The following is a 144179-nucleotide window of genomic DNA, read 5'->3' on the forward strand; positions in this document are numbered from 1 at the left end:
CTGAAAATTACTGATGCAGTAAACAGCTTACATATCTATAATGGGAAATCATAAGCTAAAATTGAATGCTAATTTTTAAACTTTCAATCATAAGGTATATTTTTAAAATTGAGCTTATACTTATTTGATGTTAGGATCTGAACTACTTTCATGATTCTTGCTATTAGGAATGTAACAATACAATGGAGGAAATTTACGTGCGTGAATAATTGCAATAGATAATACTATATACTGTTGTAAAATGGGAAGAGAATAGATTTAACACTGTTTCTAAAAGTAAGAAAACTTTCACAGATGGCATAGTATTTGAACTGGGCATAAATTGGAACTAGAAGGGCAGGTGTGGAAGAATTGAAGAAAGATTAAACAGCATGTACTAAGACATGTTATCCAGAAAAAAAATTTCACTGTTGGAGATAAGGGTAAAATTCTGAAACTTTTCCGGAGGTAGAATCATCAAGACTTATTGAGTGATTTATTGTGGTAGAAAGATATGGAAGAGAGAAAAAATGTTTTTAGATCCGGAAGACTCAGTATATGAACTGACATAGGTAGAGGAGAAAGGGCGAGTATAAGAGGGCAAAAAGAAAAATTGATTTTAAAACCAGCAATTTATAAAAGCACTTACTGTGAAAATTCTCAATTTCTATCTAGGTGTATTCCATTGAATTAAAACATATAACAACATAAAATATAGAAAAATCATGGAAGCTTAAAGACAAGGAGAGATAGATTATTATCAAAACTAAGTTAAACAAATAGGCTTTAAGATAATTACTAGAGAAGAGCTCTTCCCTACCTACATTTAGGCACCTCTGGATGGTAACACAAATACATAATGTTATCTGAAATAAATATATTTTTGATTTGAGAGTCTGGTATATTTTACTATTTGAGAGTGGAACTTGGCGATCATGTAGTTTAAATGCTTTTTTTAAGCAACAACTCCTAAATATATAGCATATATGCATGTATGTGTATGTATGTGTCCTATATATATGTATTTTCTACAACATTTTATATTTGTATTCTTTTATATGTTTATATTTATTTGCCCCATATTTATATTTATATCCTTTTCCATAATATGCTTATAAGAAAGCAGTGCTGAAATTGCAAAGCAATAATTATAGTAGGAAGAACTGGGTTTTCTTGACTTTGAAAAAATAATATTTTCTCTAAGCCTGAAGTTCATAAAATAAAAGTGTCTCCTTCATACAGTTGTTGTGGAATTAAGGAACACAGTACAAGTATAAGCTTTCCTTGACTTGAAAAATCCTCTAAAGAGAGAGCAACTAATCCCTCTTGGAGATCTTTTTCCGTTTATATTTTCATTTCAGTGTACTACTATAATGTTCATTGCTAATTCTGTCTTTTTACTTGAAATTGCATGTGTTGTTTACCCTTTTGCAAATGTGCATTATTTTAGATTGTAAACTGTTAGAGCTGTCTGCAGCTCTGCTTGGGTTTTGCTTAGTAGAAAAAAATATGTAATTTTATGATAATTATGGTCACTTATTGTATATTCTGCATTTCAACTGTATATTCTTTTTCTTTCTTTAGATGGCAAAGAAGAAATTTTCTGGATTGGAAATTTCTCTGATTGTCCTATTTGCTATAGTTACAATAATAGCTATTGCCTTAGTTGTTGTTTTAGCAACTAAGACACCTGCTGTTGAAGGTAAATAATATTGAAACTACTTATACATTATAGTGAGGTTGAGATAAAGTTTACCCCATAAAAATTATGGATCTTAAAAAGTAATCTATAATCTATATGAAATCTATATGAGATTAAATACTTGAAGAAAGACCTCAGGTAAGTTACAGTTACTCCAACTTTTTCTAGCCATTATATTACTGATATTTCAATGAAGTGTCATTGCAATTAAGAAATCCATATGCTTTGATATTAATGGCCTTGCTTTAGAACTAACAAATAGACAAAAGAAACAAGATATTAATAAACAGCGCAGTAATCTTCTATAGTTACCAGTGAGGTTCTTCTAACTAGTGGGAAATCTCATTAGTCAGGTTTTGCTTTAGCTTTCACACACTTGCAAGCGCGGTTAGGAAATTTAAGGGGATAACCTCTTTGCCATAGACTCTTTTTTTTTTTTTTTTAAAGAGTGAGGTCATGTGAGAGAAACAGAGAGAAGGTGAAACAGGCTTGAAGTGTTTATCATTTTTCCTGAATACTTATATCCTAATATAGAGTTGATGCATGCTACCTTCATCCACCTGATCTACTTTTTCTTTCTTCATCATTCTCTCCTAATTAAATCAGAAGTGGAAAATGCAATTCAAATTATCTTCTAGTCTAACAGTAGTTAGTGTTTTCTGCTGCCTCTTGTCTTGTTTTATCATCTTCTAGTAAACTGAAAGCTTGTTACATTATGAAGCAATCAAATTTATCTTCCCCATCTCTGGTTGCTAGAAAGTCCCTCTCTATTACATTGAGTTGGAATTTTGCTCTTTTGCTATTCTCTTCTTTCTCTTCTATTTATTTCTCTTCTTCCTCCTAACCTTTTTTCTTCTCTAATTCTTGTTTCCTTCTCTGCATCCTCTCCTCATATATATTCTCCATAAATATTTCTCCATCTTCTTTCTTCATCTCTAAAACACAGTTTGTGAGTGTGGTGCAGAAAACATTTTGTCTCCTTTTAGTCTACCTTTTAAGACCTTCTGTGAATGTAGTTTGATTCTCTTAAGGAAGAGTCAAAGGGCTTTATACAGTTTTAAATATTGTTTGGATCATTTCCTTTTGGTAATTAGAACTTGAATTTATAGGGGGATTTTTAGTTTAATTTTCATTATATATATATTTGTGTATACTTTCAATGTATTTGTTACTTGAAAATTTGAAAATAAATTTAAAACCATGTTTTGTTTTATTGACCGGTTTCTTTCTCAGAAATCAGTGATACAACCCGAGGCACATGCCCAAGTGTACTGAACGATCCTATCAACCAGAGAATAAACTGCATTCCAGAACGATCTCCCACACAGGTCTGCAACCAAAGTCTTTTATATTTTTATGAATAGATATATAGTATGAAAATTATATTAAGATAATTAACCAAAATTGGATATATTCCATATTTTTAAAAGTATAGCCATTAATTAGGCCACATTTCTTTTTATTTATGTATGAACAGATGAAAGATAATGAAAATTACTGAGCTTGCTTTTCTGTACTTCAATTCAAATTAGCAAGTTAATATTTTTCCATATTTAAAAAGCTATTGTTAAATTTATAATTCTTCATGAAATTCTATCCTCTCAAACTACTGATTAAAAAGTATAACCTCTGATAAATATAGAACTTTTGAGAAAGAATATCTACACTCTATTAAAGTGTTTGTGATGATGACCTTAACAAGAAGAATCTGTGGAGAATAAAGTAACATTGATTCTTCTATTTTTAAATTTTTAAAACAATTTATTTTTTTATTATTTGAGGAGAAAGAATTCAACTGGAGAAAATTAAGTGTAACTAAATGGATTCACTTAACCCTAATTGACTCTTCCTTGGTCATTATAACTTGTATGGGATTAGAAGGTCAAAGAGTGAATGTGTGTATGTGTGTATTCCCATTTTGTGATGTTTATATCAAAAGTCACACATACCTCAGATTCTGTTGGGTAATGACCCTCCAAAATGTTCAGTCCCCATTGAACTATCATTTTTTATATGCATGTATGCATGTGTATGTGTGTGTGCATGTATGTGTGTTCATGTATGTATGTGTGTGCATGTATGTGTGTGTGCATGCGTGTGTGTGTGTGTGTGTGTGTGTGTGTGCTCAGTAGCTCAGTCGTGTCTGACTCTTTGTGACTCCCTGGACTGTAGCCTGCTAGGCAGCTCTATCCATGGGGTTCTCTAGGCAAGAATACTGAAGTGGGTTGCCATTTCCTCCTCTAGGGATCTTCCCAACCCAGGATTGAACCTGCATCTCCTGTAGTTCCTGCATTTCAGGCAGATTCTTTACTGTTGAGCCACCTGGCAAGTCGCTGTGTATATGTGTACCTGATGCCACTTTAATTTGATGTTAAAAATGGGAGAGAATTTAACATGTGTACCATTAACTGGTAAACATGGAGATATAAAAAAAATTTTTTTCAAGGCAAATAGCCAAGAGAAAGAGCTCACAAGTATTCAAATTATGAAAATGTTACACTATTACATTTAAATATTAAGTAGATTTTTTATTATATCAATGTTAAACACAGCATCACCATGTGACTCAACTTTTACTATAACATATATAATTTTTCTTTCCTTTCATGTAATCTTTCCATATAGATCATAAAATTAAGGAAAATTTGTTATTTAACTTTATACATTAGATGTAATGGCAGCCACTAGTTGCAACAACTAGCATATGAACTAGTTTAAATCATATCAAGCTAATAATTATCTGGAAATAATGACCTTAAACATTTTACCTAGGCTCAAATTTAGGACCATATCCTCTTTATAGCCTCACTTGCAACTTGATACATAATTAGTACACAATAAATATTTTAGTTCTTCTGCACTGACTACATGGCAACAGAACTGACTATAATTATCTGGAGGGCAGGAATCTTGAAAATAACATGACTTTACAATAATGTGTATTCATATGTAAATTTGATAAATCGCAACTCAGAGCATCAATTTCTGATGTAATTCAATTCATCAAATATTTACATTTCTTCAAAGTGAAAGGAACAAAAGAATAAATGATATTTTAGTACATTATGTATTTGAAGAAATAAGTTTTTTTAAATATTCACTCAAACAATTATTGGAATGAGTGAATGTTTGAAAAATAGAGACCAACACATATGATAACAGTACTAATCCTATGATTCCTTTAATAAATGTTTTATCAGACACTTTGTGCAGCTCGAGGTTGCTGCTGGAGGCCTTGGAATGATTCTGTTATTCCTTGGTGCTTCTTCGCAAATAACCACGGCTATAATGCTGAGAAAGTAACATCAACAAATGCTGGTGAGAAGTGTTCTATCCTGGTGATCCAACATATTTTAAGTTGAATAAAAAAAGTATATTTAAAATTTTTCTTTGGAAAAATATCTTAAAATCAAATAGGAACATGTACACAAGAATGTTCAAATTTGGTATGTTAAGAACTTATTTTTTTCATGATTCTATCTTCCAAATTAAAAAAAGAAAAGGTTATTTGTGAGACCTACAATAAAATTAGAAAAAATATGAAAATATTTAGTGATTACTAATCATTATAAATAAAACCATAATTCATACTTTTTTTTTTCTTTAAGGACTTGAAGTCAAATTAAAAAGGAAAGCTTCACCTACACTCTTTGCAAATGACATTAACAGCGTTCTCCTCACAACTCAAAATCAGACACGCAATCGTATGCGGTTCAAGGTTTGGTTTTTGAGTTTCCTAAAGAAAAGTTAATACTAAAGAGCATGTTATGAATATACCCTGTAACCCACCAAGATATTTTCCCTCTTAATAAATGTCTATTCCAAAGAAAAGGACTTATTGGACTAGTTACTCCACTTCTCTGAGACTTCTGCTCAGATAGAACACAAGAGCTAGTTCCCCTGGCAGTAGTTTTTAGAGAATTTAATAATATATTCAGTGTAAAATATTTGATACAGTGTCCTGAGAATAATTAACACTCAATAAACTGTAGTAATTTTTTTAATCCAATACAGACTGTGATAAAAGACTAGTTTAGAATTTAATTTAAGGAAGCTGTTAATTGTTCTATATATGTGTGACACACACACTAGTTCTTTTTACTGATATCACTTTTAGTCATGATTTTAAAGAAACTAATTTCTGCTTTCTTTACCAAATTGTTTGCTAGTATGGTCTTTTGGATTGGCAGTAAAAGCCATACATCCTTTGTGCAATACCTTTTAGCAACAATTTCACAAAAATTGTTTTTTAAAACAAAATTCAAAATACTTTCATGACTTGTTAGTGAGTGATCATCAAAATAATTCATAATTAAATTCACAAAAATCTACTATTTAAGAATTAATATTTAATAATAGTCTCATGATTTTTTATATTGGTCAATTAAAATTTTATTTTATATAGTACCTTTATAATTAACTAATTCTATTAATTCTTTAACAGTACTTACAATTTATTCTTTGCATAGCCACTCAACGATGTTAAAGTTAGGTTTATGACTAGATTAATAACTCATCTATAAAATCACTAAATTTATTGTTTTGTATTTGGAACCTGCATTTAATACTTAATTCAGAACTGAGAAATTCAGTAACAGTTTTGAATCAAGTAATGATAATTTAAAATATCTTTGCAGATCATTGATCCAAATAATAGAAGATACGAAGTTCCTCATCAGTTTGTAAAAGAATTTAGTGGAACTGCAGCTTCTGATCCACTGTATAATGTGGAGGTTATACATGATCCATTTAGCATTAAAATTTCTAGAAAAAGCAATAATAAAATTTTGTAAGTAATTATCTTACATTTATGTAAGTTTAAATAATTGGTCAATTTTATTGTATTATCATAGAACCACAAAAGTCTCATTTTTAGGGCATTTTCAGGAAGAATAAATTTCCTTCCAAAAGAGGGTGGGTGTACATGTTTTCAAATATTACAATATCAAGGAAGCTTTAATTTCTTATGGATGAAATATACCAGAATATGAATGGAAGTATAGAATGGGCCAACCAAAGTTGAAATGAAGAGCACCACTGGTACAATTTTAGCCTTGCATATATTTTACATACCTAAAAAACCTTATATATCTTTTCCTTGTTATCTATCATATTCTCTCTCAATTGGTAGGATCAAATAGTTACTATTCAGAGAGGGACACATTTCCATAGTATTAGAAGATTTTTCATATATGTGTATGAAATTAATTGAATAAATTTACACATAATAAATTTAAATAGCCATATATGATAATTTAAACATTATCTGAATGCCTTCATTATAAATGTATTTTGAGGGACATTTCTGGCAAAAAAGTTAGTAATTTTCAATATTGTTGTTCTTGAATTTCCAAGAAAGGTTAATTGGATGATTATCAGGACTTCATCTCAGCAATTACTTTTCTTAAATATATTTTAATGACTTGAAGTTGATTTTATGTTAAATCACAAAAGAAATGCTATCTGACATTTCTCATAGTTTATATTTGATATATATAAAACATGAAACCTTTCTTTTTCAGGAAAAATGATTTTGAACTTAATACATGTATAGAGGTATAGAAACCAGTATAGTACTATATTTTAAAACTCTGTCTCTGAGTCAAAGTCAAAACTGGGTTTGAAATTTGGCTCTGCTACCTACCACTTTGTCACCTTGAAAACATGAATAAATTTGTCCAAATTGTGCCATTTGTGAAATGAAATTTATAATAGAGGTTGTACTTTAGTATTGTAGTAAAGATAAAAGGAAATAAATGTGTGTGAAGAATCATATTGTTGATAACGAAGCCAATTGTGGATGAAATTAACAAGTTTGGTACAATTCATGTGCTCCTAAGAAGTAATCACAGCTAAAGACTGACATATTTAAAATGAAATATTCTGGTTGATAACATAGATCCATATTTAATAGAGCATTTTATGTATTTTTAGCTCTTTTATTTATTTCATGCTACAGGTTTGACACCAGCATTGGTCCCCTGGTATACTCTGACCAGTATTTACAGATCTCAGCCAGACTTCCCAGTGAATACATTTATGGTCTCGGGGAACATATTCATAAGAGATTTCGTCATGATTTATATTGGAAAACGTGGCCAATTTTTACTCGGGATCAACTTCCTGGTGATGTGAGGAACTATATTTTTTGTTATAAATAAAATAATTATATTTGACAGGAGATAATTCTAGCCTTCTTGAAATCATCATCTTTTTGTTGTCAGTGATATATATTCCAGAAGCCTCTTTACTTTAGGGGTGAGGATTCATATCAAAGTTAGATTAACTAAATAAGTGAACAACAGATTTTATGAATATTTTAAAAGGTGTTTTGAATTTAGGAATGTTTTCCTTTGACTTTTCACTTTTATATTTTATCAATCACTTTTCAGTTACTCTTGTACTTACACTATCTAGGACTAGTCATTACCTAAGAACACTTACAAACACTTATCATGTTCAACATGGCTTTGTGTATGTGCTGTCTGTCTATCTAGTGGACATCATGTCCTGCATCTATACCTACTTTTTCCTCTTCCATAACATGATAATCTTTCTTAGTTCATGTATTTTTTTCCACAAGAAGTTTGTTCTTTATTATTTATACATATCATTAATAGCTCATTTGATCTCACCTCATAAGAAAATTTCCCAAACTCCTCCATGCAGAATTAATCTTTACTTTCTAATACTTTATTCATATTTTGTTATGACACCATCACAGCTATTATTTGTAAATATATATTTCTGCATTTCAAGAGTATGAAGTTTTTTATGACAAATACAATAGCATTAAAGAAACTTTTTAAAATCGATTCATGATTGCTTTGAGTCAAATGTTACTGATTTTTAAAATTCCAGTGCTACTGAAATGAAGGTCGGTTGTTTTAAAGATCCTCATTTGGTACACAAATGTTAATAAATTTTGCTACTCATCAGCTCTCAACATCTATACTGAAAAAGTTATATGAAGTGGACATCATCTTGGAATTCCTGGCAATACCTTGGGGCATACCTGAGACATGATATATAAACATGCCCTTATCCTATAAACATGCCATTGCCCTATAAACATGCCATTCCTATCACAGATAGCTTATTTTTTAGTTGAAATATAGTTGATGAATGGCTTATTAAAACTCATTTAATCATCATAAAGCATAAGAGAAAGCTAAATAATCTATTAATAGCATAACATATTGTTATATACTTATATCTTAATGTATTAATAAGTAAAATAAGTTCAGTGCCTTTTGTGTTACAACGTTTCATATGGTATATAGTAGAGACAATTATTATAGAATATAAGGAGTAAATTGTAGAAAAAGGTAGGAATACATAAAAGCCATTTAAGTATACTTTTTATTTTAAAGGTATTTTAAGTTTTAATTTTCAAATTTATGCCTTATAGAATAATAATAATTTATATGGCCATCAAACATTCTTCATGTGCATTGAGGATACTTCCGGAAAGTCATTTGGTGTTTTCTTAATGAACAGCAATGCAATGGGTAAGAGTAATTTATCTGATAATATGTTCAAATGAGACTTGAAATGTTTTAACTGTTTTATTTATTCCAGCCATAGATATATTATAGCAGAGTAAACTTTGTTGTTAGTGATTTAGAACGTGAAATTATTATAAGCAGGTTTTATAGTTAGTGAGGGCTTCCTTTGTGTCTCAGGTAAAAAATCTGCCTGCAATGCAAGAGACATGAGTTTGATCCCTGGGTTGGGAAGATCCCCTGGAGAAAGGAAAGGCTACCCACCCCAGTATCCTTTCCTGGAGAATTCCATGCACAGAGGAGCCTGAGATATGGATTTTTGTGTGTCTGTGCTTCTGCTTTGGGGGAAGTATGCTATATTATGATATACAGGCACTTCCTTTTCCCTCCCGAGCAACATTGAATGTATCCATGTAAATGATTATTCCCATTCCCATAGCCTTGATTATTAAGATAAATTCATATGCCCTGAAGATTAAAAAAACAAAGGTCTATATGGGGATAAAAAGATAGAAGAATCATATTTCAGCTTATCATAACTCAAGTAATGTAGAACTTTTTATTTTCCAATGTTGTGAATAATGCAATACCTATATTTGATAAATGAATCAGTGATAATTAAAAAAAAATACAAAAATAATCATATTCCAGCAAGAGCAGTGCTCCATATGGTTATTGGGACAATTACTATGTTTAACATAAATAAAAATTAAAACCTTCATAGTTTTATTTTATAGAAATCAACACGTGATATGATCTTTCACAGAATCTTCAATTAAAATAACTGAGATACAATTTCAAAAAGAAATAATTTTTATTGTAAAAGGACTGATCCTTTATTCCCTGCTAAGCATTTTCTAGGTAGCTTTTGCTAACACCTGTAAAAGGAATACCTGGAATAACTTATCATAAACCTCACATATGGGGGCATTCCACTTTTCTCCTGTATTCTTATCTTAAATATCATGAAGTGAAAGTGAAGTTGCTCAGTCGTGTCCGACTCTTTGTGACCCCGTGGACTGTAGCCCTTCTCCATCCAGACTCCTCCATCCATGGGATTCTCCAGGCAAGAATATTGGAGTGGGTTGCCATTTCCTTCTGTAGGGAGTCTTCCTGACCCAGGGATCAAACCCAGGTCTCCTGCATTGCAGGCAGACGCTTTAACCTCTGAGCCGCCAGGGAAGCCATTAACAATTAAAAAGACTCTAAAATTATGTGATTAGTGTGAAGTACTTTAAGTAGACATTGCAATTATTTTCTCATTATGTACATTTTTACTATATACATATGCTTTTTCAATTTTTGTTTTGTAGAGATTTTCATCCAGCCTACTCCAATAGTAACTTACCGAGTTATAGGTGGAATTCTGGACTTTTATATCTTTCTGGGAGACACACCAGAACAAGTAGTTCAACAGTATCAAGAGGTGTGTTGCAGGTCTATTTTAAATTTTTTTTCTACCATACTTTTCTTTCATCTAACATATTGAAATGATTTTAGCTAAGCTATTGGAGGCCTCTTAGCTGAATATATTTTTATACCTTACCATTTTTCAGATATGACAGGATACTTTTTATTTTTGTTTTTCTTGAACAATGACTCCTAGATATATTTAGATGTCTATATTTCTGATAACAAATTGTTTCTTTCTTCCAGGCAGCTGAGTTCAGTATTTGCATTTCTTTGAGATGTTACATATTAAACTATGACCTTATTTGATGGGATAAAACAAAATGGGGTATCTTATCTTCATTTGATAAGAATTCTGGAGGCAACTGAGTTTAAAAAAAGGGCTAGTGACACTTGCTGTTAATCTACAGTAGGTAAATCCCAGTAAAATTGGCTCTGACACTCAGATTTAGAAGGGCAGATTTTGAAAACATAGTCTGAAGTCTTATACCTTAAACATACTATCTAAACAACTTTCATTTACCTATTAAATAACATGCTATTGTATGTGAGCCCAAGAAGGACTTTAGAAAGGTGAGAAATCAGGACTTATTTTGAGCCTGATTCTAAATGTTTCTCCCATGTAAATTGTTATTCTGTGACTATTAGCATATATAAATCTTGGTGTTATCCTGAAAAATAAATCATTTTTGTAGACATAAAATTTGAGAATCATGCCTATTTTTTAAATCTTGTTTTATTGATAAATCTTTTTGACGTATAATTCCCATTTCCTAGAATAATCTCAAAAGAGAAGTAATTACTATCAAAAAATTTAGTTATGATCTAAAAACCTGAACTAACAGTAGCTAGAGTTTTACCCAATTGAATAATTTACAGTCTTGCAATCCCCAAATTGCTGTTCATAAATGTGAATTTCAGAAATGCACACAAAATTTACAGTCTCCATAATATGAAATCATAGTTATTGTGTATGGTTGTCACACCATCAAAACAGAGAACAGCAAGAGTTTAAGAGTTGATTTGTGAAATATTAGTTGAGATAGTTGTCTATTACATGCTGAGTAAAGCCTGTGGTCAGCACTACTTGAACTTGAGTCCTATTTGACATGCCAATGCAGCATTCATGCATTAATAATACAGTTATCCACTTGCATACATCATTTTATGGGTAGACTTGAAAAATCTCGAATTTAAAAAAAAGAAGGTGTGTAGAATATAGCACTATTAATCAGTGCTGAATTTCAATGGGGGCACAAATTAGATAGAGAATAGGCAAAAGTAACTATTTCTTGTTTGAAGAAGAACAAAATATACTTTCTGTACAAATTAACTCATTAGTGGTGCCAGGATGTCAAAATTGAAAACTTTAATGCGTTTGAATGATCAGATCATTTTATATGTTTTAAGGATGATGTATACATATAAAGTACAAGAGGATTAGTGCATAAATTAATATAATATATAGCAACACCTATTTTATATACTTTTATGAAAATAAATTATGTGATATGTATAACATACACACACAGAAATTTCAATCACCTGTCTAAATCTTTAAAATTTTATGGAACATAATATGTTTATGAATAGTGTAAACATACTGAGTTTTTGGCAGAGCTTTATTTGATACCAAGTTTTAAAAAATAAATTTAATGCTTAAATTGAAGAGAATACAATGACCCAACATTAGTACTTTTTAAAAATTTTTAAATAGTAGTTTTTAGATGTACGTGATGAAATCACAGTTCTTTCCCCTAAAATGTATACCTTAACGAGAGAAAAGCCATCATGCCATATAAAATTATTTGTTTTAATATAACCTAATACTTCATTTTCAGTGAAAAATTTAATATCTGTTGTACTTGTATATCTATGTGCAAAATTCTGTGCTCTGTTGTTGTGATAAGACTCTGGTGGTCTGTTGCGAATGTGCCCTGAGCCTGCTTGGGGTACCAAAGAGCGGGAGGAGAAGGGCCCATTTGGTCCTTGGGGGAAGGAAGAAACCAAGGCCCTACACGTGACTATCAAGAGTACCTTATGAAAGGCTTTGTGGGGAGCCTTGTAGGCATATATTTTATTAATATTTTTGCAAACTAGGGGAGAAATAAGTGTCAAAATGTAATGGAATAGGAATTGTATACGTTTAACTTTCATATCTTACATGTTATCATTCATTCGTTTTGTTGCTATAGGAAGTGGGAGGTGTGGTGGTGTTCTTGTTCTTTAATCTCATTAATGCTATCCTTTTATTCTCTTTTTTAACTTTCCATGCACAGCAAAATACACTTTTATAAATGCTACTTTTTAAAGTGCTACCTTTCTGATGTTTTAACACAAAATAAAAGAGGAACATAAACTTGCTAATTGTTTCATAATACAATTCTAAGAGAATATCCATTTTAGAATGCAGATACCACAAAATCTTTGTTTAAAGTATGTAGTTAAAAAATGTAGTTAAACTCAAATCGATACTAGAGATACAACAATTAAAAGCATAATAATATTAGTTTCTAATGTTCATTATTGAAAGTAATTAAATATCCATTCACTTCAAGCTCATTGGACGACCAGCAATGCCAGCTTATTGGAGTCTTGGATTCCAGCTGAGTCGCTGGAATTACAAGACACTTGACGTAGTGAAAGAAGTGGTACAAAGAAATCGGGAAGCTGGGATACCATTTGTAAGTAGGATGAAGTGTTTGTGGGAATATATATAAAGTTAAATATTTTCACATAATAATAAATGTAGGATATTGTCAGGATTACCATATTTGAAAATATGAGTTCAGTTCAGTTCAGTCACCCAGTTGTGACCAACTCTTTTTGGTCCCATGGATTGCAGCACACACACAAGCCTCCCTGTCCATCACCAACTCCTGGGATTTATTCAAACTCATGTCTATTGAGTCGGTGATACCATCCAACTATGTCATCCTCTGTTGTCCCCTCCTCCTTCTGCCCCAAGTCTCTCCCAGCATCATGGTCTTTTCCCATGAGTCAGCTCTTCCCATCAGGTGGCCAAAGTACTGGAGTTTCAGCTTCAGCATCAGTCTTTCCAGTGAACACCCAGGACTGATCTCCTTTAGGATGGACTGGTTGGATCTCCTTGCAGTCCAAGGGACTCTCAAAAGTCTTCTCCAATAGCACAGTTCAAAAGCATCAATTCTTTGGTGCTCAGCTTTCTTTATATTCCAATTCTCACATCCACACATGACTACTGGAAGAACCATAGCTTTGACTAGATGGACCTTTGTTGGCAAAGTAATGTCTCGGCTTTTTAATAAGCTGTCTCGGTTATCATAACTTTTCTTCCAGGGAGCTTGCACCTTTTAATTTTATGGCTGCAGTCACCATCTGCAGTGATTTAGGAGCCCAGAAAAATAGTCTGTCACTGTTTCCACTGTTTCCCCATCTATTTCCCATGAAGTGATGGGATCAGATGCCATGATCTTAGTTTTCTGAATGTTTTTCAGCCAACTTTTTCACTCTCCTCTTTCACTTTCATTAAGATGTTCTTTAGTTCTTCTTCACTTTCTGGCATAGGGGTGGTTATCACCTGCATATCTGAGGTTATTGATATTTCTCCCAGCAATCTTGATTCCAGCTTGTGCTTCATCCAGTATAGCATTTCTCATGATGTACTCTGCACATAGGTTAAAAAGCAGGGTGAAAATATACAACCTTGACATACTCCTCCTATTTGCAACCAGTCTGTTGTTCCATGTCCACTTCTAACTGTTGTTTCTTGATCTGCGTACAGATTTCTCAGGAGGCAGGTCAGGTGGTCTGGTATTCCCATCTCTTGAAGAATTTTCCACAGTTTATTGTGATCCACAGAGTCAAAGGCTTTGGCATATCAATAAAGCAGAAGTAGATGTTTTTCTGAAACTCTCTTGCTTTTTCGATGATCCAACAGATGCTGGTAATTTGATCTCTGATTCCCCTGATTTTTCTAAATCCAGCTTGAACATCTGGAAGTTCACAGTTCATGTACTGTTGAAGCCTGGCTTAGAGAATTTTGAGCATTACTTTGCTAGCATGTGAGATGAGTGCAACTGTGCAGTAGTTTGAGCATTCTTTGGCATTGCCTTTCTTTGGGATTGGAATGAAAACTGACCTTTTCCAGTCCTGTGGCCACTGCTGAGTTTTCCAAACTTGCGGGCATATTGAAAATAGCACTTTTAAAGCATCATCTTTAGGATTTGAAATAGCACAACTGGAATTCCATCACCTCCACTAGCTTTGTTAGTAGTGATGCTTCCTAAGGCCCACTTGGATTTGCATTCCAGGATGTCTGGCTCTAGGTGAGAGATCATTCCATTGTGATTATCTGGGTCATGAAGATCTTTTTTGTATAGTTCTTCTGTGTATTCTTGGCACCTCTTCCTAATATCTTCTTCTGTTAGGTCCATATTATTTCTGTCCTTTATTGTGACCATCTTTGCATGAAATGTTCCCTTGGTATCTCTAATTTTCTTGAAAAGATCTCTAATTTTTCCCATTCTATTGTTTTCTTCTATTTCTTTGCACTGATTACTGAGGAAGGTTTTCTTATCTCTCCTTGTTCCTCTTTGGAACTCTGCATTCAAATGGGTATATCTTTTCTTTTCTCCTTTGCCTTTCACTACTCTTCTTTTCATAGCTGTTTGCCAAATATAGATATAGGTTATTAAGCAGCTTATTAATGATAAAGTACACTTTATGTCCATACACAGTGCCCAGGTATACCTGAATTTTGAGAACTGATTATGAGTTATACTAGAATAGAACATATATTGAAGTACAGACAAAATTATATTGTTTTTTAAATATATTTTTAGAGTTTGTACACTTTTAATGTAATAAAGTTTTATGTATTTTATTTAATGTTAAGATTTTTGTTTTTATACAATAAGCCCATATATGTACATATACAGGTGTATATAACATAATACATACCGAGTGACCATCAATGAAACAAATGTGAATAATCATTAGAGAAACTAGCTTTATAAGCCATATCATTGTGTCTTTAGTGAAATAAAAGAGATCTAAGTTCATTTACCTTTTAATCATTAAATTTATAATAGAAATTCTTTGGACTTTAGGGTTGAAGTGATTAGAGGATTCTTTTAGTATTGTTTTTTGAAATATACTCTGCTAATTTTTAGGATACACAAATCACTGATATTGACTATATGGAAGACAAGAAAATCTTTACTTATGACCAAGTTGCATTCAATGGCCTCCCAGAATTTGTTCAAGATTTGCATGCCCATGGGCAGAAATATGTCATCATCTTGGTAATAACTGAACATATGCATTAATTTTTAGTATGTGCACATTTGAAAATTAATTGATTTTCTAGTTTCTTCTCTCTATTATTAGGACCCAGCAATTTCCATAGAGAAACGTGTGAATGGGGCAGCATATGAATCCTATGATAGGGGAACTGCCCAAAAGGTGTGGGTAAATGAGTCAGATGGGACTACAGCAATTATTGGAGAGGTAAGTTATGATATTCATTACATTTGTGTTGCTTGAATTTTCTATTGTAAAACAACAAGTGTTTCTGAGTGTGTGTGTGTATGTGTGGGTTTCAGAGAATTTACTTGATTTCAAATCTGGATTTGCTATTTTAATTGCATAGAGAAGTTTTAGGGTAGATATTCCAATTATCTCTAAAACAGTTTTTGTAAGAAGGCAAATAATATTCAGTGATAGAAGCAATGAAATTAATTATACAAATATGATAAATACCTTGATTACAGCAATTGTCATAATTTGATGTAAAATAATTGCATGTATAAATTGAGTGCTTGCATGTTGGATAATAAGATTTATGGTGTACATCTTTACAATAAAATCATCAGATATCTATGAATAAATTATTTTTAATACTTTACATTTGAAAAAAAAAATTGAGATGGCTTTAATGTTTAAATTTCCTTTTCCAATTTTAACTTTCCTCATATCACAGAACTAATAAAGAGCAGTGTGAAGAAAATGCCTGGTTTCCAAAAGCATAATTTTTAATCAAGATAAATATTCTTCTAGAGACAGCTTTATAAGACATACCAAAAACCATAATGTGTAGGTACATTGACCTGATAATTCCAATTCTGTAATTTAGTCAAGGGAAATGAAACAGGAGAAAATATCAACTTATAGAAACATATTTATTATAGCTTTATTTATAACAATAAAGACTAAATAAGACAAGACTAAATAAATTTATTTACAGCAATAAAGACTATACTAAACATCATTTTTTTAATCACATTCACCAAAGTTAAAATTTCTGATGAAAATTTTCTTCATTATGAGCTCCATCAGGAAACAAAATCCAATATTCCTCCCTATAATGTTAGTAATATATAAAAAATACATTTTGTTAAAGCCTGTACCAGGGCTTTGCTGGTCGCTAAGTCGGTAAAGACTCTTCCTGCAATGCAGGAGACCAGGGTTCAATCCCTGGGTCAGGAAGATCCTCTGGAGAAGGAAATGTTAACCCACTCCAGTATTCTTGCCTGGAGAATCCCATGGACAGAGGAGCTTGGCAGGCTACAGTCCATGGGGTTGTAAGAGTCAAACACAACTTAGCGGCTAAACCACTACCAAGACCTGTTCTATTAAATATGGACAGATCTGATTGCTAATATGCATAATTTGGATATAAAACAATATTATTTGTCCAAATACATCTGAAATTGAATTTATCTTGGTGAATGTCATTATTTTATATGATAAGTAAAATAATATGAAGAAGCATAAATCATAAATAGGCAGTGTAGTACATCTAGTGTTTAACAGCATGGAATTGGATATGAGATTGCCTAGATATGTGATTGGATATGAGATTCCTTCAGTACTACTTATTAGCAAGTGACTTTGAAAAGCTCCTCTGTTCATCACTTCTTTCATCAGTAAAATGGGTTTAATTGTACTACTTACCTCATCTGTAAAGTGATGATAAAATAGTACCTAGTTCCTAAAGTTCTAGTGAAGATTTAATGAAGTAATAATTAAAAGAGTCAGAGTAGTCCTAAGAACATCATAATTGAGTGGCTAAGCACACACACAAATATAAATAAATACACAAAGAACATTTTAGCTTAAATTTCTTGGAAACATATGCCTTTGGAGATGTACTAATATAATTTCTTTTATCAGAGAGTGAATATGTCTGTGCTGTCAAGTAGACCTAAGATTATTGTAAATATAGGTGGTCCATGGATCACATATACCTAAAGAAGTACAATGTCATAACTTTAAGAATTTTTTACTCTTCCTCTTCACTCAGTCTGAATTTCCATTATTTATGTTTCTTTTACTTTTGTGTATATGAGAATAATCTGTTCTTCCAGGTATGGCCAGGATTAACAGTATACCCTGATTTCACAAATCCAAGCTGCATAGAATGGTGGGTAAATGAATGTTACCTTTTTCATCAACAAGTGAATTATGATGGACTTTGGATTGTAAGTAGTTATTTTAGACTTGTGATTTTGGACAATGAACATAGAATTATTTTTCCATAAACTACTTATAAGTTCAACAAGATGTACTTTATAATGTATTAAGCATAAAATAATGTTATTATTTTTCTAGAATGTATAAATATCATACCTGTCATGTTCATGGGTCAGAAAAAGGATACAAACTAAAAACTATTAATTGAGATTTTTATTATCTAATAATATTCTTTATAGAATAAAGTGTATTTCTGTAACTAAGGGGTTATATTTTTATGACTAATAATTTAGATTGAAGATATTTAACAAAATTTGTAATGAAACTTCAAAAACATTTACTAATGGCTGCAGTAGTTGAACAATTGCAGAAACATGGGCTTGAACAAGCTCTTATCCTTTAGAAATTTTCTTTTAATGTTACGAGTAGAACAAATCAATATTGGCAATAAGTTAAGAGTTTTATCTCAAGACAGATGACAACAATAAACAGACAAAATTGTATGCTTACTGCTAAAGTTATTAAAGGAAAACACTAATGTTTAAAAGTTTCTTTGGATAAAACTTTTACATCTGTAGCTATTGATGCCTGCTGGTAAGTTTGTGATTTAAAATAATAATGATTGTAGTCAATAATTTAGTGTCTTTTGTTTAAGATACTTGGCCTCCATGGTGGTAAATAAACTGCCTGCAATACAGGAGACACAGATCTGATTACTGGGTTGGGTAGATTCCCAGGAGAAGGAAATGGCAACCCACTCCAATATTCTTGCCTGAATGGACAGAGGAGCCTGGCAGACTCTAAAACTATAATAACATTTAGGGAATGAAATTACTTGGTAATCCAAGAACTCTGTATTTCAGGAAAAAAAAAAAGCTAATAATTTTAGACACAGAACATCAGCCATGTTTTACAAAGTTATTACAGCTGTACAAAATTTTGGAAGGCGAAATAATGGATATCTGGGAATAGCTAAATTTTTTGACCTTTGAGGTCACGGCATCTCCACTTACCTGAAATTTTCACTATTAATTCAGTCATTATTAAATTATTCATCTAATCATTTATTTACCCAATCAATTACAGGTGTTTATTTTTCACCATTTTAACAACATAGAGTGGACTAAAAGATTAGCATAATCTTCAGAATTCTTATGATGATAACAGAATGAAAATGAAGAGGCATTTAGCTATTTGACAAAAAATTAGTGAGATTGCAATGATGATACCTAGCTGCTGGCATTTTATTTTCATGATTTACTTTCTGTCTTTTTAATAAAATTTAAAATTATCAGATGCTCCACACAACACAGCTATTGGTGAGATAATATAATTTCACCCTCAAACTCATAAGACATACTGTCATCTAACAATCCTCTTTTTTGTCTTTTTACCAATTAAATTTCATTTATCCTCAGTGAATACTCCATTTTACTAACAGCTCTTATCTATAGAGAGGACTTCTCTTTCTCCTTTATAGAGATAATTGAAGACTATGACATGAACGGTCTCCACTTCCCACCCCAACCTATTAAAAGCCAGAATCCCTCCTCTTTTTCTTCCTTTTCAATTGATGAAGTGGCTCTTACTCCAGTCAGTATCAGTCCTTCCATGTGGATTTTTCTTTTCTTTCTGTGCAGTTTGCTTCCTATATTTTTAAATGTCTTTTGCTAATGATTTATTTCACTTTATTCTATATAAGTCTTCTTTATGATGAAGAAAAAAGAGGGGTAGGGAATCCTTGACCATACTTGTCACCATCAATCCTTCCTCATTTCTTTATTTCCCTTTTTAGCCACAATTCTTGATAGAATCAACAATACTCAGTGCTGGCAGAAATGACCAAAAAAAGAAAAAAATCTCCTCCTGAGTTTCGTTTTCAATTCTAGCTCCATTTCAATTGCTTTATTTTAATTAGAAGTGCCTTCTTTCCTTCCTTTTCCTTTCTTTGTCTTTCTTTGTTTCTTTTCTTCCCTCCCTCTCTCTCTTTCTTCCTTCCTTCCTTTCTTTCCTTTTATTGCATAGGAAACAATTTGAGTCCATTGGATCAGAGTTATAAGTGACATTTAGCCATAGTGCAAGAGAATTTGACTGTGCTATAAAAAGAAAATACTCCATTTCCCCAAGTCTATTGAAGACTGAAATACTTGATTCATATCCAAAGAGAGGGAGGGATGGGAAGAAGAACATCTGAGCAAGTCAGATAGTTATAACACTAACAAAGAAGCATTTTGACTAATTAAAAAACAAACCAAAAAAACCCCCAAACACAACATGATAACCAGTAGGATTTCAAAGCTCATTAAATATCACCAAATTCATTTATATTCTGTTCATCTATATGCTGAGGTTGCTTCAGTCTTGTCCAACTCTTTGTAACCCTATGGACTATACTCTTCCCAGCTCCTCTGTCCATAGGCTTCTCCAGGCAAGCCTACCGGAGTGGGCTGCCACACCCTCCTCCAGTGGATCCTCCCAACCCAGAGATCAAACCCAGATTTCTTAAGTCTCCTGCATTAACAGGCAGGTTCTTTACCATTAGTGCCACCATACATTGGGTTTATGTAGTGGATATTCTGTTTCCAGCTCTTACCTAAATAACTGCCAAAATTATTTTCATGTCAAATTTTTTAAAATATTTGTATAATTTTATAACTTGGTAGATTTTTAATTTAGATTCAATGCTAATGCTTTTTAATTTTAAATGTTAAAATCACTTCAGAAAATGTTATGAGCTTAATTGAAACAGAAAAATAGATTTTTACATATAAGCATACATTACAGTTGAATTATCTTTTTTGTATCATTTTTAAGATAATCTCCTAATATTTTAGAAATAAGAGCCAACTGCATTTGGAACAGTTAAGACTGAAACTGTGATTTCAAAATAAAAGTGTTAATCAATATTTTTAAAATTCAAAGAACATTTCCATTTTTTCCTGAAAAAGTAGGGATATTTTTTAACACATTGTTTTTATTGTTTTATTCTTTAAAATCTGAACAACTGAGTTTTCCCATAAAGAAGTCTAATAATTTAATATATAGTATTGGGAAACTTAAAATTCATTGACAAAATATATCCAAATACGTTCAATGTATCCCAGATAACTGAAGGCTTAATTGAATATGTTCCCTCAACATTTCATAAGATTCTTAGAAATGAATTGATTATTTAAATTTCTTTGAAAATAAGGGCATTTTCATTTAGATTTCTGGAGAAGGAAATGGCAACCCACTCCAGTACTCTTGCCTGGAAAATCCCATGGACTGGGAAGCCTGATAGGCTAAAGTCCATAGGGTCGCAAACAGTCGGATGCGACTGAGCAATTTCACTTCACTTCATTTAGATTTAATTTAAATGTGAAGTTATGTAATGTCACCAGATTATTATACAATTTTCAATGGACTTTATAAAGTACCCCTAAAAATGCCATTGCTAATTTCTATAAATAGTCATTACTAGACTTGAGATGATTTTAAAACCTGAAAACCTGTAGGAGTACATTTTACTATCAATTCACTGAGTTCTTTGCCTCAAAACTTACAAAACTTTCAATCTGACTTTAATGTTGAAAATGCTAATCAAATTCACTTTTTACGTGACATTATACAAACTGTAGAAAATTCTGAAAGAGATGGGAATACCAGACCATGTGACTTGCCTCTTGAGAAACCTGTATGCAGGTCAGGAAGCAACAGTTAGAACTGGACATGGAACAACAGACTGGTTCCAAATAGGAAAAGGAGTACATCAAGGCTGTATATTGTCACCCTGCTTATTTAACTTATATGCAGAGTACATCATGAGAAACGCTGGGCTGGAAGAAGCACAAGCTGGAATCAAGATTGCCAGGAAAAATATCAATAACCTCAGATATGCAGATGACATCACCCTTATGGCAGAAAGTGAAGAGGAACTAAAAAGCCTCTTGATGAAAGTAAAAGAGGAGAGTGAAAAAGTTGGCTTAAATCTCAGCATTCAGAAAACTAAGATCATAGCATCTGGTCCCATCACATCATGGGAAACAGATGGGGAAACAATGGAAACAGTGTCAGACTTTATTTTTTTCGGCTCCAAAATCACTGCAGATGGTGATTGCAACCATGAAATTAAAAGATGCTTACTGCCTGGAAAGAAAGTTATGACCAATCTAGACAGCATATTAAAACACAGAGTTGGACTGTGAAGAAAGCTGAGCACCGAAGAATTGTTGCTTTTGAACTGTGGTGTTGGCGAAGACTCTTGAGAGTCCCTTGGACTGCAAGGAGATCCAACCAGTCCATCCTAAAGGAAATCAGTCCTGGGTGTTCATTGGAAGGACTGATGCTGAAGCTGAAACTCTAATTCTTTGTCCACCTGATGGGAAGAGCTGACTCATTGGAAAGACCCTCATGCTGGGAGAGACTAGGGGCAGGAGGAGAAGGGGAAGACAGAGGATGAGATGGCTGGATGGCATCATTGACTTGATGGACATGAGTTTGAGTAAACTCCAGGAGTGGGTGATGGACAGGGAGGCCTGGCGTGCTGCGATTCATGGGGTCGCAAATAGTCAGACACGACTGAGTGACTGAACTGAACTGACTGAACATCACTTAAATCATTTGAATATGTTAGAGAAAAGTATTTTCAGAATTCTGAAAGAGCAAAAATACAAAATACATTAAAAGAAATACAAGTTAATTCCTTCAAATTATGGGTAGTAAGTTCAGCTTATTAATAATATAATGTTGCCAAATAGATAAGACATTTTAATTAAAAATAATCAAATATCAAATGCTATCCATTTGTTGTAGAATATAGTTAAAATCACATAAATGATTAAATTTCATTTTAAGTTATTTTATTATTATATAATAATAATCATAAGTTGTTTTATTATTATGCTATATAAAATTATTTTATTTAATTGAATAAGATAAAGTATATTTTGAGTGAATGTTAAAATTTTATTGTAAGTTTGCAAATACACAGTTCAAGTAGAATAGCATTAGCATCAGAGTTAAATGTTTGCTCTTGCATTTCTTCAGTGATATTATATATAAGAGTTAATAAAATATTTTAGAAAAAGACTTAATATTTAAAATAATACAACTCAGTTCCATTATGAATTTCAGTCCTTGATGCTATGTTTAAATTTAATTCAATTTGTGCAATCAAGAAGAACAAATATTTATGTTTATCTAAAATTATTGTCTGTTCAACTATAGTATCTCTTTGTATTAATTCTACTGGACATATGACAGCAACGTTGAATATATTAGATAATTTCAGTAAAATAACCCCAATGTATACTTTCAAATAACTACCTAATTGTTTTTCTTTGTGGCTCTTAAGAAAACAAAAATGTGTATCAAAATGAGAAATTATATCTTCTCCCTGAATGGCCTTAATTTCTTACATTAATTCCATCTGAGCATCATGTGGACTGAAGAAGGGAAGAGTAATGAAGAGAATATGTTTCCTCTGAGGAAAACCTAATCAACAAAGGAATAGACTGAGTTTGATACCTTTGTGAGAGCAGAAACAACGTATTGTAGAGATGTGGGAACTAAGAGTGAAAAATATAGAGAAGTTTGGTGCATTAACCGAGAAGGAGAAAGACGCACATTTTGTGAGCATGTTGTAAAGGATTTTATCTGAATTATATGGTTTAGTCCAAAGATTCTACTCAACTGTTTGTGGACGGAGAGCTAGTAGGAAGACAACATTGAGGCCTCAATTTACAAAGCAAGAAAATCCATAGACACAATACCCCACAGCTCTGACCCCAAAAGGTGTCTAGATCACTGGTTCTTCTAATGTGGTCCAGCAGCCCTCAGTTCAGTTCAGTTCAGTTCAGTTGCTCAGTCGTGTCTGACTCTTTGCGACCCCATGAATAATAGCACGCCAGGCCTCCCTGTCCATCACCAACTCCTGGAGTTTACTCATACTCATGTCCATCGAGTCGGTGATGCCATCCAGCCATCTCATCCTCTGTCATCCCCTTCTCCTCCTGCCCCCAATCCCTCCCAGCATCAGGATCTTTTCCAATGAGTCAACTCTTCACATAAGGTGGTCAAAGTATTGGAGTTTCAGCTTCAGCATTAGTCCTTCCAGTGAATACCCAGGACTGATCTCCTTTAGGATGGACTGGTTGGATCTCCTTGCAGTCCAATGAACTCTCAAGAGTCTTCTCCAACACCACAGCTCAAAAGCATCAGTTCTTTGGCACTCAGCTTTCTTCACAGTCCAACTCTCACATCCATACGTGACCACTGCCCTAGGGTTCCCCGAAACTCTTACAGGGATTCAATAAGGTCAGAGTCATTTTTATTAGAATACTAAAATGCTATTCACCTTTTTTGTATTTTCACTCTCCGATGAAAGTGTAGGAGTTGTGTTAGTCACTCAGTCGTGTCTGATTCTTTGCGATCCCATATAGCCCTCCAGGCTTCTCTGTCCATCAGATTGTCCAGGCAAGAATACTGAAGTGGGTTGCCATTCCCTTCTCCAGGGGATTTTCTCAACCCAGGGATCAAACCCAGGTCTCCTGAATTGCAGGCAGATTGTTTACAGTCTGAGCCACCAGGGAAACCCAGGCAAAAAGTGCTGTGTCTAGCTAGGCACACAATAGAAACTAGATAAATGCCAGCTGAAATTAATAAGCTATGCTAAATAAAAGAATGTGCTGGAAATTTGTACGATGATAAGTTCAGTGAGAAGATCAATACAGTTATTTTAAAAGACAGTTGCTTAATACATTTAATGTAGTATGATTAGTGCTTTATATGTATTTTAAATAAGGTAAATCAAATATATTTTGGTTGTATATAATCTTTTAATCCCATCAAGATACCTCTGTTATCTGATATATACATTTATGCAAACACAAGTAATACTTTTTCTCACTATAATAACTTGGTCATACTAGAAGTAGAATCATGTAGTGAGAATAGTTAAACAAGCTTGTTTGTAGGCTGGTAGTTTATATTTGCCTTCTTGGAGTAGAAGAATGTCATGGTGGCTCTTGATAAAATATTTACAAATAAATAGAGACCTTGGTAAATATGATTTACAACTACTTAAAATCTACTGTTTTTTATCTTATATACATTCAGGACATGAATGAAGTTTCCAGCTTTGTTCAAGGTTCAAAGAAAGGATGCAGTGCAAACAACCTGAATTATCCACCTTTTACTCCTGGTAAATTTCAATTATCTCTTACAGTTAATTAGGAAAACTATATTTATTTACTGGTAAACTCAAGCATATATTTCTAAATTACAGATGTTGATATAATTTTGAGACTGTGAAATAACTGTGGTGTTTGTTTTTGGCCAAAATATTTATGCCTAAGGAAAGGAGCACATTTTTAAATTTTGGTATAGAATATTTTGTCTTTACCACTGATGAATTGCCCATGATTAAATGATAAATGAAAGAAATAAAATTTGCTTGAAATCATAATTTAAGTGATAAAATTTTTTCCTTGAGCACTATGATGTAATTCTGTGCCATTTTGCAGTTCAGTTCAGTCACTCAGTCGTGTCCTCCTCTTTGCAACCGTATGGAATACAGCACACCAGGCCTCTCTGTCCATCACCAACTCTGGAGTTTACTCAAACTCATATCCACTGAGTCAGTGATGCCATCCAACCTTGTCATCTTCTGTTGTCCCCTGCTCCTCCCGCTTTCAATCTTTCCCATTGATGTATCAGGGTCTTTTCATATGAGTCAGTTGTTTGCATCAGGTGGCCAAAGTATTGGAGTTTCAGCTTCAACATCAGTCCTTCAAATGAATATTCAGGACTGATTTCCTTTACAATGGATGGTTGGATCTCCTTGCAGTCCAAGGGCCCCTCAAGAGTCTTCTCCAACACCACAGTTCAAAAGCATCAATTCTTGGGTGCTCAGCTTTCTTTATAACATACAGCCTTGAGGTACTCCTTTTCCTATTTGGAACCAGTCTGTTGTTCTGTTTCCAGTTCTAACTGTGGCTTCCTGACCTGCATATTGGTTTCTCAAGAGGCAGGTCAGGTAGTCTGGTATTCCCATCTCTTTCAGAATTTTCTAAAGATATTGTGATCCACATAGTCAAAGGTTTTGGCATAGTCAATAAAGCAGAAATAGATGTTTTTCTGGAACTCTCTTGCTTTTTCGATGATCCAGCAGATGTTGGCAATTTGGTCTCTGGTTCCTCTGCCTTCTCTAAAACCAGCTTGAACATCTGGAAGTTCACGGTTCACGTATTGCTGAAGACTGGCTTGGAGAATTTTGAGCATTACTTTACTAACATGTGAGATGAGTGCAATTGTGCGATAGTTTGAGCATTCTTTGGGATTGCCTTTCTTTGGGATTGGAATGAAAACTGACCTTTTCCAGTCCTGTAGCCACTGCTAAGTTTTCCAGATGGCATATTGAATGTAGCACTTTCACAGCATCGTCTTTTAAGATTTGAAATAGCTCAACTGGAATTCTATCTCCTCCACTAACTTTGTTTGTAGTGATGCTTTCTAAGTCCCACTTGACTTTGCATTCCTGGATGTCTGGCTCTAGGTGAGTGATCACATCATCATGACTGTCTGGGTCATGAAGATCTTCTTTGTATAGTTCTCCTGTGTATTCTTGCCACCGCTTCCTAGCTTCTGCTTCTGTTTGGACCATACCATTGCTGTCCTTTATTGTGCCTATCTTTGCATGAAACCTTCACTTGGTATCTCTAATTTTCTTGAAGAGATCTCTAGGTTTTCCCTTTCTATTGTTCTCCTCTATTTCTTTACATTGTTTACTGAGGAACACTTTCCTATCTCTCCTTGCTATTCTTTGGAACACTGCATTCAAATGGGTATATATTTCCTTTTCTCCTTTGCCATTATTAGATGTAGCTAATATGAATATTTGGGCTTCTTTCGGGAGTTGGTGTTAAATCATGTGCCTGTAAATCCTGGAGGCACAGATTCAGTCCCTGCATTGGAAAGATCCCCTGGAGAAGGAAATAGCAATTACAGTATTTACCTGGGAAATCACATGAACAGAGAATCCTGGTAGCCTACAGTCTGGAGTCTCAAATGAGTTGGACATGACTTAGTGAATAAATAACAGCAATAACAAATATGAATAGCTTCTTCTCACCTGTTTGAAAAAAGCACACTTTCACCATTAAAACTCGTAAAAAAATTTAACATAACAGCAAATAAGTGCTCTTAGGGAAATAGAATGTGATAAGGACATCTGAAGAAAGACAACAATAATTATTACTATGCCACCTAAGCCTGCAAACTAAAGCATATTAAAAACTGAAAAGCAGAGATTTATATGATTTGCTGTTGTGTAACAAGTCTGCATGTGTGGAATTAGGTTATATTTTTAAAAATTATACAATTTTCAAATAGGGCTATAATTATATGATTTACAGTGCAGATGTATATATTTCTATATATAAGTTAAAGTCTATTTTTCCATGAATTCATATGCTACTGAAGCTAAGAAACATAATATATATTACTTTAAGTGCAAATGTAACAGTAAATTAATGAGAATGAGAATAAAGGGTGGAGGCCCAATTGAAACTTAGCATAAAGTGATGTCTTTCATTATTTTTTAATTATGCATGGTATTACATAGCACATCACTTAAGAGTTATGAAGCTTAAAATGGTAAAATATTTCTTACCTAATTATTTCTTATATTTTTTTCTAAGATATTCTTGACAAACTCATGTATTCCAAAACAATTTGCATGGATGCTGTGCAATACTGGGGGAAACAGTATGATGTACACAGCCTCTATGGATATAGTATGTCTATAGCCACAGAGAAGTAAGTACAATTTCACTCAGAAAACTTTCTGATATTTATTGTCTAGAAATATATTTGGTAATTTACATATAGTGGATAATAATAAGTGTAGGAAAGCAAAGAAAGATAATATTTTCATTGTGAAAAATTAGGGCATAAAAGCATCACCTCTTTTATTAAATATTCACATATTTGAAACTTAATTATCAAGACCTATATGATATATACTTAACTGTGATCCTTTTTTAATTCATAGACTGAAATTATCCTTCTAAATTTTGATTCAGCTTGGTGTCTCTGAACATGTGTTCTAAACATGAATCTCATAACTGGTCTAAGACAGTGGTGCTATTTGAACAAGTCATTATTTTTTTAAAAAGAGTGTTTCATTTAAAATGTGGTTTTCTATGCAGTATCTCACAAGTAATTCTCTACTAGAATGTGTTTGCTTGTGTGTAAAAAAGTAACATGATACAAAACAAAGAAAGGAGATAATCACATATTGATTGCCTACTATTTTTCAAACATTGTATAAGGACTTATAATGCAATAGTAAATAAAAAATTCTGGGTCAATAAATTTTAAATTTTCTCATAATTAAGCAACTGTGATCAAATATTAATTCTAAACCATATTTGGTCCCAAAGCATACCAGGATATCAAAATTGTATATGCTATCTTCATAGTGCTTACTTCACTTGAAAGCATTATGTATCATAGAGTATAAGTAAATAAATACTAGAAAGAAAGAACATTATAGTTCATATAAAGGTAATTTTAAAAAAGCGTCTCAGCATACTATATTTTTATTAATATAATCTACCAAATTAAATTTTTATTATCTTTTTTTCTGATAATTTTCCAATTATGGAAAAATTTGTCAACAATATTCAGGTACTAAAAGAGGTGAGATGAATAATGTTAGTATTGTCGATGATGAAATTCTGAAAACAAAATAAAGGCTTTGCAAGCATATAAGTTTTACATCAACATTGCTAAATAATATTTGAAAATATAAGCATTAATGTATGATTAGCATCACTGAATCACAAAAAATGTGTTTTGGGTTCAAGTTTGGACTACTGTATTTTATATTATGAAGAGATTTTCCAATGGGTTTAAATCACATATTTCAAAAACAAATATTGATTTGTTTTCTGTGTATAGAAAACCCATGTTTAATTTGGTAAAGAAAATTATTCAAACTCTAAATCATTTCTAGAAGATTTCTTTTCTATGTTTGATCTGAATGTATTTTACTAAGTAAATATTAATATCTAAATGCAAAATTAATATAAAATATTGATAACATAGTTGCAACTATTATAGCTTGACTCTAAAAATTAATATATGCCTTGAAATTAAGATTTTAGAATTTATCATATCGATATTGTTTTAATATAGATGCTATTTATTAATTTGATTTTGTTTTTAGAGCTATAGAAAAAGTTCTTCCTAATAAAAGAAGCTTTATTCTCACCCGATCAACTTTTGCTGGATCTGGAAGCCATTCTGCACATTGGTTAGGAGACAATACTGCTTCTTGGGAACAAATGGAATGGTCTATTACAGGAATGCTGGAGTTTGGTTTGTTTGGAATACCTTTTGTAAGTAGTTTTTACAATATTATTTATAAACACTGTAATTAAAAATTTTGCAATATTGTTTCATCTTAATGATTTTCAGTTAAATTATTAGTTATGTGACAGAAAATTTCAATTTCTATTCCTAGAGAATTTATGAGAAAAATAAGATTGTGGATGGTGTCTATAACATTAGAAGGTAAAGAGAGAATGAACAAAGTTCAGTCAAATCATACGAATTCCTAAAACAAAAGTCAATATGAACAAAGCACAGAAAAATCTTATATAAAAAATACAAAAGCACCAGAGAAAACTGTAGGGAAAAATCCAAACTTGGCAATGTTAATGCAGTAAATATCAAAATTCTAGATATATTTGAAATTCTCTAGATTGTCAGTTTAGGTTAAAAAGATAATAAAGCTGTTTCTTCTATTTAAAAGAGAAAAGATGACAGAAATATTTCAAATTTTTAAAGCAGAGTAAAATTATATAGGTTATTCCAAATGTAAGAAATCAGGTAAGTCTCTATATCAAGCAAAAAAAGAACTATGCAGTGTTGATATTCAACACTAAGCAGCACCATTACATAACAAAATAAATGTGAAATATTTATAAAATTATAGTGATTTGTTTATTCTTTCTTATGTATTGAACAAAATTAAAACCAGAAACAAACCAAAACAAAACAAAAAAGCTAACACACACACACACATACACACACATACTGTCTTGAATTTGGAAAGTAATTAAACACATTACCAATTGATTCACCAAAATAAACTGGAAGTGAGGGAGAGAAACCATAAAATTGAATGCAAACAATTGTACTTCATATCAGAAATTTGGGATATCAAACTAATTGGTATTTAGAAGAAAAATTTTAACCTTAAATGCTTAGATTATAAACAAAGAAGTTTTGAGTATTAATTAGTGAAATACATGAAATACATGGAAAGAAAAACAGCATAAATCTAAACATATAGGTAATGAAAATAAGAGAAGATGAATGCAATGAAAACAATGTCTCTAGAGAAACAAATGTCAGAATAAAAAGGTGACTCTGGAATTTTGAATAAAATAGGCCAATATATGGCAAGTTTTGTCCAAAAAAGAAAAAATAAGCAATGTTACAATGTATTCCAAGGTAAGGTGTTATGTATAGTATAGCAACTAACTAATAAGCAATAACTAGGAGTAAATATTCAAGCTAAGTGTGGGAGTTTTTGAGAGAAATTGTAGTAACTTAGCAAATTAAAGATACAACATGTTCATGGATAAGAAGTCTTATAGAAATATGCTTTCTCCAAAAACTGTTATCTAAATTCAGTGACATTCTATTTTAAACTATAAGAGAATTTGAAGAACATTTAAACATTTAAAGTTTTAAATTTAAATTTAAATTTGAAGAACATTTAAACTTCATGTGGAAGACAATACACTTTAAGACATAGAGAAGAACACATGGATTTTGCCCTATCAGCTAAAATAGTAGTATAATGCAGTGATACTTAACTGTGACTAATCAAATAAGTTAATATTGCAAAATAGGACATGGGTCCATACATTAATAGAAATTTGTTTAATAGTAGCACTATCACTGTAGCTCAGTGAAGAAAGTATCAACCATTCATATGGACAATTGATTATCCATTTAAAATATAAAATAAAATGACTCTCTGTCTCAAATAGTAAACAACTTATGTGTGAAAAGTAAACTTTAAGCATCATAGAAGAAAATATAAGTGAGTAACTTTATGATGTAAGGTTAAGAGTTGAATTCTTAAACAGAGCACAGAGGCCCAACTAATAAAGAAACAAATTTGGTTACAAAATGAAAATTTTGTTCATCTGTCTATTTTAAAAATTGAAATGTTTACTACTACTGGAAAATTATATTTTCAATTCATATAAGTAGTAAATGATTAATATTTAATTTAAAGAACCTACTATAAATCTGTAAAAGGTAAAAATAGTAGAAAAATCAGCAGAGGATATATCAAGCAATTCTATAGAAAGAGAAATATATATGGACTAAAAAAAAAATGTGAAAAAATTATCAACTTTCCTAGTAATCAGAGAAGTGCAAGTAAAAACTTTGGTGAAATGCATTTAATATATATAGGTAATAAAAATTAAAAGCCTGAAAATATCAGAAATCAGCAAGAAAGTTAAGCAAGTGGGAACATTTCTGTACTGTGACTGTACTTATTATAAATAGTTACAACTACTTTTGATTTTAAAAATATACTTTTCCAATAAGTCAGGAATGTAGTCTTATATACACATATATTCACTAAGAAGTTTATATACACACTTCATACAAGCATATTTTATAGTGATGGGATCCCATACAATAGAGAACTGCAGCCATATTAACCTAATTGAATCTCACAAAAATAATTCTTTGAGAAGAAAAGTGAAATGCAGTGTAACACATACATGTCATTTATGTAAAGGTAATAAGAATGCAAAATGTTATTATATATTGTTTATAGATACATATATACCACTTATAAAAATGAAATGCTCATAGACATTAAATACTGATAGTAAATTATATATAGTCAATTTTTCTGAAGAGTTCTTGAGGGACAAAAAGTGCAATTATATGAGATCATACATTTGGCAATATTTTTCACTCTTTTACTCCTACTTTAATATAAATAGGGAAAGTCAAATCACAGCTGGTGAGTTTTGAATTAAAAAGCCACACATTTTAATAACTCAGTTTCATCTTTATACATTGAATTAGAGGCAAGTATGTGGCAAAAATCCAAAATCAACTAGAACAAGGAAGAGTAATAAGAAGACAGTAAAATGAAGACTGTAAGTTGGTACAGATTAATCAGTTGTATAAATGTGATACCCTGGGCAAATTTGAGAATCTTTACAATATAAATAATAGATATATATGTTATTTAGGTTGGAGCAGATATCTGTGGGTTTGTGGCTGAGACCACAGAAGAGCTTTGCAGAAGGTGGATGCAACTTGGAGCTTTTTATCCATATGCCAGAAACCATAATGCTGATGGATATCAGGTAAATGCCTCTTGTTCTCCATGTTTCTAAATAAAACATAATCCTATTTTTAGCAATGTACTTAAATGTATATGTATAGATATCTAGTCTGAAAGTTTGTGGTATAATTCACAAAGAAGAGTTGGAAGTCCTCTTCTCAAGGTCTGTATTTTGTATATAAAAATATGATCAAATAAGGAAATCATGACAGTATCACAGAAATACTTTAAGCCTAACACATATACACATGTGTGAAATCACAATATTTTAAGTTAATTGACAAAGCTTTTTGAGTTTGAATTCTTATATTCTAATAATAATTCCAGGTAACTTTTCTTTCATAAAAATAGAATAAATTCTTAAGGACTTATCATTTTTCTTTTATTAAAGACACACAAGAAATTAAAGACACTTGCAAAGTAGTTTGGGTCCATAATTTTTCTTTAATAAGTAAAACTGTAATGACAGGTGGGGAAAGAAATAAAACTAACACTTTGTAAACATGCATCTGAACTGGTGGGAGGTTAATCTACCAATCCTGAGCTATGGGCTCTCAGGCATATTGCTTAGAGGGAATGAGAAAATTAGGTGACAGCACTAAGTCAATTAAGTGCATACTGGTTAAGAAATTATTCACTGTACACACAATAGGGCTTAATTCTCTTTGAGAAGAAGGATAGCCACTTAGACCTCCGCTTGGAAGGAAGCAATAACAGTACAGAAGTAAAAGGTATAAACTGGATAAGCCGTTATTTCCTACTCCACCTAAGGGATGCTACAAGAAATTTGTGTTCTTGGGAGATCCTCATGTGAATTAAATTATACTTGTGTTCATTTATGTCCTGCAAAAAACAGATGCCAAGACAGAGTTAGAAATGTTAGCAATTTATTGATGAAATATTTGTGGTGGATAAAGGAGAAGAAGGAGAAAGTGGAGAGAGCCTTCAGATTACAATTCAGGCCTGAATCTGATGCAGATGAAGGCAAAAAAGGAGGTTTGATAAAGAGTTATATTCTACAGCCCAGTTCAAAGGAAATTTTGGCTCATCCAATAGGGAGTCCTCAAGACAAAGTTGACCACTGGGAACAACCTGTATCTCCTTGGCATGGGTCCTATATATCCCACCAAGTTCACTGATTTCTTGGGAGCAGCCAAAGGAAAATGTGGCTTTGGCGTAAACATGACGGTGTATCCAGGGAGGCAGTAGCTGGTTTCAGGAAATCTAAGCAGGTTTGCTTACATCATTACACCTTGGCTGAAAGAGTCAACTAAGCTAGCTTGGGCTCAGCAGGAAGGCTGTCCTTCAGGTTGCAAGGCTACAGGCTGACCCGATGGCTCTGTTCTTTGCGCCCCTTGGTTTGCAGACTGTTTGAGCTTATTGTTCTAGTAGCAGTGACAAGGTGCAAGGCAGCAAATCCTTAGGCAATCCAAGCACGTTTCAAGCCCTTACTTGAAGGTGTCACATGTCCTAAAACTACATTGGTCAGAGTATATCATGTAGCTGAGCACAAAGTCAAATAGTGGGGAAATACATTCCACTGTTAGAGGTAGATACTAATAAGAGTTATATAACAGAAATTGTGGGTACAAGGAGGCATGAAAATTGGGACCAATAATTCAATCTACTGCAAATAATAGAAATGAAGAATACTTTGTTAAAATATGTTCTATCTTCTCCAAGAATGTGTATTCAAAAGGGAAATGTCCACGTTAAAATAAACTTTAATTAATATATATATCCAAATGAAAACATAAAAACTAGAAATTTATATACTTCAATGATAAAATAGGAGTCATCTCAACTTTTTATAAGCAGGCACATTTTGGTTTTCAAAAATAAATTAAATGCTTATGTTTTAATTTTTATTCATATTTTAACTTTCTTATTTCAATTTCTCTGTTTATCCCTCAGCATCAGGATCCAGCATATTTTGGAAAGGATTCTCTTTTGGTTAAGTCATCAAAACACTATTTGAATATTCGCTATGCCTTGTTACCTTTCCTTTATACTCTATTTTATAAAGCCCATATGTTTGGAGAAACAGTAGCAAGGCCTTTTCTTCATGAGTGAGTACTATGTTCAAGAATTTCAGTCTTTCAAATTATATTCCAACAAATAAAAAACTAATGAGTAGATCAAGATGTCATGTGGATTTCTGATGATTTTCTTGACATTTATGTAAATGATTTGGGGAAATGTGAAGCGACAGTAGTAAATATAATTAATTTTGTGAAATGGACAAGTTCTATCTAGAAATGTGATAATTGTATAGAACTTAAAAGGAAAGAAATATGGAGGATGTATTAGAGTAAGCATATCAGTAATATTAAATATAAAATATTAAAATATGCATTAAATATTATATATTAAATATCATGTAATGTTTTTATTAAATTAAACATTAAATATCATTAAATAAATAAGCAAACATTAAAAACATAATCACATATATTGCAAAAATTATCTAAATGTAAATCACATATAGTATAGTTATAAAACAATGAATTGTGCTTATCTTTGTATTTCTTGACCAAAACAAGGTCGTTCCTCAAGAGATGACTAAAGATCCCTTTTTGAAGTTTACAAGAAAAAAGTATAAGAAGGAGGAAAGTAGAATATGAAGGATTTGTGATAGTTCATGAATCTATTTTAGAGGAAAAAATGAATTAAACAGAATAATTGCTTATTATAGTTTTTTATTTATTTTTATTTATTTTATTTATTTTATTTTTATTTTTATAGTTGTTTATTTATCATATATGATAGACTTGTTTTGTCTGAGTCCCAAATGAAGTAATTTCCTCTTTCCTACCTTTCTTCATTTTCTCCTTTTCTTTCTATGTTTCTTTTTCTTGAATGTCAGATGTACCATAAAGATGAATTAATAACTATAGATTCAAAATTACATATCAAGTCAGTTTTGACATCATCAAGTCAATTTTATTTATTGAGCAAAATTAAAGACAATGATTATTCCAAGGGAATAACTTAAAAGATAATAAAATGAAATATTTGGATTAACATTTTTTATCTTTGTGTTGTAAACACTGTCATTGTTCTTAGGTTTTATGAGGATACTAATAGCTGGATTGAGGATACTCAGTTCTTATGGGGCCCCTCATTACTTATTACCCCTGTCTTAAAACAGGTAGGATACAATTTTAATAAATTTTTAAGGGAATTTTGTGTAATCAAATCCACACTAAATTACAAAACATCTGGGTAATAAATGTTACTCAGTAGACTACTTCAAGCTGATAAGTGTTTAATTAAATTCTAAAACATAGAAGAAATTTTGAAAAATTATGAGCATGTTAAGTAGATTTATGCTTTTCAAGTATATAATATGTACTGGAGAGAAGAAATTGTGTAAAATTAGTATTCTTCCACAAAAGAAAGCTTTATTTATAAAACATATCAAATCTTATAATAGTAACAAATAACTGTCATTCACGTAGCCATAGACACTGGAATTTTGCTATACTGTAAATAAAGGATAACTTGAAAACCAACAGGTCATATGAAAATGTTGAAAAAATAGTGGAATGAAATATTTGGATTTTGCCTGTTACTTAAAAGTTGGTATGTCATCGAAATATGATGGAAATATATCATGGAAAAATGATGTGTTCACACTCACATTTGCCATGAAGATGATAATGATACAAATATATGCATCGATTTTTTTAGGTGCCACTTAAATTGATTTTATCTTTGCTTTTGGGATATTTTATATTATGAAATTATCTAGAACTATTAAAATAGTCTTTTGTTATATATAGAAAATATTGTAGTGTAACATACAAAGGAAGTTTTTCACTTCACTATGAAAATGTGGAAACATTTGATGTGATTCTCTTCTGTTACATATTGAAGTAAAAAATATATATCTACATATAAATTGTTGTTGTTCTATTGCTAAGTTGTGTCTGACTCTTTTGCAACCCCATGGAATCTATAGCCCACCAGGCTTCTCTGTCCATGGGATTTTCCAGACAAGAATACTGGAATGGGTTGCCATTTCCTTCTCCACATATAAATTATCTTGCTTTATTTTAGGGAACAGAAATAGTGAGTGCGTACATCCCTGATGCTACTTGGTATGACTTTGAAACTGTAAGTAAACCTAGTATGATAATAGATCAAAAGTATATATTGTCCAACATCTGTACATGGGAATTTAACAGTATTTCTGTTATTAATCTAAAAATTAACAGTTTCAGAATTTAACAGTGCATAAAAGTCTGTGCAGGTATACATTTTCTTACATGTGAGTACGTATATGTTCCATTGCACATGGTTAATATGAAGTATATTCTTCAGTGTAAAGAGTTAACCAACTTAAATTGTGGGAATAAACTGTCAAGAGTAACTTTAAGAAGAATTGGTAACTTATTTTATTTATTTATTTTTTTATTTATTTTTTATTTTTTTTATTTTTTTGGTAACTTATTTTAATACTCTTCTTATTTTACATATTCTTCCAGAAAAATTGTGTATTTTAAAGGGAAGTATTTTGCAGTGCGCTTATATTTGCTAAGCAGATCCTTTATTTTTTATAAGAAATAATTGCTTTAACCCTTTCAAGAGACATGGTTCACTTTAACCAAAACCAAAGAATAAAAATAGGACTAATTAAGAATATTGTTAATTATTATAGAAAGGAAATGGATTTCTCTATGTTGATTTTTTTTGTAAAACTGAATATATTTTTAGCCAGATTTCTTCTGTAAACTGAAGAAGTTTCTTTAAAAGTTAGAAAACAGCACGTTACCATTCACTAAAATGACATGAATAGCTCATAATAAGAATTATTTCTCTTTGTAAATTCTAAGTGTAATTCTTGTGAAATGGGCTTAAAGTCTTTGCAGTAATGAAAAAATCTTTTTATTTTCCAAATATTAGGGTGTAAAAAGGCCATGGAGAAAACAACGCATTGATATGCAGCTTCCAGCAGACAAAATAGGATTACATCTTAGAGGTGGTTACATTATCCCCTTTCAACAACCTGCTGTAACTACAACAGCAAGGTAAAATTAAAAGGCGTTAAGTGAAATCTGAACTATAATTTAATATTTAGTGTTTCACATATTTATTAAAAATTAATGAATGCAAGGGATTCTTACATATAACTATAAAGTCATGAGAAGAGTCAAATTATTAATATATTACAACAAACTTCTTGATTAAAAAAATGAGCATAATTAGATTAGAACTTTATCTCCTGTGTCAAATCTGTACTGACTTATTTCTCGTAAAGAATATATATAATTAAAGTTAATTGCTGATTATTATTAAATAATGAAATATTAAATGTTATATAATTGACTAAAGTGTCAGTTGTTACCTGTTTGGATTGTCAGTACATAAATGTCAAAATGATTGTTTTCCAGGTAAAATATTTTAAGTCAATAAATGAGGTAGATATTTCTGTATAAGTAAAGAATGATACAGAAATTAAGCTGTTCAGTAAGAATAAATTTTAGAACTATTTAGAGAAAAGAAGAAACTTGAAAATTATGGTACTTTATCTTGCAAAATTCATTCTGGGTATATGGACAGAATGTGTCATATTGCATCTACACATTTCCCCACGTTCTACAACACCAAAACAGATAATCACTCTTAAGTTCCTTACCCTGCTGTATTTTCCTTATAGCATTAAGAATATACATAATTATATTTTCACTTGTTCTTATATGTAGTATGTCTATTCTCCTCGACTATATACTCCATGAAGGCAGGGACCTGACTTTTCACTGTTTTAGTTCACATACCAATCAGTTCAGTTCAGTTCAGTCACTCAGTCGTGTCTGACTCTATGTCACCCCATGAATCACAGCATGCCAGGCCTCCCTGTCCATCACCAACTCCCGGAGTTTACTCAAACTCATGCCCATCGAGTCAGTGATGCCATCTAGCCATCTCATCTTCTGTCTTCCCCTTCTCCTCCTGCCCCCAATCCCTCCCAGCATCAGGGTCTTTTCCAATGAGTCAACTCTTCACATGAGGTGGCCAAAGTACTGGAGTTTCAGTTTCAGCATCAGTCCTTCCAATGAGCACCCAGGACTAATCTCCTTTAGGATGGACTGGTTGGATTTCCTTGCAGTCCAAGGGACTCTCAAGAGTCTTCTCCAACACCACAGTTCAAAAGCATCAATTTTTCGACACTCAGCTTTCTTCACAGTCCAACTCTCGCATCCATACATGACCACTGGAAAAACCATAGCCTTGACCAGACAGACCTTTGTTGGCAAAGTAATGTCTCTGCTTTTTAAAATGTTATCTAGATTGGTCATTACTTTCCTTCCAAGAAATAAGCGTCTTTTAATTTCATGGCTGCAGTCACCATCTGCAGTGAACAAGTGAAGAGGAACTAAAAAGCCTCTTGATGAAAGTGAAAGAGGAAAGTGAAAAAGTTGGCTTAAAGCCTAACATTCAGAAAACTAAGATCATGGCATCTGGTCCCATCACCTCATGGGAAATAGATGGGGAGACAGTGGAAGCAGTGTTACATACCAATAGTGTCACCCTTTCACCCAATGAAAGTGGAAGAAAGTGAAAGTTGCTCAGTTGTGTCCAACTCTTTGTGACCCCATGGACTATACAGTCCGTGGAATTCTCTAGGCCAGAATACTGGAGTGGGTAAGCTTGGGGGATTTTCCCGACCCAGGAATCGAACTGGGGTCTCCTTTATCGCAGGCAGAGTCTTTACCAACTGAACTATCAGGGAAGCCCTACTATGGGATAAGCTCCTGGTTTTCCCTAGATATTTGTTGAAGGGACAAATTCATGAGTGAATGAATTAAACTAGTTAGTCATGTAATTAGGTTTGTTTCCTAGATTTAGTTTCATATTGTCAATGTTTCCTGATTATGTTCTCAAAATCATTAGTTATACTCTGGAGATGTATCAAATGAGAGAAACATACACTCTGATGGGTGCATACTGGAAAGAATATATTCTGTATAGAGCAGTTACCTGGATTATATAGCCTCATTTTAAGTTTAGAAGCCAATATTAATATACAACTAAAAAATATTAATCACATTTCATTTCACATGGTATAATTAGCTTCGTTTCTATGATTATTAGAGATTCTACTTGGCATTTAAGAGTTTATTTTATAGATCATCATTTTGTAACCTTGATGCATTACAATTCAAGGTTAATATATTTGTGGCAAATAGATGTTTAATGTGGTATTTCATAAGATATATTTAATTTTGTTGTTTGAATTGAAATATTATTTTACTGTTTCAATTTTGATCATGGTGTCTTAGCATCCAAGAAATTCCATACTATATTTATTATATTTATTTCTTTCATTTATTTTCCAAGTATGCGAATTATTTTTTCATTGAAAAATTATTAATAAATATAGACATGAATTTTATTAATATCAATGTTCTCGTGCAGACATCCTATAAATCCTTATGTTGAAATGGATTTATTTATAGGCTATTTCACTATTATAAATTTATTTTTAATCATACATACACCCAAACTTACTTACAGCCGAAAGAACCCTCTAGGACTTATAGTTGCATTAAATGATGATAACACAGCAAAAGGAGACTTTTTCTGGGATGATGGAGAAAGTAAAGGTAAGTTTCAAAGTGATATGCTTTTAAATGCTTATTTTGATGATGGGAAGTTTTGCTTTTATTATGAATTACATTCATTTAAAAATGTCACAAGTTTTCATTTTTAATTTCTGTTTTAATCTATCTTAAAAGTTTAGGTAACTTTATGTAATTTAGCTTGTTATTTAAATTATGTGTATTTAATTACAACATTTAGTTTTCTCTCTTGGTTTATTGTAAAAATCTCTGACAAGTGTAGATACCTTTATTTATTAGATTATTGAATTAAAATTAAAACAGTTAATAAATTCACAGATGTATAAACTGCACCCTATTTTCAACTATCTTAGATAATTATAGTGGTTAAAACTAAAATTTTATTACTGTAAAAGAAAATCAACATTAAAGTTTACTCAATGTAGAAAGGAGGGATAAATTGGTAATTTGGGGTTAGCAGATACACAATACTATATATAAACAATAAGACCTACTATATAGCACAAGGAACTATATTCAGTATCTTTTAATGAACTGTAATGGAAATGAATCAAAAAAAGAAATATACATATATATACATATATGTATGTACGTTTAACTGAATCACTTTACCTGAAGTGTTGTAAATCAACTATATTTCAATAAAAATATTTAGTTAATGTCAAATTATTTGAGATAAGGATTTTTACCATATAAATGTCATCATTTATTTCAATTATTAAATGTCTTCTATTTAATTAGCCCAAAAGTTGAGAATTCAGTACACCAAGGAAATAAAAATAGAATCATTTTTTCTAATATTAAATTATGCTATAGAAAATTAATCTGCTTGGATTTACTTAGTCAATTATAACCACTCTCATAAATTTAAGGTGTTTTAATCTCATTTTTTAATGGACGGCTCTTAGATATATGTTTTATATATGTGTATACAAATTATAGTTTACCTTCTATTATAACTCACTACTTCTCAGATGTTTTATAGCATATGGTCTGCCTGCGTGCTCAGTCATGTCCGACTCTTTTGCAGCCCCATGAATTCTAGCCTGTCAGGCTCCTCTGTCCATTGGATTTTTGAGGCAAGAATACTGAGTTGCCATTTCCTCCTCCAAGGGATCTTCCCAACCCAGGGAACAAACCTGCATCTCTTGTCTCTCCTGCATTAGCAGGCAGATTGTTTACCACTGAGCCACCTGGGAAGCCCATTATACTATATGAAACATCCAGTATCTCTAACTTAACTCCAATAAATAGTCTATGTATTGGTGTGTTCTCTTACAATTTGAAAAATATGGACTCTTTGAAACAGTTCTGTTCTTTTTGAAGTCTTATCTGCCTGTGACTATGTACATTACCACAGTATATGTGCGCCACTAAATGCATCATCTTCCACTTGTCAGTTGATGGTATCTTCATCTCTACAAGATGCCAACAACTTTACAGTTCACTCTTACCTAGGAATCTCTTTTGGTTCCATCTTGATCTAGGTATCTTATCAACTCCACCATTATCATCATTGCTACTTTTCATTTTAATTACTGTGATAGCTCCCTAACTGGTCTGTAGGTTGATGGCTCTTGTCAGCCCCTCTTTTTACACTCTCTTTACCAACTGGCAGATAGAGTAAGCCCTTTAGAAAATGATTCAAATTATCTCTTTCTGTTCACCTCTCTGCTCAAAACCCTCTAACAATTCACCATTATATTCAAGAGCCACAGTCTTTACCAACATCCAGAGCACTCACCATGTCCTGTAGATTTTACACACACACATGCACTCTCACACAAATTGTTCCTTACCACTCTCCGTTTTTCATTCTACTTCAGCACATCAGACTTTTCTTTCTTACTCAAATAGGTTAGAGTCTAAGCATATTAAGGTGAGCTCTGACCTGAGTATAGATTCCAAACACGTATTACATAGAAATCCAGTAAGCGTGGGTTTCAGCAGAAACATTAATAAACTGTTCATAATCATCAGGTAAAGATGTTGTTGAAACAGTACCTCTATATTGGTAGCAGGTGAGACTTGATTTTAAGATTATTCTTATTTCTCAAATTATTTGTTTCCAAGTTCATTACTTTTTTCCTACTTGCAAAAATTTACCTATGGCTGGTTCATGTTGAGGTTTGACAGAAAACAGCAAAATTCTGTAAAGCAATTATCCTTCAATAAAAAATAAATTAATTAAAGATTATATTGATAGTTCACTTCATGTAGGATGGTTAAAAATATGGAGTTATGATTTAATCAGTCATCTAATATGATGATTACATACTTAAGTGTGTTGAAAAGTTAAAGTCAGAATTTTCTGAATAATCAGTCAAATACACAAACAGCAAAATAACCTTCAATTCAGATTCTGATTTTAATTTTATTCCCTAGGATTAAAATTTTAAGTAAATTAATGTTACTCAAAGTAGTCTATATAAACCCGAGGATTCCCTTTATATTTTCCACTCCATCTTCTCCCAATGTTTTAGTTATAATATATGCTGTTGCTGCTGCTAAGTCGCTTCAGTCGTGTCCGACTCTGTGCGACCTCATAGACGGCAGCCCACCAGGCTCCGTTGTTCCTGGGATTCTCCAAGAAAGAACACTGGAGTGGGCTGCCATTTCCTTCTCCAATGAATGAAAGGAAAAGTGAAAGTGAAGTCGCTCAGTTGTGTCCAACTCTTAGCGATCCCATTGACTGCAGCCTACCAGGCTCCTCGGTCCATGGGATTTTCCAGGCAAGAGTACTGGAGTGGGTTGCCATTGCCTTCTCCGAGTTATAATTTATAGTTTCCTGTTAAAGAAACATGTTGATAAAAATGCTGTGTTTCATATACAATGCAGAAAATAACTATTTTCTTCCATTTTTCTCATTAAAGTGCACTTGAATCTTTAATATGTCTCCACATTCAGTCCTTATTCAGATAATGAAAAAAAAAATTGAAAGATGCAAAACAATATTGTGGTGTCCCACGTCTTCCCAAAATAAACTGCATGTTACACAGTTTACTAGAGATAAAATATCATTCAAAACAATAGTTATATATATTTTACTACAAGTTTGCATTCTCTGAATTTCTAGAACTATATTAGCAGTCTGAAAAATCAAACTGGGCAAAGATGCATTCATTACCTTTACTTCCTGGGAAAATAAACTACCAAAGTTATTTTATTTAAAGATAAGAAGTTTAATAAAAAGAATTTATTTAATTTGCTTAATAAATAATACTTATTTAAAAAATTTTTCCTGTGTTGTCTAACTGTAATAATAAAATAAGAATTTGACATTAATTTTGATCTGATAACTTATTTTTCCCCCATTACAGATACCATCCAAAAGGGAAACTACATTTTATATACATTTTCAGTTTCTAATGTAAGCATTCTCCTTGGACACATAGTTAAATATAATAGCTTGTTAATGTCTAGATTGTGCCTTTTGTTGGAATGATGTTGCATTTCTCTCCAAAGATCAATGGAAAGGAATGAAATTGTTTAATGTAAATTATTAAATTGTATATGAATTACCTTAAATTTTTATGTTTCAATATAATAGTGTATTTCAATATAATAGATGAGTTTCTGATGATGAAGTTTATACACAAAATCATCAGACTTCTTATAAGCACTATGTCTTGTTGAAGCAGATCCTAGGAAAATAATCTATGTTGACAATATTTTAATATAATAATCATAGCAGTGACTGTCATGGATTTAGGGTGAAAATGAAAATGCTTTGCACAATGTTAAATTTTGAATAATTAGTAGCAATGCTTCTTGTAGAAGTTAGATTTCTTCATATATTCTTATTTGTTAAAGCTAAGTTATTCTTTGCCAACATTAGGGCTAGAATGAAAAGGGATATGCATGATTTGAATCATGCATAATTTATCTCTGAAAATAATTGTATGGCATGCATACAAAAAATTTTAAAGAGTCACTAATAAGTATATTTATATAAGGTTCTCGAATGTGAAGAGTCATTGAGAATGTAAGGATAGATGATTGGTTATTTTGTTATTATGTATATATAAGTAAATACTAAATACTAAATTATTAATGATTTCAGTGTAAATGAATTCTAAATTATGTGAGATTCAACATATTTTCTTAGAATTTTATCTAATTTTTACACCCTTTGGTCCAGAGTTTTTACTTAGCAATTTTCATGAAAACATGTGTTGGTTAATTGTCTTTATTTAGTAAATAGATATTTAGAACTTTAGAATTTATATATATTTAGAACTATGAGATTTAATCAGTTCACTATAAATACACTTGTATTGTTATTTCTGATTTGTAGATAATTTATAATTTATATATATTTATAATTTTTATATATTTAGATAATAATTTATATATATTTTATATATTTAGAACTATATAACTGATATATATTTAGATATAATTTATCTAAATATATAATTTATATATATTTAGAACTATAAGATTTAATCAGTTTGCTATAAATACACTTGTATTGTTATTTCTGATTTGTAGCCAGTGACCTTCTACTTGATATATAATATATAATTTTTTTTCAGAACAAGCTAGATATCACATGCATGCATTCATCGTACCCAGAAGGAACTGCTTTAGCGTTTGAGACTATAAAAGTCCTTGGGTTGACAGACACTGTAACAGAAGTTTCAGTGATAGAAGATGATCAGCCACTGAGAGCTCACTACAATTTCAGTTATGATGCTTCCAACCAGGTAAATACAAAGTCTTAAAATATGTTAGTGTCATATTCTGTAATATTTAACATATAATCATTCAGACTCTTGGTTTTGTGATTTTTTTTTATTCATTACCTCTCTAGTTTTATTTTCCTTTTGCTGGCAATATTCCATTTTAGGTCATTTCAATTTATATTGAGATATCAACCATAAGGTGAATTCAAACTACACCCTCTCTATTCAGTTTTATCTTGGATATCACTTGTCTCTGCTTTCCTAATATTTTTTTTATTCCATTTCTCTAATTTACCTACTACATACAATAAAAATGAAAATGTTTTAACTTCTCATTTAAGACTCCTTAAGTTATTGATTCAATTCATTTCTTCAGTTTTCCCCCACTTCTCCTTTCATGAGCTCTCTTTGTCCTCAACATATCTTGTATCAATATTATTTTTCAAATTTCTGTTAACATTCTTCCCTTCTAGTGGTCCCTTTCTTATGCTCATTCTTTCCTGCTTTGACAAATGTACTAGAGAGGGTAAAAAAGTAGCAGAACTGGGTTCAAATTCTAGCCCTGCAGGTTGTGCATTTAAACACAATAGATTAATATCTCAGCTTCCTCATATGTAAAATGAAATATTTAATCAGAGTGTTGCTTAACTATGTTAGACAAAATAATTTAAAACATAGAAGTGATTTTTATTGGCATTTATTTTCCTACCATTTCTATAATCCTAATTATTAGTAATGTTAGCATAAATTCCAACTTAAGATATAGAACATGATTTTGGAGTGTTTTTGTCTAGCTCCTAAGCTCTCTAGCCCAGAATTTTCCATGTAGGAATTTCCATAAAATATGTATTGGTTAATTGTTGTTTTTTTTTATTTAGTAAATGTACTATAAAATATATATTCCTGTGACTGTAAGAACACATCAATATAAATTAAACAAGGCAGGCTTATTGAGAATTTTATGAGTCTAGTAAAGATTATAAGGGGGCACAATACAAAATCATTTTATTATATGGTTTTTACAATTCCAGTTCATATTTATTTCGCTGCTAATGTAGAGATTTATGAGGGCTTGGTGACTCAGCAGTAAAGAATACTCCTGCCAGTGCAGGGGACAAGGGTTTGATTCTTGGGTTGGGAAGTTTCCCTGCAGAAGGAAATGGTAATCCATGCTAGTATTCTTGCCTGGGAAATCCCATGGATAGAGGAGCCTGGCAGGCTATAGCCCATGGAGTCACAAAAGAGTTGGACATAATTTAACAATTAAACAACAACAAAGATTTACAAAGACACTTGGAGGTACATATTTCTAATTCTTCTGAGGTTGGACTAATCTTTATATGACTTTATTTCTAAATTATAGCTATGAAGGATAAAAAAATAAACTATACAGATGAAATTGGGATAAATTTTGTTACTGTCATAAATGACAACCAAACAAAAATTTGAAGTATTATAACAATGAAAATACATTCATGGGGTTCTCAAGGCAAGAATGCTGAAATTGTTTGCCATTCCCTTCTCCAGTGCACCATATTTTGTCAGAACATTGTACAGGAGGCAGTGATCAAAGCCATCCCCAATAAAAAGAATTCAAAAGGCAAAATGGTTGTCTGAGGAGGTCTTACAAATAGCTGAAAAGAGAAATGAAAAGCAAATGAGAAAAGCATTTCATGCAAAGATGGGCACAATAAAGGACAGAAACAGTATGGAGCTAACAGAAGCAGAAGAGATTAAGAAGAGGTGGCAAGAATACACAGAACAATATAAAAAAGTTCTTAATGACCTAGGTAAGCACAATGGTGTGTTCATCCATCTGGAGCCAAACATCCTGGAGTGAGAAGTCAAATGCACCTTAAGAAGCATCACTAGGAACAAAGCTAGTGGAAGTGATGAAATTCCAGTTGAGCTATTTCAGATCTTAAAAGAGAATGCTGTGAAAGTGCTGCATTCAATATGCCAGAAAATTTGGAAAGCTCAGCCGTGGCCACAGGACTGGAAAAGATCAGTTTCCATTCCAGTTTGGAAGAAGGGTAATGGCAAAGGATGTTCAAACTACAATCCTCCATGCTACGCTTCAACAGTACATGACCAGAGAATTACCAGATGTACAGATTGGATTTAGAAAAGGCAGAGAAATCAGAGATCAAATTGCCAACATCTGTTGGATCAAGGAAAAAGCAAGAGAATTCTAGAAAAACATTTACTTTTGCTTCATTCACTACAGTAAAGCCTTTATGTGGATCACAAACTGTGGGAAATTCTTAAAGAGATGGAAATACCAGACCACCTTACCTGCCTCCTGAGAAATCTGTATGCAGGTCAAGAAGCAGCTGTTAGAAGCAAACGCGAACAACAGACTGATTCAAAATTGGGAAAGAAGTGCAACAAGGTTGTATATTGTCGCCCTGCTTATTTAGCTTATATGCAGAGTACATCATGTGAAATGCCAAGTTGAATGTATCACAAGCTGGAATCAAGATTGAAAGAAGAAATATCAATAAACTAAGATATGCAGATGACACCACCCTTCTGGCAGAAAGTGAAGAACTAAAGAGCTTCTTGATGAAGATGAAAGAGGAGAGTGAAAAAGCTGGCTTAAAATTCAACATTCAAAAAACTAAGATCATGGCATCTAGTCCCATCACTTCAAGGCATATAGATGGAGAAACAATGGAAGCAGTGACAGACTTTATTTTCTCGGTTCCAAAATCATGCGGACAGTGACTACAGCCAGGAAATCGAAAGATGCTGCCTCCTTGGAAGAAAAGTTATGACAAAGCTAGACAGCTTATTAAGAAGCAGAGACATTACTTTACCAACAAAAGTCTATGTAATCAAAGCTATTATTTTTCCAGTAGTCATGTACGGATGTGAGAGTTGGACCATAAAGAAAACTGAGTGTTGAAGAACTGATGTTTTTGAATTGTGGTATTGGAGAAGACTCTTGAGGGTCCCTTGGACTGCAAGGAGATCCAACCATTCAATCCTAAAGGAAATCAACCCTGAATATTCATTGGAAGGACTGGTGCTAAAGCTGAACTTCCAATACTTTGGCTACCTGATGCAAAAAGCTGACTCATTGGAAAAGACCTTATGCTGGGAAAGATAAAAGGTAGGAGGAGAAGGGGACGACAAAGAATGAGATAGTTGGATGGTATTACATACTCAAAGGACATGAGTGTGAGCCAGCTCCGGGAGATGGTGAAGGACAGGGAAGTCTGTTGTGCTGTAGTCCATGGGGTCTCTAAAAGTCAGACATGAGTGAAGGGCTAAACAGCAACAACAACAACAATGAAAATAATAGTGTATGGAATATACATATGTATGGAGTATATAGTATATACTCCAATACACAATTATATATATTATAATTATATACTCCAATACACAATACACTACAATACACTATTTGTCTACATGCATACATTATGTATACATATGTATATGTTGTGTGTGCTTAGTTGCTCAGTTATGTCCAACTTTTTGCCATCAAATGGACTGAAGCCCACCAGGCTCCTCTGTCCATGGGGATTCTCCAGGCAAGAATACTGGAGTGGGTTTCTTTTTCCTCCTCCAGGGGATCTTCCCTACCCAGGGGTCGAACCCACATCTCTTATGTCTCCTAAATTGGCAGGCAGGTTCTTAATTAGAAGCACACCTAGAAAGCTCATATGTGTGTGTATGTGTGTGTATATATATATATATATATACTTCAACACACAATTTTATATATATAACACTAACCTCTCATTTTTTTCTTTTTGTGTATTCCCATATTATTTCCTAACTTGTACCTCAAATATTGTTAGCAGTGGATTTGACTCAGGAAGCCTCCAAATAAACCACAGTGTCAACACTGTCTTCATTGAAGAAATTAATATTTATTTCATTCCTGAGATTCCAAGCCTTGTGCCCCAAGCATTGTATGTCTTTGAAATTTCACGTATTATGTATTTGTTAATCTCACTTTACAGAGGGAGGAAATTGAAGCTAAAATAAGATAGATGTTTCCTCAGACTCATGAGCATTTATTGGGAGAACTGAGGAGTGAACTCATGTCTGGATTTAAAGACGTTTTTCATCAGTATTCTGTAACTTCTTATAGTTTTCCTGTCTTGAGGTTCTAACTTTTCCAGTGGTATGACATGTTTTCTCCTATCTATTCTTTTCTTTTACTATTACATTAAAATTATTAAGATTTGATTTGAAGAATTGCCAAAATGTTAACTATTTTTGAGTTATCCAGTGGTCAGAAACATTCTACTGTTTTCTTTGTCTTAAAGATTCTAGAAATTTACAATCTGACATTTAACCTTGGAGGAAACTTTACTGTTCAATGGGATCAAACTTTCTTGGAAGTTGAAAAGTTTACTTGTTATCCAGATTCAGACACTGCAACTAAAGAACGCTGTGAAGAACGTGGCTGCTTATGGCAAACGGTAATAAGATTTTTAATTATTCATGAATGGATTTCACATAAGCATTCCAATGTAAACTGTACATATTAAAATTTTAATTCTACAGCATATAAACTAAATTCATCTAGAGAAGCATTTGGAATTTGAAATTAAACTTCTAATAGGTAATTTATCTTAATTAATTCTCCAAAGACATGGTTTAGTACATGCTATGCTAAATGTATGTGTAAATTGCTCTTCACGTACTTTAGAAATAGTCTGACTTTATTTAATAAAATAGAACTCTGTTTGTTGCAAACTGTTAAATATGGGTTTTAACTGACTAGCTTAGTTCAGCAAGGTATTTTGCAAGTAGGGAGTAGTCTCTCAAAAGCATTGTCTCAAGTTATCAAAACTTCTGAAATTATTGATGGGTTGTAAATGTTCCATTAAGAGGTGATAATTTCTGCCAGTAATTCTGGTCAAACTTTCAAGAATGATGATGGTCATTGGTAGCAGAAGTTTTACAGAAGGGTATTTGAGAAGAGTACCCTCATGTGCTTATTTTATTTTATAAATTCTGAGCTTTTGGTTACATCAATGGGCTTTGTCAGAAAAAAAAAAACACAAAAAAACATTTATTTCATGATCAGTTCAGTATTTCAGTCATGTCTCTTTGGGATTGCATGAACTGCAGCATGCCAGGCCTCCCTGTCCATCACCAACTCCTGGAGTTTACTCAAACTCAGGCCCATTGAGTCGGTGATGCCATCCAACCATCACATCCTCTGTCGACCCTACTCCTCCTGCCCTCAATCTTTCCCAACATCAGGGTCTTTTCAAATGAGTCAGCTCTTTGCATCAGATGGTCAAAATATTGGAGTTTCAGCTTCAACATCAGTCCTTCCAATGAACACCCAGGACTGATCTCCTTTAGGATGGATTTGTTGGATCTCCATGCAGTCTAAGGGACTCTCAAGAGTCTTCTCCAAAACGACAGCTCAAAAGCATCAATTCTTCTGCACTCAGCTTTGTTTACAGTCCAACTCTCACATCCATACATGACTACTGGAAAAACCATAGTCTTTACTAGAGGGAACTTTGTTGGCAAAGTAATGTCTCTACTTTTTAATATGCTATCTAGATTGGTCATAACTTTCCTTCCAAGGAGTAAGCCTCTTTTAATTTCATGGCCTCAATCTCCATCTGCAGTGATTTTGTGGCCAAATAAATAAATAATTAAAGTCAGCCACTGTTTCCACTGTTTCCCCATCTTTTTTCCATGAAGTGATGGGACCAGATGCCATGATCTTAGTTTTCTGAATGTTGAGTTTTAAGTCAAGTTTTCCACTCTCCTCTTTCATCTTCATCAAGAGGCTCTTTAATTTTTCTTCACTTTCTGCCAGAAGGGTAGTGTCATCTGCATATCTGAGGTTAGTGATTCCCTCCTGGCAATCTTGATTCCAGCTTGTGTTTCCCCAGCCCAGCTTTTCTCATGATGTACTCTGCGTATAAGTTAAATAAGCAGGGTGACAATAGACAGCCTTGATGTACTCCTTTTCCTATTTGGAATCAGTCTGTTGTTCCATGCCCAGTTCTAACTGTTGCTTCCTGACCTGCATACAGGTTTCTCAAGAGATATTACCATCTCTTGAAAAATTTTCCACAGTTTGTTGTGATCCACACAGTCAAAGGCTTTGGCATAGTCAATAAAGCAGAAATAGATGTTTTTCTGGAACTCTCTTGCTTTTGCGATGACCCAGCAAATGTTGGCAATTTGATCTCTGGTTCCTCTGCCTTTTCAAAAACGAGCTTGAATCTCTGGAAGTTCATGATTCATGTATTACTGAAGCCTGGCTTGGAGAATTTTGAGCATTACTTTACTAGCATGTGAGTTGAGTGCAATTGTGTGGTAGTTGAGCATTCTTTGGCACTGCCTTTCTTTGGGATTGGAACGAAAACTGACTGTTCCCAGTCCTGTGGCCACTGCTGCGTTTTCCAAATTTCATGTTACCAACAAATTAAATGCATGTCTTATTACACTGAGAAGAGTCTAGACACATCTGCCAGCAACTTCCCAGAAATGTCTGCACTTATATGAGGAGTACATAGAGTATGTGACCCTCATTCCTCTTCATTGCTTGGTAAAATAGCATAATCCTTACCATTAGGAAAGTTTATGAAAGAACTGAAGAGAACAAGTGAGAAGGAGAAAAGATTCTGAAATCAACAGAAAGAAATAGTGAGGTATCATTACAGTATGCCTACAGTATCTTCTTTTTAAATGCAACTCCTCATTCAAATCCATACCCATCCTCCACTGAGTTCAGTGTATGGTCACTTCTGTTATCAAAATGAATCTAAAGGATGGTACTAAAGCTCCAGTAACTTCTAATAAGAAAGTGTGAAAAATTTACTTTTCCCATTACTATTACTCTTCATATTCAACACTTTATAGATTTTTAAGTCAAATAAGTGGAGCTTTAACATTAGATGTTTATTAAATATAATTTAGAAAATTAATGTTTCTTTAGACCATACTGTTTATTCATTGATTTGTTTAACAAATACTTGAGAGCTACTATGTTCTAGGCATTGTTCTAGGAGGACAAAATAAATGAAACTCTCTTCTCTGTTAGAGATTATCTATCAGTATGGGAAAACAAACAGATAAGTTAAAAAGTTGTTTTAGGGACTTTCCTGATGGTCCAGTGGTTAAGACATTGCCTTCCAGTGCAGGGGCTGTGGGTTCAATCCCTCTTCATGGAGTTAAGATCCCACATGCCCTGCGGCCAAAAAGTCAAGCATAAAACATAAATAATATTGTAACAAATTCAATAGACTTTAGAAATGGTCCACATCAAAAAATATCTTAAAAACTTAAAAAATAAAAATTGTGTTTTATGTTAGATAATTATTACAGAGAACAAAATGCAGAAAAGGAAAAGGGAGGATGTGGGATGCCAGTGGTGTAACTATAATTAGTGTGAACAAAAGGTTTCTTTGGAAAGGTGGCATTTGTTAAAAGAGATGAAGGAAAGAAAGGAAGGAATAATATTCCAGAAAGAAAATAAACCAGCCTGAATTGAACCTGAAGTAAAAATGTACCTGGTAGAGTCTACAAACAGCAAGGAGGCCATCATGTCTGAAACAGAATGAGTGAAATGAAGAACAGCAGGAGATAAAATTACAGACATATGAAAAGAGATAATATAGATCAATTACTCAGACAACTTTTAGGAGTAAAATTTCTACTCCAAGATAGAATTCTACTGGAGAGTTTTGAACAGGCAAATAAGTAGATTAAATTTCCATGTTAATGGAATTATGATGGCTTCTGTGTTGAGAACAGACTCTGAGAAGACTAACACAGGGAGCCCAGGAAGGAGGTTACTGTGGTAAACGAAGTAAAATATCAGTGGACTGAGCCAAAGTGGCAACGGTGGAATTAGTAATATATGTTTGACTCTGTGGGGAGCTTCCCAGGTGTCTTATTGGTAAATAATCCATCTGCCAGTGCAAGAGATCCAGGAGACTCAGGTTCAATCCCTGAGTCAGGAAGATCCCCTGGAGGAAGAAATGGCAGCCCACTCCAATATTCTGGCCTAGTAAATCCCATGGAAATAGGAACCTGGAGGGCTATAGTCCAGGGAGTTACAAAGAGTCAGACACAACTTAGTGACTAAACACACACACACACACACGATTGACTTCTGTCCATATTTTTAACATAAAGCTAGAAAGTGTTGTTCTTTGATTGGATATGGGATATAAGAGAAAAGAAGAGTAAAAATGACTTCAAACTTTTGGTGTAAACAGCTGAGAAAAAGAAAAAGTATTTAGTAACACACTGTCAAAACTATGGGGAAACAAGGAGGGGAAGAGTTATGTTTTGGACAAATTAAAATTGAGACACTCAATACAAATCAAAGTGAAGCTCTTCAATTGTGGGATATGAACTAATGAATACACAAAAGAACTATACAAATAAGATCTTCATGACCTAGATAACCATGATGGTGTGATCACTCACCTAGAGCCAGACATCCTGGAATGTGAAGTCAGTGGGCCTTAGAAAGCATCACTATGAACAAAGCTAGCGTAGGTGATGGAACTCCAGTTGAACTATTTCAAATCCTAAAAGATGATGCTGTGAAAGTGCTGCACTCAATATTCCAGCAAATCAGGAAAACTCGACAGTGGCCAGAGGACTGGAAAAGGTTGGTTTTCATTCCAATCTCAAAGAAAGGCAATGCCAAAGAATGTTCAAACTACTGCATGATTGCCCTCATTTCACATGCTAGCAAAGTAATGCTCAAAATTCTCGAAGACAGGTTTCAATAGTACGTGAACCATGAACTTCCATATGTTCAAGCTGGTTTTAGAAAAGGCAGAGGAACCAGTGATCAATTTACCAATGTCCTTTGGATCATAGGAAAAGGAAGAGAGTTTCAGAAAAAACATCTACTTCTGCTTTATTGATTACATCAAAGCCTTTGACTGTGTGGATCACAATTAACTGTGGAAAATACTTCAAGATATGGAAGTACCAGACCACCTTATCTGCCTCCTGAGAAATCTGTACGCAGGTCAAGAAGCAACAGTTAGAACTGGACATAGAGCAAAAGACTGGTTCCAAACTGGGAAAGGAGTACACCAAGGCTATATATTGCCACCCTGCTTATTTAACTTATATGCAGAGTATATCATGTGAAATGCTAGGCTGGATGAAGCACAAGCTGGAATCAAGATTGCCGGGAGAAATATCAATAACCTCAGATATGCAGATGACACCACCCTTATGGCAGAAAGTGAAGAAGAACTAAAGAGCCTCCTGATGAAAGTGAAAGAGGAGAGTGAAAATGATGGCTTAAAATTCAACATTCAAAAAACTAAGATCATGGCATCCAGTCCCACCACTCCATGGCAAATAGATGGGGAAACAGTGCCAGACTTTATTTTCTTGGGTTCCAAAATCACTGCAGATGGTGACTGCAGCCATGAAATTAAATGACACTTGCTCCTTGAAAGAAAAGCTATGACCAACCTAGACAGCATATTAAAAAGCAGAGACATTTCTTTGCTGACAAAGGTCCACATAGTCAGGGCTATGGTTTTCCTGTAGTCATGTATGGTTGTGAGAGTTGGACTGTAAAGAAAGCTGAGCACCAAAGAATTGATGCTTTTAGACTGTGGTGTTGGAGAAGACTCTTGAAAGTCTCTTGCACTGCAAGGAGATCCAACCAATCCATCCTAAAGGAAATCAGTCCTATATATTCATTGGAAGAACTGATGCTGAAACTGAAGCTCCAATACTTTGGTTACCTGATACAAAGAACTGGCTAATTGGAAAAGACCCTGATTTGGGGAAAAATTGAAGGCAGGAGGAGAAGGGGACAACAGAGGATGAGATGGTTGGATGGCATCACCGACTTGATGGACATGAGTTTGAGCATGCTCTGGGAGTTGGTGACAAACAGGGGAGCCTGGGGTGCTGCAGTCCATGGGGTTGCAAAGAGTCAGGCACGACTGAGTGACTGAACTGAGCTGAAACTAATGAAACTGAAAATTTTACATCTACATTTTATATCTTACCAATGATGTAAAATTTTCAGTTTCAATAGTTTAAAGCTTAACATTCAGAAAACTAAGATCTTGGCATCTGGTCCCATCACCTCATGGGAAATAAATGGGGAGACAGTGGAAACAGTGTCAGACTTTATTTTTTTGGGCTCCAAAATCACTGCAGATGGTGATCACAGCCATGAAATTAAAAGACGCTTACTCCTTGGAAGGAAAGTTATGACCAACCTAAATAGCATATTAAAAAGCAGAGACATTACTTTGCCAACAAAGGTCCGTCTGGTAAAGGCTATGGTTTTCCCAGTGGTCATGTATGGATGTGAGAGTTGGACTGTGAAGAGAGCCGAGTGCTGAAAAATTGATGCTTTTGAACTGTGGTGTTGGAGAAGACTCTTGAGAGTCCCTTGGACAGCAAAGAGATCCAACCAGTCCATCCTGAAGGAAATCAGTCCTGAGTGTTCATTGGAAAGACTGATGCTGAAGCTGAAACTCCAATACTTTGGCCAACTCATGTGAAGAATTTACTCATTGTAAAAGACCCTAATGCTGGGAAGGATTAGGGGCAGGAGGAGAAGGGAACGACAGAGGATGAGATGGCTGGATGGCATCACCGACTCGATGGGCATGTGTTTGAATGGACTCCAGGAGTCGGTGATGGACAGGGAGGCCTGGCGTGCTCAATTCATGGGGTCACAAAGGGTCAGACATGACTGAGCGACTGAACTGAACTGAACTGATTGCAGTGACATCATCAAAGGAAGGAGCTTGAAAAGGGGAAAGTTCAAAAATTAAACTTCGGAGTCATCCAATGCTTTGACTCAGGGAAATGACAAGGAATCAGTAAAGGTACTGAAAATAAATTGTAAATGAATTAGATTGAAAGCAATCTGATTGTTGTTCTTGTCAGCCAAGCGAACAATGCATTTCGAGACAGAGAAAATTACCAATTTTGCAAATAATGCTTATAAATTAGTAAGATAAGAACTAGAAAGTGGCATGGATTTGGCATTACAGAAGTCTTTGGTAACTATCACAAGAGAAATACTGATAGAGTTCTGGGATTAAAAGCTTCATCAGAGTGAGAATGAGATTCCATTAACACTGAAGTCACAACTTAGATATAGAGACTATGGTGAGCTTTTTATATTTGGCCATAAGGAAAGCATATAAGATAGAGCAGTAATTGGAGAAATTAACCAGATGACAGTTTCTTTAAGATGCATGCATGCTAAGTCACCTCAGTCATATCTGACTCTTTGCAACCCTATGGACTGTAGCATGCCAGGTTCCTCAGTCCATGGAATTCTCCAGGCAAAAACACTGGAGTGGGTTGCCATTTCCTTCTCCAGGGATTCTTCCCAACCCAGGGATTGAACCTGCATCTCTTGAATGTCCTGCATTGGAAGCTGTAATGTTTACATCTAGTGCCACAAGATGGGAAAAATCAAATCAGTTTATGCCATTGGGAATAACCTGTAATGAGTGGAATACTAGTGACGCAGGACAGAAGGTTGAGAATTGCAGGAGAAATGTCTTTGCTGGCAAAGAGGCATAGGACTGGGAGCACAAATGAAATGGTTCTCCTTATATAGAATCACAGGCAGAACATATTCTGTAACAGGAAGTAAAGAGGTGGTTGGGTTTCCTTCTGATGTTTCTTCTGATTGCTTTCCTTTTCATACTGAAATAGTAAGGAAAATCATTACGAGATGATGACAATAGGGAGGATTTTTTCATGAAGACAAAAGGAAAATGTTATTCAGGGCAGTGTGCTAGTGAATGAACTAGGCAAATACGGCATCATTGTGTCTTTTGGATCCACTCTAACTTTCATGATTATGTAAAGGGAGAGAAATCTGCATGATTGCCAGCATTTTCTCAAGCCACATTCAGCCACACAACTGTAGGCACTGAGATTTAGAAAGTAAGTGAATGTGTTAGTTACTCCATTACTCTATTGTGCCAGGCTCCTCTGTCCCTGGAATTCTCCAAGCAAGAATACTGGGGTGGGTAGCCATTCCATTCTCCAGGGGATCTTCCTGACCCAGGGACCTCCTCAGTTCAGTTCAGTCACTCATTTGTGTCCTACTCTATGCCATGCCATGGACTGCACACTCCAGACTTCCCTGTCCATCACTAACTCTTGGAGCTTACTCAAACTCATGTCCAACGAGTCGGTGATGCCATCCAACCATCTCATCATCTGTTGTTCCCTTCTCCTCCAGCCTTCAATTTTCCCCTGCATCAGGCTCTTTTCCAATTAGTCTCTTCTTTGCATCAGGTGGCCAAAGTGTTGGAGTTTCAGTTTCAGCATCAGTCCTTCCAATGAACACACAGGACTGATCTCCTTTAGGATGGACTAGTTGGATCTCCTTGTAGTCCAAGGGACTCTCAAGAGTTTTCTCCAACACCACAGTTCAAGAGCATCAATTCTTCAGTGCTCAGTTTTCTTTATAATCCAACTCTCACATCCATACATGACCACTAGAAAAACCATAGCCTTGACTAGACGGACCTTTGTTGGCAAAGTAATATCTCTGCTTTTTAATATGCTGTCTAGGTTGGTCACAGCTTTTCTTCCAAGGAGTAAGCATCTTTTAATTTCATGGCTGCAGTCACCATCTGCAGTGATTTTGGAACCCAAGAAAATTAAGTCTGCCACTGTTTCCACAGTCTCCCCATCTATTTCCCATGAGGTGATGGGATCAGATGCCATGATCTTAGTTTGCTGAATGTTGAGCTTTAAGCCAGCATTTTCACTCTCCTCTTTCACTTTCATCAGGAGGCTCTTTAGTTCTTCACTTTCTGCTATAAGGGTGGTATCATCTGCATGTCTGAGGTTATTGATATTTCTCCCAGCAATCTTCATTCCATCTGGTGCTTCATCCAGCCCACTATTTCTTGTGATGTACTCTGCATATAGGTTAAATAAGCAGGGTGACAATATACAGCCTTGATGTACTCCTTTCCTGATTTGGAACCAGTCATGTCCGGTTCTAACTGTTGCTTCTTGACCTGCATACAGATTTCTCAGGGACAGATTAGGTGGTCTGGTATTCCCATCTCTTTAAGTATTTTCCACAGTTGGTTCTGATCCACACAGTCCAAGGCTTTGGCGTAGTCAATAAAGCAGAAATAGATGTTTTTCTGGAACTCCTGTGCTTTTTCAATGATCCGACGGATGTTGGCAATTTGATCTTTCTTTCCTTCTAAGTTGTGAGAATTTCTGAGTCTTATCTTTTATAATTGAAGATTACTGGCAAGGTTTGTGGTAGAACATCCTTCAGTTTGGGTCCAGTTGATGTCTTCTGAAGATGGTGGCTCAGATGGAAAAGGGTCTGCCTACAATGCAGAATACCTGGGTTCAATCCCTGGGTTGGGAAGATCCCCCTGGAGAGGGAGTGGCTACCAACTCCAGGATTCTTGCCTGGAGAATTCCACATACAGAGGAGACTGGTGAGCTGTAGCCCATAAGGCCTCAAAGAATTGGACATGACTGAGAGATTTTAGACAGTAGGTTTTCACACAGTATTGTTTCTTCAACTGGATATAAGAAAGCAAGCAAGGGACATAGAGATTGAGATTATATGGAAAGGGGTGATTTAGATGGGATTCTGCAGTTTCCATAAATTAAACAGTAAATTTATTTTCATCCTAACTACAAAAAACAGCAATGCTGATAAACTATCAAGAAAGATAAAGTGAAAGCACATAAAATGATTAAGGGGAAGTGATTCTGGGCAGAAAGATAGCTTGAGGGAGACATACATATTTTGCAGTTTTCTGAAGTCAGTCATTTTCCTGTTTCCATTGGCACTCAATTCCTTGCCTCTGGAATGAGTATCTAAATATTTATATCAGTTAAGGATTTCTTGAAGCCGAAAGTGTCAGAGACCTAGAATTTGATTTAGTTAAACAAGACGGAATTTATTTATTTTTATTACAGAAAAAAAAAAAAATCCCAGGCCTAATAGTCTAGAATTTCAGTGTTGTCAGTGTCCCCTATTTATAATTTGTTTTTCATCCCCAATTTTTATTATGCCATTGTACATGCATTTCTGGTTTCCCTGGTGGCCCAGAGGGTGAAGAATCTACCTGCAATGTAGAAGACCTGGGTTTAATCCCTGGGTTTGGAAAATCCTCTGAAAGAGGGCATGGCAACTCACTCCAGTATTCTTGCCTGGAAAATCCCCATGGACAGAGGAGCTTTTCAGGTTATAGTCTATGGGATCACATAGAGCTGGACACAACTGAGCGACTAAGCATACACAGCACATGTATGCATTCTAGGCCTGGAAGGTGGAGGAGCAAAGGATACCCTTATGTGATCATCTTATATCCTTTCTTTTAAGGAGATTTGGGGCATCATATATAACTTCCTTAAAAGGGACTGAGAAATACACATGGGTACATTGTTCTCCCAACAATATATTAATTTAATAAATAATAAAGATGGGAGAATGGATTGTGGTAAAGCAACTAGCCGTCAATGTCATAGTATTTCTCTGTTTTTCAGAGGTCTTAGCTTCTGCCCCTATACAAACTGATTAGCTTTGATCTTTGGCCACACTTCCTGTTTCAAATACTGGGAAGGATGTAATTAACCAATAGAAAGACCAGTCACAAAGTAAGGGATAATACAATTTGATTATAAGTAAAAGAAAAGGACTTTAAAATATATGCCCTTTGAAGGGTTTTGCAGAGTCATTTTACACACAAAAAGTAGTAATCAATATAAAGTGTAAAAATAATCTTGGAATCAAAATTTCTGAGTAATACACCTAATTATTTGCAAAGGCAACACAATCATTCTGTATTCTGAATTGAAAAACTATGACATTTGATTTTCCTTCTCTACTAGTCTATTTTTAGAGTCAAAATATGAATATCCTAAACATTTTAGTACATAGTCTGTCATGTTGCCTGAGAGATATTTTGTGTTATGACTGCACTTTCATTTTAGCATTAAATAATTTTAAATTATTTAATGTATTTTATTACACTAAATAATATAAATTTGTAATTAATATTTAATGTAAATTATTTACAGATTTTTAATGTAAAAGTTTTGTAAATCATACATGTGGTTAACATGTCTACTTTGGTTTTCTTCAGGTAAATATTGCAATTCTTACAATTTCTGAAATTGACATGTATTGTGTTTTTAGGCTCATTTAGGATCCAAAGCACCTGAGTGTTACTTTCCTAAAGAAGACAAGTCTTATTTAGTCCACTCAACCCAGTACTCATCAGTGGGTATAACAGCTGACCTCCAGCTGAATACTGCAAATGCTCGAATAAAGCTACCTTCTGATTCCATCTCATCTCTTCGTGTGGAGGTGAAATATCACAAAGATGATATGTTGCAGTTTAAGGTATGTTTATTATAAACTATCACAATGCATGATTTGTCTCTCAAGAAAAAATTTAAATAGATTAGGTGCTTGGTTTTTTCATATAATGTTAAGGATTATTAATTGGATTGATGATCTTTTGATTCTATAAAGCTTTTTTTGTCTTCCTACAGAGCCCACAGCTAGATGCACAATAAGTAAAACTTGCTGTTTTTGCTAGCTTTTTGAATAATTAAACATATAGTGGTGATTTTTAATTACTTAAATTCTTGATAAATTGATATATCATTTAGTTGGACTTTGTTGGTTGTCCCACTCAAGTAAACAAAATAGAACAAAACAAACACAATAAGATCCTTATTGTTTCCATTATTTTTAAACAGTGATCTGAAGTTTATGGCCAATACAGTAAGAAATACAAAAGAGATAATTTCTTTCAATAGTTATACTTAGCAGTTATTTTTTACTTAAGAGCGCCAAAGAACTCCATTAAGAAAACTATTAGAAAGGGTACTGACTCATATATGACAAACGGAAAGCAATTTCATCCCATACATATGCAGACATTTAACAGAAGAAATACAATCTGGAATAAAATATTAAAATATTTAACACCCTTTTTAAAATATAAATGTATTTATTTCAATTGGAGGCTAATAAAAATGAAAGAAATTAAAGACAAATACAACCAATGAGAAAACTAAGTGTTTATCCTCATCAGCAAGGAAATAAATGGCAATTTGAGAAAAAAATGTGTTTTTATTGCTTAACAAAGAATAGTGTTAGAGTACATATTTTAATGAGAATGTCCATTAATAATATACTAATTCTGGAAAAGTTTACCAATAGATATCAAGGATACTACAAGTTGTAATATATTCTGACCTAATATTGTCACTTGTAAGTAATATACTAAGTAAAGATGTGAATGAAGATAAGTTAGCATTAATATTCATTGTAAAATCATACATAAGGCAAAAATATTGAGGCAACTGTGTCTAACCATGAGTGGTAAATAATTTTGTGTATCCATATAAGTGAATATCTAGCTCTGAAAGTTCTCTTCTTTAAGAGTTCTTACTGTATAGAAAAATGAATTACAAAACATTAAAACAGGTAAAATATAGTACATAATTTAATTCATGACATATCTATATATGTTTATGGAATTTGAAATAGATATTTGGGCCATGGATACAAAATTAGGAATTATGTAAATAAGAATTTAAATGTTCTTGTTTAAGGCATTATTTAAATTATCTAATGATATGTACCTAAATATGTTGGGCTTCCCTGATAGTTCAGCTGGTAAAGAGTCCAGCCTGCAATGCAGGAGACAACAGTTTGACTCCTGGGTCATGAAGTTCCCCTGGAGACAGGATAGGCTACCCACTCCAGTATTCTTGGGCTTCCCTGGTGGTTCAGCTGGTAAACAATCTGCCTACAATGTGGGAGACCTGTGTTCTTGGGTTGGAAAGATCATGGCAACCCACTCCAGCATTCTTGCCTGGAGAATCCCTATGGACAGAGGAGCCTCGCAGGCTACATACAGGCCACGGGGTTGCCAAGAATCAGACACGGCTGAGGGACTAAGAACAGCACAGCGCCTAATATGTCACCATTAAGAACGAAACATATCTCTTTTCACTATTTCTCTATAATAGATTTATGATGCCCAAAATAAAAGATATGAAGTTCCAGTACCATTAAACATTCCAGCTACACCAACAAGTACTTATGAAACTAGACTTTATGATGTTGAAATCAAGGAAAATCCTTTTGGCATTCAGATTCGAAGAAGAAGCACAGGAAGAGTTATGTAAGTGATTGAATTACTGGATATGAAGGATATTTTCATTTTAGCTTAGGAGGCAAAGTTGGATGATTATTTTCACAGCCTTCACTGTGCTACTGTGTCATCACATCAAAAGTGGTTTTAAAGGTATTAAATAATTGGCTTATTTTAACATTCAAAAGCTAAAGTTAGCAAGCTGTTAACAATTGGTCTAAGATTTTACTGACACTTTGGATGTGATGAATTTTATTATTAAATATCAGACCCATTCTTCTATTCAAGCTGAGAGCAAAAACAAAGATTCATGTTGAAAAGCCTGATGAGTGTTGTCAAAATAAGTATCTATAAATGTGTTTAGAAATATGTCAATATTTTACTAGAATGATTGAAATTGGAGTTTTCTTGTTCTGGATTTTGATCAAGTTAATACTATCTCTGTCAGGAATTGATGAAAGGAAGTTTAAATATATACATATAGATATGATTTTTATGTTCAATGAATCAATTTAATTTTTAAAATATTTCCTTTATTTTAGTGGAAAGTTTTACAAAGTACACTCCTATGTATTTTCTATTAAAAAATACTTCTATGTAATTTAAGCTTGCCCTGCTATCCTTTACATGATGTTATCAGGATGTTTTCAGGTATTGTCAGTAGGGGTACAAATAATAAAGAAAAACATGTTTATATTGTTTCAAAATGTTGAAGAGTTTCCTTCCAAAGTTTAAAAAGCTAAATGATTTTGTGGAAAATCCCTGGTACAGAGACATTATTATTGTTATTCAGGCAGCATTATTCTTTAACAAATACTTTTCCAAAATCATTAATATAAAAATGTGAATATGTTCCAAATACTTTGTAATAATATGTTTTCTTCCCTACCAGCTTTATTTTTCTATTCTTTTATCTTCTTATTGCAAATGACATTCTCTGTAACACATTTCTTCTGGATTTCTTTGTAAACACATGTTTTTACAAATATAAATTAAAAGATGAGGAAAATGATTGGGTATAGTAACAGGGTTTGAAATTAAAATATACATTATGTATTATTTATTTTGATATTGATTTCTTTTTATTCTATATGTAGTAAAAATTTGCTTATTCTCTCAAGGGAACAGGAAAATGAAGGACTTTCAATTCTTAGGGCATATATTTCTTCTAGGTCATATATTATTTATAGATTTATATTGATTTTATTTTAAAAAGTGATATATATCTAAAGACACACAAATAGCCATTATATGATTATGAATTTGTGAAACATATTTTGATATTTGTTAGCCAAAAAAGTATTGGAATAATTATCTATTTCCATTTATATCTGGGTATAATAAGCCCTATATAGAGAAAAATACTACTGATTTTCACATCACCTAAGAAAGAATTACCATTATTATTTGTGATACTATTTGTATGCCTATACAGGAATAAAATTGTTTTCTTTTGTTTTCAGTTGGGATTCTCGCCTTCCTGGTTTTGCTTTTAACAACCAGTTCATTCAAATATCTACACGCCTGCCTTCAGAATATGTGTATGGTTTTGGGGAAATGGAACACACAACATTTAGGCGTGACCTGGACTGGCATACATGGGGAATGTTCACAAGAGACCAACCCCCTGGTGTAAGTAGCAGGATTTGACTACCATAAGTGGCAACTAAGACACAGCCATCTCTTTGTTGGTCTATATTTCAATATTGAAACTATGAAAGGGACTAGAAATCATGACAGTTGCTGGAGTGTTTTTCTGAAAAACAAACAAAAAGTCACAATAAAGTACAGGTTAAAGTAAATGACTGATCAGATAATATCATTTACTACAGTGAGAAGTGAGGTCGTGACCCAATTGCTTACTCTCTTAACTGCATAGAAAGAACATTCAGTTTCAATATTCCCTGCCAAATCCATGTTTACATTCAGCTTTTAGAAAATAACTGGCTAAGGTTCTCCTTAAAATTTTCTTTTCTACTCCTTACATAAAGATTTGATTCTCACTTTTTCCTCTGTTACCCTAAGCTGTAGTTGTGCATTTTTATGAGGTTATACTGTTAGTTACAAGTTTAGGAAATATTTTTATATCCTCATGACACTTTCTCCAAAGTTTTGTCTTATTAATGGTGCATATTTCATGAATATTTAATATATTGCTTGCAATTAATATTAATTATAATTACTCTAAATATATCATAAAAAGTACATTTTAGTAAAAATACTAGTTCATTTACCTTTTTCATATGTTATGTGTACTTAAAGGATATATTCAGCATGAGATTATAAATGTGTATACTATCATAACCACTTTTTATTGCAAGGTGCTCATACAATTTTTATTTGTATCACAATGGTTCAAACTTAGGAACACTGTTTTTCATTTATTCCAGCTTGAAAGACTATGTTTTACCAAAGTTTACCTCTTTAAAACTTTCAGGGACTTCCCTCGTGATGCAGTGGTTAAAACTCCATGTCCCCCCTGCAGGGGGCACAAGCTTGATCCTTGGTTGGGGGAATCAAAAAATAAAAAGCAAAAACCCTTCAACATTAAGTATTGGCATTATTAGGTTCATATAACCTTGATCCTAAATATATAAATTTTCCATCACATGCTACTCAGTTATTAGGATTCACTGTGGGTCAATGACATTAATTTGATTAAGGATCATCAACTTATAAAAAGTTTTGTAATCTTGACATTGAATCCTGCATATAGATTTTCCATTCTGAAAAATTAAAAGATGATGCTGAAAATGAAATTAAATGCTCAGTAGATGAAAAATATATTAATTTAAAATATTATCATAAAATATTACAGAAACTTAGATATCCCATTAAGTACTTAAGGAGATTGAGTACTTTGATAACTTTAATCATTAATAAAACATTCTATTACTGAAAAAGAAGTACCAATTCATAAATAAATTAAGATACATAATCTGTGGAAAGAAACCCAACTATTCTAAAGCCAGTGGTTTCTTTACATAAGTTAATTTGGCAGTATTTGTGAGTGTTACACATTTGTATATTCATTCCCTTACTCTAATGCACTAATGGTTTGAATAATAAATAAATTTTTTAAAAAAGGGTTTGTTTTAATTCAGTCATAGTTTGGGTGTGCAATGAAGGAATATTTAAATTCCTAGGCTTAATCTTATAGTGAATTTAAATATTACATTGACAAAAATTCACATTATTATTTTAATATACATTATGTTTATTTTTTCAATTTTAGTACAAACTTAATTCCTATGGATTTCATCCCTATTACATGGCTCTGGAAGATGAGAACAATGCTCATGGAGTTCTCTTACTTAACAGCAATGCAATGGGTAAAACAATTTTTAAAACAATTTTTAAAAATTTTTAAATTTTTTAAAAAATCATATTTTATGTGACAAATAAAGCAATAACATATATAGATAAAATGTAATCATATTTTGGATTTTCAGATGTTACATTTCAGCCAATGCCTGCTCTGACATATCGCATAATTGGAGGAATCTTGGACTTTTATATGTTTTTGGGCCCATCTCCAGAAGTCGCAACAAAGCAATACCATGAAGTATGATTGTACATTTTGAAAAGAGATAAAGTTTTCTTTATAATATAAAGTATCTATCTTAGTTCACAAGAAAATTTTTTTTTTCCCCCCAAAGGTAATCGGCCAACCAGTCATGCCACCTTACTGGGCTTTGGGATTCCAGTTATGTCGTCATGGGTACAAAAATACTTCACAAGTTGAAGAAGTATATAATGACATGGTGGCTGCTCAGATCCCCTATGTATGTATATCAATTTTTAAAACAGTGTTAAATATGTCATCTATAAAAGCAGAATGAAATAATTAAACACACACTTTAAAATTATTTAAACATTTGACAAAAAGCAATGCATAGTTAGTAGCACAGAATGAATTGGATATCAGATTATACTGATTGTCTTTAGCAGAGGGATAAAGAAACGGCTAATACCATTATTTTTCCTTCTTTCTTATCAGTCTAATCACTGTGAGTTGTGCTAGACAAGTCACCACGCACTTGCTTTTCTCTGAGATACTCTGTGTCTCATAGGTAGTCAAACACATTTATTGTCTTCTTTTAAATGAGAGTAAGAATCTAGGGAATGTATTTCATCAACTGATGTGACAAATTACATTAAAACAATTTGAGGTGAAACAACGACTTTTGCTGTGGAATTGATGACAGTTGTCATACAGAATCAGTGGGCTTGCAGAATGTCCTCTTCCCTCGATGTGTGGGAAACTAAATATTTTTAAGTAGCCAGAAATAATCAGTTACTGTGATTTTTATTTTTTAGCAAGATTAAGGAATCTCAGATATCCTCCTGGTAATATTTAAAAATTGAAATCTAGAATGCTTCATATATAACTCACTCTAAGAAGAATAAGTAGGATCTCATTTATAAGACATCAGGACATACAGTAGAATCCAACATATGGTTCCTGAATACATTATTATAGGGAAATTAATTGTATAGATTAATGATGTAGCAATATGAAAGTAAAAAAAAATTTTGAAGAAGATTTTTTCATTATTAGTTCTATGTTATTGATATTTTTGTAATATCTAGAAAAAGAAGTTGTCTTTAACAGAAAATAATTTTTTAAAGTAATTTAGGCCTAAATTAAAGATTTAATAATATAATGAAAGCATTTATTCATGTAAATAGATTTGTAAATATCTACTGGTAAACAACATTTTGCTTATTTAAGCTTGGGCTATTATTTTGAAAGTGACTTTGGTGGATGATAAAAGAATAGTTTAAAATATTTGGTGAATTTACTAGTAATTATTTTTTTTATAATTTTAGAATTAATTGAAATTATCCCATATTTGCTTTTTGTTTCCAGAAATAGAGCAATACTTATTTCTGTATACTCTACAAAATTCCAAGTATCATTCAGTATAATTTCATGACCTCATAAGTCCTTTACTCTTGTGTCTTATTTCTTTTGGTAATTATAAAACAAAAGATACTGATTTGAAAGAATTTTTACTTCTAAATCAGAGATACTATTTAATGAACTTTTAACAAAACATAGCATTTATATTAACTTGTTCTTAGAATATTTTGCATCTATACATGCTATTTTTATTTCTTGAATATTGCATTACTCAATTCTCTTATAAACATGATAGAATGTGACAAACTCACTCTGCTGATTCTTACCCCACTACAACTCTCATATCTTTCAGGATGTTCAGTACACAGACATTGATTACATGGAAAGGCAACTAGACTTTACAATTGATGATGAATTCCGTGACCTTCCTCAGTTTGTTGACAAAATAAGAAGTGAGGGAATGAGATACATTATTATCCTGGTCAGTATTTACATTTTATCTTTTATCTGAGCCTTACTATCTTAGTTTTGTTCAGATTTCTATTCTGAATGAGGGAGGAAAGGGTGTTTCAAAATATGAAGTATGTAAATTTGAATTCTATTCCCAAATCTGAAACTTTCTTCCTTTAACACTTCATTTACAGGGGCAGCCACAAGGCTAGGTTTATCCTTAGAGACCTAAGACTAGATAAAGCTGGGAGTCAAACACAAGCTGTTTCTTAATAATCACCCAAGCTACAAACTGACCTCAGTTTATAGACACTATCACAAAGTGATGATGGATTTTTCTATTCCTCTAAGTATCTCATATAATTCTCTGGGACTGCTTCTTACACTTGTCATGTTTTAAAATTTGCCCTCAAGTTAGTGATTCAATGGGGAGAATATTTCATCAATATATCACAAAAAGCAAGCTAGGCAGTCAGAAATCCCACTGGGGAAATAAAAGCAGAACAAAAACACTAGTAATCTTGCTTTTAATCATAGCTAACACATTTTCAAAAGTTCTTAAATTTTCCTTCTAGAAAATTTAAAAGACAATCAGGCTAGAACACAAAAATTTATACCATCAGTTCATCTGTCAGTCTATGTGATAATACAATATAATGATAATTTAATAATGGAAAATTGTAATATTTCATAATACCTACCCAGATGGCTATACTTCTATATCATAGACACCTGTTTTGTATTTCATTTTCATTGTAGGATCCAGCAATTTCAGGAAATGAAACAAAGCCTTACCCTGCCTTTGAAAGAGGACAGGAGAAAGATGTCTTTGTCAAATGGCCTAACACAAATGATATTTGTTGGGCAAAGGTATTGAATTGATAGCTTGAAATAAAATAAGTGTAAAAGTGCTATTTCATTGAAACTTTCTACTTCATTAAGCAACTGTTAAGGCATATTCAGAAGAAGAGATATAATGATTTAATAGCTAATAAATAAAATAATAGATACTCCATGAGTTCAATCCAAACTATTAGAAACAGAAAGAATTCATACATCATATGTCCAAATACAATTTGTTTTATTTTTAATTGTTTTTTATTATATTTCTTGGTACCTTTGTGTTTTATTATAAAACTACCAACAATAAGATGGTTATTCATTATTCTATACTACAAAAGTCATTTAATATTTGTAATTCTTTTTAAAACATCTTGTATAATTGTAAAAGCTATACTTATATTCCTTACTAGAACAGGGAAAATAATTCATTGTATTTCATTTAGACAATAATATTCAAATGTGAGTATATTAATACATTGTAGAAAATATCCTGCTTTGGCTTATACGTAAAGAGTAAAGGTGCTCAATACTCTATAAAAACCTAAATGGAAAAAGAATTTCAGAAACAATAGATCATGTATGTGTGTAACATAACTACTGTATATCTGAAACTAACACAATATTGTTAACAACTATACATTTTATTTTAAAGAGTAAAGAAAAAAATCCACTAGTCAGAATTAGAATGAAAATAATTTCCATAGTGGAAGATGTAATTAAATGCAATGTGCAAGTCTATTTGGATCTTAGACCAAAAATATTAACATTAGTGATAAAAGTGGTGAAATTTGAACATGGCCTATAGATTAGTTAGTAATATTCTATTAATGTTAACTTTTTGGTTTTGATAACTGTACCATTGTTATAAATATATAACTATTAGGAGAAGCACGGTGAAGGGTATTGAAAACCAGTAGGATATAGTTTGTGACTTTTCTATAAGTCTGAAAATATTTCAAAATAAAAAATTAAAGGAACATAGAAAAAATTCTGTGGTAAAAGGTGAAAAATCGCAATGTTCTAAGAAACATGCAAGTATAGAATATTGACTATTAAAAGGGATTGTTTCCCTCCTACTTTCTTCTAATTCTATATTTTTCTACATTTTCTCATTTTTCTACCTTTTAAGCACTATTCTGTATCAGCAACTAATCTCTTATATGTAATTACCCTTCTGCAGATTCTACTTTCTACAACATAGATTTAAATCCCAGAGCTTTTGGTATGATTGAGCCCTGTTTTGTGTTTGTGATTGGAGTAGAAGAAACATTGATAGGCTAAGAGGCAGGAACTGGAATAGGAATATGGTAGAGAGAAGGATTTCAGTACTACTGTGGAAACCAAGAGGATTGTATGCCTCAGAATGGCTTCATCCAACTCAAATATTCAATTCCTTTCATAGAAAAATATATATTTTTTGTTTTTCAATTGTTATCCTGGAGTAAGTGTAGAAACAATTTTAATATATCACATTAAATTAAATTTTGTGTATGGATTTCAAATTAATTGTTGACTAGATCATTTTGTTACATGCATTGTTTTCAAAATTATTGCCAACACCAAGGTTGGATTTTTTTTATTTGCCATATTAAAGAGAAGATTAATATGGAAAATGGAAATAGTTTGCAAATGATACATATGCCAAAACACAAATTAAGCAAATACATGAAGGAACTATTTTTTATTATTTGCTTATAAAACTTTATTATACTTTATTACAAAAGTCATACCACACTGAATTTATTTTGAACTGGTTTCTCATTTCTTCTCTTTTTGTAGGTTTGGCCAGATTTGCCTAATGTGACAATAGAAGAAAATCTAACTGAGGATGAAGCTGTTAAGGTAAGTTTCATATTGATTAACTCTAGAACTAAAAGAAATTCAGCACTTAGATTTAATAATTAGTGATTTCACTGTTCTGTATGTGAATATCCAGTTTTTCCAGCACCAATTGCTAAAGAGACTATACTTTCCTCACTGCATATTCTTGCACTCTTGTCAAAGATCAGTTGACTATACATGTGTGGATTGATTTCTGGGCTCTTTATTCTGTGCCATTGGCCTATATGTTTATTTTTATGCTAAGACCTTGCTTTTCACTACTGTACCTTTGGAATATGTCTTGAAGTCAGGAAACCTGATGCCTTCAGCTTTGTTCTACTTACTCAAGATTATTATGATTAAGGAACTATTCAAGGACTTTTGTGTTTCCAAATAAGTTGGAAGATTGCTTTTTCTATTTCTGTAAAATATGTCATTGGGATTTTGATGGGGGTTACATTGAATCTATGGATTACTTTCAGCACTGTGGATCTCTTAGCATTATTATTTCAGTCCATGAACATTAGTTATCTTTCTATTTGTTTCTTCTTAGATATCTTTCAGTAATGTTTTGTAGTTTTTGATATTCAAATCATTTATTTCTTTAGTCAAGTTAATTTCTAAGTACTTTATTATTGCTTATTGCTATTATATATGGGATTACTTTCCTAATTTTCCTTTCAAATAGTTTATTGTTAGTGTACAGAAGTGTAACTGATTTTTGCATGTCGATTTTGTAATCTGCCAACTTGATTGAACCTATTTATTAATTCTAATAGTTGTGTGTGTGTGTTCTTTAGGATTTCTAAGTATAAGATTACATCATCTACAAACAGAAATACTTTCAATTCTTCTTTTCTGGTTAGGATGCTTCTTTCCCCCTTATTTATGCCTAGTTATTCAGGCTAGGACTATGTTAAATAGAAGTTGTGAGAGTGAGCAGCCTTACCTCGTTTCTTCAGTTCAGTTCAGTTCAGTCTCTGAGTCATGTCCAGCACTTTGCGACCCCATGAACCACAGCATGCCAGCCTCCTTGTCCATCACCAACTCCCAAAGTCCACCCAGACCCATGTCCATCGAGTCGGTGATGCCATCCAACCATCTCATCCTCTGTCGACCCCTTCTCCTCCTGCCCTCAATCTTTGCCAGCATCAGGGTCTTTTCAAATGAGTCAGCTCTTCGCATCTGGTGGCCAAAGTATTTGAGTTGCAGCTTCAACATCAGTCCTTCCAATGAACACCCAGGACTAATCTCCTTTAGGATGGACTGGCTGGATCTCCTTGCAGTCCAAGGGACCCTCAAGAATCTTTTCCAACACCACAGTTCAAAAGCATCGATTTGTCGGCACTTACCTTTCTTTATAGTCCAACTCTCATATCCATACATGACCACTAGAAAAAACATAGCCTTAACTAGACATACCTTTGTGGACAAAGTAATGTCTCTGCTTTTTAATATGCTGTCTAGCTTGGTCATAACTTTCCTTCCAAGGAGTAAGCATCATTTAATTTCATGGCTGCAATCACGATATGCAGTGATTTTGGAGCCCAGAAAAATAAAGTCTGCCACTGTTTCCACTGTTTCCCCACCTGTTTTCCATGAGGTAATGGGACCGGATGCCACGATGTTAGTTTTTTAAATGTTGAATTTTAAGCCAACTTTTCCACTCTCCTCTTTCACTTTCATCAAGAGGCTCTTTAGTTCCTCTTCACTTTCTGCCATAAATGTGATGTCATCTGCTTATCTAAGGTTATTGATATTTCTCTTGGCAATCTTGATTCCAGCTTGTGCTTCTTCCAGCCCAGCGTTTCTCATGATGTACTCTGCATATAAGTTAAAGAAACAGGGTGACAATATACAGCCTTGATGTACTCCTTTCCGTATTTGGAACCAATCTGTTGTTCCATGTCCAGTTCTGACTGTTGCTTCCTGACCTGCATACAGGTTTCTCAAGTGGCAGGTCAGGTGGTCTGGTATTCCTATCTCTTTTAGAAATTTCCACTGTTTATTGTGATCCATGCAGTCAAAGGCTTTGGCATAGTCAATAAAGCATAAATAGATGTTTTTCTGGAACTCTCTTACTTTTTCGATGATCCAGCAGATGTTGACAATTTAATCTCTGGTTCCTCTGCCTTTTCAAAAACTAGCTTGAACATCTGGAAGTTCATGGTTCATGTATTGCTAAAGCCTGGCTTGGAGAATTTTGAGCATTATTTTACTAGTGTGTGAGATGAGTGCAATTGTGCGGTAGTCTGAGCATTCTTTAGGATTGCCTTTCTTTGGGATTGGAGTGAAAACTGACTGTTTCCAGTCCTGTAGCCACTGCTGAGTTTTCCAAATTTGCTGGCATATTTAGTGCAGCACTTTCACAGCATCATCTTTCAGGATTTGAAATAGCTCAACTGGAATTCCATCACATCAACTAGCTTTGTTTGTAGTGATGCTTCCTAAGTCCCACTTGACTTCACATTCCAGGATGTCTGGCTCTAGGTGAGTGATCACACCATCATGATTATCTGGGTCGTGAAGATCTTTTTTGTACAGTTTTTCTGTGTATTCTGGCCACCTCTTCTTAATATCTTCTGCTTCTGTTAGGTCCCTACTCTGTCTGTTCATTATTGAGCCCATCTTTGCATGAAATGTTCTCTTGGTATCTCTAATTTTCTTGAAGAGATCTCTAGTCTTTCCTCTTCTATTGTTTTCCTCTATTTCTTTGCATTATCACTGAGGAAGACTTTCTTATCTCTCCTTGCTATTCTTAGGAACTCTGCATTCAAGTGGGTATATCTTTCCTTTTCTCCTTTGCTTTTCACTTCTCTTCTTTTCACAGCTATTTGTCAGGCCTCCCTAGACAGCCATTTTGCTTTTTTGAATTTGTTTTTCTTGGGGATGGTCTTGAGTCCTCTTTCCTGTACAATGTCACGAACCTCCATCCATAGTTCATCAGACACTCTGTTTGTCAGATCTAGTCCCTTAAATCTATTTCTCACTTCCACTGTATCATAATCAGTAATCAAATCATATCAAATCATAAGGGATTTGATTTAGGTCAGACCTGAGTGGTCTAGTGGTTTTCTCCACTTTCTTCAATTTGAGTCTGAATTTGGCAATATGGAGTTCATGATCTGAGCCACACTCAGCTCCCAGTCTTGTTTTTGCTGAATGTATAGAGCTTCTCATCTTTGCCTGCAAAGAATATAATCAATCTGATTTTGGTGTCGAACATCTGGTGATGTTCATGTGTAGAGTTTTCTCTTTTGTTGTTGGAAGAGGGTGTTTGCTATGACCAGTGCGTTCTCTTAGCAGAACTCTACTAACCTTTGCTTACTCTCTACTCCAAGGCCAAATTTGCCCGTTGCTCCAGGTGTTTCTTGACTTCCTACTTTTGTATTCCAGTCCCCTATAATGAAAAAGATATCTTTTGGGGGTGTTAATTCTAAAAGGTCTTGTATGTCTTCATAGAAATGTTCAATTTCAGCTTCTTCAGCATTACTGGCCTGGGCATAGACTTGGATTACTGTGATATTGAATGGTTTGCCTTGGAAATAAAAAGAGATCATTTTCTTATTTTTGAGATTGCATCCAAGTACTGCATTTCATACTCTTCTGTTGACTATGATGGCTACTCCATTTCTTCTAAGGGATTCCTGCCCACAGTAGTAGATATAATAGTCATCTGAATTTAATTCACCCATTCCAGTCCATCTTAATTCACTGATTCCTAGAATGTTGTTGCTCACTCTTGCCATCTCCTGTTTGACTGCTTCCAATTTGCCTTGCTTCATGGACCTAACATTCCAGGTTCCTATGCAATATTGCTCTTTACAGCATCGGACCTTGCTTCTATCACCAGTCCCATCCACAACTGGGTATTGTTTTTGCTTTGGCTGCGTCCCTTCATTCTTTCTGGAGTTATTTCTCCACTGATCTCCAGTAGCATATTGGGCCCCTACCAACCTGGGAACTTTCTCTTTCAGTATCCTATCTTTTTGCCTTTTCATGCTGTTCATGGCGTTCTCAGGGCAAGAATACTGAAGTAGTTTGCCATTCCCTTCTCCAGTGGACGACATTCTGTCAGACCTCTCCACCATGACCCGTCCGTCTTGGGTGGCCCCACATGGCATGGCTAAGTTTCATAGAGTTAGACAAGGCTGTGGTCCATGTGATCAGATTGGCTAGTTGTCTCTGACTGTGGTTTCCGTCTGTCTGCCTCTGATGCCCTCTCTCAGTGCCTCCATCTTACTTGGGTTTCCCTTACCCTGGACACGGGGTATCTCTTCATGGCTGCTCCAGCAAAGCGCAGCAGCCACTCCTTACCTTGGACGTGGGGTAGCTCCTCTGGGCTGCGCTTCTGTGCTGTCGGTCGCAGCCGCCGCGCTTCTGCACCTTGTTTCTTATTTGAACTAAAAAACTGAAAAATGTTTTCCTGAAGAGTATGCTATTAGCTATGGGCATTTAATATATAGTCTTCATCATATTAAGGTAATTTCTTTCTATTCCTAGTTTGTTGAGAATTTTTTTTTAATCATGAAAGTGTTGAATTTTATCAAATACATTTTCTGCATTGTTTATTGATATCTTATGCTTAGTCATTCAGTCGTGTCTGATTCTGGGACCCTTTGGACTGTAGCCTGCTATGCTCCTCTGTCCTTGGGATTTTTCAGGCAAGAATCCTGGAGTGGGTTGCCAATTCCTTCCACAGATTTTCCTGACCCAGGGATCAAACCCTCGTCTCCTGTGTCTCCTGCATTGCAGGTGGATACTTTACCCACTAAGCCACTAGGGAAGCACTGTTATTGATATGGCTGTGTGATTTTTATCATTTATTCTGTTGATGTGCTGTATCACAGTAATTGATTTTTGTGTATTATATAATCCTTGCCTCACAGGGAAAAATCCCACTTATTCATGGTGTATGATCCTTTTGATGTGCTGTTGAGTGTTATTTGCTAATAGTTTGGTTGAGGATGCTTGCATCTCTACTCATCTAATATTGTTAGTTTGTGTGAAACTAGGAATGTGTCCATTTCTTCTAGGTTATCCAGTCTGTTGTATAATTATTTATCATGGCCTCTTACCATCCTTTCTATTTCTGTGGCATCAGTTGTAATTCTCATCTTCCATATCTGATTTTATTTAACCTTCTCTTTTTTCTTAGTCTAGCTAACAGTTTGTAAATTGTATATATGCTGTCTATGAGAAACTCAGCTTAGATTTAAGGACACACATAGACTTGGTTGTTGGAGGAAGATCATGGAGATTCATTCATTAGAGTTGAGATCAAGTTGCCTTTACTATCACTTGTTTACAACTTGTGAATCTGATAGATAAATGTCTTGCTGAAATATAAGGTTTCTCTTACGACTTTCTACATGTGGGTCTAATTTTTGTTTTTACAGGCTTCCAGAGCTCATGCAGCTTTTCCAGATTTCTTCAGGAATTCCACAGCAGAGTGGTGGGCAAGAGAAATTATAGATTTTTACAATAATCAGATGAAATTTGATGGCTTGTGGATTGTAAGTAAATTTTGAGAAATTTATACTTATGCTATTTATTGTGTACTGATTATGCAAAAAATTGTACTAAATTCTAATAATCTTAGCAAAGTATTCTTTATGAAATTATCTCACTCATTTTTTTTGTAGAACTTTCTTATGCAAAGAACTGCCAAAATGCAGTTTTAACAATTCAATTTAAGTATTTGGCTGCTTTTTCCTGAATATTAAAATTGAATTTCAACTTTACCAAGAAACCAAAATAGTCTCTTTAATGATTTATAAGTGCTTATAAATATGTATTTATTTTTATTCAATGTAGGAATAAATCTCACACTCAACTGTCAGTCTTTGGTTTAAGAAGTCATAGTCTCTTATGGATGTAGCAAAATCATCCTTTAAATAATATTCTAATTTTATGTGTAACTTTAAAGTATTGACATAAGAGTTTTAGTAAAATTATGAGATAACATAAGATGAATTTACTATATCACAAGTAAACATTTAATACAGGAGATTTTACATAATGCTTCTCTAGATTTTTGTAGCTGAACTTATCTGTTGATTTTTCAGCATGTCTGCATTAATTTACTTACTTTTTTAATTAAAGAAATTTATAGAGGTGATATTATGTACAAGATTTGAGGATGTAAAATTGTATGTATTTTTAAAATTAGTGGGAAATACCATTTTATTTTATGTATAAAGTTGTGCACTACAAGGGATTTTATCAAATAATCCCGAAGAATTATATCTTGTTCCAGAAAAAATAACCGTTTTATGCTAAAGGAATCACCTTTAAATGTGTGTGTTAGTCGCTTCAGTTCTGTCCAACTCTTTGCGGCCCCGTGAACTGAGCCAACCATGCTCCTCTGTCCCTGGGATTCACCAGACAAGAACACTGGAGTGGGTTGCCATTTCCTCCTCACCTTTAACTAGCAACTAATTTACACGTTTATATGATGGTCCCCTTATATGTGGCTACTAAGATTCTAAAATGTGTACTCAATAGAGAGACTTTTTGAAGTTTTCTGTATTTGTAAACTATATCTTGCAATTTTATAAACCACAAGCCATTATTCAAAAATAAAAATTATACAAAGTGCCAGGGCAGAAGTGGAGGGAAAAACATGGGGGAATATACACTATTATAATTTAGTTTTATGTTTAGAAACACAGAAGAAAATTCACTTTTACATGTAGGTTTTATCTACAGAGAAAAATAGGACATTTTATATTAAAAAGGGAGACATGAACTGTAAAATGTTAAGAAATACTGAGCTAAACTAAATTCTTTAATATTGTTGAGATTGTTTTATATTTTTGCTTTTTAAAAAAGTGTTATTTGGATATGCTATTTCAATTTATTGAGTTTCTGAGTGAGTTCTTTTTAAGAAGATATGCCATAAATATGTTTTTTGTTTACTTTTCTTTCTCTCTTTAAGGACATGAATGAACCAGCAAGTTTTGTAAATGGAACAACTACTAATCAATGCAGAAATACAGAGCTAAATTATCCACCTTATTTCCCAGGTACAATATTGCTGCTATATCTTTGATGTTATCATATTATTATCTTTTATTTATCAGGTTTATATACTTTATGGTCCAGAGAATAGGATTCACATTCCCAATTCTCACTACCCATTTGCACACTGGACCACATACTCAGCTCACCAATATCATCTAGACCATCTAAAATTCCTTTGAGAGGAAAAAAAAAAAGTCAAGAAACTTGCTTTACCTATATGAATACATTTCTAAATTTGATTACTTTGATTTTCTTATGAATCTTTGCAGATTTGAGAATCCTCAATATTGTTTTAATAGAAAACTTTAAATCTTTTATAAAGGTTTTTTTTTTTTTTTTTAAGTTGTTCTTTACTAGGGAGAAAGTGAAAGGATGCTAGCAACACTTCCTTGGTTGTCCCTGACCTGGGAGAGAAAAGCACGGTCTTTTGGCAGTCATCCACATACTGCTCCATAGGCAGTAAACTGCATAAATGGTTAACATGTAAAGTGATGGTAAAGCTCTGAAAATTTTAATCTGAAACTGAGAAAAAATTCGATCAAGAGATAGTGCTGTTATAGCATTTGCCTGGCTCTTTATCCCAGGGCTTTATGTTAGCAAATGGAGTCTTTTTTAAAAAAAAAAAAATCTATTTAATCAGTATTTCTCATCTAAATGCATAAAATGTAGTAGATTTTAAGGAGTACATTTTTCATGGTTTTATGAATTCATGTTAATTATTAACAATTTTTTTACTAAATAGAGTAAAATTTTGCACATATTTTCCAGTCACAATTGTAATTGCAATCATTTACAATTGCAGATCAGTTTTTAATTTAAAATTAGCATAAACAAAGTGCACAAAGTGCCCAATTGGTTAAAAAGTACTCTTTTCAAATGGTGATTAATGTTTTACCAAAATAGCTTATTACTGCAGGTTACATGCTTCAATATAGATGACTTTATAACATATTAATGTTTTTTTCATTGATTCTCCCCAGAACTCACACAAAGAACTGATGGATTACATTTCAGAACCATGTGTATGGAAACAGAGCAGATTCTTAGTGATGGCTCATCTGTTTTGCATTATGATGTTCACAATCTATATGGATGGTCACAGCTGAAACCTACTTATGAGTAAGCAATTTTCATAATCATCCTTTCTATTATTTTTTTAGATATTAATGTTTCTACTTTGAGTCCTTCCCTGCTGACCTTACCTTACTGGTGGTCATTCAAAGCACTTGGAATAGTTTTCTCTCTCACTCTGTATATTTATTTTAAATTTTCATCCTATTTCCAAAGGACCCTGAATCATTTTATTTTGTTCCCAAGCATATACTCAGTTCATAGTAACACAATGCCTCAGGAATAGTAAGTGCTCAAAGAATAATTTTTAATGAATATTTGAGTAAACAGTATATAGTGTCATGCCATTTCCTATTCCATGGCATCTTCCCAACCCAGGGATTGAACCCATGTCTCTTGAATTGGCAGGTGGATTTTTTATCACCACAACATCAGGGAAGCCCACTAATAGCTCTATTAAACAAATTCTTATATGAGGCTAATAATGATGAAACAATGAAACAAAATCCATTCTTTAAGTATCAAGTCTTTATTAACACTATGCAATAGATTTTTCTGCAATGATAGAAATGTTCTATAATTTTGGATTTTCAATATGGTAGCTACCAGCCATATATGGTTGTTGAAAAATATGGCTAGTATAACTCAGGAGAAGAATTTTAAATTTTATTTAATTTTCATAAATTTAAATTAAACAATACCGTGTGGCTTATGGTCACCATATTACACAGTGCAACTCTAAACCATTGGCTCTTAACTACACGTTGTAGTCAACTGGAGATTTTTAAATTTTGTTTTATATTGGAGTATAGTTTATTAACAATGTTGTGTTATTTGTAGGTGTGTGGCAAAGTGATTCAGTTATATATATATATACATATGTATATATATATTCCTTTTCAAATTCTTTTCCCATTTAGGTTAATATAGAATATTAAGTAGAGTTCCCTGTTCTCTACAGTAGGTCTTTGTTGGTCATCTATTTTAAATATAGTACAAAATTGGAGATTTTTGTACTATAGAAATTCTGATTTTAATTAGTCTGAACTGCAGCCTAAGCACCTGAATTTTTTTAAAATTCCCTAGGTGGTTGTAATGAGCATCCAGGATTGAAAACCAGTACTCTAGTAGATGACTAAAGTTGGTAAAAGAATGAAAATCATTTTGCAATAACGAGTATGGGTAATATTTCCTCACTTAGTGAAACACACATCTTATTTCCAGGACCAAACTCTTTTCAGCTTAAGTGAATTACTTAAGATATTATTATATGAATGATTGACTATAGATTTGTTCACGAAATCCAAATGTAAGGGCATTCAGAACTAGTAGATGTCTTTCTTAAGAGTAATGCTTTTTTATTGAGACAAATGTTTCTTCAGTTAACCCTACTGGAACATAATATGGAGCACAATTATCCTATCCTAACCTCACTTTACCATAAAACTATAGATATTAAAAATAACAGAAATATTGAGAAGTGACTGGTGAACCCGTTAGCAAAACTTATATAACTTGAGATGAAAATATTGAAGGGAAATGAAAATAGTTGGTTTTTTTTTTCACAGAGGACAATAAATCGAATTTCTGGAGCATATTACAGAATCTAGCATGGTTCCTGACATGCTGTGCAATGTTTAGTATATCTAAGTTAGCCAGTTTTAACCTACCACAGCTATTAAAATTATATAAATAAATTCAAGGAAAAATTAGGTAAATCCCTAGATAGTTGATATGTTGTTATATGATATGTTATAAGTTATTTGGGGATGTTAATATCCATTTTCACTCTTAAATAGCATTGTGAGAAAGATAGTACAGTTTTCCAAAGAACATCCATTTAATGTTAATTTTGTTCTTGTACATAAAATCTTTCAGCTTAACCATATTTGTTGTTTGAATTAAAAAGATTAATAAATTTTAAATGTTGAGTTAAGTAGCTCATTTTATACATAGCCATAGACTTTTTATATCTTTTAAATACTTTCTTATTATTTAATTTTTTCAGTTATATGAGAATGAAATTGTTGAACTCTCAGATATTATAGAGATTAAATATAGTCATTATACATTTAAAGATCTTGCAAATGTAAAAGGATGCTATAAATAAATTACATTTAAACAAATGATGGAGAATAATAATATTTTTCTTCAAGCATAATATTTTTTTTCAAGTTATTCAGACTGTACCATTTTTGTTTTCATTATTTCAGTTTCAATAATTCTCAGTTTCCTATAAGTTTGAGATATTCATTAACTAAAATATTAATTATATGCTAAGCACTATATTAGGTATAAGGAGTACAAAGAAGATTAAGGCATTCCTTAAACCTCTAGAATCTCAAGGTCTCATTGAAGAAATTTTATGTATAAAGAAATCAGTACAAACACTGTGACTCATCTTTAATAAGGAAATGATTATATACAGTTGATAACATGCCTATAGGTTACAAATCTGCCTAATTAAGAATTTGAAATATTTTTCCAATATAGTTCTATATTCCCTATTCATATATAATTTATTTTGAATAAGAAAATAAAAATAATTATTTTTATAACTAATACAATAGTGATTTTTTAAATTTTTGGTACATTTATAATTATAATAGAGATACAGATAATATATTGCATTATTCTTAACACTAGCATATGTTTCAAATAAATAATAAAGTCAATAAATTTGTTCTTCAAAGACTGAAAAGAGAGGAAAAGAAAAATATATGATCTAATTTTTAAAACCATTCTCTTGAGATCTGGCTTTAGACAGCTTCTATGCTTGAAATAGAATAACTATTTTTATTTTTTTTATTTTTTATTTTTAAGACCTAGAGAAGCCTTGCTGTCTTTAAACTGCCTCTAAAGCAGGGAGTATTATAGCAAAGATTCTCTGCAGAGTGATATGGAGATTAATTGTTGACAAGTTATAAATAAGAAGAGTTGAAGCATTAATAGGGCCTAAACTTTATTAAGAGAACATGTTTAAGTAGAATGAAATGAGTTCATTCAAAAGCTCACAATATAATTAGTTGAGTTGATAATATCAATAGTTGGCTTGTATTCACTGGGCAAATAGCAAAAGGGCCACTTAGGCATGTTGCCCTGCTAAATGGTGGAAGGGAAAAAAGAGGTCTTCCATGTTTGTGAGGATTTTATAGTATAATGAGAGAAGACACTTGTAAAGAGCTAGCTATAGCAAGAGACAGCACAGACACCATAAAGAAAATACTTTTTTGTTTAATGAAGTGGTCCTATGTAGAAATATATGAAGAAAACATCTCATATATTATAAGAACTCATAGTTCTTCTCCATCTTTATTAGTGCATTGCAAAAGGCAACTGGCAAAAGAGGAATTATTATTTCTCGTTCCACATATCCCTCTGCTGGACGATGGTCAGGACACTGGTTTGGAGACAACTATGCAACATGGGATAATTTGGAAAAATCTATCATTGGTATGTGAGAGTCTCCATCTTTTTCATTATTCTTTTTGAATATTTGTATTAGCTATTCACTGTTGCTAGTTCATATACTTTATAAGTCCTTCTTTGAGTATGCTTTTGGCACTATGTTCTCTGACAAATAGCATAATGAAAAAGCAGTGGGCCAGAAAGCAGGATCTAGCTTATTTTGAGAAAATAATTTTGTCCCTTTTGGTTTCAGTTTCCTTTTGTGAAAGGTCAGAAAATGGGAAAGATAACATATAGAACTAAGAAAAGAAATGGATAGGAATTCTAGCGTCTAGGGAATAAGAATATCTTGTAGATGCTAAAGTATGAAACATCTCAAACAAATGGTGGAAGTTTTCTGACTATGTTTGGATAAAGAGTAAATAAAATATTATTATTTTAAAGGGATTGCTTTTCAGTTTCATATATAGACCTACAAATTCTTTATATTTATATTAGGATTCAAGGAAAATACTTAATCAGTGTTTAGAAATATACCTTTAAAAGAAGAGCTGGGAATTCACATACAATTTCATGAAAATGATCACTCCTCACGGGATTTTATCTAATAAGGATAATTCAGTTTGTTAATGTCATTAACACTATAAAGTAAAAAAAGACATACATTTTATAGGAAGAATAAATAAAAAGTGTATTAACAGTCTGAAAAGCTGTTTAATTGAATTAGAAGTCAGTATTAGAAAAATTATATAGAAAAAAGCAAATATCAAAATATTGATTTCTGCAATTTTCTTTTCTAATTTTTAGGTATGATGGAATTTAGTCTCTTTGGAATGTCATATGTAAGTAGCTCTATTCCTCTTATCTTCATCACTTGTGAATATTAAAAAACACGCTATTAACACTCATTAAATATAACTGTATTTTAGACTGGAGCAGACATCTGTGGTTTCTTCAACAATTCAGAATATCAGCTCTGTGCCCGCTGGATGCAACTTGGAGCATTTTATCCATATGCAAGAAACCACAACAGTGCATTTACTAGAGTATGTAATTACTGCATTTACTCTCATTCCTTTGTCCCACTAACCTTAAGCATCTTTGACTAGAATTCACCCTTCCTGGCTGATTTCCAGATGAATGCTTTGAATCTCTACATTTACTGAGGGCATCTGAGCCCATCAGTTTAAGAATTTTCTGATTTGGGTTTTCTTTATACTTTTGGGTTCAAGACTTTGTTGGCTGGCATATGTACTACTGCTGTATATAATTTTGGAGAAGCCAGGGCAAAAACTGCTTCTGGAAATCCTTACAAACCTGGACAGAACAATAAAAAAAAAATTGACTTTGAACTAAATAATTAGAAAAAGTCATTTAAAATTAGTATCAATGCATGAAATGGGAAAATTTAAACAGCAGACATTTTAAAAATGAGTTGAGAAGAAATAAAAGGAAAAGAGAATCACAAGACCTAATTATATGTGGTGGCACTATATACTTTATATATACTTTACTAAACTGGAAGAACTTTTTGAGAGAGGTGGTTGGTGGCATTAGTGGTAAAGAACTTGCCCGCCAATTCAGGAGACAGAAGAAAAGTGGGTTCAATCCTTGGGCTGGAAGATCTATTTAATTAAATAGATTAATTTAATAAAGTAGAACATAATATAGTAATCAATTTCCCTATTATTTTTTAACCAGTAAGTGCAATAACATTGTTTGGATGCGTGAATGGGTTGTGCAACCCCATGGACTATAGCCCACCAGGCAATTTCCCAATCAAGAATACTCAAGCGGGTTGCCATTTCTTCCTGCAGGGGATCCTCCTGACCCAGGGATTAAACCAGCGTCTCTTGAGTCTTCTACATTGGCAGGCAGTTTCTTTACCACTGAGCCACCAGGGAAGCTCACAATAACATTATTTAGACGTTTTTTAACTTTCCAATATCAGTTTTAGGCTTTTTACCTGGAGAGTGATTCCAGAGAAGATTTGGTGGGCCTGTTCTTTTTTGTTAGGCAATATTAATTTGATCCTCTCTTCTTCCTATACTATTAGCTCTTCAGTACCATAATTTATTCATTTCTCATGAGATCAGAGTGTGCAGAGTTACTGTGATGGGCTTTGCACGTCTCTGTTTATTTCATTCCACTTTTGTATAGCATTCTGTTTCTCCCCTAGATTTTTCATCATACAGGATCACCACAGTTGACAAGGGTATTTGTCACCTATTCAAATATGAACTGCTCTCTAAGTAGGTTCATCTACATGAAATCATGTATGGGCTTAATTTACATTTTCTTATTAGAGTGTTAATATTATGCTCTGTCTTTCCATCATATGAGATAGAAATATCACTTCAGAAGAATTTTGTGAAGAACGTATGTAGCATACAATGGTGATTCAAATTATTCCCTACTTTTTATCCTTCAAATATGTATTGAAAATTATGATTTAACCAAGGACAGAGCTTATGACTATTACATTTTGCTTTGTTTCAGAGACAAGATCCTGCTTCCTGGAATAAAACTTTTTCTGCAATGTCAAGGGATATTCTAAATATTAGATACACTTTATTGCCCTACTTCTATACACAGATGCATGAAGTTCATGCTCATGGTGGTACTGTTATCCGACCCCTTTTGCATGAGTAAGTTCAGATTATCTTTTTTCTACCACAAAGAGATTAGCTTTTCTTTATTTTATTGGATAATCAATATAAAATGGACTTTCCCTGGTGATTCAGCTGGTAAAGCATCTGCTTGCAATGTGGGAGACCTGGGTTTGATCCCTGGGTTGGGAAGATCCCCTGGAGAAGGGAATGGCTATCCACTTCAGTAATCTGGACTGGGGAATTCCATGGACGCACGTCCATGGGGTTGCAAAGAGTCAGCAGGACTGAGCGACCTTGACTTTCACTTTCCAGTCTACTTTCACTTCAATATATAATATTTTAAACTAAAACCTTTTTTGTTGTTTTAGTGTACATTTTGGATTAATAAGCATTTACATGAGGAAGTCTACTAAAAAGCAGTCTAATATGTGTCATTAAAAATTAAATACATTAATCAGTTTTAAAAAGTAATAATTTTTAGAAATAACTACTATATGCCAGGTACTGTTTTAGGTTACTTACAGACCTTATTACATTGTGTATTTTTTAAAATTCTTGGAAATAAGTAATATTATCTCTATATTATAATTTATTTAACTGAAGATTACTGCAATTCAGTAAATGTACCACATACAAATGCCTGACTGAAGAAAACCATCCTAACTCTCCCATTTTCTGTATAAAATTGTTTTGGATTTACTCTTTAAAGCTCAAACTGATATATGACCAAATCTTGAAATTCAATTCTATGAATATAGTTGCAAAAATGTTAACTTGTTCTGTTTTTAATGCAAATATAAGTAATTTCTTATGGATGTTACACAAAGTAAAAGGCAAATACATATACAAAAAATAAATTGAAATAATCATGACATACTTATCTTCTTGTGTGTCCTATATTATCAGAGTAATTAAATGAGGTGATTTGTTAGATTTCACTATTCATAAACCAGTAAAAAATGCACAGAGAATATTTACTCAAATTAAGCAGTAGTTTCCAAGATAAAGTTACCAAAATAATAAGTTGATCAATATGCCTTGTATTCTAATAATAAGATAAAAGGTCCAAGTTTCTTTTTAAAAAAAAGAAAAACTTCCTAGATTTAAGTTATTCTCTAGTAATTTATTATTTCTGGTAACATTAAGTTTCTTGCCTCTTTTATTTCTAGATTTCTCCTCTTTGTCTTCTCCCTATTAACCTTTGAGAATAGCTGGACTATTAACTCTGGTCTGAATCTCCCAACCTTGTTATTAGCTATGCAGACTGTTGTCCTACTGAGAACTCACAATTCACAATTCAGTAAGCTTAATTGACATAGGATAAGCAAACTCTTTTTAAAGTTACCAAATTAAAAAATTCTTATAGCACACATGCCTCACACTTTTCTTCCAGAGTGTTTGTATCTTTGCTTCCTGCTTTTTGATCTTCTACTATGCAAAGTTAATATTTGAACCTATGTGAGTTCACTTCAAAGGAGATTTCTCACTCAGTTGGTCTTACATTTCCATTGCAACTTTGCATTTTGTCAGAGGGTTTAGTCATGCTCTAGACTTGCTCATAAAATATTGTATCACTGCATATTGAATTCTGGGGCTTCCCTGGTGGCTTAGCTGGTAAAGAATCTGCCTTCAACGCTGGAGACGTGGGTTCAATCCCTGGGTTGGGAAGATCCCTGGAGAAGGGAAAAGCTACCCACTCCAGTATTCTGGCCTGGAGAATTCCATGGACCATATCGTCCATGGGGTCACAAAGAGTTGGACATGACTGAGCAACTTTCACATATTGAATTCCAAGTGATGAAATTGTTTTTGATCTTTTATAGTTTGATTTGCATTTCAATTCACAAAACTCCATTTTAATAATTGTTTTATGGTATTTAGAAGAGATCAATTTCTTTGATTTAACTTTGTATATATTTTTTCCAGGTTTTTTAATGAAAAACCAACCTGGGATATATTCAAACAGTTTCTGTGGGGTCCAGCATTTATGGTTACCCCTGTATTGGAACCTGTAAGTCCTTTCACGTATTTTTGTTCACAAAATAATATTCTATGGTTTATATGTTTTTAATGAGTATATTTTTAAATTCCAGTACGCTGACACTGTAGAAGGCTATGTCCCTAATGCTCGGTGGTTTGATTACCATACAGTAAGTAATTAAGGAATTCTGGGGGACTGACAAAATAGAAATGGGTAACAACTTGATTATAGCCATTTTATTAATGACATACTTCTTTTCCTTTCCACTTAAAAAGAGTAAGATGCTTCTTGCTAATTATATCTGAATCAAATTAACAAATAATGAGAGAGTTAATTTATTCTGCCATAGATTGTTATACAGTCATGGATTTATTTTACTAAATAAATGACAAAATTGTACATTATGCATGAAAAAGTCATTGCCTTTTATTAAGTATGCAAAAAGATTGTTAAAAGTAATGCATTCCTTCCAAGAATAATATATGTGACAAGTCAGGAATAACTTTTGTGACTCATCAAACACCCGTGTATTTTCTGCATGTGCATACTACAAAAAATAGTGGTAAGTTAATTTCAAAGCTATAAATAAGCTAAGGAATAAAGTTGTTTATCCTTTAAACAACATAACTTCCTGAATAAATGTGTGTGGTTTTATTATTTTTTAAATTAAAAAGTATATTATTTGATTCTATAACTGTGCCCCCTCAAGTACCAGTATTGCTGATGATTCTGTTCTTGCTTTTGTTCTTTCTTGCAACTGTCTTATTTCCAGGGCAAAGATATTGGTGTCAGAGAAACATTTCATACATTTGCGGCTCCTTTATATGAAATAAACCTACATGTCCGTGGTGGTTACATCCTACCATGTCAAGAGCCTGCTAACAACACATTTTACAGGTAAGTGAAGTGTAAGTCTTGAGAGTCCCTTGAACTGCAAGTCGATCAAACCAGTTAATTCTAAAAGAAATCGAGGCTGAATATTCATTGGAAAGACTGTTGTTGAAGCTCCTTTTTGGCCCTGTATGTGAAGAGCCGACTTATTAGAAAAGACCCTGATGCTGGGAAAGATTGAAGACAAATGGAGAAGGGAGCAGCAGAGGATGAGATGATTAGAGAGCATCACGGACTCAATGGGCAAGAAATTGAGCAACACCGGGGAGATAGTGGAGGACAGAGGAGTGTGGTGGCTACAACTGTAAAGAGCCAGACATGATTTAGCAACTGATCAACAGCAACAACAACAAAGTGTTTACAGAACTCAGATTAGATTTTCAGATACATCATGCTTGAATTGTCAAGAACCAGGAAAGGTCTGAGATTTTATCCTACTTCCAAGTTTACAGGTTAGCCTGCCACAGTCTCATGACTACTGTGTCTGAGACAAAGGTCTTACTCATGGCATAGCAAGAAATACGAATTTCATGTTTACTTCAGTTTCACTTGACCCCTAAGTCCCATGTGGGTGACATCAAGTGACCCAGGTGGATACTGTCCATGCAGGAGGTTTGTGTCACAATAAAGGAATGCCAAGTTTTGGGAAACTCAACTTTTATAATAGACTGTGAGTAAATTATCCATTATTTGATTTGAAGGGAGAAAAAATTGTCGGTGCTTAAATATGTAGAAACTTGACTCATGGAAAATTGACTTCCAACATGATAGGAATGTTTCCCAGACCAAAAAAACAACTGAAATTTAATGTCTTCTGTATAAACATGCAAAGGTATTGATAACATGCAAAGGTCTTGTATTTTAAATGGCTGTCTCACCTAAGACTCATATTTTTTCTGAGTCTGATATATGGAAAGAAGTATTATTTTATTCATTAAAGGATATTTTTAAAGTGAATTTTTCTATGAACTTTAAACAAACAGTGCTCAGAGGACTTCTCTTTCCTTCTGTCTTTTCCAGTCCCCCTTTTCTTCCTCCGTCGATTCTATGACACATTCCCTGATTCACTTTAGTTTATGAAAGGTAGATAATCCATTGACAATATCACTACTTCTTCAAACTGCTAAGTCCTCTGCTGTCCATAGAAAAACCAGACCTGTTTTTATCATACTTGTCCCGTTTTATGATGAAAGGTAATTCAGATTTTCTATTCATTACCGTTTATAACTGAACATTTTCTAAGACCACTTATGTGACCTTATCTCTCTCTCATTCAACAATGTGTCATATCTACCAGGGGTTGTGGGTCCATTCTGTCTCCTATTATTGATGTAAGAATGAATCTCTTATACCAATCACAGAATCTATTTCCACTGTTAAACTCCTGGCTTAGATATTCAGATTCTAGAAGACTCGGTTCTGTTTCTCTCCTCATCTCCTGCTTATGGTGATCCATGTGCTGACAGCCCCAGCTGGCATGAATAGGTTATTTCTGTCTCCTAAAGCCATCCAGATCCATTTCTATCAATACCCTATCTTGTGCTGTGGATAGTCACTCAGTTGTGCCCGACTCTTTGCAACCCCGCGAACTGTAGCTGGAAGGCTCCTCTGTCCATGGGGGTTCTCAGGCAAGAATACTGGAGTGGGTTGCCATGCCCTGCTCCAGTACTCCTCCAATACTTTATATTAATATCAATTAAAGAGGAGAAAAATGACTGCATCTGAGAAGTGAGAGTCTCGTGAAGGAGATCAGTTATAAGTTGTGCCTTGAAGAATCCTTAGGTTATTAGAGAGGACTAGAGAGGCCATGTGTGTGTGTGTGTGTGTGTGTGTGTGTGTGTGTAGATGGGTAAAATAAATAAGATATTTAGGTATACAGTTAACCTTTGAACAACATGGATTTGAATTACATAAGTCCACCTAAATGTGGATATTTTTCAACAGTAAATAACACAGTACTGCTCAGTCCATGATTGGCTGAATCTGTGGGTGCAGAGGAATTGTGGTTACTTGGATATATGTTGTTCAAGGGTAAACTGCATATACAGGCTAGAATGAAAGTTTTGAAGCTTGGGAAATTAGGTTAAACCAGATTTTCATGTTGCTAATAAGATCTACTTATCTGAACTGAAATACATATATACATACTTGCTAAGACATGCTAAAATCTTTACATGGAAAATATAAAGTTGCTATGGAGATTTGAATTCTAGACATTTTGGATATTTTAGGAGACTTCCATAGCAGTACAACCTTTAATGTTTGTGATCAGTAAAGGCAGATAGCTAAGCATAATTAATCCTTCCATTGCAGTATGAGGCTGTCAAACCAGGTCATTTGTATACTGAGCATGGAAGCAAATATTTAATTCAGAAATAGGCATATTATAGGCAGAAGATGGTAAGCATTGCTCAATCCAAGGAGTGGATTTGCAATTTTCTACTAGCTACTCTTCACATTCTTATTAACAATTGCCAATGATAATTAAATTGTTTATATATGGACATATGAGGATAACTTAAGTCATAAGGATTAAAACATGCTACTGAAATAGTTTTAATGGTCAATGGCAGAATTATCATAGAAAGTTTAAATAAATATATTAGTAACCTTAACATGGTTTTAATTATAAATGAGGTCACTTCTGATTTTCTATAGTAGGTGAATCCTTGATATCAAAGATATGCATTATATTTTCTATTAAATATGAAGGATTTTGTGGTTTATATACTTTCCATTCTTTTTAGTCACTCAGTTGTGTCTGACTCTCTGTGATCCCATGGGCTATATTCCACCAGGCTCCTCTCTCCATGGAATGCTTCAGGCAAGGATACTGGAGTGGGTAGCCATTTCCTTTTCCAGAGGATCTTTCCAGGCCAGGAATTGAACCTAGATCTTCTGCATTACAGACAGATTCTTTACCATCTGAGGCAGCAGGGAAGCCAGGAAAACCCTTTTATTTTCTTTTCCGAAAACAATTTGTATTCTCCTTAATTGATATTCTTATTTTTGTTCTTTTGGACACATATAATAAAACACATGATACTCTATAAATGTTGATAAAATTGTATTCTTTTTACAGCCGACAGAATTATATGAAGCTCATTGTTGCTGCAGATGATAATCAGATGGCACAAGGATCTCTGTTTTGGGATGATGGAGAAACTATTGGTAAGTGTTCCATTTAGGAGTGTCAGGGGAGTGTGTAATTTCCTCGGTTCTGTCTTGACGCAGCAAAAATTTCAGCCAATGGACAGACCAGTGTTACAGCTTGGTGATACAGCTCAGTTACAGCTCAGTTTCATCCTTGAAGCATGAGGGTGGGCCAACCCAAAAGAGGTGAAGAGAAGAGAAAAGAAGCCAGAGGCTCCTCTTTTTATACACTTTTTCTCCTCCCCTTGAGCCTGCCCTATGTAAATTGGGCTAGCCAGGAGGGCTGTTTGCTTCACCTGCGGTTCTTACTCTGGTCCTCAGAACTTCCTTTGTTCTATTTTTGCAGGCTTTTTGTCTTTTAGCCACTGCTATTTTTTTGGACTCCTTTTTCCTATTCTAACTGCCTAACAGTCCCCCCTCAAGAGATGGGAGGCCCAATTCTTTGGGAATAAGGGCTTCCATTGAGGTATGTCTGGCTACTTCCTGCTGAGCTGGGATGGTAAGGGGTATTGGGCCTCCCCCTCTTGCTAATCTCCAGCCTCAGAGTCCTTATAGTGGTGTCCATCTAAGGGTGAGTGATAGTTCCCATAGTTGGGTGTAGTTTTATATGCCCTTGTTGAACTGGCACTACAAGTTGTAGCTTATGGACCTCGACAGGGCAAAATGGGTTACACAATTGATAATACATGGAGCAATCATAAGCAGCCTCAATGTTGTGAAAACAGGGATTAATAGGGGCATTAGCCAGCTCCAAATCCTCCATTGCCAGAAGGATCTGCAAAGAGAGATTGTAGCCACCCCGAGAACTCTCCAGCTCATTCTTTGAGATCCTGTAGGATCTGAATGCTTTATTTTTCTTGAGGACTGTGAGACTTTCTTTATCTTTAGTTGGAGGTATTTACCCAGAAACAACATGTCTCATCCAAGATGGCTCAAGTCCCTTGTTGTTCAGGAGATCTATTCTCTTGTCTATTTTGGAGTACAACACTTGCCAAGCTGTGTTGGCTCTGTAGACTATCCTGAGAAATTTTATCCCCATAAACTTAATTTTGGGCTGTTCATTAGAATGGCACTCATTTGTAGTCCTGAATGGGTATCTGGGTCTCCCAGGGGCTCACAGATGTATTGAGGGTTCTCTTCAGTTTTCTTCCATGGCTTGACTCGTGAGTAGTGAATCCAGGAGTCATATCCTATTACCTTGACTGCTGTGGGGGTAGAAGGGGCCCTTCCATGTGGGCTGGAGTTGAGCCTTTGGGGACCTGTCTTTCCAGATTTTAGTTAGGACTTGAGTCCCTGGAGCATATAGTGGTGTGGTTCTTTAGAATCTTTTGGGTCCTGGTTGATACTCCATAAGTGTGTATCTTGTTGGAATTACCCAATGGACATGGTATGAGACCGGAGGATCTAAGCCTCTGGATCTTGGAAGAGGTCATTGATATAAACAAATGGTCTCCCATATAGCATCTCATAAGGACTAAGACCAACGTGTTCCTCAGGGGCAATGTGGGTGTGGGGAGGAGAGCTATTGTTAAAGCCTTCTTCCTTCCCAGGGAGGTCTCATGGATTATCTTTTTAATCGCTGATTTTAAGAATTGTTTGACTTTTTCTACTTTTCCTGAAGACTGAGGCCTCCAGGCACAATGGAGATAATAAGTAATCTCCAATTCTTTAGAGACCCCTTGGATGACCTTAGAAGAAAACAATGTTCCATTGTCACTTTGTAATGATGTGGGCAGACCAAATCTCAGAGTGATTTCATAGAGCAGTTTTTTTTACCACCCCTTCAGCCTTCTCAGTCTGGGGTGGGAAAGACTTCAATCCATCTTGTGAATGTATCTTTCATGACTTATAGGTATTTATATCCTTGAGAAACTGGCATCTAGGTGAAGTCTTTTTCCAAGTCCTCTACTGGGTAGATACCATGTCATTGGGCAGGCTGGGCCAGCTGGGGTCTTCAAGCTCCTTGGGGGTTGTTTAACTTGCAAGTGGAACAAGAGGCGACCACTTGTCTTCTAGTTGTTTGGAGGCCTGCTCCTCTGAAGGAGTTTTCTAGTAATCTTTGGAGGGCCTTTTCCCCTAAATCAATGGTGGCATGTAAGGAGTTAACCAACTTCCATTGAAGGTTCCCAGGCAGAAAAAGGAGCCCCTCCTTTTGGAACCACCCCATATGATCTTTTTGAAAGCCCTCACTCTTAGCTTCAAGAGTCTCACCTTCAGCATATGAAGGAGTTTCCGGCAAATGAGTCTGTGGATCTAAGGTGGCAACCCCTATTAGGTCATGGTTCTGTAACGCTGCTCTCTTAGCTGTCTGATCAGCTGCTTGCTTCCCTCGTGCCACTTCCGTGCTCCCTTTCTGGTGTCCTTTACAGCAGGAGACTGAAACCTCAGTGGGCAGGTGGACTGCCTCCAAGAGCCTAAGAATTTGATCACCATATTTGATTGGAGACCCTCAGGTGGTCAAGTGGCCTCTTTCTTTCCAAACAGCATCATGTGCCTGTAGCGCCAGAAAGGCATACTTGGAGTCAGTGTAAATGGCTACTGTTTTTCCTTTTCCCAGCTCTAAAGCTCAAGTCAGGGCTATGAGCTCAACTAATTGGGCTGAAGTAACTGATGGCAAAGATTTAGCCTCTGTGGTCTCAAAATTGGAGACGACTGCATATCCAGCTCTTCTTTTTCCATCCAAGACAAAGCTGCTTCCATCAGTGTACACAATTTCCTCAGGATTGGTCAGAGGATCTTCTGACAATCCCTCTCAGGGTTTTGTCCAGTGGTCCAAGGGTTCTAGGCAAGAGTGAAAGGAGGGGAAGCCTCCTTTCAGGAGGGGTAGGCAGGAGGGTAGCTGGGTTAAGAACCTCACAAGGGGATATAGTCAGGCCTGGATTTTCCATCAGCACTACTTGATATCTGAGGATCCTTTGATCAGACATCCATAAATGGCCTCTCCCATTCAGGAGTTGTTTCACTTGGTGACTGGTAAAAATAGTTTGCCCTCAAAAGAGAGTTTTAAAGCATCTTCTATCAGGACTGCAATAGCTGAAAAATTTCAAAGGCAGGGAAAGATATCTTTCCAATAAGGGAGTAGGACACTCATGGGCCACAAAAAACTGGTGGGAAAATATTTGTCCATCCCAGCAACAAAGAAATGCTCAGGTAAATCTTTTTGTAATTGCTTTTCCTGTAGCACCCAAAATGGTACAAGTTTTGGAGGAGAAGGCTCCAGAGTAAGAGGTCAGGACAGCCTAGATAGCCCCTGTGTCAGCCAAGGAATTCTCGGACCTACCTGCCATATCCTGTTTCACCCTTGGCTCCAGCCCCATGATGGTTATCTGTGACAGGCGGGCTAGCTGAAGTGGGCTGCTTCAGTCCTGTTGAACCATCATAAGGGAAGGCTTGACACTTGACTTTGAGGCTCTTGGGTCCCAAGGGCAGAGTGCCACCCAATGTCCCAAGTGATGGCATTTGTAGCAAGCCATTTTAGGAGACTTGTCACAATTTGGACACTTTGGCCCAATGTCCCACCCGTCTATAGTTGAAGTATTTGCCTCCTGCCTTGTCCTTTAAGGATTGGGTGTTTGCCATAGGGATTCCCTGAAGGGCAGTCAGCACCAGGGCAGACCTTGTCTCTTTCCTTTTCTCCCTTTCCTGGGCCTTGGCCCCTCCCTTTCCTGTTCTCTGTTATAAAAGGTATAGTGGCTGTCTGGACCTTCTCATCTAAATAGGCAGCAGGGTCCTGCTGCTGTAGCTGTTGTAACTTTATCCTGATGTCTGATGCACACTGGGGCAGGGATTTGTCCTTTAAAATCACCTGTCCCTCTTAAGAGTCTAAGTCCAGATTGGTAAACTTTGGGGGGCCTTTTTTAGCCTTTCCAGAAAGGCAATGGTGTTCTTGTTGGGCTCTTGAGTAATCAGGCATGGCTGATTACTTTTTGCTGGGCTGCTTTTAGTCCTGCCTTTACACAGATCAGAAAATGATCCCTTTCTCAGATGTGCTCAGGGTTATTATAATTCCCATATTATGTATTATTATAATTCCAATTAGGACCTAATGAGGGGACTGCAGTTTCTCCCACTGGGTATTTATCGCTTGACCTGTCAAGCCCCTAGCATAACTTCAGTCTTCCTTTAAGACCCCAGCATACTCAGGATCAGTAAAATTTGACTAAATATAACCATGCTGTCCTTCCATGTCAAATCAAAGGGTAAGGTAATATGTTGGAATGTATCTGTATATTTGCCTGGGTCATCTGCATAGCTTCCCAGGTCTTGTTTGGTCTGTCTGTCTTCTAAGAGGAAGAAGGGCTTATGGACCCCGGTTGGTCCAAATTCCCCTCCAATTTCAACTAAGGGACATATTTGAGTTGGCTTTTGTTGAGGGGGTGCTCCTGGATATGGGGGCATGTTTGAATACAAGGAAGGAGCACCAGGCAACTCAGGAGCCATGGGAGGTGAGCCTTCATGGGGGGGCTTCCTTCTCTTGGTTGTCTGTGCCTAACACCATTTGCCTAGTAGGCTCACTTTTAGGGCATACAACAATCCCATACTTAAGACAGAATTCCTTCACATCTCTTAGTCGGATGAAAATTTGGGCAGGGTATCTCTGTCCATTTCCCTTGTCTTTTGCAGAATAAGTCTAGCTGCAGGATCGTATTTTAATTTAAACTTCCATCCTCAGCAAGTGCTCCTTATCCCCCCAGAGGATACCATGGCCACGCAGTGGAACAAAAGAATTTTAAGTGACTTCTCCTTAAGGTTAGAGGATTGAACAGCTTCTGGTTATCAAGGATGCATCTCAAGGATGTCTGTCAGGAAGTGGATTGTTTTTTTCCCACCTGAAAGATAGTGATGACAGGGAGGAAAAGAAAAAAGAAAAAAAAAAGTATAGGCCTCCTTCTATTTTTATGGGTGGATTTCCTTAGGGGTGAATCTTTCTGAAACTTATCCTACCCAGTTCTGTTGCAACCTGAGAGCCAGGCTTCTCCAGTTCAGAGTGCAGGTCCCCAGGCAGGCTGAGACATGACAGCCTCCTGAAGATCAACTCCCCAGGCAGGTTGAGGCATGTCAGCCTCCTGAAAATTGGGTCCCTGGGCAGGTCGAGACATGTCAACCTCCTGGAACCCCTGGACTGGCAGATATCTGAGCAGATTGAGGCATGACAACCTCCCAGGGACCAGACCCCTAGGCAGGTTTAAGCAGATCAACCTCCTAGGACCCCAGGCTGGAGTTGGGTGTCTCCAAGATATCCAGCATGACTAGTGCTGTGTAGGATTAAGGGGTTCTAATCTTAACTCATTGCCGGTTTGTCCACCATGGATGGGAATAGATACCATGATGTAAAGCAGTACAAGCCTGTGGCCTAAGACTGGGAACCTGGGGAAATAGCCATAATCCTTATCCTGTTATTGCTCTGAGGGAAGGTAAGTCACTGATTTCTTCCTTTAGTCCTATAAGAACAGTTTAGGGTGTTTCTAATGGTAAACATTTCATTGTCATAGACTCACTTAGGTAATAATAAGTAATGGCAAAGGATTGGATGATCAGGTCCTGTTAGGGTCATTAAGAATATTTTAATCATAAGCGGGGTGGAGCAATGGTGCCTACAAGGGGGCAGGATTCTGGTTGTAGGAGTTAGTAAGTGGCTTAAGAACAAATTGGTAAGAGGCAACAGACCAGATGTTCCATAAAAGTGGAGTGGAGATTTGATCTAAGGGTACATTTGTAAATTTAGAAGAGCGGTAAGGGTTTGGGCCCAAAGAGTCTGCAGGGCTAACTCCCAAGGTGGCAAACATTATCCCTGAAAGCCCAATTGCTCTTAAAGGGATGCCAACAGACAGACTTCTAGCAGGCATTGTGTGCCTGTTACCAGCCCTAACGAGCTCCCTGAGAGCTACTGTTGTAGGAAACATGGAAGATGAAGGCCGGAATATCTAGAGAGATTGGATATTATGCAGTATTTCCCTCCCAAGGGCCAGCTATTTTCTGGTTATCCCTCCAGGAGATTGTAGAGGCAACATTGTGGGCCATTACGGGGCTCAGGAAAAAATAATGAAACAGGAGTGAAGGGAGCAGGGTACAACCTTTGAAAGAATGACATAGCCCAAGGCCTAACATAAACTGATTATAGTCAAATGGGTCCACGATGACACACAAGTCAAATTTAACTAAACCTTGCTTCTCAGTCTGCAAGCTAAATGACACACCCTGAGGTATCAGCACTGTTCCAAGGCATTGTCAAAAGACTGAGGAGTGGGTGGTTCCCCAGTTGTTGGAATGATCCTCCTACTCATTAGCGTATGAAATCACCCAGCTCAGGAAAACTAACCATGCAATGTTCCTTGGCCACAGCACTGGAACTTGCTCTCTGCCCACACCCTGTGGAGTGTGCTCTTCTCTAAATCCAAACAAATCCACCTCTTACCTATCGCTGTGTCTTTCACTGACTTTTTTTGCAATGAGACATCAAGAGTCACAACTCATTAGGTCCTAAGACCAGGCACTGTGCATTTTGGCTAGGCTCAAATCCCAGTCAGATGCGATTGACTGACTAAGCATAGCACAGAGTCCCTGCCATGTAGATTTGAGTCCCAATCTTAGGTAATCAGTTTCAAGCACAAACTTTAGAAATAGATGATGACCTGCCCAGTACTTTGTAAACAGTTGCATAGATGGAGGGTGGAGCTGAAGGACAGGAGGAAAAAACAGTGGGAAAATTGTGCCGAGGAATTTCCTTCATAACCTACTGTAAATTTACTAAATACTTGACCTGTGCTCACAGTTTTAATTGGCCTGATCCTAGGCACAAAGCAGGTTAAGGACAGAAGAACCCCCACTTGCTTGGGCAACAGCTACTAAATAGCCCTGCCAGAGTCCCTCAGTTGCACAAACTGCTGCTCGCTTGTTTGCAAGGAGTTTGAAGAAACAAGAAATGAGAGATTGTAAAGGAATTAAGTGTGGTGACCCAAGGACAAAAGAGCAGATAAAACCAAGGAGGATCTTGGAATGCAGGAATGGAAAAACCAGACCCTTATCATCCTTCCCTCCCCCATGTTGTAACTATTAACAGATTTCCTGTCCTCCTGAGCAGTATAACCTGTTTCCTCTCCTACCCCATAGGGAGAAGATATTTGCCTTGCTCTTTCCCACCTCCCACCCAGTATATGTGCCTCATCCAATCAGCAAATGACCCACAAGACCCCTATCTGACTCCTTGTACCCTGGGTATAAAAGTGGACTAAGGACCCCTGTTCAACATTGATTCTCCCTTGAGCTGGCCCACTGTTCTAACAGTATCTCCCACTCTAATAAGCTTTATTCTCCTCTCATTCTGCTCATGTCTGGTAATTCTTTTCTGACCCACACCCAGACCACAACATTAAGATTTTGTTAGCCATATGTCCTTCCAGCCTTAAGATCGAGGATCTCCTACCTTAACCCCTTAACGGGGTCTTTCAAAATCTGAGACTGAGCCACGTGAGCTTTCTGCCAAATTTGTTTTTGCTGTCCTGGTTTCCTGCACACTGGGCTTCCTGTCAGGTCCACTGTGCTGGGTTCTCTTTGCGTTCAACTTCCACCATGGGGAGTTGGGCTTCTGCCCTGCTTGGTCTCTGCCTCGCAGGGGCCAGGCCGAGGTTGTTTCAGTCAGGTTAAATCTGAGAAACAGCACCAGAGATGTCAGGGGAGTGTGCAATTTTCTTGGTTCTGTCTCACCGCAGCAAAAATTTGAAGCAACGGATGGACCAGTGTTACAGCTCAGTGTTACAGCTCAGTTATAGCTCAGTTTTATTTGGCAAGCAAAGGAAAATACATCCTCAAAGTGTGAGGGCAGACATGAGGGCAGGCCCACCCAAAAGAAGCAAAGAGAAGAGAAGCCAGAGGCTCAATTTTGGCTCCTTTTTTAAATGTGATTTTTTTTCTCCTCCCCCAGAGCCTGCCCTATGTAAATTGGGCTAGCCAGGAGGGCTGTTTGCTTCACCTGAGGTTCTCACTCAGGTCCTCAGACCTTCCTTTGACCTATTTTCATGGGCTTTTTCCTTTCTTTGTCTTTTAGCCATTGCTATTTTGGACTCCTTTTTTCCTACTCTTAACTACTTAACAGGAGATTAAATATAACTGATAACATCCATATTATCTCACATTATTTTTGGTTACCTATTATTGTGTTTTGGAAGTTGATAAAAAAAAAAAAAAAGCCAGTAATGTTATTGAGAGCTAAAATAGTTTAATAAATAGTTGAATCAACTTAAAAATAGACTTACAAGTATTTAAAGACGTTCTTCTTATCCTAAATATATGTAATCCCTATGAACAATGTCTAGATAGCAAAGAGATTTGTGTGGACAGGGATGGTGTATTGATTATCTTTGTATTCCCAGAAGTTAGCCAGTTCTGTTTGCATAATAGACCTTCAGTTTATATGAGGTCAGCTGAGTTGAAAAGCCACATGTGCACGTATTGATGCACAATGGATGCCTTTAAAACACGAGATAGTTCAGAAACAAATTTAAACTTAGTCTGTGTGCTTTATGGCTATAGATTTTGTGTGTTTTTTTTTTTAAATGTTCTACAGTTTTTTACATGAAAAGTTTGAGGATTTAAATTTAAATCTTTGTTTACTCCATGGCTATTCCTCAAAGTCAGACTGAACTGCTAAACTTTTAGCAGTGTGTGCTCTGCTTCCTGAGTAGTTTGTAAAGAATGGATATTCTAAGGCCATCCAAATTCCATTAAGTTAAGGAGAGGCCCAGAAATCTGCCTTTGAGTCAAATGCCCCCAGGTTATTATTTCACTGTTAAACACTGTTAGAGGATTAGCAGTGTCAGCTCCCTTAGATGGGGATCTGAGCATTCTCTTGATGTGGATCTTAGAATTAGCAGCTAATAACTGTATGGAACTGTAGGACAGTTTACTATAATTTAAATACATTATCCATAGATGAGAGATTTTTCATTAATAGCAAAGATATCTTTCTTTCATCTTTTCAGGTTAATCATAGTTAATATTCTACAACTATAAGAAACATGAATCTGTTTATAAGTAGTCCATATTTGAAAGTTATATAAGAATCATACGGTAATAAGGAAGCCTCAAAATAAATAAGTAAATAAGCTCTTCCTAGTATCTTGTGAATTAGAAGGTGAGTAACTCAACTGGTATTAGTTAAATAAAATCCTATGTTTTCAGAGCCCTGAACTTCATTAATACATTAACTGAGATTCTACAGTTTACAGTCTTTCTTCTTCACTAGGAAGCACTTTGAATTTGCCTACAATTCTCCAGGGGTGTAAAGTTGAGTTATGCATAATATGCATGCTTGTCTTGGGATATTTGAATCTCACTCTCTAGCAAATTTAGTTAATTCGTTTTAACAATAATGGAGACAAAGCTTCTCTTAGCTTTTTTTTTTTTTTTTTAATACAGCTCTTTCTATCAAACTAAGATATAGATGAAAGAAATTGGTAAAACCTTTACTCTAAGTTTCATGGCAGATTTTTCTTTTGTTTTATCACTGGAAAGTGAGCAGAATTCATATATTTCTCTATGTTCTCTTTATGCAAACATACAAAGTTGTTCTGACCCATTATATCTCTATCTTGGTTATATTTCACAATCTCAGTATATTTGTTATAATTAACTATAAAGGTTTCAGCAAATCCTCTGAAATTTCTTAAGTGAACAGCAACAACAATACATAGCAAATGCTTGGAATCTTTAGATCAGAATGCTCGGATCAGAATCTCCGAAGTTTTCTCTTATAGCAAGCTTGCCAAGCTATCCAATAAAATAGATATCTAGATAATTTTTTCTTTTAGGTACATTTAAATTTTAAGGAATACTATTGAAACTGTAAAAATGTGTTTTGGGAGGCTCTAAGCAACTCCAGTTCTTTATGTTTCAGAGCAGAAAGTAATAAGCAAGAGGATCATTGACAAGATTCAAGAGTAGGACTCTTGTGAGGTTTATAAGCAGGTGGGCAAGACGGTGTTGCGCTGAGAACTTAGTGGGCTATAGTTTTATAATCAAAGGAGAGGTGGGGAGGAAGAAAAGACCACCTTTTCCCTCATTCTTGTGTAGACATCAAGCTCGCAACATCAGCTCCTCCACGTCAGGCAAGGGAGGGAGTTTTCCTGTCCCTACATGGTCAAATGAGAACTGTCATGGCATAGTGGAATGGGTAAAAAAGGGGTAACATACTAAAATATAATGAATTATCTCAGGTTTCAGTATAACATCATCATTTCCTTATATTTTTGTTTTTAGTGCATGCAGAAAAGCTTGTCCTAGGAATCATTAACTTACTGATCTTACTGAGAAAGGTGTGGGTTTCACTCCATTACTGTTTATTGTTCTGGGCCGTGTCTCATGCTTACATTGTATGGTTTTGTTGCTAGGCAAGCCTGCTTGATTTTGTAGTTAAGCAAACCTATTTTCCTGAGTGGTCATTAGCTTACAGGGTTTTTTTTTTTTTTTTTCTTAAAATTCCCTAGTGGAATTAACTATTTAATCATCTATTTGGTACTTTTCCTCTGTCCCAATCACTTCTATTTATAGACATGTATTTTTCTCAAAGAACAAACAAAAAAAGATAAAGCAAAATAAACTTATTTTGAAATGTGGGTATATTAAGTAAATTTTGACTGTTCTAGTTAATAAGGTTGTAGCTTAGTAAAATACTAATTTGTCCTACTCATCTTAGTGAAACAGACATATGTCTACCCTGAAGTAAGATCATATGTGGTATCTTTTTCTTATTCATTAAAAACAAAAAAACTGCTCATATGCTCTTAATAGCTGTCACTTTTGCTTTCTTTTATCTCATAGATCTGTACTTAAAAATTGCTCTTGAAAACTTATTATACTTATGTATTTTAAAATTAGTCTAAATTTTTTGCCTCAAAATGTGTTATTAAAGTCATATGTGAATTAATCTGTTTATAGAGAAAAAAGTTTACAGAGAATATAATTTAATTTTAGTATAAACAAAATTATTCTCAAATTAAGCATTTTATTTTTCAGAGAATTAGTGAATACAAAGCTGGCATGTGTAATGGAAGAGGGAATTAAAATTTGTTACTTTTTCAATGTTATCCTAATACTTGTTTTCATCATGCCTTTTACTCTACTTTTGCCTTTCTGTCTTACACATTTGTTTGGTTTTACATATGAACACAATCATAGAAATCAGAGAAAACTGGACTTAAGTTCAGACTTGATATTAATTAGTTGTTTCACTTTGAGCTATTTATTTAACTTCTCTGGGACTCATTTCTCTCTTCTATACAGTAGGAAAAATAATAATACATCTCTTACAGCCTTGTGGTAAAGTACTTAGAATTTGACAGATACTAAATAAATTTTAGCTCTAAGATTACATTTTCAATTGATTTTCAGTATGGCAAGACTATACCTATTCAAAGTGATGAATATAAAGCCTATGTTTTATCCATTAGATTTCAGTTGTCCTGTTAATAATCTCTGACAATGAAAACTTTTCTCAAATGACACTAGGATAAGTTGCCATCATATTCTTTTTCCTTTATATTGTTATTCTCAGCCATCAAGATGACTGGGAAGTGTCGATGATTATCACACCTAATTCTGTTTATTCTTAAACTTCTTGCACCCTCCTAGAGAAGTGTTTAGACCTGTGTCTCCTCTAGAGTTACTCTCCCACACACAAACATGCACACATCAGTCTACCCGTCCATGTAGGACTCTGTCTACATGGATACATGACATATTCTTCATATTTCAGTGCTCCTCAGACTGTGTTTGAATAAGATACATAAACTTAGACAGAATTAAATATACATTGATGGTATTTGGTATCCTTTGTACTGTGAAAGAAAAGTAAAATGCTAGCATTTACTATAGATTATTTTTTGGAAATATAAATACATTACTCTTTTTTTCCCTATAGACACTTATGAAAGAGACCTATATTCCTTGGTACAATTTAATTTAAATAAGGTATGTATTCATTACAGATCATTTATATGCAATTGTGTTAAATAATATTTGAAGTTTTATGCCATGTTTTGTATTTACATACTATGTATATTATATAATATACCTCTTTTCAAATATATGAATACACAATCTGTATACTATGAAATATTGATACATTTTGGTTAACAGATATATGTTTTTTAAATATTTAATGGGGCTTCCCTGGTGGCTCAGTGGTAAAGAATCCAGTTGCCAATGCAGGAGACATGGTTCAATACCTGGGTTGGGAAGAGCCCCTGGAGGAGGGCATGGCAACCCACTCCAGTATTCTTGCCTGGAAATCACATGGATAGAGAACCCTGGCAGGCTACAGTCCATAAGGTCGCAGAGTCAGACATGACTTACCAACTAAACAACACCAACAAAAGATTTAATTGCCTTTACTAGATGAAGCGTTCAAATGATTTCTTTTTCTTTGTCTTCATAGACCATCTTGACAAGCACTATGCTGAGAAATGGTTACATAAACAGAAATGAAATGAGGCTTGGATATATCCACATATGGGGGAAAGAAAAGATGCGTGTTAGTCAAGTTACTCTCATACATAATGGAAATAAAGAGTCTGTTAATTTTACTGAAGACCCAAACCTGGAGGTAATTGACAGAAGAAAATGTTTCTTTTGAAATGGAACTATTCAAAATATCTATGTGAACCTCTTATGTTTCTTAGACCTAAATATATATATATATATATATAAATATTTATAACTATTACTGTGCTTATTTATATATTTTCATTAAACTTCCATATCTATTTCTATATTATCATCCTTGGTAACTTGTCACATAAATCAACCTAATGGAATCTATTTTATAATTGTTTTGATATAATCAAAGCAAAATTAATATTAAATCTCTAAATTATTTTCATCCCTTTATAGTAAAGTGCCTCAAAACCTAATACTTTTCTAAAACAAAATGCTCACATTTGAACATTTCATATGTCTTGGATAAAATATACTTGAAAGCTCTTTCAAAATGAATAGAATTGTCTATTAGCATCTATGAATAATATGACATACAGCACAAGGATCTGATTCAAACATTAAATAAGTAGTCAGGATTCTTATGTTAAAGTCCCTTTGCTGCTAGTAATGAACTTTCTACTTTGAAATAATTTCAGTACTTCTTTTTCTTTCCTATTAAATAAGAATATGAAAGTAAACAATCTCTTAAACTGTTTCTCATCCTAAATTCTACAAAAATAGATTTCAAAGAACATTTATTTAAGAATCCATGAATTGTTTTGTTTGATCCAAGTTCAAGGCTACATCTATACTGCTAAAACTTTGAGTATGTGTACACATACCTGTTTTGTGTTTAAAGCTGAATGAAAACAATGGGCTTTTTAATCAACTGACCACTTTAGTAAACATATTTACAAAACATCTAGTTGTTTGGCTGACTACAACTGAAAAAGAAAATAATTGTGTCATGGACACATTTTTAAGTTTGCATAAATTTTACAAGATGAGAAAATTGAACAGTACCTGAAAAGTCATTTCATCCTGTTGAAATTTAACATCTATCCTATTATTACTGCTATCCTATAGGCAATCAGAATTTCCCTTTTCATATATAACTAAGTCTTAATTACTGCTTTGACATTAAATTTCTTTAAACTCTATCGAGTTTGAGAAATTAGAGTTGTATGTATTTTGTGTCCATCTATGGTAAAATAAAAGTTGACAACTTAGCACCTTACCCCCATTTTTTCTTCTTAAAATTTTACTGGTTTATAAAATTCCAAAGTATGGGAATCAGTGATTTAGTCCAGTGAGATTAAAGAATGACGGTTTCCCTTATTTATTTTCTTGTTCTTTATTTACTACTACTATGGTGAAAAATAAATCTCACAACTTTTATTGTAAAACTAAATACAGTCAGTTAAGCCATGTCAAATAAGATATTTTAACATATCAAGTATTATTTCAAGTTAATTTTGACCAAATACTTGGCATTAAAAAAATCACTATTTATAAAGAAAAGTTCATTCCATGCTTTCAAACATTCACAAAGAATTTTAAGTACTAAGAATAATTTTTAATGTTTTATAATCTCAATTATTCTAAAAGAATACTAAAAAATGGAGAAATCCCTTCTAAGTATATTTAAATGAAACAAATATTTATGAGCACCTGTTTTCTAAGGTTTCATAGACATATGGGAAAAGGAAGAAGTGATCACTTTCTTTCTCTGTCTTGGTGACCCTTGCCCATGGGTGTGGGAATTATATACAAAAGATGATTTAATTGCTGTATCAGTGCAATTTTAAAAATATTTACCTAGCAATGATTACACCTAGTTGCCATCTGTGCAGCTATTAAGAGCTATGAGATGCATGGGTTGTCCTTCACATTTGATATAAAAGAATTTTGTTAGGTTTTGGTATAAGATGGATCAGTTTCAAATCTGGCTGTTAGATACTAAGAACATTATGTACTTTTTACGTTTTAAACTCTTCTACTATAAAGTGTGGGAAATTCTAAGGTGCTTTAATAATGAATAAATTGTATAATGTCCCTACATGCATTCTTGGTATTTGGTTAGCATTAAAGGAGTGCTCAGGACTTCCCTGTTGGCTGAGATGGTGAAAACATCTGCCTGCAATGCGGGAGACCCAGGTTCAATCCCTGGATCGGGACGATCCCCTAGAGAAGGAAATGGCAACCCACTCCAGTATTCTTGTCTGGAAAATCCCATGGACGGAGGAGCCTGGTAGACTACAGTCCATGGGGTTGCAAATTGGACATGTGCAGATCAGACACAACTGAGTGACTTCACTTCAAAGAAGTGCTCATTTTCTTCTTCTTCTCTTGCATATTTGATGATTGAATCCAACTCTCTGAGCTAAAGGCACTGAGAGTCATGTGAGTGTAACAGAGCAATGGAAAAGTCTAGTGAGTTCATTATATTACAGATGATTATTTAAGTACAGCTGCTTCATTAGTCACCCCCTACTTAGTCCCTATATGGTCTGATAGAGATTCTCTCCAGTGAAAGAAAGTAACATACATGTAGTGAAATCATTGGCAATAAATTCAGCATAAATCCCTTTGAGACTGATGTAAAAGAAAGCATATTACTAAAATCTAAATTCTGTGTGTAGATGACTGGATAATATTTGAGGGCAGAAAGCATAGAGGTATATGTAGTGCAATTATAATTGAGTATTTCAGAGTCATAGAGAAAGAGAAAAGTAGTAAAAATAAGAATAACTGGTAAATAGTCTCAGTTTCTGATTGTGTTATTACAGCTATTCTCCTTCTTTGAGACTTATTTTCATCATCTGTATAATGGGTGGGTTGGCAGGAAGTACTACTGAAATGGTTGCAAACTCTCTGAAGTAAAAATTCATCAAAATGGGAAAGAAAAACAAGCTATAATGTGTTTACTTATAGAGCATTTATTTATGGAATTAGTTTTTGTTGAAATAAAAAATACAGTTCTGATTAAACAATTAATTACTGTCTTTGTTTTTTTCTTTTTTAAGATATTAGATATTGATCTAACAGGGAATAATGTTACTCTAGATGAACCAATAGAAGTCAACTGGTCATGAAGATCACCATCACTCCGAGTTGTCAAAGAGAAATTAACATCTGGATTTAAGTTTCACCGCAATACTTATAATTTATCCTCTTCACTTATTTCTTATATTGTGTAAAGTATGATTTTAAAAACATCTATCTAAAGTTATTGCAGAGTGTTCATCAATATTAATACTAATTTTATAATATTAATATGGCCTAGATTCAGTTTTTAAATATATTTAGTAGAATTTAATGGTTCTAGTTGCTTTTACTAAGTAGCAGCTGAAACTGTAGTCTAATTACTAAGTACATGTGTCTGTAACTAGGATATAGTTAAAACAGGTGATTTTTGAATTAAGCAAAAGTTTTGTAATTTTATATGACATTTTCTTCAATGTTTAGTAGATTTAAGTTACATACCACCAATTGTCATCAGGTTTAATTATTTCTTACTTTGTACATTTAATTAGAAAACCAAAAATAAAATGTATATAAATATAATTAATGTACATTTTTCTTTACTTTCCAAAAGGAAAGCAAATTGTCTTAGTTTGGGTTGCTATAAGAATTTACCATAGATTGTGTGGCTTAAACAATAAAAATGTATTTATCACAGTTCTGGGAAGTTTGAGATCAAGGCACCAGCAGATTTGGTGTCTGGTGAGGGCCCTCTTTCTTCTTTGCAGGTGAGGGCCCTCTTTCTTCTTTGCAGACAGCCAGTTTCTTCTTGTGTCCCCACATAGCAGAAAGCAAAGAGAAAGGATCTGAGCTTGCTTACATCTCTTCTTATAGGACATTGTTTCCATTAATGAGGGCTCCACTCACATGACTGTATATGTCCCAAAGGTGCAATCTCCAGATACCAACTTATCAGAAATTAGGGGTTCAGCATATGAATTTGGGGCAGGGGAACACAAGCTTCAGGCCATAGCAGAAATCCAGATTTCTTCCTCTAGCTTCCCTTTATGGATAGGAGATAAAAACATTACTATCTATTTATCTAATTAGCTGAATAAATTACCTTAGCTCATTCATTCTGGTTGAATGATTCTCTAAGTCATGATTTAAAATAATATTCATTAGTATTGGAAATGACCCTGATGCTGGGAGGGATTGGGGGCAGGAAGAGAAGGGGATGACAGAGGATGAGATGGCTGGATGGCATCACCAACTCGATGGACATGAGTTTGAGTAAACTCTGGGAGTTGGTCATGGACCGGGAGGCCTGGCGTGCTGCAATTCATGGGGTCACAAAGAGTCGGACACGACTGAGCAACTGAACTGAACTGAAATGAACTGGTATTGTTTAACACTTAGGTTTCTTTGAATCTACTTAACCAACTAATATCTGGAACAATATAATTTTTCCTAATTAAAAAGTTTTGAATGTTGTTATAATTGAAATATTTAAGAGAACTCATAACTCAGAATCGTTCAGTCACATGCTCAGTTGTGTCTAACTCTTTGCAACCCCATGGACGGTGGCCCACCAGGCTCCTCTGTCCATGGAATTTTTCAGGTAATACTGGAGTGGGTTGCCATTTCCTACTCCAGGAGATCTTCCTGACCCAGGGATTGAATCCACATCTCTTGTGTCTCCTGATTTGGCAGGTGGATTCTTTACCACTGAGCCACCAAGGAAGCCCCCTTGCTACACTTGATGTTAGCCAAAAGGCTCAGAATACAAGGATGCCATAATGATAATGATGGCTATAATCCAAAACACAAGAAATATGTGTTGGAGAGGATGTTGATAAAAGGAAACTTTGATAGACTGTTGGTTAGTGGGTGATAAATTAGAAAGAAGTACATACATATGATTTTGAATAAATGTAAAGAAAGTGGCTTTTTTATCACACAGATTTGAGAAAGTCATTCTAGATGAGAAGAAGTACACGATTAAGGGAGGAGCAAGCTAACTGGTACCAAGATCTCTGCAGGGAACAAAATATATACTTAGTCTAACCAAAGTTAATATTTTTATTAACTTACATCAAAGGTGTGAGAGCAACTGCACATTACATCCTGAGGACTCTCCCTGGGAGGTCTTCTGGTTCAACTATGTAGGAAATGTTGAGACATTTTTTGAGCAGTTGAAAGATTGTAGAGGAGATTGTGGTGTTTGTATCTTTTGTCACTACAAATTTTATGAATACAAATTTCAAAATTGATACAGTTTGCATAACATTAGGGGAAATGAAACATTATGTTACTATCCTACATATGCTTTACTTTTCCAGATAACAACCCTTAGACTCCAGAGCTTGAATGTAGTCACAAACTAATCAAAAAACAAATCTCACAGTCTCTCTTGAGAGCATGTATTGTATCTTATGGTTCAGTTCAATTCAGTTCAGTCGCTCAGTCATGTCTGACTCTTTGTGACCCCTTGAATCACAGCATGCCAGGCCTCCCTGTCCATCACCAACTCCCGGAGTTTACTCAAACTCATGCCCATCGAGTCGGTGATGCCATCCAGCCATCTCATCCTCTGTCATCCCCTTCTCCTCCTGCCCTCAATCCCTCTCAGCATCAGGGTCTTTTCCAATGAGTCAACTCTTTGCATGAGGTATTGGAGTTTCAGCTTCAGCATCAGTCCTTCCAATGAACACCCTGAGTACTATAAGTTGCAGTTATCCAAAAGAAATCTTTTTCTCTTCTCAAAATTTAAATATTTCTCTTCTTATAATTTCTTTAAATGAAATTGTTGGAGAAATCATTTGAAGTTTATTCTTTCATAAAATTCATTTTCTTCTGCTTCTTGTCTATTTGTATAGCTCCTTGTTATATTTTTAGGTATTTCAGTAATTCTGGAAATTATCTGAATAGTTGGATGTAAGTTTATTTCTTTTCAAACTTGACATATCATATAGGACTTGAAATTATCAGCCATTTGATCAAATGATTATTTCCTTAATTACCCAGGTCTTCTACATTTTGTTCCTGATGTATGTTACTGTCATATCTGACTAAGCTTTTTCTCTTATAATATATGTAATTCATTTCTTAATGTCCTTTTAGTAAACATTTTAAAGATCTTTGATATAATTTCATGTTTACTATGGATATGAAAATTGCTTCATTTTTTATATGAATACTAATTATATGTAGTAACCACATGTCATTTTATTTTAAAATGAGATTACAATGAAATGGGTTAATTGGAAAAAAAATCTATTACTTTATTTTAGTCTTTTCCTCACTGTGGACTTTATAACATCATCAACTAATATTTCATTTCTCAGCACTGAATTTGGGAAAAAATTACAGCTCATGTAGGTGACATCCTTACTTGAAATATCTGATATATTATGATATAATATTCAAAGAAGTAACAGTGTATTATTTGAGAAAAATAATTATCTAGAAGTACAATAAGATTATATAGCATTGAATCAAAACATGTACTCTTAAATTTCATCTGATGTGATAGTTGAAATGTGAAAGCTACTATCAATACACAGATGTTATGGTAAGATAAATTTTAAGAATTTGGAAGTAAGATGTCTCTCAAATCAACATGCAATGGTTCAAAGCAGAAATATGTAAATTAACTTTAGAGGCATTCCATATCCCTCAAAGGCTCACTACATCCTTTTACCTTCACAGATATTTACTCTACCTCCTACTCATTCTCTTGGCCATTTCAGATTCACAGTCAGTAAATGACCAGATCCTTCCACTACTCAGAATATTCCCTCTTTACATTTTGTTATCCTTAGTGGAAGCTTGACTGATCCCCCATGGTTCTGCTTCTCTGTTGATTTATTGCTTCAACCTTCAGCAATCTGAACTTCCAGGCCAGATCTTCATGCGGGCTTCACACCTGTGTATGCAACTCTTTTCAGTAGTTCTTCGGACATCTCACAAGCCCAGCAAATGTGAACTTTTCATATCTGAATTCACAATCTTCCCCAACTTCTCAACTCCACTTTAATTGCCAAACTAGCTCTTCATCCACTCCTTTTCACTTCAGAAAATGTCCCCACCATTCACCCAGTATCTCATGCCAAAATTAGGAGGTCATCTTTGACAGTGATTTCTTCTTTATACCCCAGAACTAATATGTCCCCAAATTCTGTGGATTCTAGGTCCTAAATTTTTCTTTCAACTGTTTATCTCTCTAGCTCCTGACATAGTACAAGTCATTTTTATGGCTCATCTGGAATGCCATAATAGCCCATGAAGTGCTTTATCTTCCTCAGTTTCCTCAATTCTTGTCCCCACCCCCCGCCCACCATTCTCTTTACAAAAGCCAACATGTTTAATAAAAACAAATAAAATTACATTGCCATCATGCTTGCTCAGCAATGGCTTCCCTTTTCCCTTAGGGTGGAAATAGAGCCTTCACCATGAGCCTTCCTGATATGGTACAGTTCTGGTTCTCCATACTCACCTGGTGTCACAGTATCCTTCACTTTCCCTGCTTCAATTATACTTATCTTCTTTGTGTTCCTAGAAATGCTATGCTTCTTCCAACTTGAGACATTTGAACATACTCTTCTTTATAGGCACTCCCCTCCCCGCCTCATGGGGCATGGCATGCAGTATCTCCATGGGGTAAGAAATGACAACCCACTCAAGTATTCATACCACTAAAAATTCCATGCGCAGAAAAGTCTGGCAGACTACAGTCTATGGGGACACAAAGAGTCGGACATGACTGAGGTACAACACGGGTGGGCATGCAGTATTTCAGCTCCCTGTCCAGAGAACAAACCCAAGACCCCTAGAGTGGGGTCTTAACCACTGGCCCACCAGGGAAGTCCCTCTGTGGGCACTTCTTGTTTTCTATGTGTAATAGCGCATCTGATTCCCTCACTTCCCTTAGGTGCCTGACAGTGGTTGCCTTCTCAATGAGGTCATCCTTGACCACACTGCGTTACTTCCTAACCCCCTTCAACGGTTCATCTTTAGCACTTTTTACTGTAAAACATACTATAATGTTTATTTGTGTGTTTCTCTATTTGCTTGTCTACCTGTCCCCAGAATGTAAGCTCTTTGATGCCCAGTGCCTAGAAAAGCACCTGCTAATGAATAGATAATAAATCTTTTTGGAGAAATTAATTCACCTTCTTTAACTCTCCTGACAACACAACATTTATATAATTGTCTCTCTCTCTCTTTTTTTTTAATGGGGAATCTGACTGTGAAGGTCAGCCACCAGGCAAGTGGCAGAACAGTGATTTGAATCTCAGCTATTTTGGCTGCAAGGTATTCTGGTTTGGTACTCTCGCATGCATTTGCTTAAATCAGGAGTGGCAGAAAATAAGGTGTTTCCTCCAGAAGAATGGTTACTATTTTACATAGACATTCGTTATTTTGATTTTAAATAATGACTTTTATAAAGAAACAGCAGTCAGTACTATTTACCTTGGCACTAATGGGTTTCTGCATATAGTTAGACATGTCTGTGGTAAAATTTAGCTGACCCAAGGAGCATTCTCACCCTCTGAAACATCAAAACACAGAAAACATTTGCATTTGACATGCTGAAAATATAGATACTTCCTTTTTCAGTTCAATACATTCTAATAGGTGGAAATTGGTTTAAAACAGAATTCAGAAATGTGTTTTTACTCTTTAAATACTGTTAATTATTAAAATAGACATTTTCTTAATAGAAACATAAATTTCCTTGCTAGGAACAATGTTATGAAATGAAAACTTTGGAAACTACCTCCTACATTCAATGTTTACAATACTGAAGTCCCCTCAAAACACTGCCACAACTATCTTCATAACAATTACCGTAGCAAATATATTTTTTTGGGTGGGGAAATTGGCATATTTGCTCAAATAAGACCATAGAAATCAGATAGTAATCAGATAGAGGAAAACAATAGAATGGGAAAGACTAGAGATCTCTTCAAGAAAATTAGAGATACCAAGGGAACATTTCATGCAAAGAATAAAGGGCTCAATAAAGGGCTCAATAAAGGACAGAAATGGTATGGACCTAACAGAAGCAGAAGATATTAAGAAGAGGTGGCAAGAATACACAGAAGAACTGTACAAAAAAGATCTTCATGACCCAGATATTCATGATGGTGTGCTCACTCACCTAGAGCCAGACATCCTGGAATGTGAAATCAAGTGGGCCTTAGAAAGCATCACTATGAACAAAGCTAGTGGAGGTGATGGAATTCCAGTTGAACTATTTCAAATCATGAAAGATGATGCTGTGAAAGTGCTGCGCTCAATATGCCAGCAAATTTGGAAAACTTAGCAGTGGCCACAGGACTGGAAAAGGTCAGTTTTCACTCCAATTCCAAAAAAAGGTAATGCCAAAGAATGCTCGAACTACTGCACAATTGCATTTATATCATAAGCTAGTAAAGTAATGCTCAAAATTCTCCAAGTGAAGCTTTAACAATATGCGAACCGTGAAATTCCAGATGTTCAAGCTGGTTTTAGAAAAGGCAGAGGAACCAGAGATCAAAATGCCAACATCTGCTGTATCATCGAAAAAGCAAGAGAGTTCCAGAAAAACATCTATTTATACTTTATTGACTACACCAAAGCCTTTGACTGTGTGGATCAAAATAAACTGTTGAAAATTCTGAAAGAGATGGGAATACCAGACCACCTGACCTACCTCTTGAGAAACCTGTATGCAGGTCAGGAAGCAACAGTTAGAACTGGACATGGAACAACAGAATGATTCCAAATAGGAAAAGGGGCACATCATGGTTGTATACTGTCACCCTGCTTCTTTAACTTATATGCAGAGTGCATCATGAGAAACGCTGGGCTGGAAGAAGCACAAGATGGAAGCAAGATTTCTGGGAGAAATATCAATAACTTCACATATGCAAATGATATCACCCTTATGGCAGAAAGTGAAGAAGAACTAAAAATTGTCTTGATGAAAGTGAAAGAGGAGAGTGGAAAAAATTGGCTTAAAGCTCAACATTCAGAAAACTAAGATCATTGCATCCAGTCCCATCACTACATGGCAAATAGATGGGGAAACAGTGGAAACAGTGGCTGACTTTATTTTTGGGGGCTCCAAAATCACTGCAGATGGTGACTGCAGCCATGAAATTAAAAGACACTTACTCCTTGGAAGGAAAGTTATGACCAAAGTAGACAGCATATTAAAAAGCAGAGACATTACTTTGCCAACAAAGTTCCATTTAGTCAAGGCTATGGTTTTTCCAGTAGTCATGTATGGATGTGAGAATTGGACTATAAAGAAAGCTGAGCACCAAAAAATTGATTCTTTTGAATTGTGATGTTGAATTAGACTTTTGAGAGTCCCTTGGACTGCAAGGAGACTTAACCAGTCCATCCTAAAGGAGATCAGTCCTGGGTGTTCATTGGTAGGACTGATGTTGAAGCTGCAACTCCAATATTTTGGCCACGTGATGCGAAGAGCTGACTCATTGGAAAAGGTCCTGATGCTGGGAAAGATTGAGGGCATGAGGAGAAGGGGACGACAGAGGATGAGATGGTTGGATGGCATCACCAACTCAATGGACATGTTTGGGTGAACTCCAGGAGTTGGTGATGGACAGGGAGGCCTGATGTGCTGCAGTTCATGGGGTCCCAAAAGTCGGACATGACTGAGCAACTGGACTGAACTGAACTTAATCAGATAGTCATCCAGTTAAAGATTAGTGATCTAAAATCTTTATTGTTCATTTATTTTTTAATACCCAATTATGGTAGGCAGAATAACACCCACCCCAGAAATGTCCATATCCTTATCCTCTGAACCTTAAAATATGTTAGATTACACAGCAAAGGAAAGTAACAGTGGCAGAAGAAATTAAAGTTTCTAGTCAACTAACCTTGATATTGAAAAATTATCCTGGGTTAGTTGAGTAGTTCCAGAGTAATCACAAGGATCCTTATAAGGGGAGGAGGGAGGCAGAAGGGCATCAGTGTCAGGGTGCTGTTACTGGCCATTTTTGGCTTTGAAGATGAAAGGGAGGACAAGAAATATATCACAGAAACTCTTGGGCAAGTCTGGGAAAGGTTTACAGGTCTAATGCCCTTGTAGTAAGAGTTAAAAAGATAGGTGTGATACTGAATATCAACAAGCATTACTGTGATTATTAAGTGCATGGCTTTGGGTAAATTATGTAATTATTTTTATGTGTAAAAAGAGACACCAATAGTATCTATTTTGTTTATTTGTATGGATTAAAGGAAATGATAACTAGAAATAATTTAGCATATGATACACAGAAAGATCTATATAGCTTAGAAATTATTTTAATTTCAAAATAAAGTATTAATATATGTAAAACTTAGGTGGTCATAGATTTATATTGATTTTTATATCACTTACTAGTTTTACACATTTGCTATGTTACTTAATTCCCTAACCCTCCTTTTCTTCAGCTCTAAAAAATAGACACATTCATTTATGAGTTAACACATGGCAAGCACAACTTGTGTCTAGTATATTAAAGTCAATGTTATGATTAAAATTAATGTAACAAATAATAAATTTGAATTAAATAAATATCTTCCAATTAGATAATTTGTTTCATATAACAACAAATGAGTTGTGGATGTTCAGTGACTTGGCTGTCTCTGACTCTTCGCAACCTCATGGACCGCAGCACACCAGGCTTCCCTGTCCTTCACTGTCTCATGAGTTTGAGTTTGCTCAAACTCATGTCCATTGAGTCAGTGATGCTATCCAATCCTCTCAATAAATGAGCTAAATACAAATACTTAAAATGTGAAGTAGGACTCATGATTACATAGTAAGTCTAGCTTTATCTTGAAAAGGTATGTTAAAAGAAATAATTCATTAAGAACACTTTCTCCCTATTCTCATTCCAGTCAAAACTGATTGCATACTAAATGTAATTGACTTGAAACCTGGGTTTTCTATTAAATTTAATGAATGATAAAAGTTCACAATAAAACAAATCTTTAGAATGCAATGTAATATTTAAAGGTATTAGAAAAAATATTTATTTTCAATTGTCTATTATTTAAGAAAACAGAGTGCATTAATTTTTTTAATTGAGCAAAGAAGAAAAATACTAAGAAATTTTAACTACCCCAAATCACACCACCCAGAAATAGCATTATTTATATTTGATGACCACTATTTTAGAGATCTCAATATTTATATTACAGAAAGACACCAAAAACTGTTTCTTACCAAATGCTTCAATTTCATTGTTAGTGTCAAAGCATAACAACTTCATTAGCTATTATATTCTTTCTGTCCTTTAGGATTTTATGAATAGTACTATCTTAGAAAAATATAGAGACTTGTACTTATAATAGTTACCACACTACAGTTTTGTTTGAAATTGTCATTTGAAAATGTTTGGCTCAGAGTTTCATTAGGAAAGTGTTAAAGAAGATAAGATTTTATTACTTTACTTCTAGGACAAGGAAACAAAAATCACTTTCCCTTTAATTTTGATTTTGCCCTTTGATGAGCATAAAGCTCCAGCACAACAGATTTGTGTGTGTGTGTGTGTGTGTGTGTGTTATTTTCAGAGAGACACTTACTTAGTTATAATTTTTAATAGGAAACAAAAATCTGTAAGCCCATCTCCCTCAGGATTCAAGTCTCCAAAATTCATACATACAAATTAATAATGAAAAGTTGAAGTAACAACCTTCAGCCCCATATTGTTTATTTGTGAGCAGACACAAGTGGAAAAGAGGGAAACTGTATTGAATTTTTGATGCTATGTAGAAAACCAGGCTCAGTTCCCAGATGAATGTCTTTTTTCCACATTTAAGACTTCCAGCAGGTGTATGATTGGAATTTGTTTCTAAAAAGTTGCAAATTACCATTCCATAGATTTTCCAAGTCATTCATGAATTGTCCAACCCAAGAATGCAAATGAAAGGTTTTATGACATCCCATTTCAGATATTTATATTTGCACTTCTGGCTTGAATTTCAAGAGGTTGTTTTGAATTATTTAAAGAAAGCTATAACTTTCACTTTTCAGACTGCTTGAGAAAAATAAATCCATTCTTGGTAATGTGACAAAAACCATTCTCCTGAGTTTGCAAAACTGTCTGGCAAGTTCTGATACATAACCAGTTCAGTTAAGGGAGACTAACTTGCACCTCCACTTACTGACTTCTCCGAATCACCATGGGCATGGTGACCAACTTTCTTCTTACTAGAGATCTCAAAAATGTGCATTTAAATTTTAGAATTGAAAACTATCAGATAAATTTATTACTGTGCTTGACAATAGAATCTACTATCTCTGAGACTATTATCTGGCTTTTTTAAATTTTTATAAACCATTTCGATATAGTTGCTCTGTGTTTTACTTTGCAGAAATGAGAATTTCAGTGCTGTTAAGAATTGCAGCACAAAGGTGATTAATTGCTGGGAATACAGAATCAAAAGAAACAACAGAAGTGGAGAAGAGCTGGCTTAAATGAGGCCCATGTGATTTTTTCGTGTTGCTTAATAACTGGAAGGTGGTGGTACCATCATCTGAGGTATTGAGATGATGAAGTAGGGAAATGGGGGGAAATTCCAGAAGATAGAAGGGGAGGTGGGGCTGATGGAAAGACAAGATAACAAACATTTGTAAACTAAATAATGTGTTTTTAAGAGGAGCTGGATAGCCACCATCACATTAATCACTGATAAATTATTTTAGTGCCATCAACACTCTTTCCGTGCCTATTTTCATCATCTAGTTACAGTCTTTAATTACACTGTTTGTTGTGTTGGCGATATGATCAGGAATGTGTGGCTTTTAGTAGCTGCCATAAATCATAGAAGATAATATCATAAATAAACAACATGTTAACATTATTATCTAGATGTTTTATATCTGTAATATTGTTCATCTATTAAAATATATTTTGAAGACCTACCATGTGTAGCACTGTACTAAAGCTTGGAATGGTGAAATATGACTTCTTCTTTTCATAGAAATGATGAGGTAGGACACAACACTGAACTGTTAGTGCAAATACATAGATGTACAAGTGACAAGAGTTGCCCTTTCCACTCAAGGTATCTCCCATTATCCCAAGTAACCACTTAAAATTACCCAGAACTCCATCTTAGTGAAGTAATTTGCATCCATTCATCCATCCCACTTTAAAAAATTTCCTAGTAGGCAAGAATTAATGCATTTTAATTTTCCAGATTGAAAAATTTATCTTCCAGAGTGAAAAAGCTGGCTTAAAACTCAACATTCAAAAAACTAAGATCATGGCATCCAGTCCCATCACTTCATGGCAAATAGATGGGGAAACAATGGAAACAGTGACAAGCTTTTATTTTCTTGGCTCCCAAATCCCTGCAGATGGTGACTGCAGCCATGAAAGTGAAAGACACTTGTTCCTTGGAAGGAAAACTATGACCAATCTAGACTGCATATTAAAAAGCAGAGACATTACTTTGCCGACAAAAGTCAAAGCTACGGTTTGTCCAGTAGTCATGCATGGATGTGAGAGTTGGACTATAAAGAAAACTGAGCACTAAAGAATTGATGGTTTTGAACTGTGATGTTGGAAAAGACTCTTGAGAGTCCCTTGGACTGCAAGGAGATCCAACCAGTCCATCCTAAAGGAGATCAGTCCTGGGTGTTCATTGGAAGGACTGATGTTGAAGCTGAAACTCCAATACTTTGGCCACCTGATGTGAAGAAGTGACTCATTGGAAAAGACTCTGATGCTGGGGAAGATTGAGGGCAGGAGGAGAAGGGGAAGATAGGGGATGAGATGGTTGGATGGCATCACCAAATCAATGGACATGAGTTTGAGCAAGCTTCGGGAGTTGGTGATGGAAAGGGAGGCCTGGCATGCTGCAGTCCATGGGGTCTCAAAGAGTCAGATATGACTGAGTGACTGAACTGACTGAATTTTCCAGAATGCAGATCAACAAGATACATTTTCTGACTTGGACTCCTCATGTCTTCTATCATTTATTAGATAGTTTTCCCATAGTTTAGCTTGTCATTTCTTTTGTTGAACACACATTATGCCAGCAAAAAGCAGTAACATTGTACGGCACCTTTGGTTCTGGGAATCAGTGGGTAATGACGAAAACTCAGTCTGTGTGCAACAGTGCCAAATCAAATCTCAGAGTCAGAGTTTTGGAAGAAGTAGAGAAGAATGGTTTTATTGCTTTGCCAGCAGGTTCTTGCCCTTAAAACTGTGTATCCTGACCCAAGCGGTTTTGGTGAGGAGTTTTATAGCAATGGGTCAAGAGTGGGGTTGTGGATAAGGCCGGGGGCCTGAACTCCTTTAATCTGGCCTCAGGTGCACGCCTGATGAGCTTCAAATTTATCAAATTATCAATATTATATACATATATATATTCTTTATCATATTTATTTCCATTGTGGTTTATTATAGGATATTGAATGTAGTTCTCTGTGCTATACAGTAAGACCTTGTTGGTTAGCTCCAAATTTGTTAGTATATTCCTTAGGATTTCTTTTTTTTTTCATTAACGAGTAAGGGGTGAAAGAATATGAAGAAAGGGAAGACTCTCTTATGTATCTTCAAAGAGCTAAAAACAACTGTCATAAGACTAAGATGGTTTTACTCCATTTACATATAAAGTGTTAGTGAAAATATATAGTGGTAGTTACGTAGAATTTCATTACATATATCATAAATGCAGTATTATGATACTATAATGTTACTTAAAAATATTTGACAGATCATTAATTGCTTCTCTCTAAATTTTAAATGTTAATATTTAGCACAACTTCTAAAACCCGTCTCTGTTTGGGTAGTGCCTCTTTCTTTATTCTCACTTTCTGTTATTTCTTTACACACAAATCCATATTATATTCTCTAGCCATATTTTTAAACAGTATCAGTTAAACTATCTTTTGCATGACTCATGTTGCTCTATGTTTTGACTCATGTTTGCCTATGAATTAAGGCACAAAGTTTGCAGGATAAACTGAATTTAGTCTAAGTTCCTTGAACTCTTCCTCCATATTTATTGTGCAATATTTTCCTGTGGTTATACACTGTGCTATTTTTAATTCAGTAAGTTCATAAATGAAAATTAGGTGGTGGTAGTTCAGTCACTAAGTCATGTCTGACTCTTGTGACCCCATGGACTGTAACTTGCCAGGCTCCTCTGCTCATGGGATTCTCCAGGCAAGAATACTGAAGTGGGTTGCCATGTCCTTCCCCAGAGGATCTTTCTGACCCAGGAATCGAACCCGGGTCTCATTCAATAAATGAAAATTAGAGAAGCAGTCATATGATTTACTCTTATAAATGTAAAATGGTAAAGACTGAGATATGCAATCGCTTAGCTATTGAACACCATAGCTTAACATCAGTTTTTGTGTCTCTACTACTTTCAGATCTTGAAGATGAAAAAAATACATTATATGCACTTTTATTTCAGTAATTTACACAGTCTGCTCATTATTGTTGAGGACGTGCAGAAATATCCTTGACAACAGAAAGGGATTAGAAAGATAGCAGTGCATCTGGTAAGAAAGGGTACAGAATGACATAGGCCATCTACATGTGCTTGTGGTAAAAAAAAAAGACAAGGTCACAGCAGTGAAAATCAAATAAAAACCACAAAGGGAATTCTCTTAGAAAACAGTAAAACATAGCTTTTGCAGATAGTACTCATTATCCACAGCTTTTAATGACAGGGAACAGATAACATTTAAAGAAGAGAAGTAGTAGAATACTCTGATAAAGAATGGAACGTGCGCGCACACACACACACACACACACACACACACACACAGTTGAAAGTATTTAATTATTGCTTAAAAGGTTAGATAAAAAGGATCAGGAATGTGAGTCACAGATTTAGGCCTGGTTCACTAATGCACCACTTGGCTTGAGTCAATTTCACATAATTAACTTTTTGAAAAAATAAGCTGGGAAAATGGATACTTAAGGGTACTTAAGGCCCACATATAGAAATGATTTTGTGATGAAATCTAGGCTGTCAGTAAAAAAGCAATCTGATATGAGGAAAGCTGAGAATCATAAATGAAACTAAAACATGAACCATTAAAAGAAGAGGGATACTAAATATCAACATCTAATAATGAAGAGTCATTTTGGGGGATCTAAAAATGCATTACATGAATTTTAATGTATTATCTGTTATTCAAGCATAAAAATAGTATAATTGCTGACCATTCAAAATGTAATTTGTGTAAAAGGAACACAGCTCTATTAAGGATTAGGGATTTTCCATCCAGTCATTGAAAAAAAAATATGAAAAATATTGAAAAATACAAAGGTAAGAGTTTCTAGAACTTTTTAGAATAACATTAACTTTATCTTTTGGAAGCTTGTAATCAATATTTACAAAGTAGATATAAGTAGCTCTGGACTTTGTATATGTGAGTTATTTATAGCATACTTCTAATTCTACCAATGCTTTCCTAAAAATTATGCTATTTCTATGTACCATATAGGGCTTCCCTTGTAACTCAGCTGGTAAAGAATCCACCTGCAACGCAGGAGACCCTGGTTCTATTCCTGGGCTGGGAATGTACCCATATGTACTATATGATACTTGACATTTCTTTCAATTTTTCTAAAAAACTGTTCATTCAACCTGCATCAATAATAGCTTACAAGGTTATTGGAGACATTCCAGATTTTTTTTTAAAATTTTTGTGAGAAATAATCCAGAAGAAGTAGTAAAATAGCATATTGTATCTAATAAATAATGGGTATGTAATAAGGAACCTAATGCTTCCTTCACTGTTCATCCTAGCTTTTGTAACATCTAACACTTATTAAAATTGTCAGGTTAAGAAAAAGTATATATAGGTAACTTTGAACCTGATAGGCTCCAGTGCATAGGGTGGCAAAAGTCAGACACGACTGAGTAACTTCACTCACTCACTCGCTTCTTCACTGACCATTATGTCGCTTTTCTGCTATAAATTCCTCATTCTTTATATTAATATATTATACATTTCTTTAATTTCTATATTTATTAACTTTTTAATGAAATCACTTTTTATAAAACTTTAATTTCTTAGACATTTAAAGTCATATTAATACTTTGAATGCAAAATTGTTTGTTTGTTTTCCCTTTGGTAAAGTATTTTTTATTTAGAATCCAGTATTGGAAGTATTGGGGCTTCCTAGGTGGCGCTAGTGGTAAAGAACCTTCCTGCCAACGCAGGAAACATAAAGAGACATGGGTTCAGTCCCTCCGGAAGACCCTGGAGGAGGAAATGGCAACCCACTCCAGTTATCTTTGCCTGAAGAATTCCACGGACAGGGGAGCATGGCAGGTGACAGTTCATGGGGTCACAAAGAGTCAGATGTGACTGAAGTGACTTAGCAAACAAGCAATCAGAAATATTAGTAACATAGTTACTCTAATAGGGAATTAGCTTTAAAGAATTACCAATATGCAATTTTACTACTCCTCTCTAAGATTTTCAATGGGAAAAAAATCATTTCTCCAAATTGTCAAAAACGTTTTTGTATATTCTAGATAAAATAACATTTTTCTAAGGTGAGTTTTTGCTGACACTCACATAAAACAGTGGTATGTATTTGAGAAAAGAAATTTAATGATGATATTGATGATGATAATTTTTAACCCCATGTGACAAAGTTTTTATCTTGAATGAGGTTATACAAAAATAAGTGAAGTGAAGTGAAGTTGCTCTGTCGTGTCTGACTCTTTGCAACCCCATGGACTGTAGCCTACCAGGCTCTTCCATCCATGGGATTTTCCAGGCAATAGTACTGGAGTGGGTTGCCATTTCCTTCTCCAGGGGATCTTCCGGACCCAGGGATAGTACCCAGGTCTTCCACATTGTAGACAGATGCTTTACCGTCTGAGTCACCTGGGAAATCTTCACTTGCCATAGACAATTATAACATTCTTATTAATACCAGCATTATATTTGCATATTTCTTGAGTAATAGACTTATATACTGTCATCTGAAGACAGAGCACATATGGAAAGGGAAACGTTGTTTGAGATGATTTCAACTAATTTAATTTGGATGAATAAATACAAAAATTTTGAAGTGAAATACTAATTAAATATCTTTACCTGAGCTTAAGGAAATTTTTTTTCTGATCCCAATGTTTTTGTCCTTCAGAAGTCAGTAATATGCTTGAACTTAAGAAAATTTACTTACTAACTATGGGGAACCTAGAAAATAGTGTTTATTACCCAAATCATAAGTATACATCTTTATATATATATATATTTAAATATAAAACTGCAATGTAGAGTATTAAATACAATTAACTTTTATTGAGAGCTACCTGTTGACCAGGTACTCTTCTAGACCAGATACTACTCTAAACTCATGCTTATTCCATTTAATTCTCAATCCACCTGCAGTGCAGGAGACCAGGGCTTGATCCCTATGTTGAGAAGATCCCTTGGAGAAGGGAATGTCAACCCACTCCAATATTCTTGCCTGGAGAATTCCATGGACAGAGAAGCCTGGCAGGCTACAATCCATGGAGTTACAAAGAAGTCAGACAGGACTGAGTGACTAACACTTTCACTTTTGATAGTTGCTGAAGTAAAAGAAAACAGATTTTTTCCTGTAAGAGAAGCCTTTCTTTGCCCAAGCTTATTGGACCACTACTGATATCTTCGAACTTGACACTTGAATTTCACTTGAGCCATTGGAATTATTTAACTATGCATGATGTGAATAAATGGTAACTAGAAATTTGGAAAGAGGCATTTATTTGGTCTTGCTTGGTAACTAATTACAGTATGAAGTGTTTTTTTTTTATTTTTAAAAAGCAATTTTCCTCAGAGCAAGTAAGACGTCTGAATTCAAATACGATATCTTAGAGAAGATAATGCTTTTAAGGGAGATTATACACTCTATAGCCACCACCAAGAGAGATAATAATGAACTGCATAAATAAATGGTAAACCAAGCAATATAAACTCTTAAAATGTCAGTGAGTTATCATTTAATCATTCATATTTATCCATGGTTATAAGTTACTCTGGTTATAAGTTACTCTGGTATTGACAACAGACTAAATGTCATTTCAGCATTCCTCAAAGTAGTATATCAGGAAATAATAGAAAAAAATCCAAACAAAACAAATCAGTGCAGCTTACATACATACATACATGCCCACTGATCTGTTATAATAAAAAAGTATTCTATGTTTCAACAAATAAAGGATACATTGGTACAAACAACTGAAGACATAATTTTAGGGGATTTCTCATCTATTTCCTTTATCTTATTATTTTTAAAAATCATTAATTTTTAGCCTTTAAACTATTTTACTTTTGCTTTTTTAGCTGCATTATTCAGCTTGTGAGATATTATTTCTTTGACCAGGTATCAAACCTGTACTGCCTGCTCTGGATGCATGGAGTCTTAACTACTGAATCACTAGAGAAGCCCCCTTGAATGTTTTGATTTATAGTGTTACTATGACAATGTGCACTGAGGATCTCCAAGAAATAGGCACTCTGAGTATCTTCACAAACATGTATATTCAGGGAATTCTGTTTAAGGTCACTTCTCTGAACATCTCTCAGAAAAGTACTACTGATTTGCATCAACGCATTAACTATATGTGGTTTCAGGTTTTAGAAACTGATGTATGTCTGTAAGATGTATCACTTAGTATACTATAGAGCAAAATTCAGTAATAGCTAGTCTAATTTGCGACAGTGTAGCTAGATGATTATTTGCAAAGCTTTTAAGCCAGTAAGAATCTGTTCTTTTGCTATTAAGGGATAGGATTTGTAACTAACTGAACAATCAATATTGAATATTACCAACAAAGGGAAAGGCAGTGAGAATATATTGTGATATGGAAGTTATACTAGAGGAGAAAAGATGAAGTTTGTCATCAATTTTTTAAAACATTTTATGTTAAGATACTTGAAAAAACAGATTAGAAGCTAAAATTTAAGAGTGATAAAAGTTAGATGGTAGAATTAGTGTGTTCTGGTATATTTTCCCCTCTCAATAAGAAATATAAACTATGCAAAGTAATACAACCTACATAAATATTTTTTTCTATTCAGTCCTAGTGAACAATAACTTTAATAATAAGCTCGTACATTTTTTTTTTAAATTACAATAAAAGCATGATCTGTGAATAAAGACTAGATGTGGAGAGAAATTTGAAAATCTCCAGAAGATGCACAAATTTTCTTTAACAAGAAAATTTAATGGTCATAATTTTTACTAATTATCACACACCCATACTTTTCTTTATCTTAAGTTTTATTTTGAAACACATACCTGGACTGAAGACATTCAGTTCTTATGGGGCTTGACATCCTTTGTCGCTTCTCTCCTGAAACAAATAAGTACAGTCAGCCCTTTGTATCTGGAGGTTTCACATTCAAAGATTTAACCAACAGCAAATGGAAAATATTTTTTAAAAAATTTCAGATATTTTCAAAACACAAAACTTGAATTTGCTTCTTCCAGCAACTATTACAAAAGAATTACTTCATATTGACATTGCTGCTGCTGCTAAGTCACTTTAGTTGTGTACTACACTATGCGACCCCATAGATGTCAGTCCACCAGGCTCTCTGGTCCCTGGGATTCTCCAGGCAAGAATACTGAAGTGGGTTGCCATTTCCCTCTCCAATGCACAAAAGAGAAAAGTGAAAATGAAGTCGCTCGGTTGTGTCTGACTCTTAGCAACCCCATGGACCACTGCCTACCAAGCTCTTCTATCCATGGCATTTTTTAGGCAAGAGTACTGGAGTGGGGTGCCATTGCCTTCTCCTATATTGACATTAGATTATTATAAAATAAGGGACTTGAGTATCCATGAATTTTGGTATGAAGGAGGGTCATGGAACCAATCCCCTACCATAGCTATATGAGTTTTGGAATATTTGTGTATGTTTCCATATAAAATTTCTTAAATACAGATATAAATAGCTGATAGGGTTTCAATAACAATTATTACTGAATTATTTTAATTTTATCTGGATCAGTTTACTAGAATATACAATATTATAGGCCAATGCTATGGATTATTTTACGTTCCTCTTCTCCACCTTGAATTTTGTAATTCTTGTTTTATTTTTTGTATTTCTTAAAGTAGTTGTGAGAAATGATACTCAGAATCTACTATCTGGATGATAGTGTGCTTGTTATTCATGGGACTGGTCACTGTTCCCATACCTATTGTAATGAACAGAACTAGAAAATATGCATAATTTAAAAGAGGAAGTATGTTGGGAATTATATTGATATTTCTAGTTTAAACATAGAATTGTGTGGTTTTATTAAATCCTTAATATATTGTAACAGGAGGGAAAGGGGAAGGGTACAATTTTTGAAAGAATGACATAACCCAAGGACACAGCATAAGCTGATTAGAATCAAATAGGACCAAATTGGAAGATAAGACTAGACCTTGATCCTTAATCAGCATGTGAAATCACACACCCAGAGGTGCCATGAGAGTTCCAAGGCACTGCTAAAATACCAAGGAGTGGGAGGTGATCCAAATCCTGGAAATCTCTACCCCTTCCCCAAAATAATCTTCCCACTCATTAGCATATGAAATTCCCAGCCTATAGAAATTAACCATGCCAAATTTCGGGGCCACACTTGCCCTCTGTGATGGAACACACTCTGTCTATGCAGTGTGCTTCTCTCTGAATCTGAATAAATCCACTTCTTACCTAACACTTTGTCTCTCACTGAATTCTTTTTGTGATGAGACATCAAGAACCTGAACGTCATAAGTCCTGAAACCAGGTGCCTTGGGTTTTAGATTTGTTTGAGTCCCAGCCATGTGAGTTTAAGTCCCAAGGAGGGTTTTGGCTGGGTTCGAGTCCCAGTCTGTGGTAAATGGTTTCAATATCATCTATTTTCTCTTATACTTAAAATACTAGTTCCCTAAACATTAATGAAACTATTTGCTTGCTTATTTCAAATAAAGATATTGTCTCTAACAGTATCACTAATAGCTGTTTAAGATTTTTTTTTCCTTTTTTCTCCCAATTATTTACAATCAAATTTTGTACTTTAAGCTCACTTAAAATATTTCTTCTCTGCATGGTAGAACTATCAGCTCAACTTTAATTGTTCTGTCTTGTTCACAGGTTTTAGGGGTTGCTTTTTTTTTCTCCTTTGATTTAATTTTGTTTTATAATTATGCAAAACTTTTACATGCTTCTAATGCCAAATCTACAAAAGAGTATATTCAGAGAAATGTAGCTTCTGTTTCCTAATTCTTGTTTCTGTTCTCCATATCACCAACTTAAGCACTTAACAAATTATTTTTCCAGTTTAAAAAGGTAAGCAAATATGGATAATTTAAAACTGTAATACCTGTTGCCATAAATAATGTTTTAATAATTTGCATATTTAAATTTATTTTATTATAACATCAGACTCTCATGAGACTCAAAAGTGCTCTATATGACAATAACTTAGCAAAAGGAGACTTCTGAGATGATGGATGTAAAGGTAGACATATTATATGTAACATAGCACCTAGCTGAAGGAAATAAGTTGTTAAGTGCTCAAAGGGTATAATAAAACTTGTAGCTAAGCAAAATAACTTTGTTTTGTTTAAACTTAAAGATGACAAAATATAGCTAAGATTAATTTTCATATGTGGTTTATGGGTCAGGATGGAATGTCATGATAGTCAAATACTATTGAGAAAATTAATTATGATTTCACATATATGTATGCAGCTAAAGACAAAAGTATAAAATAATAAATAGAAATAGAAACTAAGATAATTTCATGTGTACACACATACACACACAAATAAAGATAAAGAGAAAGGGAGAGATAAAGGAAAGAGTAGAAAGCAGGAGAGACATATTTAGGAACCAAAAAAAGATTTATATTAAAAAGCATATGCTTCATAAGTCTGTAATATTTATTGAATGCAGATTAAATATTTGACTTTGGTACTCTTTTTCTATTATTGCTTGAAGTGTAATTGATAAGCCATATTATATTAGTTTCAGGTGTACAACATAGTAATTCAACAGTTTTATAGATTATGCACCACACAGTTTTTTTAATAACATATTTAATTATAAACATTTTGCACTTTATAAAAGGAATATGGTTTATATAATTCAATATTACTGTGCCCACTAAAGAATCCTTACAGGCCTAGCAGAACTGAGTATATATAGAAATGTTCCAATATTATATTCTTATTTTGCCAATGGCAGTGCCAGTGGTAAAGAACCACCTGCCAATGCAGAAAAAGCAAAGAGATATGGGTTTGATCCCAGGGGATCTCCCAGGAAGATTCCCCTGGAGAGAGAAATGGCAACCTACTTTCACATTCTTGCCTGAAAAAAACCCAATGGACAGAGGAGGCTAGCAGCCTAGCAAGCTACAGTCCATGGGGTAACAAAGGGTTGGACCTAAGTGAACACATACATATTTTACCAATGGAACATCTAAATTTCAGGGATAACAAAGATGTTCATGAAGACAGCAAATTAAAGATTAAAAATCAGAGGAAAGCTTATATCTTTTAATTCTATTTTTATTGTACCATACCATCTCTGTCAGATATGTACTAGAAGAATCTGACTCATTTAAGATAGTAATATGTGATATAATAGCTTGCATTATTCCTTTGTAACATCAAAAGAAATGAGAGCTAAGAAGTCGCATAATTTCAAAATTAGTCAAATTATTTTGCATGCATTGTCTCTTTTAATACATACAGAAGCTTTGAGATATAGCATTATTTATCCCATTTGTTAGATTAGAATCAGAGTGAACATGTGGTTTCTCTAAACTCATAATAAAAGAGTATATGGAGAAGGCAATGGCAACCCACTCCAGTACTCTTGCCTGGAGAATCCCACGGATGGAGGATCCTGGTAGACTGCAGTCCATGGGGTTGCAAAGAGTCGGACACGACTCAGCAACTTCACTTTCACTTTTCACTTTCACTTGTGTTAGGAAGGACTTCATATTCTGGAATTTTGATTCCAAATAAAGCATTCTTTTTACTAATATATAATTTTAAATATTATAACCACTTAATCTATTGGTTGAGTCATTTATGCAATAAACATTTATTGAACAGATGTTTGTATGAATTATCTGTCATGTTATCAATTATTATCTGAAAAACACAAATTGCAATAAGATTTAACTTCCGTTCAACAAAAACTCACAATATACACAGGAAATAAAGTGACACTAGACCAAAATTAGTTCTCCAAGTGTTCTAGTAGTCAATTCTTTTGTTGTTATAAACTTTTTGCTTCATAAGTGATATCAATTGGTAACTTGCCAAAATTTGCATTATTCTAGAATACTGTATCTTTAATTTGCTTTAGGATGCATAAATGAATATCATTAATGATATCATTAAGCACAATGATTGACATAAGAATGATTATTAATTAGAATTGTAGCAAGAATTGTTAATAACTATTATAATAAAGCTAAGAAATTTTAGTCATTATTATGCATGCTGTTAAAATAAAAATTCACCTTGGTTAAACAATGTATGCTGAGTTGAAATTTTTCACAAAGGAGTTACCTCATCTCTCTTTAAATAATCCTACTGACAAGAGGTCAAATAAGAACCACTGTGAAACTGAAATAGAGCAAAATAATTACTGGCATCATTCATCATTTACATATTGTATCACTAAAGTGCAAAACTTTTTTGGACTTTAATGAATTCCATGCTTATCTTTAAAAATTTGACTTCCCAGTTATAATATATACAGAGTCTGAATTGGAATTTCTTTTTCCATATGTAAAATAGATACCAGTGGGAATCTGCTTATGACTCAGGAAACACAAACAGGGGCTCTGTATCAATTTAGAGGGGAGGGAGATGGGAGGGAGATTCAAAAGGGAGTAGTGATTCATGTTGAAGCTTGACAGAGAACAACAAAATTCTGTAAAGCAATTATCCTTCAATAAAAAAATAAAAAAGAATTTCTTTTTCAGTAAGATGTAAAACACATTTAAATAAACATTAGGAAAAGTAGTCACTTGCATAAGATATGAGAAATTCTTTTTGTTTGGCTTTTCTTTTTTTCCAATTTAATTTGGTCCCCACCTTCATTTACAGTGTTTTGGGACCTTTCTTATTTTTTCACCCCACAATTAAATGGTTCTAGGTATCCCTTTTTAAATCAGATTCAGTTGCAATTTGGGAACTGATTCAAACTAGTTATGTGTCTATAGGGAAGTTATAACTTTTATATAATTTACTTTTCCTGTAAGATGATGATTTTTTTTAAAGCCTCAAATAGTTAAAATAACAACAACAAAAATTCATTTAATATATGCAGTAAACATGTTCCAATTTATAGCATTTTCTATGGTCCTTATTATAGTAAGAACTAAATTGAGAGAGGTGAAGGTATTTTAAGTAAAATTAAACAATAAACTTATCCTGTGTTCAAATGTGTAGTTATAGGGGCAGGGAGAGAGTCCTCCTCTTCCCTATATACAATAGTGTTTTTCTTCTGAAGAAAAGGAAAAATTCAAGAATCCTGCATTTATTAAGAATGTACCTCTAGTTTTGGACACACCTATCCATTTAGTAAACTTTACTTGGCTTCTTTCAATTAACTTACCTCCTTAAGAAATGTTATCTTAATAAACAAAAGTTAAGTTGTCCCTCCCCCCAAATTCACTAGTCTTACTTTGTAATAATTTTTTCATGAAATGGAATAATTTTATTGCTCGTTATTTTTATGAATGACTTTTATTGCCATGATAATGTGAATTTTGTAGCATTGTAAAAACAAATACACGTATAGTAACTTACAGTTTACAATTTCTTAGTGGTGCAGTGGTAAAGAATCTGCCTGTCAAAGCAGGAGACACAAGATACATGGGTTCAATCCCTGGATTAGAAAATACCACTGGGGGAGGAAGTGGCTACCTGCCCCAATATCCTGGCTTGGAAAATTCCATGGACAGAGAGCCTGGTGGGCTATAGCCCATGGGATTGTAAAGAGTCAGACATGACTGAGCACATACACACTTTTAAAGAAATTGAAGTACTACAACTGTTATATTATTCCTAAGCATTATTACTCCTCATAGTGTTGCTCAGTTGTGTCTGATCTTTGCAACCTCATGGACTGATTGTAGCCTGTCAGCTCCTCTGTCCATAGAATTCTCCAGGCAAGAATACTGGACCGGGTTACCATGCCCTCCTGCAGGGGATCTTCCTGACCCAGGGATCAAACCCAGGTCTCCTGCATTGCAGACCTGTTTACCATCTGAACCACCAGGGATATTCATGACTTCTCTAGGGCAGTTGTCAAAAGAAGATGTATACTCAGTTATACTCTACTTTGAGGGAATATGTATTTAAGCATATTTAAGGATGTCAGAATGTGGCAACAAAACTTCCTCAGGGGTAATTATGTCTTTATTTTATGTTTTCAATAGATAACCTAATAGTTAAGGATTATTTATTTTTTCTTTCAGATGTAGCATTGACTTAAACACAGTAATAATATCTACAGGAACAAACATGGGCTTTTCCAACTTTAAAGTTATTAGAAAAGAGACCAGACCTACATCAAATGCAGTTAAACAAAACAAATCAATAAAGGACACCTGCTTTTTCTTTTCACATAATGGTGTGAATAAAGTGAATAAAACCTATATATTCTTTGCCTATATTTTATATCTAGCTCTGGGCAATCTAATTTTTGTTGCTTAAAAAGACATAGTATTTTAAAGATTTTTTCCTACAATTCTAATTTTCAACTATTAATTTAAATTTTAATTATTTTCTTTTATATGCAATTCAGTTATCATAGTAGCTTCTATCTTTCAATACCCTTGTTAATTATTAAATTTCTCTTAGACTGTATCAAGAACTTCCTAAACAGTTTATTTGAATCTATACTTGATTAGTGGATATAATTCCTAAAATAGCACATTCATAAAATCATTCACTTGGTAATAAAAAACCTACTGTGGGGCCCAAATGCCTATTGGATGAAAATTCAAGTGAATAGAGATGGAATTAAGAATATCCATTACCTGTGTCCAACCAACAATTCTAAAGTGTTTGCTAGGAGCAAACATTTAATGTCACAAATTTGTCTACTTAGTTGCCTATTTAGTAAGGCATGTGCAATATAATAGTATGAGCTATCATAGTTGTTAAAGTAATCATAATTAGTTCAGTTTAGTTCATTCGCTCAGTCGTGTCTGACTCTTTGTGACCCCAAGAACTGCAGCACACCAGGCCTCCCTGTCCATCATCAAATCCCGGAGTCCAGCCAAACCCATGTCCGTTAAGTCGGTGATGCCATCTAATGATCTCATCCTCTGTCATCCCCTTCTCCTCCTGCCTTCAATCTTTCCCAACATCAGGGTCTTTTCAAATGAGTCAGCTCTTCACTTCAGGTGGCCAAAATATTGGAGCTTCAGCTTCAACATCAGTCCTTCCAAAGGACACCCAGGACTGATTTCCTTTAGGATGGACTGGTTGGATCTCCTTGTAGTCCAAGGGGCTCTCAAGAGTTTTCTCCAACACCACAGTTCAAAAGCATCAATTATTTAGTATTCAGCTTTCTTTATAGTTCAACTCTCACATCCATACATGACCACTGGAAAAACCATAGCCTTGACTAGACAGACCTTTGTTGAAAAAGTAATGTCTCTGCTTTTTAATATGCCATCTAGGTTGGTCATGACTTTCCTTCCAAGGAGTAAGTGTCTTTTAATTTCATGGCTGCAGTCACCATCTGCAGTGATTTTGGAGCCCCCAAAAATAAAGTCTGACACTGTTTCCACTGTCTCCCCATCTATTTCCTATGAGGTGATGGGACCAGAGGCCATGTTCTTAGTTTCCTGAATGTTAAGCTTTAAGCCAACTTTTCACTCTCTTCTTTCACTTTCATCAAGTGGCTCTTTAGTTCTTCTTCATTTTCTGCCATAAGTGTGGTGTCATCTGCATATCTGATGTTATTGATATTTCTCCCGGCAATCTTGATTACAGTTTATGCTTCTTCCAGCCCAGCGTTTCTCATGATGTTCTCTGCATATAAGTTAAATAAGCAGGGTAATTATATACAGCCTTGATGTACTCCTTTTCCTATTTGGAACCAGTCTGTTGTCCCATGTCCAGTTCTCACTGTTGCTTCCTGACCTGCATACAGGTTTCTCAAGAGGCAGGTCAAGTGGTCTGGTATTCCCATCTCTTGAAGAATTTTCCACAGTTTATTGTGATCCACACAGTCGAAGGCTTTGGCGTAGTCAATAAAGCAGAAATAGATGTTTTTCTGAAACTCTCTTACTTTTTCAATGATCCAGCGCATATTGGCAATTTGAACTCTGGTTCCTCTGCCTTTTCTAAAACAAGCTTGAACATCTGGAAGTTCTTAGTTCACGTATTGCTGAAGACTGGCTTGGAGAATTTTGAGCATTACTTTACTAGCATGTGAGATGAGTGCAATTGTACTGTAGTTTGAGTATTCTTTTGGATTGCCTTTCTTAGGGATTGGAATGAAAAAGGACCTTTTCCAGTCCTGTGGCCACTACTGAGTTTTCCAAATTTCCTGAGACATTGAGTGCAGCACTTTCACAGCATCATCCTTCAGGATTTGAAATAGCTCAACTGGAATTCCTTCACCTCCACTAGCTTTGTTTGTAGTGATGCTTTCTAAATCCCACTTGACTTCACCTTCCAGGATGTCTGGCTCTAGGTGAGTGATCACACCATTGTGATTATCTGGGTAGTGGAGATTTTTTTTGTATAATTCTTCTGTGTATTCTTGCCACCTCTTCTTAATATCTTCTGCTTTTGTTAGGTCCATACCATTTCTGTCCTTTATTGAGCCCATCTTTGCATGAAATGTTTCCCTTGGTATCTCTAATTTTCCTGAAGAGATCTCTAGTCTTTCCCATTCTGTTGTGTTCCTCTATTTCTTTGCATTAGTCACTGAGGAAGGCTGTCTTATCTCTCCTGGCTATTCTTTGGAACTCTGCATTCAAATGGGTATACCTTTCCTTTTCTCCTTTGCTTTTTGCTTCTCTTCGTTTCACAGTTATTTGTAAGGCCTCCTCAGACAGCCATTTTGTTTTTTTTTAATTTCGCTTTCTTGGGGATGGTCTTGATCCCTGTCTCATGTACAATGTCATGAACCTCTGTCCATAGTTCATCAGGCTCTCTGTCTATCAGATCTAGTCCCTTAAATCTATTTCTCACTTCCACTGTATATTCCTAAAGGATTTGATTTAGGTCATACTTGAATGGTCTAGTGGTTATCCCTACCTTCTTCAGTTTAAGTCTGAATTTGGCAATAAGGAGTTCATGATCTGAGCCACAGTCAGCTCCCGGTCTTGTTTTTGCTGACTGTATAGAGCTTCTCCATCTTTGGCTGTAAAGAATATGATCAATCTGAATTTGGTGTTGGCCATCTGGTGATGTCCATGTGTAGAGTCTTCTCTTGTGTTGTTGGAAGAGGGTGTTTGCTATGACCAGTGCATTCTCTTGGCAAAATTATATTAGCCTTTGCCCTGCTTCATTCTGTACTCCAAGGCCAGATTTGCCTGTTACTCCAGATGTTTCTTGACTTCGTACTTTTGCGTTCCAGTCCCCTGTAATGAAAAGGACCTTATTTGGGTGTTAGTTCTAAAAGGTCTTGTAGGTCTTCATAGAACCGTTGAACTTCGGCTTCTTCAGTGTTAGTGCTTGGTTGGGGCATAGGCTTGGATTACCATGATATTGAATGGTTTTCCTTGGAAAGGAAGAGAGATCATTCTGTCACTTTTGAGATTGCATCCAAGTACTGCAGTCTTGCTTTACTATTCTACCAAATGAAGTTGTTGAATCAAATAGTCCCAACATTATCTTTTGTAAATATTATGATTATCAATTAATCTTCAAATTAGTCTTTCTAATCCTCAATTACTTAATCTGTAAATATATATAATAATAATGCCTACCAGACAGGGCTATGAAAATTAAGTGTGATTTTATTTATAAAAGGATTAAACAAGAGAACTGGGCCTAATAAGTATTCAACAAATGGAATTATTATTTTTGTTATTGTTATTATCTTTATCAGAATACACAGTATGCCTTAGGAATAATTCCAGATACTAAATAAATATTTGGCACTTAATAAATATTAGTAGGCTTCTTGCCAACATTTATTCTTTGGCAGTTTCTTTGTACCTTGAGAACTGCACATATGGAAGGAATACTATAAAGTTTTTTCAGTGTAGGACTTTTGACTTTGCAGAGAGGAGGTAACCTAGGCCCCATGTTGTTTCAAGGACAGCCACCTTCTCCAAAGCACAGTTACAGGCTCACATTAAAATATAAACAGCAGTTCAAAGTTTTATTGACTGGAATGTTTTACATTTTAATGACACAAATCCCTAAAGTCATGCTGATGAAGTTTTAATGTAAGTTCATGCAAAAATCTGACCATTTGAAGGTAATTATTTGGAAAGCAATTACTTAGAAATACAAGCTATTCCTATATCTAAATTTCCTCTTCATCTAAATTTGAGCTTTGCCATAAAATTGTAATTGTTCTATCTCCCACGAAGAACACCTGAAATTATCTTCTCTGAAGCAACACCTTCTCTTCTGTTCATCTCTTACCTGTGCATTCATTTTGACCCTCTTTTGTGCTTTTCCGTAACAATCAACCTTCTGAACCAGTGTAGCTGCCTCCTTGTTTCTGACCTTTCACTCACTGTCAATCAGGCAATTCCTGAACTTTTGTCTCTGCCCTTTCTTGTCATTCATTGTGCATTTTTAGAGAAGTCAATTTCTTCTTCCTTTTTTTCTACACAAATATTGCTTGGCCTTCTGGATGCCAATATTATTATCCTTTTATACTCTACTCAATTTCAAAATTATATTTTCCTTTATTACTTTTATTTTACTCCAAAAATCTCTGTCTCCAGCAAGCATGTTCCCTAACCTATAATCTTTCCCATCTATTTAAATGCCACAATCATATAGGAAGCTAAATCCAAAATCTAGAAGTTAACACTGTTGCTTTTTTCCCCCTCAACCTCTTATCAATCACCTTCACAAAAACTATCACTTCTAACTCCAAAAACACCTCAAATCTGTCCATAAATAAATATATTTATATTTATATTTACTGCCACCATCTTAGTGCCACCACTCCTCATTCCTTCTTAACTTCTTCTGTTTCCCTTTATGCTTTTTTCCAGACCATATTCTATACAATATTCCAAGAGAGCTTCTTAGAATATAAAAAAAATGTATTTGGTCCTTGCTTAAAATATTACAGAGTTTTCTCATTGTAGTTATAGCAAAATTCAAATTCTTTTATCTGTTATGCAAAGTTCTTCATGATCTGACTCCTGTTTACTTCCCCATGCTCATATCTTGTTATGTTCTCATTTGTTCACTTACTTTCTAGTCTTAATTCAAATTACAGTTGACTCAAATATAGAGGAAGTTAGGTTGCCTATTCTCTGCACAGTCAAAAATTCAAACTGAAAAAATTTCAGAGTGCACACTCTGCATGGTTCCACAATCTGCAGATTCAACCAACTAAGGATTGTGTAATACTGCAGTATTTATTGAAAAAAAAAATCTGTATATAAATGAACTTGCACAGTTCAATCCCATTTTGTCCAAGGGTCAATTGTATTTCAGTTCTTTCAACAAACGGTCAACTTGATTTCTGCAAGGCGGCAGCAGGCAGTGACATGAAGCAAGATCTTATTCCCTGCCCAGGAACTGAACCTGGGTAGCCTGGATGAGAACCAAGAATCCTAGTCATCAGACCAGCAAGGGTTAGAGATTAGAAGTTATTTTTCCGTAGACCTTTGCCCCCAGGGAAAAATATATTTATCATGGAGGCAGAAATTGTAAATGTAGGTACAAGTTTATTATTAGAGACATAGCACAGCAAGTGGGAGAGCACCTAGAGAAACAGTTTGTTTAGTTAAGACAGAAGTAAGGCAGAGATGTACCCAAGAGAAAAAGAACATAAGCATAACTTTCAGTGAAGAGGAGCTCAATAAGAGGGCATTAAGTCATTTATAAAGGTCAGTTCTTCTGGGTCTTTGTCTTCCTCCAGGCCAGTTATCTGATTTCTTTTTCCACACCTGACCTTCCCTGGGACCCTCCCCTGGGTGTGCATACACCTCTCAAAGATGGGTCTCAAAATGAATGCTTCTGGAAGGAGCAAGACTCATTATAACCTGAAGTTACCCCCTGATTTTTGACCCACAAGGAATCTTTCTGCACAAGTGTAGTGTCTCCCTTGTCCCAAAAGAAGGGGTAGGGAGATATTTTAATCCTTTACTCAAACAGGGTTTTACCCCTCTTAGTCTTTGCCATGACTTACCTTAAGGTGTTTACAAGAGATAAACACCGGCTATTTACTGTTTCTGTTGTTATTTCCATTTCAGAGGGCAAACAGGAGGCTGATTATAAATGCCTCAAATGGAGCCCACCTATCTCTTGTCTCAAGAAATGCAAACAGGAGGCTAGTTGTAAATGTCTAAACTGGAGCCCATAGATCTCCTACATCAGATTGAAAAAAATTGCCCAAACTGAGAGGGTAACAGGCAGGAAGGCCAGGGGTCTCCAAATGGAGGAAATAGGCTGCAAATGTCAGACATTTTTTTATCTCCTTTGGAGGTCGAGGATCCCAGCATCTTTAGTGGTTCAGCAACAACATTTCAAAACTAAAAGTTGACATTATGTTTTATTTAGCTGTCTTTTTGAAGACTTCCAGCCTAGGAAGCAATCTCTCAGATAGCTCAGAGGGACTGATTCTAATAGGTAAGGGAGGAGTCGGGATATATAAACAAAAAGACCAGAAAGTTGGTACATCAAAAGAGAAAGTGTCACTCAGTCGTGTCTGACTCTTTGAGACCCCCTTGGACTGTATCATGCCAGGCTCCTCTGTCCATTATATTTCCCCAGCAAGAATACTGGAGTGGGTTGTCATTCCTTCTCCAGGGGATCTTCCCCACCCAGGGATTGAACTCAAGTCTTTTGCATTGCATACATATTCTTTACTGTCTGAACCACCAGGGAAAATCAGTACATCAACAAATTACTACTGAAAACAAACAAACAAATAAACAAACAAAAAACCCCAGAGATCTCAAGTTAATGAATTGAGCATTTTTCTATGTATGAGAAAATGTCAGACTTTGGGGTCATTGAAATCATTCTTTTGATATGCACCTTAGCTATCTAGGACCAGTATGTTTCCCAGCCTGCGTCCCCTTAGGTTCACTTCGGGATGACTGCAGTGGCTTGGTAGCTGAAACATCCTTCGTTTACTGATCTGGCAAGCAACATTTCTCATTCACAAAGCTGTACCATTTTCTACTGTAAAGACTTTTCTTATCTTTAGGATCCTATCTGGAATGATTTTCCTCCTATTTTTTACTTGGACAGTTTCATTTAATCCTTCAAGTTTTATTTTAAATTTCAGTTGAGTCAGGAGGAATTCTCTGTTCACTTGATTTAAAAGACTAATCCTCTCCCTCAGCTCTTTTCTCTATCTAGCCCCCCTTTTTTCAGTGCATATTATCTCTGTTTATTTATATAATATGTATCAGTTCTCCTACTTTTATTTAGGTTCCTGTGCAGAACTCATGCTTGCTTCATTTTTCAACAAATCCCCAGTGATTAGCACTGTACCAAACTTATATAAATTGTCAGGTATGATTTGTTTAGTGAAGCAGTAGATAAAGCCTGAAATTCCATCCTATGGTGTTGATTTTTTACCTTAATAGAATGATAGAAACTGTCCAATGAGAATTCTTTCAAATTTCTACTTTTCACTTCAAATTTCTGCATATTTTAAATTATTTCTTCTCTCTCCATTTTCAGAGAAACACTTAGCTGCTTGAATGACTGGTCTTGTGTCTGCCAAGCCTCCCAGAATTTTTCTTTTCCCTTTGTATTTTTAGGTTCTCTTTTCCTCTAGTGACCTTGGTTTCTAAGAACTCAAGAAATCCAATCCTTGAATATGCTCTCTTTCTTGCTCTTTTATGCTTTGAAAGCATAGGCTATTATACTCTGTAGTATTTTACAACCCACTCCATCACCTAACATGACCTCTGCCAACTGCCCTCTCACTAAAATGTTTCTCAAAAAAGATTGATTTATCAATCACAAACCTCTCTCTTTGGGTTTGTTCTGGCTAGTCTTCCTATTGCATTTGGCTCTGAGGCCGCCAGTTTGAGATCCTTGTGGTAATCTTAACTTTCAATTGATTTTTCTCTGTATCTTTTGATAGTTTATCTTCTTACTCTGAATCTAAAATGTGGACACATTTCTACTGTAAATTCTGATCTTTTTGTTTTTTTATCAACTATTCTCTGTCAAGCTATACACTGATTTCATTGTCCAACTCTGCATAGAACAGAGTTTCATTTATTATTATACTTTATATATGAAAGTTTTCAATATACATTTCTTAAGCAGAATTGATTTAATGTAGTATGCTTTATTCTTAACTGTAGTTTCAGATTTGAATCTGTTAAGTGGGACTGATATGGCCACCCTTAAAATATCTGCTGGATCAATTGGATCAGTGGAGCATAATATGAGTCAATGAGCCCTTCTTTTAAAGATGATACAAGCTGCAAGAGAAATAAAACCCTTTTCTACAAATTTCCTACATTAGATAACCATATTAGTCACTTCTCTGAAATAATGAAGAAAAATAAATATAAAGAGGACTGCTAGAGATAGCACAGGTTTTATGCAACAATCATATTATTCTTTTAATGTTGAATAATACATTCTGGTAAAGGTTCAATGTTAAATTAAGCATGCAAAATCTTATAGATCCATTTTAAATCTAGTAAAACATAACTCATACCAGGTAGCATTTGGTTCCTTCTACCATACGGCATGCACACCTCCCCCACTGATATTTTCTCAAGCCTTCTGAGATCTGAGCCATCTTTAGAGATACTGCTGCCTATGTTAGACTAGTACTGCTACTTATAAACAAATTGTGCTGCTAGGTCTCAGTCTTAAATGAGCTCTCTGGTGTTTGTAGCTTTCAAATATATATGGAGATTCTAAAAGCTACAACATAATCTTTATACAGAGAAATAAAAAGTATGTGACTAGGAAAAGTTGCTTTAAAAATGGAAGGAGAGATGGAAATTTCCTAGTGGTCCAGCGGGTAAGACTGAGCTCCCAATGCAGGAGACCCAGGTTCAATCCTTGGTTGAGGAACTAGATCTCACATGCATGCTGCAACTGAGTCCTAGGGCAGACAAAACAAGCAATGATGTTTTAAAAAATGGAGGAGAGAGATTGGGTCAAGGTGGTAGAGTGAGTCTGTGAATCAATCCCAATAAAAACCACAGGAAATATTTACAAAAGAGAGCCATTATAGTTTTAAAAAGACAAATATCATAAATAGACTTTTTGAGGTATACCTAAAAGAAAGTTCTAGGTTCAAAGGGTCAGAGAATTTCAAGGTACTTGAATCACTCTCTGGATCAGGTAGAAAGAGAAAAACAGAATAATTCTTGGCCTCAAAACAACTAGCACCATAATATTTGGAACATTAATGAAGATAATTAACTAAAATATTACCTTTTAGAAAACCTGGGTGAGGGGGATCCCAGCCTTTCTCTTATATATGCCAGTAGGTGACATTAAAAATGGTTGGTTACTCTAGCTGAAGTACTGGTTGGGTCTACTTTCCAAAGCTTGTGAGTAAAAGACTAGGTACTGAATAGTCTTACTGCGTGTGCATGCTAAGTTGCTTCAGTCACATCCCAGTCTTTGCTACCCTATGGACTGTAGTCCGCCAGGCTCCTCTGTCCATGAGGTTGTCCAGGCAAGAATACTGGAGTGGGTTGCTGTGCCCTTCTCCAGGGGATCTTCCCGACCCAAAGACTAAGCCCATGTCTCTTATGTCTCCTGCATTGGCAGGCAGGTTCTTTACCACTAGCACCACCTGGGAAGCCCAGAGTCTTACTTTGCACCTTCACAAAAACAATAGGAAAAGGAATAGAAATGGAAAAATGATTAATCTGTGTGTTTCTTTCTGCATAATGAAGTGGTTCTAACTTAGAGTGTTGCTGGAACAGATACTGGGGATATGGAAAGAGAAAAGTGCCCAGACATATAATAACCTAGACAATTATAAATTTTGACAACCATAAATCAAGCTACATGTGTATCTTGCCACTTCATCTCATATGTCCACCATTCCCACATTAATACCAACTGTAAGATCCTGTAATGGAGAGCTCTGTTTACCACTGAATGTACACTGATTTTCATTTAGGTGAAAACATATATTTACCTGCTTCTGACTTTAAATATGATTAAAAAATCTAAACACATGCAATGCAAGTCACCAAAAGTGAGGCGGACAATCCAATGAAAAGAGGTTGTTAACTCAGAATTGTAAAATAGATCTCAGTGAAACAGTTAAAAGAGGAGGAAATACTTTCAAAAATATAATTTAAATATCCTCAGTATGATTCTAACCTAGATAATATTGAATCTGCAGAAAACTATCAAATTATCATATAAGTCTCCATATAAAAAAATCAAGACAGAATATATGGATAAATATTTTTACTAAGGGAAAAATTTCTTTAAAAAGAGAGAAAAAACATGATTGAATTAATGAGTTAGAAAAGGGAGCTGATGGATTTCTGAGAAAAATAGTCTATAAAACTCTCAAACATGTCTTTTCAAAATGTCTCCAAATACCTTTACAAAAGGACAAAGTCATAAATACTGAAAAAGAAATAATAGGAAATATGAAAAATTTTTGAATATGTATGTATGATAAAAAAATCCATAAAGGAGAGCAGACTGGGTAACAGAACAAATAAGAAAAAAAAAATTCAAAAAACATTTCTCTTAGTTGAAAATAAGTATAAGATTATGGTTTGAAAGGAAGAAGAAACAGAATTTCTGAATAATGCATCACACTTGGGACATGTCTCCCTTAAATTGCAAATTTACAAGATAGAAGGAAAATCCCTAAAGTTTCTCTCATATGAAGGAAGTTATGAACAATACTAGGTGAGGTTCATGGATAGTTTTAATGTGTTTGATGCAATTACCTATTAGAAGACAATTGAAGTTGCTGGTCATTAGATACTTTACATAACTTCTACTAAAAATATGGTTAGACTTGTTGAAATTAAATCTTATATTTAATATTTACTTTATAACAGTAAACAAAATAGTTACATGTAAAATGAATTTAAATGTATAGCATTCATTTTTTTTTCCCCAGGAAGTATGTGTACTTAGAGAAACTCATCAACAATGTAAAAGCGTATTGGGAAAATCTATAAATATAAAGTAAAACTCTGTTTAGCAGTCTATATCAATAGTTTAAAGTAGAATTTCCCAACTTTGCATATGAATAACCCCTGGGGAGATTTAAAAAGTATCACTTCTAAAGACCTACTTCCAGAGATACTGATTAAATTGCATTGGATAGCACCCCTGGAATGACAGTTTTTCAAATCTCCCAAGAGATTCTAATGTTCACCCAGGAATGAAAAATACTGGTTGTAATTAACAGTATAGGTTATTAGTCACTATTAGTATGTGTGTTAGTTGCTATCAGCACATGCAGTAGTAACACTATTAGCAACATTAGTCACTATTAGCATGAGGACCTCCTTCTTTCCAGCACCTTGCTCCTGTCCCCAGTCAAGTTTCCCTAGGTACACCTAGAAGAAAATTTGGTACCATTTGTATATGTATTGATGCTGCCTTCATCCTTTTATTTATCTTTAGAATTAAATTATTTATTTTCTTCCTCAGTATATTGCATTGTTTTGCTCAGCAGAGGAATGATGCAGGAAAGAAGGTGCTTTTACTTCTTGCATATCATCTCCACAATGTTAACGCTGAGAAAATATACCTGTGCTTTTTTGTGGATCTGTTTGTATGGAAGCTTTCTTTTTTATCTTTTGAGAATGATCAGAGAAAACAGATAGATAAAATAAATAAAAAGTCAGCTAAATGCTAATATTGCATATTAGTCTTCCCAGAGTTTGTGGTAAAATTGGAGGAATGGGAGGTTTGAACAACTGGGATTTTCATTGGTTCCTCATGGGCACACCCATAATCTTATTCTTGGTTACTTCTCTGGGAATTTCCTTTCTTTCATATGTGATAGCAGTTGCAATTCATGATCAGAAAAATTAGGACTCAGAAAAAGAAGTAACATCTTGAAAAGATGACTCATTTTATAATTGAAAAATGAGGACATTATGATATTAAGAATGATGGTAATCAGTGAAACAAGTTACAATGGTGTTAGGCATAAATTGTTTTGATGAATGTGAGCATGGGTAAGATAATGAACATTAGTGCTTTTTAAAGTAAGATTTTTTTGTTCTCATTTTGGTAGCACATAAACTAAAATTAGATCAATACAGAGCTTAGAATGATACCTGCTCAATGTTGACATGCAGTGAAGAATTCTGTATTTTGTGACAATAGTTAACAATACTGTATTGTATACTTGAAATCTGCAGAGGATAGAGATTAATCTTTTTCCACACATGCACACACACAAAAACAAAATGGTAACTATATAGAGGTGATGAATAGATTAATTAGCTTGATGTAGTGATTCTTTTACAATATATACATATATAAAAATCATGTTGTGCATCTTAATTATATACAATTTTATATGTCAATAAATCTGTGTGAAAATTTTAAAAATCAGGCCTTTTAAAGATAATGTTTATTGTTAAGAATGCTTTTTGTACTTTTTCTAAAATCTCATGGATTACTTATTCTAAAAATCAGACACTACAGACAATGACATAACTAATACTCATCTTGTGTTAGATATTTCATGTGCTATTTTGAATCTGTGTTGATAGACAAATATAAATTGTAGTGAACAATTTTTATTATTTGAAAACATTTCTAATTTTCATTTTGCTTTTATATGGTGTCATTTTTATTGCAGTAAAGAAAAAATGTTTATATAATTAATATTTATGTCAATTGGAAAAATATGATTTAATTTTCTGTGATTGACCCACTCTCATTCACATGCACTTCTGAGACCACTGCTATAATCTAGAGTGAGAAGATTGTTATTTTCTTTCATGAGAGATCTTGCATATTTTGATGATTGTTCTAGTCTTTTTCTCTTAATTTTAGGGAATATCCAGAAACCTTTGATTCATTTTCAGGTATTGGTAAAGGGTTAGAGGAAAGGAAGAAATAATTTCAAGTGTCCTGAAAATTGCCTCTTGTCTAAAAATTTCAAAATCCAACAAATCTCCCAGATTGGATGCTAAGGGCAGAATTAAGAAAAGCATCTCAGAGCTCCCTCAAGCTTATGGAAGTAGGTATGTATAATTTTCTCTAGCAATATGTGTCTTTTAGTAGATGGCTGAGTGGGAGCCGGACTTCCCAGGTGGTGGAGTGGTAAAGAATCCACTTGCCAATGCAGGAGATGCAGGTTCGATCCCTGGGCTGGGAAGATCCCCTAGAGGAGGCCACCGCAATGCAGTCCAGTATTCTTGCCTGAGAAATCCCATGGAGTCACAGGGTTGAACAGGACAGAGCCCTGAGCACCCTGAGCACGAGTGAGAACTGAGGCCTCCGTTACTCCAGCTGGAGGAAAACTGCTGGCTGACACCTCTCAACCCTGTCCCTCTCCAAGTATTGGCCTCAACTTAGAAGATCTGTTTTGCCTAGATCCACACTGCCTTTGCAGGGCAGCTAGACTCTGAGGATTGGTTTATAGGAGTTCGTAGAAGATAACTCCCTTTCCTTAACACAGGATGATTCTGTAAGGCCATCCGAGCTTGAGAACTCCCCAAGGGGTGTGCTAAGGCCTTCACTGTGATTGTCTTGTGGTTCTCCTTCCCCTGCTCAACCCAACTCACCTTCTCCCGCGTAATAGATCCAATAATCTTGCTGCATGGAATTCTCAGAGTCAGCTTCCCAGAGAACCTCCCTGTGACGTGGCTGTATTGATGAAGAACAAAAGCAAAAATATATGTTCACACCATGTGTTTAAAAAAAGCAAACACATCTTCTGGGGACAACCTCACAGTCAACACCTCTTGAGGCCCCAAATGAAAGCACCCAGAACTGTTCACATACCTTCTAAGAATTTTTTTTTTTTACCTTCCTACAAAAAATGAACATGTATGAATACAAGCTTTGCTGTCTATTCTATAAAAGCATCTTCAAGACTAGTGGCTTCTTTCAGGTTTGGGAAAACTGTAGACTCTTTTGTGCAAATAACATATTTATCAGCCAGATTGAGGAGCTCCAGTAACTAAATGACAGTTATGATTTCTAGGTATTAATACATATGGTGATGGATTCCTACTCTCTAGGAAAAAAATAAAAAATTGAAAACTTGTAAGAAGTTGTAACAATCAAGCAGCAGTGGCCAGTTTCTGGTAGCTCTGTATTATCAATTGTACATCCAGGTTTTAGGCATATTATGAAGCTTGCATTTGCCTTATGTCTTTACAGCTCTAGAGTAAGGATCCTGGACTGAAAAGAGGATAAATAAAAATCAACAATTGTCCCTTGGTTTTGCTTAAACTGCAGTGTGTAGCTAAGTGGTTTTTAACCAGTAGTTTTTGCTCCCAGAGGACATTTGAAATTATATGGAGACATTTTTGGTTCTCAGTTTTGGAAAGGGGAATGCTATTGTCATCTGGTAGGCAGAGACCAACAGTGCTGCTGAGTACCCTACAATGCACAGCACAGATCACCAAACAAAGAATTACTTGCCCCCAAATGCCAATAGGTTGAGGAAACCTGACAGGAGCACTCAGT

The 144179-nt window shown here is 34.4% G+C and overlaps 1 protein-coding gene across 1 annotated transcript; it reads left to right on the forward strand.

The window, feature by feature from the left end:
• Positions 1-1563: 1563 nt before the first annotated feature.
• Positions 1564-105911, forward strand: SI (sucrase-isomaltase). Its single transcript, XM_070465894.1, has 47 exons — positions 1564-1681; positions 2915-3009; positions 4882-4999; positions 5290-5399; positions 6319-6470; positions 7641-7812; positions 9093-9192; positions 10500-10612; positions 13155-13280; positions 15750-15881; positions 15967-16086; positions 17946-18059; positions 25150-25234; positions 27732-27849; positions 29264-29435; positions 32334-32450; positions 34343-34497; positions 35495-35579; positions 36491-36547; positions 37337-37461; positions 39950-40038; positions 43335-43384; positions 44553-44723; positions 48989-49144; positions 59854-60060; positions 61704-61858; positions 63292-63460; positions 65064-65160; positions 65281-65393; positions 65488-65613; positions 67048-67176; positions 67905-68015; positions 69768-69830; positions 75209-75325; positions 76750-76837; positions 77816-77954; positions 81226-81359; positions 82122-82156; positions 82244-82360; positions 83814-83962; positions 85853-85937; positions 86020-86076; positions 86680-86804; positions 89881-89969; positions 101866-101915; positions 102382-102549; positions 105449-105911. Exons 1-47 carry the CDS (start codon positions 1564-1566, stop codon positions 105515-105517), a joined length of 5442 nt encoding a protein of 1813 aa, XP_070321995.1. The 3' UTR covers positions 105518-105911.
• Positions 105912-144179: the final 38268 nt, after the last annotated feature.

This window comes from Odocoileus virginianus, chromosome 4 (assembly GCF_023699985.2).
Source record: "Odocoileus virginianus isolate 20LAN1187 ecotype Illinois chromosome 4, Ovbor_1.2, whole genome shotgun sequence".
In the NCBI taxonomy this organism is placed as follows: Eukaryota; Metazoa; Chordata; class Mammalia; order Artiodactyla; family Cervidae; genus Odocoileus; species Odocoileus virginianus.

Excerpts from the sequence above, each read along its gene's own strand:
- SI (XM_070465894.1), top strand. The coding sequence starts at position 1,564 with ATGGCAAAGAAGAAATTTTCTGGATTGGAAATTTCTCTGATTGTCCTA. Across the intron at positions 61,859-63,291 it reads AGAAGCACAGGAAGAGTTAT|TTGGGATTCTCGCCTTCCTG; the intron begins GTAAGTGATTGA and ends TTTTGTTTTCAG. Across the intron at positions 65,614-67,047 it reads TGGCTGCTCAGATCCCCTAT|GATGTTCAGTACACAGACAT; the intron begins GTATGTATATCA and ends CATATCTTTCAG.